This window comes from Budorcas taxicolor, chromosome 12 (assembly GCF_023091745.1).
Source record: "Budorcas taxicolor isolate Tak-1 chromosome 12, Takin1.1, whole genome shotgun sequence".
Taxonomy (NCBI): domain Eukaryota; kingdom Metazoa; phylum Chordata; class Mammalia; order Artiodactyla; family Bovidae; genus Budorcas; species Budorcas taxicolor.
Genome location: NC_068921.1, coordinates 86,697,429 through 86,823,221, shown reverse-complemented (window position 1 = coordinate 86,823,221; position 125,793 = coordinate 86,697,429). Strand labels below are relative to the sequence as shown.

Below are 125,793 nucleotides of genomic sequence, written 5' to 3'. Positions count from 1 at the left end.
GGAGGAAGACCCCAGCACGGGCTGCGACACACGGGAGAAGTGAAACTCCTGTCTTCTCCACGAGAGGATGCGGCGTCGTGTGGACCGGCTCCGGAGGGACGTTCCCCACGCAGGGACCCTCCTCCACGTCCGCACTTCAGAGACGGGAGCAACCCCAAGAAGGCATCGGAATGCAAACCTGCCCAGAGGCTTCAGAGAGTCTCCCAGCATCTCAGAGAGGGAGGGCATGTCCTCTCCGTGCTAGGGAAATTCTATTCATTAACTTGGTCTTACTGGAGTGTAGTCGATCACAGCGTTGATTTTTGCTGTGCAGCAAGGGGATTCAGTCACACACACATTCTTTTTCACGCTCTTGCCCGTGACAGTTTATCTCAGACACTGAATACAGCTCCTGAGCTGCGTGGTAGGCCCTTGCAGTTCACCCACTCTGTTTATAATAGTTTGCACCTGCTAACCCCAGCTCCCAGTCCTCCCCTCCCCGCAGAGGAAACTCTTCCAGTAAAACGAATGGTCTAGACTTGCTCTGGCCCTTCCGGCCATCACCGTGTCCCGGATGAGACCCGGTGGCTAATGGTCACTCACAGAGGCCCCGCAGGACCTGCTCTTGTGCTTGCCTGAAGTCCTGGTGTGACGCTGGCTCCGGCACCTGTGTGTCTCTTAAAGCGAACGCTCTAGGGATCAGGCTCCTGGCGTGGAGCGCTGACACGCACCTTCACGAGTCCAGGACATCCTACGGCCTGAGGGCACCCACACCTGACCAGCTCCTGACCCGGGACGTCCCGAGGCCCTCACCCAAAGACCCAGGAGAGCAAACCTGGGTCCGAGCTGCTGCCACGGTACAGACGGCGAGGCCCCGCTGACCGTCAGGACAGAGCTCGAGTGTCCTTCCTAGAACAACAGCCTTCAGAGAAACCCTCAAGGCAGAAAGATCACCTTTCCTCTCCACCAGAGGGAGCCAGGTCGCAGTTTCAGAGGCTTTCGGGACAGGGCTGCCTGACAGGACGCCAGTCACACCTGCATGCAGCCACACGTGAGCATGCGTGAGCTGGTGTGAGCGTCAGCAGGCCCCACACTTGGTGACAAGCATGCCAGCCCCATCCCAGGTGTATGCATGTTGGGTTTCTTCAAATGCCATGAATCTGGGGTATTTTCTCTTTATATTACCGCTCTGAAATACCAAAGTTGAGAGCCTTGTCATTTTTCAAGAGTAGAAATATTTTTGAATGGGACCGTGTTTAGAGAAGGGGCCTCTAAAGCGGGGATTAAGGTCAGATGTGATCACTAGGGTGGCCCTAATCCCATCTGACCTGTGTCCTCATGAGAGGGGATCGGGACACAGACGTGCCTAGGGGCCCACCACGTGGCCACATGGGGAGGCGGCCGGGTACGGACCAGACAAGGGGTCTGCCAGCACCGTGGCCGTGGGCCCGGCCTCCAGGGTGGGGAGAAATGAGCTCCTGTTGTTTAAGCCACTGGTCAGTGGGGCTCCTGTGACGGAAGGAAGACAAGGAGGACGGGGCAGGGATGCCCGCCCGGCCTGAAGACGGGTCTGTCAGTTCCCAGCGCCTCCCGGGGGGCCTCCCAAAGCTGCTCCCTCTCGCCTCCGGGGGGGCCTCGTGAACCTACTCCCTCTCCCAGCCGTCGCGTCTCCTACAAAAGCTCACTGTGGTCCCTGCGTGTCCAGGGGCTACACGACACGGCTCTTCAAGATGCTCGTTGTATCTTAACAAAGATCTGTCTTATTTAGAAGCAACACTCTTAGAAACTCATCTCCTGAAGCAAATCCCGAGCTCAGGACAGAGCCCAGAGCCTCAAAGCGCCCGACTCTCGGAAATCCGTGTTCCGAGAGGGACAACAGAACAAACAGCAGCGGGTGACCAGACACGACGCCCACAAGGGCCTCGGCTTTACAGTCACTGCCCCCTCCCTGCCCCGCCCCCACCCTGCCCCCACGCCCCGCACGCCCCTCCCCGCCAGCGCCTGCGTGATTACAGGGCAGGAGCACTTTGGACCTGCCAGCTCCCTGGACCTGTTTTTCTTCTTCAAAGGACAAGGATAGGACTTCCTGCCCGGCTTGTGGGCCCCCGGGGGCGGGGGTGGGGGGCGGCGGCCTCAGCAGCACGGGCACTGGCTCAGCCCGAGGTCTTTCTGTGCACGAGCAGGCATGGCCGGCCAGCGGCTGCTGTTCAGAAGCTCAGTCACGGGCACCAGCACCAGCTCAGCCCGAGGTTTTCTCCCCGTGTTTTGTGCACGAGCTGGCATGGCCAGGCCAGCGGCTGCAGTCCAGTAGCTCAGTTGCGTTCGACTCCTTCGCGGCCCCACGGACTGCAGCCCGCCCGGCCACTCTGTGCAGGGTCCTCACCTACAGAGCGAGCTTCCAGGATCTGAATCCCACCCCTGCAGCCCTGGGGAGGGTGCTTTGCCCTGAAAAGAGGCCCACACAGGGAGGCTGTGTGGCCTGCTGTGCCTGGGACAGTCCAGTGGCCCCTGTGGTCCTGCGGCGGGAGGCTGATGGCCCAGCCAGCCCCTGGGGGAAAGCAATTGGAGGTTCATTTCCCTGTTGACCAAACTCCAAGACGGGAACAGCAGGACAATTAAGGGAGGAAGCTGGGCCCTGCCAGACCACACGTCTCTGATTCCTGAATTCCTCTGGACCACACGTGCACAGAAAGACTCCCCGGAGACCAAAGGGAGCTCATCTCAAGGGATGTTCTACCCAGACGCCTCTGCGGTAAAACCACCTTGTCTAAGAGATGTGTGCGCACACGGGAGGATCCTGAGACAGAGCAAGTGTGGACTGTGAACCAGGCAAATCAAAATGACTGGCCACAGGAAGCCCGGAAGAAAGGTCCCGTTAAAGTAATTCCAATCACCACGAGGGCCTGACCCAGTGCCTCTGAGTACCTCCCTGAGACCCCCACGTGTCTGTCCACGCGTACTGGACTCTTTCCTCTTAACAACCATTTTATTTACTTAACTGCTTTCCGTCTTTGTGGGAATTCTTTTTGCAAAGCCGAAGGCAGGGCCTCGTCACTGACCCCGGGCCTCGTGGCTGGGATCTGGCGCTTCCACCGCCGGGACCCAGCCTCGGTCTCCGGCTGGGAACCCAAGCCCCCTCCACGCCGCCGCAGGCTGAGGCCCCCGAGATCGGTCACCCCAGACCTCACGCGCAGAGATGAGGAAAGGGTGGGGGGGGATGTGGAGATGACACGCCCTGAAGTCCAGGCTCTCGGGCCGGTGCTACGTGGAGACGGGGTGTCTGGCGGGGTCACTGTAAGCCTTGAGGCTGCCTCACGCGGGTCTTTTCTATGCCCACCCCCCGGTCCCTAATCGTGTATCTGTGACCCTGCCGGGGACCCACATAAGCACCTCTGAGGACCCTCTGAGCATGTCTATCCCACCGTCCCCACAGGCCTGGCCCTGGAACAGTCCCCTGCTGCCCCGGCGGCTGGGTCACCGAGTCTCCTCTTTACCTTTCCAAAGCAATTATGGAAATATTCAGACCGACGTGAAAAGGCCCCTCTTCAGCGATTCTGCCTGTGCTCCCAGCCACTGGCTCCTTTTCCCTCGTGCTGCAGTCTATTTAAAGCCAACTCCAAATATCATATCATTTCACCCATAACTAATCTTCAGCCAAAAATAAAACTTCGTACTTTATTGGAAAGAGTGTGAGCAGCGTGCTGCGACGCTTCCTGGGGGTGGTCGGGGCGCCGGCGGCTGGCCCACCCCGACCTGCGGGGACCCTCCACCATCCCCAGGGCTTCACAGTGATCAGTGGTGCTGCCTGAACACCCTGTCAGTCCTGGGGGGCGGGCACCCCCGGAACTGAAGTGCTCAGACAGCACATGTTATCCAAACGGCAGCAGCTCCTGAAATCAGGCAGCAAGAACTGGGGGTCCTGCAGGAAGACGGGGGCCTGGGGTGGTGCCTGCACACCGGGGTGGGGCCCTTGGGCCTCTCGCTGAGCCCCTGCCGAGGAGCCGGTCCTCCGGCCGGTGGTTCTCACGTGGGGCCTGCAACCTCAGCACTGCAAAGCTGGCTCCTCATGCAGCCTGGCCGTGGGACCCCGGGGGCCCTGTGGGCGTGTGCCGGCCCGGGGGCTGTGTGGGCACACCCCCGCCCTGGGGGAACAGCTGGGCACAGCCAGCTCCCTGGCTGTGGACGAGACCTGCCCTTGCGGATGATCGTCGGCTTTGAAAGAAGGGCATCTGGCCAGCAAGGGTGCCCAGGATGCTCAGGGCAGCGGGCATTTGGAGGTTGGTGGAGGGGCACCAAGGACACGGGTCCGGCTGCCTCTTGCTCCTAAAGAGGGGGCTCGGGCAGGTGCTGGCGGCCGGGCTGGCGGCCCTCAAAGGGCCCTCTGGCCGTGACCGCTGGCTGCCTGCTGAAGGGTCCTTCCTCTCCGTATCTCTCCCGCCACACTTCCTGGATGGGCCTCCTCTTGTCTAACACTCAGTCACGTCTCCTCGGGCCCCAGATGTCCCCGGTCAGGGTACTACCATGTTCAAGTCCAAGAGCATGTGTCTGTGGTCTGCGTTTCCTGCGGGGCTGGGACCAGGCCGGCATGAGGACGGGACACAGCGGCTAGAACCCACCGAAGACAGCAGGCGTCAGGGGGAGAGGCCGCGGGAGCCTGCACCAGCAGGGCTGCGGGGGCGCCTGGGGCCGGGGCCGGGGCCGGGGCAGGGGCACGCGCCAGACGTGCTCTCGGAGACGGGGAGGAGGGACATGTGGGCCCCACAGAAAGGACGGGAGGGGGTGCAGGCAGCCACCTGCTCCGGCAGGAAGCTGCCCCGTCCAGGGGGCATGGGGGCTGGGACGGGTGGAAACAGGGGCTTGGGGGCACTGGCGGGGGGTGGGCTGCACGCCTGATGATTTCTGAGACCAGGACGGGTTGACGCCAGGCCCGCACTGGTGGAAGGGCCAGTCACTGTGCCTGTGGACTGGCGTCTGCAGGAGGCACCTGGGGCGAAGGCCGAGGAGGGGTCTTGAAAGGGGTCCTGCGTCTTCTTTCAAAAGCAAAGCAAACTAGGCTGAGGGCTTGGAGAACTTCCCCAGAACCAGCGAATGGGGGGCCTTTGTGGTTCTGTTCAGCTGAGCACGAATTTCCTACAGACATCATGGAAACGGACAGACAGACGCCCCCACTTCGGGGCAGGCATGCTCCCCAAATTACTTTCCAGGCTCCTTGCTCAGCCCTCCAATGGGATGCTCCGGAAAAACCAATGCTGAGGGCCAGGCGAGTTCGTAACAGCCCAGCAGGCTCTCGCCACCAGAAACAACATCAGCGTCCCAGGGAGACACTGTCCCCAAGGGCCGGGCCCGGTGGAGTGAGCCGTGCAGCCCGTGACTCCACGGCGTCAGTGGGGTGGTGCCTCACCGCGCCTGACTTCTGCTGTTCTGAGCCCAGTTCTTAAAAAGAACCCTTGGGATGCCGGGAGGCTACGAAAGTCCCTTAAACCTTAAAGAACCTTAAAATCCTCTTATCTCACTGCGTTTCCAAAGTAAAACCCAAAATGCAGCTTATGCACATTCTCACGGCCTCCCAACACGAGAGGTGGTTTTCAGGCCATCCATGGAAACACCAGGACGCCGCGGGGCCTGACAGGGAGGAGGACGCTGTCCTGGGCCAGGGCAGAACTGCAGGCACACGCGTGGCAGGCACACGCGTGGCAGGCACACGCGTGGCGACCACCATGTTGGTGTCTGCAGGCGGGTCCCCCAGAGTAAAAGGCGTGCAGGCTGGGCGGCATGTCTCTTCCCTCCCAGCCGTGACTCACCCTCCCCAAATCCTGTGCATCTGTGGGGAGAAGCCTGGGGGGGCGCCTCTGCCTCCTCTGGGAGGGGAGGGGACGCGGGCACTGTCAGCCCTGGTCACCCCAGACGGCCACTGGGCAGGGCGTGCCCACCCTCCCGCGTGGGCAGTGCGGGGGTGGGGGGGGCGGCTACGGGCAGCGCCTGCACCCCTCCTTCTGAGCCTGGTTTGGGGCGGTGGGAGGCAGGGACAGGCTGATTCCGCCGGGGTGGGGGAGGGGACGGTGGCACCCGGATTAAGATCCACTTATTTGCGTGTTATTTTCAGGGGGGAAAGTGTAGGCTGAAACAGAGCAAGTTAAATAAAAGACGATCGTTTTCTGTAAAAAGAACATTAAACCAGCGGTCACAGGTCAGGACGCCGGCCTTTCGACCCGCGGGGCACGGAGGCCTGGCCGGCTGTCTGAAGAATCTAAGCTGGACTCACCTCCTCCCACCTTGGCTGCGGCAGAGAGGCCCCGGGGTGCGGGGCGGCGGGAGCCGACGCGCCGGCCGGGCCGCCAGCCTCGCGGGGCCCAGGCCCCTCTCCCCGCCGGGGGCCATCCCCGCGCCCCCATGCCCCCGCGCCCCTCCCCCCCCCCCCCCCGCCGGCGGCCCAGCCCCCCTCCCGCGCCCCCTCCCGCCGCCCGGGGCCCCCATGCCCCTCCCTCGCCGCCCCGGGGGCCGGGGGCCGGCTCGGCCGCGCCGCCCCCAGGCTCCGGGCTCCCGGCTCCGCGCGCAGGAGCAGGTGCAGCCCCTCGCGCCCCCTCCCTGCGGGCCGCGCCCCGCCCTCCGGGTCCCCAGGCGGTCCCACCCCCCCCCGCCCCGCCCCCCTCCCCCACCCTGCTTCCCCGCCCCCAGCCCCGCCCCCCGGCGCCCGCGGCCCGGCGGAAGGACGCGCGGCGCCCCGAGTCCCGGGAGGTGAGCCCGGCACCCCCAGCCCCGCGGCCCGCGCGCCCCCTCCCGCCCCTCTCGGCATGGAGGCCGCGGGGCGCGCGCAGGCGGCGCGGGACCGTGTCCCCAGGTAGGCGCGCGGGGGCCGTGCGCCCCTGGCCCAGCGCCGGGCCGCGGGCGGGGGCGGCGGTGCGGGCGCCTGCGCGCCCCTGGGCGGCCCCTGCGCTGCGTGCGCGCCCGCGCTCGGCCCGCCGCCGCTGCTGCGGGGCCGGGTGGGGGGCACGGAGCCCGCGCGCCCCACGCAGGCACCGGGCGGCTGGGTGCCGAGGGTCCCACGTCCACGTGCGCGCGGAACTTTACTCTGGGCCTTTTTGTGCGGTAGGATCGATCCGTATGGGTTTGAAAGGCCTGAGGACTTTGATTATGCAGCTTACGAAGAGTTTTTTTCCGCCTACCTGGCGATCCTCACCAGGAGGGCCATCAAATGGTCCAGACTTCTAAAGGGCGGAGGTGCTGTCCAGAGGAGCGTGACCGGTGAGTTCGGCGCCTGACCCAGAGGGTGCGCAACAAGTCGTGCGGTCCTCGGTGCGTGCGCTCGGGGCAGCTCAGGACTTGGGGTTCCTTCGAGGCCGGGGCCGCTGCCCCTATCCCAGCCGTGCCCCGCGCAGGCGCACAGGTGAGGGCGCTGCGCGGTCCAGGTGCGAGGCCCCCTTTCCTCGCCTGGACGTGGGGCCTGCTCGCCCTTTGAGACGCTTGGCGCCCGTGGCCGTCTTTCCAGAAGAAGCCGGGTTTCCTGCTCCTCAGAGCGAGCGGCCAGGGCAGTGCCCCCGCCGGCTTCTGTGCGGAGCGCTCCCTGCTCCCTTCAGAGAGAAAGCGGGGTGGGGGGGGGGGGGCTCCCTGGACCCCTCAGCTCCTCCCCGGCTTCTTCCCCGCCCCACGCTGTGACCCGGGGCCTCCTTCATCTGGACTGGAGCGCCGCCTCCGGGAAGCCTTCCAGCCCCACCCCGCAGCTCCGCGCTTCCTGCCCTCTCCTTTCCTCTCTGGTCCTCCACGTGTGGGTCTTACTTTATCCTTAGTTTTCCGCGCTGGGGTCAAAGATCCCTCTGTGCCGGCTGGGTTGGCTGGATGGTCCCTTAGCTGTTTGTTGAATAAATGAATGAAGTCTTTGCCTGCCTGCTCCCTAGCTGAGGATACCGAGGCCAGACCTGCCCACTGGAGATGAGGGGTGGGCAGGAGTGTGCCCCCGGGGGCCTCCTGACACGGTGTCAATGACAATGAAGGGGTGAGGACAGGGGTCCCATCCGCGGGGGGCTGAGCTGTGTGACCATAGCATTAGGGGTGAGGAGAGGAGGGCCAGAGGTGGAGCAGGACCCGCACCAGCTCACGGTGGGCACACAGGGGACAGCCAAGGGGAAAGAAGTCAGTTTTTAAGCAAGCGTGAGGGGAGGCGATCAGATCAAGCTTTATCTTTAAAGAGCCATCCGTCATTGAAAGGCAGGTGTCTTTAGTAGTACCGAAGGCCATGCCCGCCTTGCTGCTGGACGTTAACATGCTTCCAGCCGTCTATGGCTTCATTTTTTTCTTTTGATTTGTTTTTTAAAGTTATGTACAAGTATATAAAAATACAAAGATAGACAACTTTTGCACGTGGGAAAACATCTTGGTCACACTCGAAGGTGTGAGTTGACCTGAGTTTCTCAGCTGCCCAGGCCCCGGTGTCCCGTGGGGGGGGGGCTGGTGACTGTTCCCCATCCCCCCAGGAACAGGGCGCACCGTTTGCTTCCATGCAGGAGGAGGCCTCCTGTCCAACAGGGACCCAGAGGCCGGTTTACGCCGTAGACAATCACTGCAAGGTGCGCAGGCGCTCGTGACCCTTTGCACATGGCACACGCGTGGATGTGCGTTCCCCTTGGGTTCTGCCGTTTGCGTCTGTCTGGTCATCTTCTCTCTGTACAGCGCCGGCATGCTAATTCTGTAACTTTCCTGCGGAACCCGTTGCTGTTCAGTCGCCAAGTTGCATCCAACTCTTTGCGACCCCATGGACTGCAGCACGCCAGGCTTCCCTGTCCATCACCAACTCCTGGAGTTTACTCAGACTCACATCCGTTGAGTTGGTGATGCCATCCAACCATCTCATCCTCTGTCATTTCCTTCTCCTGCCCTCAATCTTTCCTAGCATCAGGGTCTTTTCCAGTGAGTCAGCTCTTTGCATCAGGTGGCCAACATATTGGAGTTTCAGCTTTTTTAGCATCAGTCCTTCCAGTGAATATTCAGGACTGATTTCCTTTAGGATGGATTGGCTGGATCTCTTTGCAGTCCATGGGACTCTCAAAAGTCTTTTCCAACACCACAGTTCAAAGGCATCAATTCTTTGGTGCTCAGCCTTCTCTATGGTCCAGCTCTCACATCCACACACGACCCCTGTGGGAACTACTGACTTCCTAGACTTTTGTAGTTGCCTGGTATGATGGTTCTGTTTTGTTTCTGCTTTTGCCCAGGGCTTCCCTGTGACTCAGCTAGTAAAGAATCCACCTGCAAGGCTGGAGACCTGGGTTTGATCCCTGGGTTGGAAAGATCCCCTGGAGAAGAGAAAGGCTAACCACTCCAGTCTTCTGGCCTGGAGAATTCCATAGACTGTATAGGCCATGGGCTCGCAAAGAGTTGGACAGGACTGAGTGACTTTCACTTTCACTTCACTTGACTTTCTGGAGCACATTTCGACTCTTTCTGAAAATTTAATTTGGTTTTATTGAAACTGCCATTATTTCTTTTTTGCTTTAGCTTTTGAATTTATGTAATGTTTGTTAAACTTTGTAATCATGGTGTAACAGGCTCAGGAGCAAATACGCTTGCTCCCTGGCGAGCCTTGGCCTGGGAGTGAGGTTCACCGCCAGCTGACCTGGAGGGTGTAGCGGCCTGGTGCTCTTCCAGGGAGTCTGGCGAGGCGCCTGTGGGCTCACCCAGTTCTGTGCCCGGGGTGTTGCCGCTGAGCTGGTGTGGCTTCCGGGTGAGACGGCCGGGGTTCCCGCAGCCCCCGTGGCAGTCCAAGGGGGTGGTCAGGCGTAACCAGGAGTGGATTTGTTAGTCAGGAAGCGGGAATACGGTTTCTTCCTGCCAGATGGTCCGGGCTGGCCGGAGTGTCCACAGCTGTGTGGCGTCCCGTGGGAGGGAGGCCATGAGGGCCGTGGGCCCCGGGTGGGCAGTGGGGGCTCCGTTTGGGGCCCTGACCTTGACCCCGGCGACCACACCTGGAGGACCGCCTTCGCCCCTGTTCCTCAACCGTGTCTTGCTTTTGGGTTCTGCTGTGTGTGTTCTCTTCTGAGAGGACTTGTGTCCAGGTCCGCAGATGAGCGCTGACACTCAGCCTGCTTGAGGGTGTTCGCCGTGGGTCCGTGTTTGCTTTCTGTCGGTGAGGAGGCCCACCAGGAGCTGCGATTGCTCACTGATTCTCAGCGCTCGACCTGGCCGGCCGCACCCAGGGAGCTGCCCCTGGGCCTCTGTCCATCCCGCCGTGGAGGGACCTGACGAGAGGAGCTCTTCCGGTTTGCTTCTTTCTCTCCTGCCCCGTGGGCGAGGGGGTTAGCACCATCTGAATAAGAATGAAATTGCAAGACATGTTTAAAGACAAATATGAAAAAAAAAAACCCCTGGGAACCTGCTTAACTCCTGGGGCAGACAGCTGGGAGTTAATCCTTCGGGGTCGAGCTTCTCTTTAAAAACGTTTCCCACCTGTTTCTGCGGCATGGTTCACACTGCTCCGCGTGTCGGAATGAAGAGTGCGTCAGCCCTGCCCTGGCTCTGGGCGTGGGAGGACCACTTTCTTTCTCTTCCAGAGAAACTGCGTCAGAAGCCCGGAGTCTCTGAAGCTTCTGGACGTGGCTGCTCTTCTCACAACCTCCCGGGAGTCCGGAGCCCTGACCGTAGTCCAGGCCCTGGGCTTCGCTTCCACTTTGCAGGGAATTTCCCATTTTCCTTCCGTTTTGGAAGGAAACTGAGGCATGATCGAGGTATGGTCTGCCTAGCCACATCCGACGCCAGAGTCGGGGGTTTAACCAGCTTCCACTTCACTTTTTAGACTCTTTGCAACCCCATGGATTGTAGCCTACCAGGCTCCTCCTTCCACGGGATTTTCCAGGCAGTAGTACTGGAGTGGGGTGCCATTTTCTTCTCCACATATTTTACACTTTATATTCATTTTTTAAAACTTTGCAAATGAAGTTCACTCTTCTTGGTGTGTAGCCCCTTGAGTGTGGACAGACGCACAGTCAGGTAATCCCCACCATGCGCAAGGTCTAGAGCAGCGGTCGCCTTCACAGTCCGCTCCTGTGTGACCCCGGGCGCTGAGCTGCAGGCCCGGGCGTGGGTGAAGGCCTCGGCTGGGGAGCAGGGGCTGGGAGAGGCCGCAGGGCTGTAGAGGGGTCGTGAAGGTGCGCCGGCCTCTCCCGCCCTTTCTCTGGTTCTCTGGCTTCTCTGCAGGTGCGTGCTTAGGGTGGCGCCTGAGCAGTTCTCCGCGTGTTCGCGTGTCTAGTGCCGCCTGAGCATTCTCCGCGTGTTCGCGTGTGTGGTGCTGGCCTAAGTGACGCTGTCTCGGTGTTTTCACTTCCGCTCTTTGCGGTCCGTCCCTGGAGTTGCCAGGAACGTCTGTATGTCTCTTCCTTCTGCTCTCAGTGGGAGCGGTCCCTGCCCAAAGCTAGGACCGACCCTCCCCTTGCAGTTGAGAGAGGGTTAATTCAGGGCACCCCTGGGCATGCCAAGCCCTGAGGTGGTGTGTTAATAGTAGGAGGTTGGAGGGACGGTCCAGCTGAATGATTGCTGTGTTTGGTAGACTGAAATACCACGTCCAGTAGCGGGGGGACCACGTCACGCTGGCCGAGACATTCTGGCCACGCGTGATCCTCTGGCTGCACAGGTGCCTCCGAGCTGCAGAGGGTTCTTGGCTTTCTCTGCCTCTGGCGGGTGGTGCTCACGTCTGTCCTTCCCTTCCTCTGGGCCTTCCTCGTCACCCCCCCAGCCTCTGCAAACTCCCATCCTGAGCGCCCTCCGGAGAGCGGCGGGTGCACGCGACCTGGCCTCGGGGAGGCGCTCTCAGGAGCTCGTGGACTGGTGGCTGTCAGCTTGAGTTATAAGATTTCAGCAGCAGCGCCTTTTTCGCTTGTAACCTAGGACATTGTCCTGTAATTTTTTTCTGTTCGGTACAGCCGGTGCCTGAGCCAGTGCCGACCTGCGTTCAGGACTGTGGCATCTGTCCTGGGCTGCGGGGTGGGCCGGGTTGGGGGATGGGAGGCAGCCCGTGTCCCTGCACTGCTGCTGAGGTGGAGGCTGGGCTGCTGCGGCCCGCCGACCACTCAGCGGGAGGGGAGAGCGGACTTCTGTAGGGAGGGCCTGTACCTGTTGGTGGGACATGCCTGTCTTGCCTTTCATGTCTGACTTACTGACTTGTGAGAGCGATCCATGGAAACCTTTGGAGCAGGGCCCGTCTGAAACTGCCCTTTCCCTTTCTCAGTGAAGCGCTACATCCGAAAGGGCATCCCGCTGGAGCACCGGGCCCGCGTCTGGATGGGGGTGAGCGGAGCCCAGGCCCGGATGGACCGGAACCCCGGCTACTACCAGCGCCTCCTGCAGGGTGAGCGGAGCGCCAGCCTGGAGGAGGCCATCCGGACAGGTGACTCGGCCCCCGGGCTGGGGAGGCCCCCAGGGTGGGGCGGCCCTGCGGGTGGGGGCACCTCCCCCAGGGGAAGTGTGTCTGCACCCAGACTCTCGGTTGTGATGGGGATGAGGAAACCTACACTGTCAAAGGCGCACCCGACTCCCACTTTCTCAAAGGACAAGCAAAACGGGCTTATTTGACAGGAGGACAATGGTCAGAATTGGTTCAGAAAATCCTCGAGCGGGCAGCTAGGTGGTAAGGAAAATGGTGGGAAGAGCAGGTTTCTTCTGCAAGACGCTGCCCAGGGGCGTGAGGAAGCCGCTGAGCAATCTGTCAGAACTGACGAGGGCTGGGTGGCCCCAAGGCCTCGAGACACAGCTGCAGGAAGCTGCGCGCCGCCCTGCTCTCTGTGCCGATGCCGAGTGTCCAGAGACGTTCACGCCCTGGCCGCCGTCTCGTGACCCCAGCTTCCTCGCCGGCCACGGGCGCTCACAAGTGCAGAGTCCTCAGAAAAACGGTTAACCTAAGTTGAATAACTAGCTCTTTAGGAGACATCTGCTTTTCCGACTTTGCCAGCTTCTGAGAACGAGAAAATCAAACACAAAGTTCTTCCTTTAAAAAGTTGGTTACTTTAAATATCTGGGAGGTTGGATTGACTGGGGACAGTGAGAAAGCGGTGTGTCCTCAACGTAAGGAGCGGGGGTCTCGGATCCCAGCAGCGCTGACATGGGCAGGGAGAGACCACCAGTGACGGGTGGCTGTTTGTCTGAAAAGTGAATTTTAAAGGCTCTACTTGGTGCAGAGTTTTGGATACTTTTAATTACGGTGAAACGTACACAGCGCGGTTTCCCATTCTGTTTTTCCAAGGGGAGCCTCTGTCGCGTTGCACACGATGCCCCCAGCCCTGGCTCCACCGTCTGCTCCCTGTGTCTGAGTCCGACCCCCCTAGACTTCACGTGGTGGAATCAGGCAGTGTCTACCCTTCCGCGTCTGGTCGATTCCACGGAGCACAGTGTCTGAGAGGCCCAGCCGGGCTGTGTGTGCGCCAGAGCTTCCGCCCTTCCTGAGGCTGAACCAGGTCCCGTGTGTGTGCGTCTTCGGTCTCTGGACACCTGGGCTGCTCCCATCCCCTGGCTACAGTGAATTCTGGCTGAACAGGGTGTCAAGTGATTCTCCGAGACCCGCGTTCAGTGCTTTGGGGACAGACCCCGAGGTGGGACCGCTGGGTCACGCGGCCGCTTTGGTCTGCGGTCAGGAAGCCTGCATCAGTTGTGGGGCAGGGTCAGCAGAGCAGGCAGGTCGTGCACCTGAGCCCAGACGGGACGTCCACCACGTCTGCCTCCGGTGCAGGGGCCAGGGAGAAAGATTTCAACATCTGCTAAAGCTTCTCGTCATAAAGATCATTACACAGGCGTGAGCCCAGTCAGCCAGTCTCCTGAATTAGTGAAAAACTCATTTCCCCCTGATAGGTGCCGGTTTGGAGAACGTTTAGATTTCCAGGGAAAAGAAATCTTTTTTGTATAAAACATATGATTGAAAATTACAAGCTTGGAGGCAGCCCGTTTGCTGCTCGGCTCAGATCTGGGTCTTTGTGGGCAGGTGCAGGGCTGGGGGCCCGAGCTTGGGGGCAGAATCCCCGAGGCCGCCGGGAGGCCTTGCATCATCAACGGTGTCTACGTATGTCCCTTCGCCGACACCGCCACTCTGCTCCAGGTGGGGTCAGAGGATGCCCATCCGCCACCCCCACTCTGCCCTGGACGCAGGTTCACAGAAATGTAATGGGCAGGGAGGGGGTGGCGGAGGTGGGAGAGGCCGCCAGGCACCCTCCTGCAGACAGAAGTTGGCGGTGGTAAGTTTATCTGTGCTGTGCTAAGTCACCCCAGTCGTGTCCAACCCCATGGGCTGAAGCCCACCAGGCCCCTCTGTCCATGGGGTTCTCCAGGCAAGAGGCCTGGAGTGGGCTGCCAGGCCCTCCCCAGGGGACCTTCCCGACGCAGGCTGGCACCGCGGCTCTAGGTCTCCTGCGCTGCAGCTGGTTCCCTAGCACGAGAGTCTCCTGGGTGGTTTTCAGTTTTGTCTCTTTGTCTCCAAGGGGGCTCTCAGGTGCCCTGCCTGCTTCTGTTTTCAGTGTTAAGAATTGGGGAGAATTTCCAAAGCTTTATGTAAAGTGCTCACACTTCACCCACACTTGGGAGCGTGGGGACGGGAGGAGACGCTGGGGACCCGGCAGCCTGGCCTCGCCAGAGGAGCTGATGTTGTTGTTGATTGGAGAGTAAGGGCTTCGGGCTGCTGGGGGCCCTGGTCAGGCTGCTGGGGGCCCGGAGCCGCCTCTGCCCCTGAGTCCAGTCGACGGTGGAGGCTGCTGGGGGCCCGGGGCGGCCTCTGCCCCTGAGTCCAGTCGACGGTGGAGGCTGCTGGGGGCCCGGAGCCGCCTCTGCCCCTGAGTCCAGTCGATGGTGGAGGCTGCTGGGGGCCCGGGGCGGCCTCTGCTTACGCCCTGAGTGCTCTGTGGGTCCCCGCAGACATGAACAGGACCTTCCCCGACAACGTGCGCTTCCGGAAGGACGCGGAACCCTGCCTGCAGGGCCCCCTGTACAACGTGCTGCTGGCCTACGGGCATCACAACCACGGCGTGGGCTATTGCCAGGTGAGCCCCGGCCCCAGGGACCCCGGGGCCTTGCCCAGCCGGGGCTCCCACGCCCCCACAGCCCGGGCTGGGCCTCTTGGCAGGGGCGGGAGGGGGCAGCCGTGGACGTGAACACAGGCTGTGTTTGTGGGACGTGGGTGACCAGCAGCACCCTGTTGCCTCGGAGCCGATGGTGTGCGTGTGTACACGTGCGTGTGTGTGTGCACGTGTGGGTGAGTGCGAGCAGCGGGCCGGCATGGAATGCAGGGCCTCCTCCGGAAGCCGGGCCCCCGGGTGGCGCGTCGGGCGGCGGGGTCGGTTCTCGTGCGCCTGGAGGTCCTCTGTGTGCAGCATCTTGGGGACGCGTGTCCACAGCCCAGACCGCGAGCAGAGCCGGGTCGGGAGCCGATCCTCGGACTGCCGGGCCCTCCTGCCGTGCACACTGGAGGCCGTGGTGTCTGGGGGTGTGTGGGCAGGAGGACGGGGCTGGGGGGTGGGGTCCCCACGCTCCAGGCCCCCGAGCTGGAGGCCAGGCCTCCCGAGAGGACAGCTGGGCATTCAGAGCCGTGGGAGGCGGCGCCCGAACGGCCCGAGTGGTTTCTCCTGGTGAGAGTTTCACGAGGACGCGCCCTGCCCGGTTCTAAGGCAGAGTCCCAAGAGTCAGTCCTGACCGCACGTGTCTGTCGATGGCAGAGCCGCGAGGCCGACGCTACCCTGGACGGTCATTCCAGGCTCACGCGCGTTCTAGGGAAGGACGAGGAAGACGGGGAGTTAGCGGGCGGAATCCCAGGGACGGGGGAGCCTGGTGGGCTGCCGTCTGTGGGGTCGCACAGAGTCGGACACGACTGAAGCGACTGAGCAGCAGCGGCGGCGGCCACACGGTTCCAGGGTCTGGGGGTGGGGCCGGTGTCAGCGCGGGGCTCCTCTGATGGCAGCGGATGCGCTTCATCAAGGGGTGTCTGATCCTGGTGACCTTTGCCTGATTTCAGGGGATGAACTTCATCGCGGGGTATCTGATCCTGGTGACTAAGAGTGAAGAGGAAGCCTTCTGGCTGTTGGACGCCCTGGTGGGCAGAATACTCCCAGGTGCGTGGAGTCCCGATTTCTGGTGTTGCTGTAACGATGCTGCTGACAAGTCCGGGCGTGACGAAGCATAAGGCGTCGTTTGAGAGCTGAGGTTGACAGTCTTCCTGCAGTTGAGTTGAGCTGAGACGCTCCCAAGATGTGGGGGCCCAGCGGAGCGGCGACCTCTCCCCCGCCACCCCCACCCCGCGGGCGGCACTGTGTCTCAGCCTGGATGCCGCTGAGCCGTTTGCTCAGTTACGCCAGAGACCAGATTATGGTGGAGGTTCCCGTCGTGACCGCTTCCAGGTGGCGTTTGGGAATTTGGGGAACTTCAGAGAACAAAGCCTAAAAGCCTGGCAGCAACAGCAACTGAGAGAGGCAGGTGAGGGCTGGGAAGGGCTGACCTCGAGCAACGGAGAAGCGAGGCTCCAGGTGAGAGCCGGAACGTGTCGTCCCCAGCAGTCGCTGGATTCAGTCAGTGCAGCAAGACGGGTCCCGCTTCAAAGCCAAAGGGAACCTCCAGAGGAGCGGGCAGGGCTGGGGGAGGGGCCGCCGTCTCCTTCGGCCGGGGCTGGGCAGGGCTGTGTGGTCCTCAGGCCCCTGGGCGCACAAGCTAGGTCACTTCAGCACGCGCTCATCCTGCGTTTAGCTGCTTCTGTCTTTGTCACACCAAAGTTGCACAGATACATCCTCCTCTCAGAAGCTCCGAGACTGCAGCGAGGACGGAGGGCGCGCCGTGGACGCTCTCCTCAAGGGTCCCCGTCCCTCGCGTGCTCTCCGCCCGTGCCCAGCGGGGTGGTGTGTGCGTTTCCCGCTTCTTGCTCTGCGTTCGCGTGCACACAGGTGTGCAAGCACATACACGGAGTGGAAGTTAGTGACTGAATGACACGATAGAAAGCTGAGCTGAGACAGAAGCTGGTTCTTTGGGAAAACTGTTGAAATGCACAGGCGTCTGACAAGACTGATAAAGAAGGAAGGGGATGAGGAGTCTAAAAGTGCGAAGGGCGCCGGGATGGGAGCCGCTGCAGGGAGCCCCGAGAGCCGCAAGAGAGCTTGCGTGGAGTGAAGAGCCGAATGGACGGTGGGAGCATACAGGCCAGCGGAGCCGGAACGGGGCCCCTGAAAGGCCAAATGCAGAGAAAAGCGTCTCAGGAAAGCTCGAACGGACAGATAATTCCCAGTTCCTAAGAAACAGAGACAGATGAACTCATCCACTCGCGCTGTGAAGCTGGTGTAGCCTTCCTGTGGTGCAGACTGACCTCAGGAAGAACGCGAACGCAGAGCTCATTGACATAACCCAGGTGTCAGCACCCGGAGCTGAGCGATGGTTATAGAGCAGTGTTTCTTTAAATGCATGGCTCAACATGTGGATGGGTTAATCCATAGATGAAGGATGGGTAGTGGCTCCGTCAGTGGAAGGGTCACCGGCAGGGCCACGCCAGGAGGGCTGGAGGGAGGAGTGCTGCTGTCTAGCCCCTCGGTCCTGCCTGACTCTGCGAGCCCGTGGACTGTGGCCCACCGGGCTGCTCTGCACTCCACGCAAGAGCACTGGAGGGGGTTGCCATGCCCCTCTCCAGGGATCTTCCCGACCCAGGGATCAAACCAGGGCCTCCTGCATTGCGGGCAGGTTCTTTGCCACTGGCCGCCGGGGAAGTCTGCAGGGGAGGGTGCTGGAGCTGCTTAGGTGCAACAGTCGCTAGGTTAGCGAGGGACAGTCAGGTCTGTCCATCTCTTGTACTCGGTACGTGAGCTGTATCGAGGAAAAGACGGTTAAAACATCATTCCGTGACAGCTGACTGCCTATAGAGAAGAAAACAGAACTAGACCCCTATTTCAATTCCAGGTAGACTCTAGACGTATGACAGAGCAAAACTTAGAAACTCGAAACGAGTCAGAGAACAGTACGATTCCAGAGCAGGAACAAGGTCCCTGAACGAAATTCAGAAAGCATGAAAGACACGATTGATCATTTTAGTTATGTTAGAATTAAAAACTGATTTTGACACAAGACGTAGTCTGCAGAGTAAAAAGGGATCCATGGAATTAACGTGTAAAGAATTCCTAAAAGTCTAGGTGGATACAGGTCGACAGAAAAGGTGAAGAATAGGCCTGACAGGCAGTTTACAAAATAGGAGACCTGCGTGGTCCCGAGTTGGGGCGAGGCAACCGTGGTCTCCCGGGAGCAGGGAGGCCAGGTCTCAGCGCCGAACGAAGCTGGGCATCAGCGGCGAGGGCCGGAGGCCGTCCCCCAGTGCCCACGACACCGTGATTCAGAGCAGTCGAGTCGAAGCAGAGGGAGAGCGCAACTCTAACGAGGCGGAGATGGCGGGGTCCCGGGCCGCCGTGCTGGCCCCCCGGGCTCTGCCACCCCCGGCACGGCATCAGTGTCGGAGTTTCATCTGTTGCGTGTCAGCCGCTCAGACAAGCCCCTGCAGGCCTTCACGCTTCCCCTCTCGTCCCCAGTCGGCAGAAGCCTAGCCGCCCATGCACAGCCATGCTGTTTCTCTGAAACTGGGCTCGTCCGGCGGTGGGTGAGGAGCCCAGAGACAGTCCAGGCTGAGGGCGGAAGGAGGGGTCCTCACGGGAGTGCGGGGGTCTCTCCCAGACCAGTGACTCCCCAGCAGCAAACAGTCATGTTAACCCAAGCGTCCGAGCGCCGTCCTGCTGGGGCTGGGGGCAGGACGATCGGCGTGGACCGGGGCCAGGCCCGCAGCCCAAGGGCAGCAGAGGTCAGCACCGCCGGCCCTTGGCTCCCCTGTGACCTGCTGGTCGAGCGCTCCAGGGGGCGGAGTTCTGGAACGGCTCAAGACGGTGCTGCAGGCGTGTCTTTACCTTGGGAGCAGAGCTGGCGGTCTGCACTGACTGGTCGTCTCTGTTGAGGGGCAGTCGTCACCCCGGCCTGGCTCTAGCTGTGTGTGTTGACCTTTTGTTCCCTTAAAATCTATACCTGGGTTTCCCGGTGGCTCAGTGGTAAAGAATCTGCTGGCCAGCGCAGGAGACCCAGGAGGCACGAGTTTGATCCCTGGACCAGGAAGAGCCCCTGGAGAAGGAGATGGCAGCTCGCTCCAGCGCTCTTGCCTGGAGAATCCCGTGGACAGAGGAGCCTGGTGGGCTGCGGTCCCCGGGGTCCAACAGAACTGGACGCGGCTGAGCGACTGAGAACCACAAAACCTCTAGCAACGGAGGCCTTTTCTGCAAAGGCCTAGACCACAGGATGGCCCAGACCTAAAATGGCTCGTCGTACATCAGAAGGGTCATGCCCAGCCTCTTCCTCCAGGGACCCGTCTGTCCTCCGACTCCTGAGCCTGCAGAAACGCCCCGCTGCGCCCCCCACCGCGTCAGGGACTGGGGTGGCGTCTGGGATGTCCCACCGGGGAGGAGTCCATCCCTTAATGAACAAATGCATCCGCGTCCCGAAGAGCTGGTCCCACCTGCTTGCCCTGCGACACAGGAAGCAGGTGGCTCCCCCACCGCAGCTGGACAGCGAGGCCCAGGGCGGGCGGGGGGGCTTGTCCTGGGGCGGTGACTCTCGGGGCACACCCCCCAGCCCTGCAGCCACGCTCATCCCCCGCACCCCAGGCTGACACCTCCGGGCTGTGTGCAAAGGGGGTCCCTGGGAGAGGCCTGACTCGGGCCCTGGAGGGGAGGCTGGACCAGGGGCCCCTGAGAAGTTTCTCAGCCTCTGTGTGCAGACGGGACCCCGCAGGTGGGGCTGGCCATCGGGGTTTGTCCATGTTCTTGGCAGGAGAGTTTCAGTGACCCTCCGGGGACCGGCTTGAGCTTTGGGGGGTGACCTTGACTCTTCTGGGAGCTGCCATAAGCCTCTGTAGCCAAAGTGAGAACGTGCTGAGCTCACGCTCCACAAATCCGCTTGTTTGCCCAGCTGAGCCACTCAGAGCTGCCCCCCTCCCCGCCTCCGGGGCCAGACTGGGCACCCCTGGTCAGGCGCAGAGGGGACAGCGGGCTGGACTTGCGGCCAGGCGGAGTGGGGCTGTGGGGGCAGGGGGCATGGTGGGGAGGGACGCCCCAGGCCCCAGGTGTTAATGACCTGACAGCTTCTCCAGCCTTGGGCTCAGTTTAGCGTGTGCACACCCTGAACACCGGTGATGTGACTGTCGTGTCAGCACTCATAATGATTCTGTTTTAACGAAAATACTTAGCAAGAATGTCTGTCTCTTTGCCGCAGTGAATGGCCAACTTTATTACACAGATTCCTCACTGAAATTTCATGGCAAAGTTCCAGCATTAGGTTAAATACACCGTTATGATGACTTACCACGATAACAAGCTGGAAAGTTCCTTGGCAAGAGAACATCCATTTCAAAAGACAGAAGGGCGGCGGGCGTGATGGGTACCAGCAGGGGCCTCGCCGTCCGCTTGCTGGCCCGGCTCCCGCTCTGGCCGGGTGGTCCTCTGGAAAGGGTTGGAAAGGGTCCCGGGGGCCCCCACCACTGCCTGGCTCGGGGGGCACGCAGGTTGTGGCCGTCCGGCTGTGAGACCCACATCCCTGCCCCCTCGCCCCCACAGCAGATTACTACAGCCCCTCGATGCTGGGCCTGAAGACGGACCAGGAGGTGCTCGGGGAGCTGGTGCGGACGAAGCTGCCGGCGGTGGCGGCGCTGATGGACGGCCACGGCGTGCTGTGGACCCTGGTCGCGTCCCGCTGGTTCATCTGCCTTTTCGTGGACGTCCTGCCCGTGGAGGTGAGGGCGCCCAGCTGGGCCCGGGGCCGGCGGCACGGCTGCGCACTGACCCGCCGCTCCCTCCACAGACGGTGCTGCGTGTCTGGGACTGCCTGTTCAGCGAGGGGTCCAAGATCATCTTCCGGGTGGCGCTGACCCTCCTCAAGCATCACCAGGCCTCCATCCTGGAGGCCACCAGCGTCCCCGACCTCTGTGAGAAGTTCAAGGAGATCACCAGGGGCCGCTTTGTCACCGAGTGCCACAGCTTCATGCAGGTGGGTGTCGGCTGTGCGGGGCCCCCGGGAGACCGGCGCACTTACCCCGTGCCCCCCACGCCGTCGGCTGCGGGGGGGGGGGGGGGGGTGCCACCTGGGGCCCCCCTGAGCCCGCCAGGCCTGCTCCTTGGCTTCTCCTGGGCCTCCCTGACGTCCCCGTCGGCGCCGGGCCCACCCTCCTCAGCCCTCCACGTCGCCTCCTCTCCCGCCCTGGGGGGGTCACACCTGTCTGTCCTCCGCCGCTGGGGTCCAAGCCTGGTGCAGGCTGTGTAGACAGCTGACCTGAGTTGATGACCCGGGTGCTGCGTCCCACAGGCCCTTCGGGCGGGGCAGGGGGGTTTAGCCTCTGAGCCTCCTGGACCCGGTTTCCTCAGAAACAGCCCCTCGGCCCGGGGGTTCAGGTGGTCTTACTGCTTGTGTGGCTGCAGCCCTGGGCCCAGGCATGGTTGCCTCCAACAAGGGAGCCCGCCGTCCCCACGGGAGCCCAGCCTGGCACATGCCACCCACGGCCCCACGGCCCAGCCTCTGCTGGACTGCAGTGCGGACGCTCAGACCGTGTGGCTTTGGTGTCTGGCTCCTGGGCTCAGCGCGACACTTCCGAGGAGGAGCAGGGGGCTTCCAAGGAGGAGCGGGGGGCTCCCGAGTGCAGAGGGTGCCCAGTGAGGGCAGGCGGCCTGCCTGCCTGTCCCTGACGGCTGCGTGTCCGCGGTAGGGCAGCTGGTGTTCTGGCCTGGACGTGCTCTGGGCCCTGTGAGCTGAGTGGATGCAAGGGGATCGCAGAGGGTGAGGCGGGGGGGAGCTTCTCCCCACACGGCAGAAAAAGTGCTGCGTAAAGAAATGTGTCCTTGCGCACGGCAGGTGTGTCCGCTCGCTGCACGCTGATGGGAAGCAACCCTGGGCTTACTTCGTCGGGGGTCTCTACAGACTTGTGTATTTCGCAACACTGCAGTTCATGCATCAGAGGGCTCTCAAGTCCTGTCCCAGAACATCTAGAATCTCCTAGGTCCCACGTGGAAGCTAGGAGCACTGTAATGGGGAGAGGTCAGCTGATCCCTCCAAAGAGTCTGTTCTCCGGCCCCCGAGTCGCCCGGGGCTTGCTACCAGGGTCCCCCTCGGCCCCCAGGCACCGAAACAAGTCTGAGTCCCTTCCTGCTTCCGCTTCTCAACTCTAGTCTCTCCTAGGCCCTGAGTAGGTTTCAGAGCTGCTAAGAGTCAGCAGTTACAGGGTCAGAACTCAAAGAACTCAGCACAGGCAAGGAAAGCAAAAATAGCACACTGGGACCACATGGGGCTTGAAAGCTTCTGTGCTGCAAAGGGAAGCAGTGGCGGATGAAAAGGTGACCACCCCCCCAAACTGAAGAGCGTGTGTGCAGGCCACGTCCAGACACACGGAGACCTCGGCTGGACACAGAGCTGAGGAGTTCTGTCTAAAAACGGGTAGAGGACCTGAGTAGACAGTTGTCCAAAGACACACAGGTAGGCAGCAGGTACACGAAAGGGTGCTCCACTTCCCTCGTCATCGGGGAAACGCAGATCAAAACCCCACGTCACCTCACACCCGTCAGAACGGCTGTCATCCAGAAGACCACAGATAGCGACTGTTGGTGAGCGTGTGAACAGGGAGCCTGGTGCACCGTTTGTAGGCGTGTAAAACGGTGCAGCCACTGTGGAAAAGTGTGGAGGCTCCTCAGAAGCTGAACAGAGAGCTGCTGTCTGACGCAGCCGACCCACTGCCGTATTCCCGAAAGGAAACGGAAGCAGGACCCCTGGGAGGGCCGCCCACACACACTCCCCGCAGGACCCCTGGGAGGGCCGCCCACACACACTCCCTGCAGGACCCCTGGGAGGGCCGCCCACACACACTCCCCGCAGTCTCAGCAGCTGCAGCGTGGACACAGCCTGCAAGGCCACGTGAGTCCATGGGGACCAGTGTGGCCCACCCACACGATGGGCTTTCACTCAGCCTTGAAAGGGAGGGAGAGCCCGACACCCGCTCCACCCTGGAGGAACCTGGAGACATCATGTTCAGTAATTGTCACAAGAGGACAAAGACCGACTCCACTGACGCAAGGCCCCTCGAGGAGTCAGGTTTATAGAGATGGAAGGGGTGCTGGGGACGCAGTGGCTGGGAGAGAAGCTGGAAGGTGACCCCAAGGGCGCAGAGCTGACACTCGGCCCACACCTCGAGTGGCTCAGGTGTAAATGGTATGGCTTCAGCACACACGCGCACAAAACCAGTAAAGGAGTGGAAACAGGATGTTCCCCAATTTTAATTCCAGTGGCTCAGGGCCTCTGACTTCAGAATCAGATGTTTCCTTCACGGACTGGATTCAGCATTTTAAAAGTGACCCGAGTGTGAGCGGGCAGGAGTGCGTGTCCTAGACGCCCTGTCTCAGGCACTTTCCTGAGCTTTGCAGCGGCTGAAACCCAAGACTTGGCCCAGCCTGAGGCCTGACATTCAGAGCTGAGCCAGCTGCACGCACACCTCCGGACCCCCTCCCTGGTCCTCAGAGCACTTTGCTGAAGTCCCTGGGGGCATTTAGGGGGCACCAGCGACCTGTTCTTGCTCAACCCTGCAGTAAGCTCTCTGCTCCCCTCACCCTCGTCCTCATCCGGGGGGAGGGGGGGGGCCGAGTGCTCCCCTCGTCCTCATCCTGGGCGGGGGGGGGGGGGAAGGGCTGCTCTTGCCCTCGTCCTCCGGGGGGGTGGGATGGGCTCCCCTCGCCCTCGGGGGAAGGGCTCCCCTCGTCCTCATCCTGGTTGGGGGGAGTGCTCCCCTCGCCCTCATCATGGGGGGAAGTGCTCCCCTCGTCCTGGGGGGGCGGGGATGGGCTCCCCTCGCCCTCGTCCTCCTGGGGGGAAGTGCTCCCCTTGTCCTCATCCTGGGGGAAGGGATGGGCTCCCATTGTCCTCATCCTCCTGGGGGTGAAGGGCTCCCCTCGCCCTCGTCCTTATCCTGGAGGGGGAGGGCTCCCCTTGCCCTCGTCCTAGGGTGGGATGGGCTCCCCTCACACTCATCCTCCGGGGAGCGGGGTAGGATTCCCCTTGCTCTCGTCCTCCCGGGGGGTAAGGGCTCCCCTCGCCCTCGTCCTCGTCCTGGGGGGGAAGTGCTCCCCTCGCCCTCGTCCTCTGCCCTCGTCCTCCGGGGGATGGGATGGGCTCCCCTCGCCCTCGTCTTCCGGGGAGGGGGGAAGTGCTCCCCTCGCCCTCGCCCGGGGGGGGGATGGGCTCCCCTCGCCCTCGTCCTCTAAGGGGGGAAGGGCTCCCCCCGTCCTCATCCTGGTTGGGGGGAGTGCTCCCCTCGCCCTCATCCTGGGGGAAGGGATGGGCTCCCGTCGTCCTCATCCTCCTGGGGGTGAAGGGCTCCCCTTGCCCTCGTCCTCGTCCTGGGGGGGAAGTGCTGCCCTCGCCCTCGCCCTCGCCCTCGGGGGGGGGGGGGGGGGGTGGGACGGGCTCCCCTCGCCCTGCACAGGCGTCCGTGCTGAGGCTGGAGCTCTGTCGCTAGCCTCCACCAGCTCTGTCGCGTATGAAGGACACAAGTGACCTTCCTCTGCTGACTGACTGCTGGCCTCAGCCCGGCCAGCACCAGAAGCTGGGAAGGTCTAGACGAACCCGTTTCCGTTGCAGAGAGTCTTCTCGGAGCCCGGGAGCCTGTCCAGGGCCAGCATCGCCCGGCTGCGGGAGCGCTGCAGGGCGCAGCTGCTGGCGCAGGGCTGAGGCCTCAAGCCGGCCTCCTGCTGGCGCGGTCACTTCCGAGCGAGCGGCCGTCCTGCGCTCTTCCCTGCGAGCTGTCGAGCTGTCGAGCTGTCTCTAAATACATATTTTTACCTGGAACGCTGACGTGTATAAAACGTGACGTGCGTGTTTGTGTTTGTTACACCAGCTCTTGTGAGCCTGCAATGTAATGTTTATAAATGACTTTTTGAAATTGTTACACAAGCGATGTGTAAACCAGGTGTAACATTGAGGGGCTGCAGGTCAGGTCTGGGCTGTCATCCCTGACCCCCGGGGGAGAAGGTGCCCCAACGAGACCCCTCCCCTTGGGGCTGAAGGCCCCAACCCGTCTCCCTCCCTCTGGAGATGCCGCCTCTGATGAGAAGCCCCCACCCAGGCAGGCTGTGCCCTGCACAGGGGACACAGGCAGGGTTGGGGGAACAAGGGCATTTCCCGGGAGACCAGCTGACAGGCTCGCCTTCCTGGGAGCCAACCAGTGGCACCTCAAGGGGCACGTCCCCCGGCAGGGGCTCCAAACCCCACTATCCTGCGGAGGCTGACCCTGTGGACAGGAGCTGCTGGGCTCTGCTCAGCTCAGCCCGGGGCTGCCCACCCTGGGGAGACAGGCGTGTTGGGAGCTCTGCTGTGGGGCAGCCGGGCCCTGCCCTGCCCGTTAAGGGGCCACTGCCCAAGGCCACCCACACACAGGCTACCCTCAGCCTCGCCCCCGAGGCCAGCCTCTGCCTACTCAGGCCTGAGCAGCCCTCCTCGGTCACCAATTCGTAGGACCGGGTAAGGAACCGTCTTCCACAGAGATCTGTCCCCAGAAAGTGGGCTCCCCTGCTGTGTCTTAACCGAAGACGGCCTTTCTTGAGTCGCTGGTCTTGGGGCAGTCCCCCCAAGCTGACCTGCTGACCCAGCTCACCTGCCACCTCACACAGGAGCCAACAGAAGCATGAGGAAATCCAGACAGACAGACAGACGTTTTATTAGCATCGTCACGGCATCGCGTCCCAGAGGAGACCCTTGGCACACAGCCCACTGAGCTGCAAGTGACGTGCAGAGCTGAGCAACTACTGTACACGGGGCGGACGGAAGGTCACCCAAACCTCCAACAGAAAACGGAGAACCCCTTTACAAAGAAGTGGAAAGGACATCCATTTTTCTAGTTTAAGAAGTGCCAGCCCTCAAGAGGCACAGCGTGGGGCCCAGGACCCAGCGCCGAGCGCCCTGAGGTTTGGGGGCCGGGCCGGGCACCGAGGTTGAACTGAGGAGCCAGGTCTATGTCTCACCCTCCGCGCTCACCACTCGGCCACCGCCTTCACCAAAGCCTTGGACCAGAGCCTCCCTCTGTGAGGCTTACATCTGAGGGAAAAGCCCCAACGCCAGGGTCTCAAGAAGCCAAACCAAAGTGGAGCCTGTGCCCATTTAGAAAAGCTCTTACCCCCCACCCGCTTAAAGCCCTACTTTGGTAAATATTAACGTTTAACCAGTTAGCAAAATAGTTAACCCCGTTAGCAAAATTAACACCATCATTTCCATAGTTACTCTCTTGTGCATAGTAAGTGTTGCCAGATGAACTTCACGTTGGATAAAGCAGATTTGAAAACCAGTTTGCAAGGAAGTGCCCCCGACAGTGAGCTAAGCCCAGGGAAGCGGCCAGGGCGGTGCCTGCAGCTAGATGGTCTGGTAGCCGGCGTGGCTCCTCTTCCGGCCGATCAGGTAGGCAAGGAGCACGATGAGGACCAGCCCCGCCAGGGCGCCGCCCACAGCGATGGGAATCAGCATGCTGTTCTCGTCCAGCTGGCACTCCTCCACTGCAGGGCGGACGGACAGACAGACAGCCGGCTCGCCCCGCTGCGCCCACGGCTCTCGCGGGGAGGCCTCCCCAGCCCTGCTCGGAGGGCGGTGGGAGCACCGCAGCCGGACTGGCCCCACGGAGTCAGGGACGCAGGCAGAGGACGCCGGGGGCCCTGCTCCCGACCGCCCCACCCCGCCTACTCACCAGGCCCAAACTTGTCCCCGTCCACACGGAAGGCCTGCACCCACACTCTGAACAGGTTGAGTGAGAAGGTGCTGGTGACCTGCAGGCGCTGCTCGGCGCTGCACTTGTACGAGTTTCCCGCGGTGGCCTGCAGCGCCCTCAGCGAGCTGTTGGTGGCCGTGAAGCTGACGTCTGCAAAGGCAGAGGGGTGAGCGCCCTGGGCACCTGCAGGGCACGTGGGGTGGGGGTGGGGTGGGGGTGGGAGTCTCACCTTCGGCGTCAGGCAGAGTCAGGTTTAGCTGGACTCCTTGAAGGAAAACCTTGCTGGAGCTCTCGTTCTAGAGAAGACGACAAGCACATGGTCCCCATCAGGCTGGGGGTCGCCCACTGGTGACGGTGACTGCCGGCACCCCCAGCCACAGGAGGAGACCGCACAGCGCTCAGGAGCGAGAAGGCAGCCTGTCGTCTCGGGAACAGAGCTCCAGTCGGCTCCTTACAGTCCCTGCCCAGAGCCAGAGCCTGCCAGGATAGGGGCTGAAGGAGCCATGCTCCCCAAAAGCCAACCTTGAACTTTCCGGGAAAGCTTTTATCAGCAGAAGCGCAGCAGCCCACTGCAGAGTGAGGCACGCGCATCCACCAGGGCCAAGTCTGCGTCCCCAGTCTCCTGCTGACTGCACTCGTCCCGGGCAGGTGTGCAGAGCGAGGGCGTGGGGGCGCGGCTCCAGGTGTGCGGCGACAGCACCCGAGGCCCCGGGTCACCCCGGCCCCTGCAGCGCTCCCACGCACTGTGAGGCTTCTGCTGATGGGCGTGGGCTAGGGGGCCAGGGGTCCCGCAGACAAGGGGGGGCCTCACCATCACGAACTGGAGCACCAGGAGCAGGAGGTTCTCACTGGAGAGCGACAGAGTCGCCAGCGTGGTGGAGCAGTTCCCCCCGAAGGTGGTCTTGTTGGGGTTCACGTTGAACTCTCTGGTCACTGTCTGTAAGAAGAGCAAGAGGTCAGCTCCCCTCCTGCCAGGCCCCGGGCTGTGAGCAGACGGAGGCAGAGGTGGCCAGGAGGCAGTGGCTTCAAGGCCTGTTCACAGAACAAACCAGAAAGAAAGACACAAGTCCACACAGGGGAAGACCGCTGGATGCAGACGGTTGCTGATACTTCCGGCAGCCTTCCCCGGCTCTCATCCCTGCAGGAGGGGCAGGCCTCCGTCTCTCAACGCCACCCCAGACCCTTGGCCTCAGGGAGATTGTCATCTCCGAGGATGAGCCGAGACCCCTAAGCACCTGGTGGACACTCGGAGAGCCTGCCCCGAAGAGATGGCAGCTCCAGGCTCTGCGGCCTCAGGACAGCGGCCTGGGTGGATGGGGGTCCAGCCGAGCCCCGCGGGACACACCACCCACAGCCTGCCCAGGACCCAGCACAGGGAGCAGGGCTCTGGCCGGCCCACCTCGTTGTCGACTGTTCTGTAGGTGACGTTCAGCTGCAGCCCCATGCTGGCCAGCAGGCAGGTCCCGTTGCTGCCAGAAACGCTGTACCTGAACACCACGGGGCTCGCGGGAGCTGGGGTGGGCGCGGGCTGGGGTGGCGTGGTCGGAGTGGGCAGGTCCTGTTCACAGCGCGTCTCTGCGGGGACAGTGGGGTGAGTGTGCTCATCCTCCAGGGAGGCGGGGCTCCGGAAACGCTGGGCAGGAGCAGGCTGCCCCCGGCCTGGCAGGCACTTGGCCGCCCAACCCGCCTGCACTCCCAGCTCCTCCTGCTCCTGGAGCCCTCGGGCCTCAGCGGCCCCTCGCCCGCAAAAACATCCTCTCCAGCAGAACAAACCTCCCGTGAGGCCAGGAACAAAACCTCAGCTGTGTCCTATGCTGTTGGGACAGTGTCTCCAAGGCCATTTTAAACGGTGGCAGTTCACACACGCTGTCCAAGCGCCTGTGCGCCGTGCTGGACACAGCCCGAAGGCAGAAGCAGAGCGGCAGGAGCGCCCAGGCCAGGTGGGGACAGTGGACATGCGCCACAGGCTGGCACCAGCCCTGTGTGCCCCGGAGGCAGCAGGGGCAGCCCCACGCGTCAGGCTCGGAGCTGAGACCCATGCCCAGGTCACAACTACCACAGGCCCGGGCGGGGCGGGCGGGGCGGGGTGGGGTGGGCAGGTCAGGCCCATTCAGTGCAGGTGGGGCAGGCAGGAGGCCGCACCTGGCAGACGAGGGGGCCACAGGTGGGCCTGGTGACCCCAGCGGGGAGAGAGGCCCGTGCAGCAGGCTGGCGGCGGGGCCTCACGCCCGTGCCGCACCTCCGTGGAGAGAGACCGCCACGTGGCCGCTGACGGGGTGGCCCCTGCGTGGGGACCAGGCCACGTGCGGAACCTGTACCCTCTCCCGTTCTGCAGTGAGCCTGAAACTGCTGAGGCCAGTGCTCTGAAAACAAGGCAGCTGTCTACTTTAACAGCAACATCAGCCTCTGTGCCTGCATTCAGAGCCCCAGAAGCAGAAGGCTGCCGTCAAGTGAGGCGTGTCCAGGCTGGGCAGGTCAGGGGACCAGACGCCGCTGCCTGGCCTGACCTCCCAGGTCCCTGCCGCTTCCCTCTGCTGAGGCCCACGCTCAGCTGCTAACTGCAAACCCAGGCTCCTAAGAGCACATGACCCGCTGCCTCGGGTACCCCCGAGCGCCTGGACCCCGGGTCGCACCCATGCCTCACACGCTCGCTGTGCTAGGAGCAGCCAGGACCCTCCAGGCTGACCTGACCGGGGCCACGTGGCGGCCTCAGGACCTGCCCCTCAGCCCTGTGACTGGGCCTCTAGCCACACGTTTCCCAATCACGTGGTGCTTCCTTCAGCCCCTGCCCCGCCACTAGCGTGCCTGCGGGGTCAGGGGCAGGCAGGCCGGCCTCCTCTGAGGAGGGCCAGGCGGTGGCTGCTGCGGGCGGTGGCCGTGGGCGCCGGGACCCACCTAGCTCTGCTGCGTGAGTGTGGGAGTGGGAGGGCAAGGGCCCGTGGCTGCTCCCCACAAAAGCTCAGTCACAGGCACGGAAACCTTACTTTCACCTGCTGTGAAACATTCTTTGGATTTTTTTTTAACATTAGATTTCTGATCACAAACAGCAACCTTTGTTTGTTGGCTGTGCAGGGCCCAGAAGGCCTCGCAGCCCCACCGGAAACAGGAGGGCCCAGGCCTGCTGCCGGCCACAAGGAGGGCCACAGGGTTGCCACGCAGCCCAGAACCCAGCCACTCTGAGCCGCCAAGCAAGGCTGGCACACGGAGCAGGGTGGGGGGAATGCCACCCTCCCCCCAGGCAGTGGCGGCGACCTGTGAGCTGAGCGGCAGGATGTGGGGGGGTCAGCAGCAGCAGACAGCAGGCTGTGCGGTGCCCAGGGTACTCTCTGCAGACCGCTGGGCCCCCAGGCCCCCCGAGAGGCCAGCACCCTCATTTCCCAGGAGGAGGACGCAGTCTTCCTGAGTGGCACCCTGGGCCCGCCTGCCTGAGCGGGACTGTGGGGGGGCGAGGCCTCTGTGTGGAGACTGCCGCCCGACCCCATCCACGCCATGACGAAGGCAGAGGGTCCGCCTGCTTTGCCCTGGACCCTGCTTGAGCCCACGCTCAGGGAGGGGGGCACCTTCCCCACAGTGGGGGCCAGGGCCCCGGCGGGGTCCTCACCCGCCCTGCTGAAGTTGCTGCTGGACAGGTAGGCCTGGATGGCGGCGGCGCGGAGCGTGACCGTCACGCTACCCATGTGGACCTGGGTCTTGCTCGCACACCGGTACGTCGTGTTGACGTCGGCCTCCATGTCGGTCGCCGACTCCGCAGTCTTGACTCCTGTGTTTTAGAAAACCAGCTCTTGACCCTTGAACCGCTTGCTTAAAAGCAGTTTGGATATTCCCCAACCCAATTCTCTCCACCCCATCGCCGGTCCACACGGGTTCTTACCTGTGAAGCTCGAATTGGGGAAAGTGTCTGTGTCTGACAAGTTATAAGCAAAGCGGATCAGCTGGACCTTGTAACGTGTTGCATTTCTGGTGAAAGTGAGGGTCAGCGTGTGGCCTCTTCCAAAAGTGATCACGAGACTGGAATCAGAAGCATTCTCTTTGCCACAAGAGCTGCTGTTTGACACTTCCGCACCAGCTGGCAGCTCAAAGGACTTGTTCTGGAACCAACATGACGATGGGTTACTCACTACAGAGTTCAGAAACCACCACAGCTCGGAACCCAGACCCTCTCCACCTCAGAGGCCACCGTCAATGCATACGTTTGTCATAAAAACAAAAGACAAAGTATTTTATGTCAAGTCACAGACCAAAAAGTAATTCAAGTGTAAGATAAGGATGACCTAATTACTAACATTTGCTTCACTGATGTAACTTTACTTCACACAAGAACGAAAATAAAGCTGTCACGTAAACTGAAATGATTCATGCTAGGCTCCAGAACGAGCTGGTACTCTCAGCCCTTCGTGACTGCTCCAGAGCTTATTTAAAGAACCTGTCTCTCTAAACAAAGAGAAGGTGAAGTTTACTGCAGAACAGTTTGAGTGAACTATCACAAGCAAAACAACAACTACAAAACCAGCAGAGCCCATCCCCACGGCCCGGGCTGAGCAAGTGGCCAGCGGGAAGCTGTCCTGGCCCTGCCCTGCAGACAGACCACGCCGTGGCGGAGGCACATGTCGTGAAGCGGGAAGTCACCGTGCTGCAGACAGACGATGCCACTTGCATAACACGGTCAACGTACAATGAAACAACACTCAAAAACTCCAACCCAAAAGAGCCAAGCAGAAGTTAAGAGGTGCCCGGACGAGTCTTTGCAATGAGAGGCATCTCCATGGACCAAGGCTGCAGAGCTCCCTTCTGTCTGACAAATATCATTTACATCAAGAGGAGTCCGGGCGGCTGGCGTGTCCAGGGGCCTCCAAAGGACCCGCCTGTCCTCCTGGCAGTCCTGGGCCCCCACTGCTCTCCAGGGGCCAGCAGGCGGCGTGCCGTGGACGTGGGGATGGGTAAGGAAAACCAGAGCTTCAGTAAAGCACCGACAGCGAAATCTGGAAGAAGGACGTGTTCACAAGAGCAGACGTGAATGGAAGCAGCGCAAAGCCCACAGACAGGCGGTCAGCGGAGGAAGAACCAGCACAGGAGGGGAGTGGCTCCCGCCGCGGCGGTCCTGTCTGGAGGACACCACGGACGGAGGAGCCTGGCGGGCTACAGTCCACACGGTCGCAGAGAGTTGGATGCGACTGAGCAGGGCACAAAAACAGAGAAAGGCTGCTCATCTGTCAGGGGCCTCGAACAGCAGCAGGCAGCCCTCACTCTGCAGAAGCGCGGTGTTGTCTTAACAGAGCCGCAAGGGGCGCCCTAGTCCAGCCCGTGCAGTCACACTGTTCCTCCAACACACATTCACACGTGACTCCTGCAGTGTCGACAGTTCATCTAAAGCAAAAGCAGCGGATCCAAAAAGGCCGTATTCACAGAGCTGCACACCAGGCGTAAACAGAGCACGAGAGCTCAGCTACAGCCGACGGGCGAGCAAGTCAGCGTGGCTGACATGACGAAGCCCTGCGTTGTGACGGCAGAACACGACCGCGAGGAAATCCGAGAAGGGCTCAGAACAAGACGGCGGGAGCAGGGCTCACGCCGGCCTGTGGGACTGCAGCCCCAGTGTGCACAGGGCACCCAGGCACCGAGGGACACCGCAGTGCGTGACACGGTACACACACGGGTCGAGCAGTCAAGCGGGCCCGTCGCGCGCACACAGCCGGCGCGGAGGCCCGGGCTCTCCTACCTGGGGGCCGCTCCTGGTGTCGTAGCTGGTCAGGAAGGTAGCAGAGAAGTCGGCCATAATGCAGGCGGTCCCGTCGCCATCCTTCACCACGAACACTGCCGACGCGCCGTGCACGAGGCCTGCTGACTCCCAAGCAGAGAGACCCCCGCGTGACTCTCTCAAAGTGTCTGTGGCTTACAGCTGCAGCAGCGTGGCTGTTACTGGGAAAGCTGCTTAACTGCAGAAGAGACCGGGACGCGCTGGGCCCACAGGGCTCTGTCCCCCCACCCCACTGTGACACTGTCCTCTCGAAAGCCGCCCCCTCTGTGTGCCAAGCTGGGGTCACCCCGGGCCTAGGCAGCCTCACGCCGGCTCCTCAGAGGACCTCTGGGAGGCGGGGCAGGGTCCTGGAGGAAGGACTTGAACCTTGGAACCAAACGCTGACATTCTACACAAATGGTGGGCCCACGCTGCAGCTCAAGAGCTGCCTGATCTAGCTGCTGAGAGCGCAGGAAAAGCCGCAGACTCTCGATCAGAGCTCTTCCCCCACGTCCAGAAGGGCCTCAAAACACAGCGAGTCCACTGGCTCTGGGCTTGGCTGTGCGGCCTCTGCAGGCGCTGCCGGGTGCCCGAGGGAAGGGCAGGAGGAGCTGTCTCGGGGCCTCCAGCCTGGGCATGACCACAGCTGAGCCAGGTCGCCGGGCCACAGTCTGAGCAGGCAGCTTAGCAACAAGTGCATCCAATCGGGCACAAAGGTAGGTTTACAGCCGTGCACTTCAGCACCTGGTTCCCTCACAGAGGAACAGAACAGATGTCCTGACCCTTCTAAATCCAAGCAGCTTTCAGCCAGCACAGGTGTGGCCACGTGCCAAGACCCACGGCGCCATGCTTCTGCAGCACAGGCCCCTGCCCACCCTTTGCCAGGACCGGGCACACCTGCCTCCGATGGCTCTAAGAGCGGAGGCGACCGGGCGCGCTCCGAGAGCAGCAGCTGGCTCCCCACACGCGGCCCCCGCAACTCCGGTGGACCCAGCTCACTCCATCCTCGCGAACGGCACCAGATAAAATCCTCAGAGCAACCATTCCTTAGGCCTAAAGCGGGGAGAACAGACAGAATCCCCACACTCCACCTGTAAGCCTCAGGTAGAAGAAACATCAGGCTGGAACCACAGAGAAAGCCGCTACCCAAGGACGAAGCCAACCAGGGCATCAAGGACGTTCCTGCCTGTGTCGATTCACAAATCTTTAAGCTACTCCTCAGAATATTCAAGTAAGACGACACTAAAATCATTTCCAACCAATGAATACTCCTTTTTCAAAGGGAGAGAAAACCCCACGATTCACTTCTGACACAGTGAAGGTTTTAAAGATGCCTCTGAGAGCGACAGGGGAAACGCACAAGAGCCGCTGAGACGCCAGCCAGGCAAACGCAGGCCCAGCAGCAGAAGCAAAGCCTGGGCACCGGAGACGGGCAGACCCTGGACACCAACCAGCGCCCGGTGCCCACGGGCGCCCCAGGCCTGGGCGGCCCAGCCCGGCTGCGGAGCCACGGGCCACCACACGCTCCACGGGCTCGGCAGGTCAGGCCACCGCCTCCCTCGTCAGCTCCTACCAAGCTGCTCTCCTGTAAGAGTTCCTTAAATCACCAAACGCTTCCTACTGATTCAAAACCCTTCACTAGAAAACACTCCACATTAAATAACTTTTCAATCACATAATTCCCTCATTTAGTAAACATGCTGAGGACCTGAGCTTTCAAAGAACAACAAAGAAATATTACTAAACAAACTTCAAACAGCCTTCAGCAGCGCTAGAGACCCACATGGATTCTGGAGAGGCCCAGAAATGTTTCAGTTAAAACAAGAAACCACAAGCCGATTTTGGTCGAGAGAAAAATGTCTGCACATAAAATTATAAGAGAATGCGTGTATGCGAACGATCAGAAGTTTCTTTTTACCTCTATAAAAATACCACTTGCTCAAGTCAGAATGTCTCAGTAACTTGAGGAGTGTCCCTCCTGAAGGTCAGAACCTGCACCACGAGCAGCCCTTCACTCAGGACTTGCCGCCATCCTCTCTCCAGGGTCCTGTGAGGAGTAAGCACCTTATTCCTTCAGAAAACTCCCATCTGGAGACATTCCAGTCTCTAAAACAAGCTGTGGGAACACGCCTGCCTGAGGTGAGAGCTCAATCTTGAAGAGAGTCGTCTGCCACTCCTGGCCCGATGAGCTGGGCTCGGAGGAACCACCAAACCCTCAGCTTAGGCACCTGTAGTGAAAATAAGTGAGCTGACGCGAGAACCGTCAGTGCATCAAGTTAGCTGGAGCAAGCGCAGCGCTGAGAACAGGGCCGGGGCCTGCCTTCAGAGCGCGCTGCTACTACCGACGTGTTCAGCGCCACAAGGCTTCACCTGCCCAGCTCATCACCGAACCCGAGGCACCCGACAGACGGTCAGGTCAGTGTCGCATTTAACGAGCACCTGAACTGGGCTTTGCACATAACTGAGCTACTGTGACCATTCTAACAGGTAGACACTATGAGGACTCCCTTTCACAGATGGGGAGCTGACCACCGTGCTCGAGGTCACACTGCCGCAACAGTGCAGAGCCCATCTGGGACTGGGCCTGCTGACTCAGACCACGTGCTGCCAAGCTCACCACACCTGCACTTTCTCTCCAGCACTCGGTGAGCAATGATTATGGCCCAGATTACGACATACTCACTTGAGACATGAAAGAGATTGCCACCTGGAGGAACAAGGCAATAAATTCTTCATTAGCTTTTTAAAGAAATCACTTTCTAATCTAAGATCAATTCTTTTAAATCTAAGATCAACTTTTTTATAATCAGTGATACCTGATCATGTATGAAGACGTAAAAGAAGAAAAAGACCGAGGAGCCATCCCTCACACAGAAGCACAACCTCTAAGACTACTGTCTACATTTCTGAACAGCTGACATGCATGTTCTGCTAAGGGGCACTGCTGTCAAACTGGACGCCTCTTCATGTAGGTCCTGAGCACTTAGTGTGTGAGGCCAAGATAGGCTGTAGGATAAGGAAGATACAGGCATAAGAATAATCACAACACAGCTGAACAGATGCTTCAGAAGTAGTGTGGGTCATACACGCATGGAGTCAAGTCTTTCCGATGCACAAACAATGGACTACCACAGCCTGGCATGGATCTAACAAAATAAATTCAAAATTATGGACCTAAAACATTTTAACTTCAAACCTAGTGAAAAATTTGATCCCCAACCTGGGTAACTGACAAACTCCCACAATCGACAGTAACAGTATCAGTTAAAAAAAATTTTTTCCCCTATTTTGTAAGCAACAGTTCATCATTTTGAAAGGGGAAGGTCATCCTGGTGACATCAACAGTCAAGAGTCCCATTACATAATGACCTATGTATCAGAAAGTTTCAGTTCACACTTGCCTAGCTTTCTACAAAGTTTTCAAACGAAACTTAAATTTCTAGTTATTAATGCAGGATGACTTTGTAATTTAGAACTCAGAAACATCTTCAGAAAAATGCTTTTTGGTGAAGTTGTGTATTAAACATTACTTTAAACAGATCCGAATCCAAGCTCTTAACCTTTTTTAAAAAATGGATTTTTAATCAAATATAAAACTTAAAAGACATGACAAAACAGCTATCAAAAAAGTAATTATATGCACGATACTCCAAGCTATCAATGTAGGGAAGTTATGGATTTTTCTCTTCATCAGGTGAGTTTTTAAAACATGAAACACAATAATAAACTTGTAACGCAGGCAAGCTTTTCAAATAAAGAAACGCCAGCCGTCCTGACACGACAGGACTCGTCCCAGCAGCTCCTCACCTAATTCAGGACACCTGCCAGGGAGAGCAAGGCTCCAGCTTTGCTGCTGGAATAAGGTCACCCCTTGCGGCTGGTCTTGCAGCTCAAAGAATGCATTTTACAACAACAGGCAAAGCAAGAACCTGAAACCAAAATTCAATCTGTCCCCAGCCACAGGACCTTAGAGCAGATGTCCGCAGTCCCCCGCAGGTAGGGGTGGAAAGTGCCTCTGCGTCTGCTGAGCTCTAGGGCGCCCCGCTAGCACTTTTCGGGCGCTGACGCTCTCCTCTTCCCGTGTCACGGGGACCAGGAGAGAAGTGCCACAGAGAGTGCTCTCAACAGCCCTAAGGTCAAATCGAACCGGGTAGTGATTCCCCTTCAAGTCAACACGGTCCCTCTCTCTTTAGGACAAACGGAAGAGAGCACAATCCCTCCGCGGAGAAAACACGCGCGGCCACGCGCGGCTCCGGAGCCACGCACGCGCCGCTCTTCCGACGCCGCCTCGCCAGAGCCGAGCGCGGCCACCGTGACGCCCGGGCCCTCCGTCCACCGCGGGCTCCCTGAAGCTCCCCGGGGGGGGGCGAGGTCCCTACGACCCGACGAGGACGCCCGGCGGGCGAGCGGCGTCGGAGCGCAGGTCAGCGGCCCGCGCCGGCCCGCAGGGCCAAGGGCAAAGCCCGCAGGGCGGGCTCCCGGGGCCGGGGTCGCCGCCCGCCCTGCGCCCCGCGGGGACCGAGGCCCGCGCCGCCCTCGTCTCGGCTGCAGCCGCTCGCCGCTCCCGCGGCCGCCGGAGCCCCCACGGCCAGCGGCCGAACCGCAGCGCCGAGAAGCCACGTCTCCGCCAACGGGCCCCAGGAGCGGGCCCCGGGCCGACCCCGCCGCCCGCAGCCGGGCCGCCGCCGCCCGCAGCCGGGCCGCCCGGGACGGACGGCGCCCCCGAGCCCCCGCCGCCCGCGGCCGGCCCTCCGCCGGCGGCCCCCGCGCCCTCGGCCCCGCCCGGCCTCTCACCGAACAGCAGCAGGAGCAGCGGCCGTCGCCGGGCGCCGCCGGGGGCCGCCATGGGCGCGAGCGCGAGCCGGGCGGGGCGGTGGCGGTTGGGCCGGGCCGGGGACTGAGCGGGCCGGCGGGAGGGCAGCAGGTCCCGGCGCTGCGCCCGCGGCGAGAAGGAGGCCCCGCGGCCGGCGGCGCCCGTCACGTGAGCCCGCTCCGCTCCCGCGCCGGCACGTGACCCCCGCGGGTCTCGCGAGAGCGCGCGAGCTCGGGCTCCGCCCCGCGTCCGCCTCGCACGTGACCGGCCCGAGGCACGTGCCCGCTGCGCCACGTGACGCGGCGGCACGCCCGCGACCCCGCGCGCCCCGGGCGGGTCTCGACGCCGGGCGGGCAGGGACGCGGCCGGTCACCTGCGCGCGCGGAGCCGCCGGGCCCGGGCCGCGGCTGCGGGAGGACCCGCCCGCGGCTCTCCGCCGCGGGCCGAGGGTGGGCGCGCCTCGGCGTCGGGGGCGCTCCGGAGGAGGGCGGGGAGGTGGACACACCGGGAGGCTCGCAGAGCGCGGGCGCAGGGAAGGCTGACACCGTCCGGGCTGGAGGCGCCGCCGAGGGCCCGGGGACTGCCGGCTGCGACCCTCCCGGAGCGCCCGGGCGGGGCGGCCGCAGACCGCCCAGAAACAGCCCCCGCCCGCCGCCTCCACGGCTCTCCCCAAGGGCCTCTCGCCGCCGCCCTGCTGCCGCGCTCGCCTCGGGACTGCCGGGTCCTCTTTTCCGGGCTGCTGCCCGGCCGCCCCGGCCCTCCGCGGAGAGGCGGCCGTCCTGCCCTGTGCACCCCGCCCGCCGCGGCCTCCGCGCCGCGGAGCCCCCGCTCGGGATCCGCCCAACAGGCTGCGACTCGCGTGGGGTTGTGCCGTTGTTGACCTTCCACTTGTTTGCTTTTTGTAGGTTTTGTCTTTTCCTTGTCATTTCTTCCTTCCCGGTTTTCCCGCGCTTCCCCTCCAGAGTCTAACACACACACACAGCTGAGACAGTCTGGCACTGAAGGGCGTGACGGCTGCAGTGTGGCTTCGCTGACGCCTTGTTTAGGCGCTTAGGGGCCGTTCTAGGTCTTTGCTGCGCTTCTGCACGGGGAAGAGTCTCAGCGGGGCTTCGAGAGAAAGGACATTAAGAGGCTGAGAGAGCCCCAGGCTTGTTGGGGTTTTGTTGACTAAAGAGGCACAAGCTAGAAGCTGAGAGCTGCGCTTTATGCCTCTGACCTTTTTAGGACCTCAAGCTTGGGGGACGTCATCTCAAATAGCCCAGAGAAAAAGCCAGGGTATATTGGAGTTTTTGCAACAAAGGGCAGGTAGTCCAAAGGTCAGAAGATTACTGTTAATTGAGGAAAATCAGATAAGCCAAGTTAAGGAACTTAGTGCCTTTCTGTGTGAGGAGGTGCAGGAGTCTGGCCTCACTGAAGTCTTGCCTTGATCTCCACCCCAGCTCTCTGGGGCCAGCGTCCTGTGCTTTGCCATGCTGCGCTCCCCCAGGACTCGTCGGGCTGGTTGCAGTGCAGGTTTGCGGGGTGGCGGGCGTTTCCCCAGGCTGCACCATCAGGGGTAGCTGCCGTCACAGAAGGGTGACAGCTGAGACATCCTCCGTTGCTGATTTGGCAGGCTGCGTTCTTAGCGCACGGTTTGTTCTGCTCTCCGGGTCAGGAATCTGCTGCCCTGAAGAGTCGACTCGCTCGCTGAGGTCTTGTTAGGTGTTTGGGGGCTTTCTGGGTTCTTGTTCCTTGCTGTTCTGGGTGGGCCAGAGTCTCAGTGGCATCGCAGCAAGTGTGTGACAGGATGTCCCTCCAGTAGGCCGTCATTTGAGCCCACATTGTCCCTATGAAATAGAGAGCTAAGCTCAGGAGTAATTGGATAATTCTAGAACATTGCCCTTTTCTCTTGAACTTCCTGATGGTGAGAAACTACCAAATAATCTTAGTATGAAAACAAAAAGACCTATCAATTGTTGGTTTCCTGGCTGGGAAGCCCCTTCCTGTGTTGAGAGAACGTTTTACCCTCTGAATGTGGATGCAGAGATGCTGGCTGCCCAGGAACCGGTGTTGGGTGGGAAGGGCCTGCCCTGCCCTCGTGGGTCGGGTCGGTGGTGAAGGGCCAGCGCCGCCCTCTCGGGGCCGGGTTCGCACCCTCGGCCCTGGCTCCCGCTGCCCCTCGTGCCTGCACTCTCCTTACATCGTTCTCTGTTCCTTTTGGAAACTGTCAGCTACCCAGAGTCCTTTCAGCAGGCAGTTTTATTTTCTTAGGCCCTTCAGAGCCCATTTTTTCTGGGTCTGAATGTATAATACATGCTGCATTTAAAATCCTCTCTTTTTAAAGACCCAAAGAAGTGTGTTTCAGCAAAAGGACAGGGCTTTTAAAAACAGCAGGAAATGAAAGATTTATCAGAAATTCTATGATGCTACGTTTTCATACAGTATGGAAAATAATATGGTGGGATTTTCTTGTTTTTTATTGGTTTTTGTTTGAATCCTTAATTAGGGCTGGGTCTGATTTTTTTTTTTTTTTCCTTTTTGGCTGAGCCCGGAGGCTCTTGGGATCTTAGTTCCTCACCTTGGGGTCAAACCCATACTCCTGCAGTGGAAGCACAGGGCCCTGACCAGCGGCCCGCCGGGGACTCTGATCTGTTCTGGTCGAAGGAAGGACGTGGAAAACCACAAAGGACTCCACACCTTCTGAATTTTTCTGGAGACAGCCTTTTTATTTTTGTTATTTTTTTAAAAATATATTTATTTGGCTCTACCAGGTCTTAGTTGCAGCATGCAGGATCTGGTTCCCTGACCAGGGATCAAACCCAGGCCCCCTGCGTTGGAAGCACAGGGTCCTAACCACTGGACCTGAGGGAAGTCTCAGGATGACGTCTCTAAGGATCGGCTTTGGTAACAATGAGCCGTGTAAGCTCCCAGCTGAAAGGCAGGGCCTCCTCACCTGTGAAATGACCCGCCTCCAGCGCTGGGAGGGCCAGTTTCCCCGGAGGTGTGGGTTCCATGTCTGAAGGAGAGGGGTGATGGTTGAAAGAACGTAGAATCGAGTGGAACAGCCTGGCAGGCAGTCTGTGCCTTTTTTCTCTTTTGCTCTAGGTTATACTGTTTCTGGAGCTTCCCAGGTGGTGCTCGTGGGCAAAGAATCTGCCTGCCAATGCAGGAGACGCCGCTTTGATCCCTGGGGCAGGTAGATCCCCTGGAGGAGAGCAGGGCAACCCACTCCAGTATTCTTGCCTGGAGAATCCCATGGACAGAGGAGGCTGGTGGCTACAGTCCATGGGGTCGCAGAGTCAGACACGACTGAGCAGGCCCACACACTTTTTGTTGAGATACGCTAAGCAGAAATGGTCACGTTGCCTAGTGCTGCAGTTTTTCAGACTTGTTTTATGAAAATTTTTAAAAATGTGAATAAAAACAAGATAACGTGGTGAAGCCTGTGGTGCCTGTTACTTTCACGGTTTGTCGTCTCTCCTCACTGCTTCGTGTTTTGGTTGGTTTTTCAGCTTGAGTTTTGCAAAATGAACCCTGGACATCTTACTTTTTATGGAAAGCTTTCGCATTGTCATAGCTGATGTAAAGCCAAAACGCAACAATTCCTTAGTAATTAATTTCCAGTTGATGTTCACGGTTCCCCAGTTGTTCAAAAAGCATTTTTTTCAGCCAGTTTGCTCACTGTGGCTCCACTGAGGTCTGAAGGTTTCTCAGGGCTCCGTCCCCTTTGCACACCTTTGATTAGTTGGTGTCCTGGAGGACACCCTACACTGTGGGTTGACCTGGGGAGCTGGTGAATGGCCGTCTCTCCCTCTGTTCAGGCACCTTGGAGTGGGGTCTGGGGCATCGGCGCCACCTGGCCTGTTCGAGATGCAGAGTCTCAGGCCCCACCTGGGCCCTCGAGTCAGAGCCCACACTGCGGGCAGCACAGAGACCCGAGACTCCCTGGCCCTCGGGGCTGCAGCCACGCTGGGCTGTGGCTAGCTGGCCCCACCCATTGCAGGCTCCCCGGGGCCTCAGACCTCTGACTTCACGACTTCCTGGCGGGTCAGTAGGTCTGTGGTTCCGGTGGGCCTGGCGGGTTGGTGGTTTGTTTTCTTTCTTAGGATCTTGTTCCCTGAAAAGGGGTCTAACCCAGGCCCCTCCAGTGGGAGTGTGGAGTCTTAACCACTGGGCTGCTGAGGAGTCCCCTGGCCATTTCTCATTGTCTTCCCTGTTGTGTTTTCCGGCTGGAGCAGGCCTGCAAGGAGATTTGCCTTCATGGACCCATTACTTACTCCAAAACACCATCTCTGCAGGAAGGCTGGATCCGTGTCTGATTGCTGATTCTTTTGTCTTGTTTCAGAGCAATAACTCAGACCCAGAGCAGCTTCCGAGTGTGAGCCGAGCGCTCTGCGTGGTGGTGACACCTCCACGTGCGCTCCCCAGCAGGGACCGATGCCCGCCCCCCTGGTGGGCCGTTGGTGGGGGAGGCGGTGTGTGTCCAGGCTGGCAGAGGCGTAATGAAAGTCTGTATTTGCAATTTTGCTGTGAACCTAAAAATGCTCTAAAAGGTACAGTTTTCTGGACCTCCCTGGTGGCCCAGTGGTTAAGACTCTGCGCCCCTAGTAAAGGAGACTGGGGTTCGATCCCTGGTCAGGGAACTCGAGCCTACATTCTGCAACTAAGGGTTCACGTGCTGCATCAAAACTTGAAGATCTTGCACACTCTTTAAGACCCGGTGCAGCCAAATAAGTATTTTTTAAATTATTGTCATATTCTGCATTCTCCTTTTTTCATTTGTAACCATTACTTTCCCATGCTATTACAAAATCTATAAAAACACATTTAGAAATAATTAGCGTAACGTCATTTGGTGTAATGTTTTACTCAGTGATAGCTCCGTTAATGCAGCTCCCTGCTGAACATAAGGAACGCTGTCGGAAAAGCTCACAGTCCCCGTGTCCGCTCCCATCCCGGCCCCACTCACAGCATCTCCAACCGCCACTGCCAGGACATGGGCCCAGCGTCCCGCAGGCCAGGGCCCAGCCCCACGTGTCAGAAGCCGGTCACCAGAAGAGCGTCCCCAGGTGGCGCACGTCTGTCTGGCTTGTTAGAAGCGCAGGTCCCCACCCCCGGTTCAGCCTCCGCTGACTTGCTAGCAGGGCTTGCAGAGCTCACAGGAGTGCTCCTTGTGTTCCCTGGCTCCTTCTGTGGGGAGGGGTTTGGTGAAGGACGCAGGGGACCTGGGGGGTGAGAAGCCCTGGGCTGGGTCCCCAGGGTCTCCTGGGGTTGGGCTGCCACATGTGGCCGCCACCCTGGACGCCGTCTGAACCCCATGCTGTGGGAGCCTTCTGGAGGTCTCGTCACAGAGGCATAGGTGATGATTAACTCGACCACCAGCTCCTCTTTCCTTCCCGAGGCTGGGGTGGGGCTGAAAGTCCAAGCTTCTAATCACGGCTTCTAATCCACGGTGACCAGGAGCCGTCAGGAGCTCCCCTGGAGTCCCCCTGTGAGAACAGAAGAAGGTCTTATCAGGGAACTTGCAAGGGGTTCAGGAAGTGTGCGTCAGGAATAGGGTCAGAAACCTGGTGTTAAAAGATGTTGGGGTTTCCCTGGTGGTTAAGAATCTGATTGGCAATGCAGGGGGTCCCCAGCTTCATCCCTGGTTCGGGAACTAAGATCCCACATGCGATGGAGACAGTAGAGCGCCTGCTCGCCGCAGCAGAAAAGATCCCAGGCGACGCAACACAGGAAACGGCACCCCACGCCCGTGCTCTTGCCTGGGAAATCCCGCCTGGAGAGCCCCAGGGATGGACGAGCCTGGTGGGCTGCAGTCCATGGGGTCGCTAAGAGAGTGAGCGACTTCACTTTCACTTTTCACTTTCCTGCATTGGAGAAGGAAACGGCACCCCACTCCAGTGTTCTTGCCTGGAGAATCCCAGGGACGGGGGAGCCTAGTGGGCTGCCGTCTATGGGGTCACACAGAGTCAGACACGACTGAAGTGCCTTAGCAGCAGATGCGACAAAGGCGTCGTTAACTAAGGCCCAATGCAGCCACACGCACACACAGACCAAGGCTGTGCCCAGTGGTCTTACCAGGATATTCCAGCGGCTTCTGGAGCCTTACCAGGAGCCAGCGCTGAGCCTGATAACGTGTATTTTCCGTTATCGCACAAATACTATGACACATATCTTGAAGATCTGTCCATGCTTTTCTCTGAGATTAATGTACCTTGCAGAGCACACTGACCGGGTGAGAAGCAGCGGTGGTCAGCGTGTGCCCGCCCGTATGTGTGCCCGCGATCGTGGACAGGCTGCACTGGCCATCCCTCCCTTTGCTGTCATCGGGGTGAACCTTGTGCTCGTGTTTCTATTTCACTCAAGCTACCCACCCTTTTCACTTGGCCCAAGACCTCCCTGGGAGGTCCCCTCGGAAGGGACCACTGCTCACAGACGTTAGGATTCCCAGCCTTGGACCTGGTGCCACAGAGCTGCCCGGCCTGGAGCTGCGACAGGAGAATCCAGGACCCCTGGCGCTCGGTCGGTGTGGCCCGAGGGAGACCTGGCCTGCTCCACACCCCAGGGACCGAGGTTTCTCACTTCTCTTCTCCAGTTCTCCTGCCCACTTACCTCAGGAATGTTTAATTTCGGTTCATTGATAAAAGGCAAGAGACTTGTGGCTGGTAGATGTGAGATTAGTGTTAACGAAGAACACGTCAGAAAAAGAGCAAACCGCTTCCAACTCAAAGCTGTGCTAACAAGTGGGGAAAGAGGTAAGGCTCCCATCCCAAGATACCTTAAAAATCCACCTCCGCTTGGGGATACTCTGCGTGCTCACACCTTCTCTCTGCTTAACGCAATGAGAACATCTTTTATGCACGTTCTGGGTGCCTCTCAGAGAACTTTTTGATGGATCCCTTGAAATTTTTCAACCACGACAGGCTCCCCTTTAGACAGTTACAAAAGAGGAACTCTCCTGAAGAAGAACCAAAACTTGCTTTCTTGGAAAGCAGATTCAGTCCAGCAGTTCCAGGCCGTGTGCGGCAGAGAACGTGTGCGACTCTGGTCACAGCGGGTTTCCGGTTCCACGCCCCGGGTCTCAGCTTGTTTGAGAAACAAGACGTGGCCGCCCAGGGCCTCTTCCTAGTCACGGACGCCACAGGTCGGGAGCTGAAGTCCCCGTGAAGTCGCTTCTGCACGTGTAACTCCTGGTTTTAACTCACGTCGGTTCTGTGAGGCCAGTCTGCAGCACGGTGGCCGGGAGGGCTGACTGCGGGAGAGGGTGTGGCCCCGGAGGCTTGGGGAAAGCTCGCGTTCCAGACAGATGCCTGCTGTCCTTCTGAAAACATCAGTCACTCAGTCGTGTCCAACTCCGCGACCCCATGGACTGTAGCCCGGCAGGCTCCTTTGCCCGTGGGATTCCCCAGGCAAGAAGACTGGAGTGGGCTGTCATGCCCTCCTCCAGGGTATCTTCCCCTGGAAGATGATCCCTCCAGGGATCAAACCAGGGTTTCCTGATTATAGGCAGATTCTTTACCATCTGAGTCACCTGGGAAGAGCCTTCTGAAGGCGATGGTATCGGCCAGCTGATCCAGCGCTAGCTGCTCTTAACGACAAAGGGAAAGGTTAGGACCAAGATGGAAACCGTGAGATCACAGTGACCAGGGCCTTCCCTGGAGGTGCAGTGGCTGAGACTCCGCACGTCCACTGCAGGAAGCATGGGCTCAGTCCCTGGTAGACGAAGTGGGTTCCCACATGTCTCACAGTGCAGCTAAGAAACCCCAGAAATCAAACAAGACAAAACAGAGCGAAGGAAAATCCCGGTCTCCTCCATGACAAAAGGCAGTGCATACATGGAGAGCTGGGTGTTTCTACATATCACCAAGATTTGAAAACAAAGTTAGCAAGAATTCACATAAGAAAAGGGCGCTCACAGGATCCCATCTAACAAGAAGCCCGAGGCCAGTGCCCTGAGGCCTTGTGTTTCTCCAGGTGGAGCCAGCCGAAGGGGCCTCGTTCATTTCCTTGTTTCTTGTAACCTCTGCTTTTTCAAATCAACTTTTTGAAAATTAGTGCATATGAAATACACGAACCACTTTAGGTGTGCAGTTTGGTGAGTTTTGACAAATGCCTCTGAAAGGAAGTCACATGGCTCCAGTCTCGCCAAGAGAGCCTCCGTGGACTGGAGGCCTAGGAGGAAGGGGAGCTCATGCTCGTCTCAGCCCCGATGGGATCTGAACTCTGACCTCTGCTGGTCTTGACACAGGCCCCCAGAACGTCTGCGCAAGGTTCCAGAAGCTCAGGACACACATCGAATGTCTGCCCTGAGTGACCTGTGACGGCCGACCGCTCACAGACACGCCTGTCCTTTCTTCTGTCAGAGTCAGTCGTAACTCTTGCCTGAGCAACCTTGAGACTTGCTGCCCCTGTGAGCCTTCTGCGGTTTCTTGGTCAACAGCAGACACCCATGAAACTAGCACCCTAGTCAGGACAGAAAGCGTCTTCTTCGCCCAGAGGCCTCCTGTGCCCGCGTGCCTGTCTGCTTCTGCCACTGCTCGCCAGGCCTTTGCGCTGCAGAATTTCAGGCAGATGGAATCACGTGGTGTCTGTTTCTCCGTATCTGGATCCGTCTGCGCTGTGTGAACCTCTGCTTCATTCCTCTCGCTGCTGACAGCTGCTTATTCCAGAAGGACCTGACAGTCTTCCCACCCGTTCACCCGTCGAAGGTCCCTTGGCCGTTCCCAGTAAGTCTGGTGGCATTATACCTCGGAGAGGAGCGGCTGGGTCATATGCTCGCTGGACGTTTAGCTTCAAAAACAAAGTGTCCGGTGCCTTCCCAAAGTGCTGTACGTGGTGTTTGTAAGTTCCCACCAAGAGTGGCTCCACATCCCTGCCGATGCTTGGTATGGTTCGTCTTTTGAATTTTAAAGAATTGGAGAAGGAAACAGCAACCCACTCCAGTATTCTTGCCTAGAAAATCCCACGGACACAGGAGCTTGGAGGGCTATAGTCCATGGGGTTGCATAAGAGTCGGACGTGACTTCGTGACTAAGCAGCGACACAGTTTTCACAGTTACGATAGTTGCCTGATGCTATCTCATCGTGATTGTAATTTGCATTTCCTTGACGACTACTGAAGTCACAGGCCTTTTCTTGTGCCCGTTAATCCACATGCCTTCTTTGGGTAAATATTCAAACTTCCTCCTGTTTTTAAACATAGGTTACTGGTTTTCTTGTTATTCAATTACAAGTGTTTTTTATATATTCTGGATACAGATTACTTTGATGTACTGTAAATATTTACCCCATTATGTGGCTTGCCTTTTTATTTTTTAATAGAAATAGTACCTTTTAAAAAGCTTTACATTTAATGCAAACTCTGTTTATCAGTATTTTTCATGCTTCATGCTTTTTGTATCCTAAGAAATGTTTGCATATCCCAACATCATAAATATTTTTCTGTCATTTTTTTCTAGAAGGTTCGTGATTTTAGCTTCTACAATTAGGCATATGATCAAATTAAACTTAGTGTAAGGTAAGAGTTACTGTTCATTCTCCCCATGTGATGAATGAAAAGACTTTTCTTAACCTACTGAGTCACCTTGGCATCTCTGTTGAAAACAAGTGGACGTACTGTGATGCTCCCTGTTCCGTTCAGACGACGCACGACACCTCCACTACTGTAGCCTTATAATTAAATTCGTGAAATTAGGTAGAGTAAATTCTCCAACTGTTCTTGTAAAAAATTGCTTTTGCTTTTTGAATTTCCATGATCATTTTCCATAACTCCATAAGCACTTCCATAATTCATAAGCATTATTCCATAAGCATAAGCATAATTCCATAATTATGCTTATTCCATAAGCATTAAAAAGCAGAGATATTAGTTTGCCAACAAAAGACATTACTTTGCTAACAAAGGTCCATCTAGTCAAAGCTATGGTTTTTCCAGTAGTCATGTATGAGTGTGAGAGTTGGGCTCTTAAGAAAGCTGAGCACTGAAGAATTGACGCTTTTGAACTGTGGTGTTGGAGAAGGCTCTTGAGAGTCCCTTGGACTGCAAGGAGATCCAACCAGTCCATCTTAAAGGAAATCAGTCCTGAGTGTTCTTTGGAAGGACTGATGCTGAAGCTGAAACTCCAGTACTTTGGCCACATGATGCGAAGAACTGACTCATTGGAAAAGACCCTGATGCTGGGAAAGATTGAGGGCGGGAGGAGAAGGGGACGACCGAGGATGAGATGGTTGTATGGCATCACCAACTCAATGGACATGACTTTGAGTAAATTCCGGGAGTTGGTGATGGACAGGGAGGCCTGGCGTGCTGGGGTCCACGGGGTCGCAGCGAGTCGGACGTGACTGAGCGACTGGACTGAACTGACCTGATGCTGTGCTTAGCTGCTCAGTCGTGTCCGACTCTGTGACCCCCTGGACTGCAGCCCGCCGGGCTCCTCTGTCCACGGGATTCTCCAGGCAAGAATGCTGGAGTGGGTGCATGCCCTCCTCCAGGGGGTCTTCCTGACCATTTGTAAATGTCCTTTCTCAAGTTAAGGAAGTTCCCTTCTATTCCCACTTTCCTGAGAGTCATTTTTAAAATCAACAAGTGTTGAATTTCATCAAAATCTTCTTAATCTATTGAGAGGATTTTATGTTTTGCTTCTTTCTTTTTTAGATTTTCAAATCTTAAACCAATCTTGCATTCTTGGGGAAAACTTCACGTGTTTTGGTATATTATTGATTTTATATATCACTGTCTTCAAACTGCTAATATTTGGCTGAAGGATACTGGTCTGTATTTTCTTGTGATATTTTCATCTGATTTTTCGATCAGGGCGACACTGGGCTCGTTAGCTGTGAACTAGCCCCTAGTTTCTGAAAGGCTGTGTAAGATTCTTTCTTTCTTGACGGTTGTTAAATGGAATTCACCAGTATAGTCTCTGGAATTTTCTTGGTGGAAAGGCTTAAAATTACAAATTCAATATCTTTCATGGATATGGTTCTATTTTTATTTTCTCTTTCTTCTTGTGTCCATTTTCATAATTTGCAGATGTCGTGGAACTTGACCATGTGATCTGAGTTGCACAATTATTGGCATAAACTGACTCATAATGTTCCCTGTAGGATCTGCTTTCTTGTCCCTTCATTCCTGATTTTTTTCTCTTTGTAATTAGTCTAGCTAAAGGTTTATCTGTTTTGTTGCTATTCTCAAAGAACCAGGTTTTGGTTCCATCGATTTCTCTGTTTGTCCTTTGTCCATGTTTTTTATTTCTTCTTTTACCTTTATTATTTATTTCTTCTGTTTACTTTGGATTTAAATTGCTCTCCTTTTTCTAGCTTTTTAAGGCTTAGGTCATTGTATTTAAAACTTTCACCTTTTAAAATGTAAGCACCTGAAGCTACGAGTATCCCCTGCTGCTGCTGCTGCTGCTGCTGCTAAGTCGCTTCAGTCGTGTCCGACTCTGTGCGACCCCATAGACAGCAGCCCACCAGGCTCCCCCGTCCCTGGGACTCTCCAGGCAGGAACACTGGAGTGGGCTGCCATTTCCATCCCCCAGGCACTTCTTCAGCTGTATCTTGCAGATTTTCGGTCTGTTGTTTTCTTATTCACTCAATTCAAAATATGCTGATTTTCCTTGTGATTTCTCTTTGGCTCATAGGTTATGTAAAGTGTGCTGTTTATGTCATCGACTATGTTAGAAATTGGGGGTTAGTTATTTAGAAGCGCACCGCTTAAGTCCCAAACGCTCCGTTAGTCGCCACTTGCCTTTCTGTTGGATCTCTGCTTTAACGCCCTTGTCACCCAGGACTCGCCCTGTGTAATTCCGGCCCCCTCGCTGCAGGGAGACGTGCTCTGCGCCGCACCGCGCGCTTCCTGGGCGGGAGTCCCCACGCCGCCTGAAGAGCGCTGGGCGGCCTAACGCCCTGCGGTTCCCGAGGTCGGGTCGGTTGACGGCGCTTCGCGCCCTTCCCGTCTGCCTGCTTTCCAGCCACTGAAGGGAGTGTTGAAACCTTGACTGTTGGGCTGCCTGCTGCTTCCCTCGCTCTTGCCTGAGCTGGGAAGCTCTGTCGCTGGAGGTCGGCGCGCTTAGGCACGCCCCGACGAGCGCCTGGCTTTATGAAACGCCTTCTTCGTCTCTGCAGACACTCCGTGTCCTGATGAGACGGGGAACCGAGCTCTGTTCACGGAGCCAAAGAATGGACTTCGCAAACTCGCAAACCCTCAGGCAGGCCAAGTTTATTTTAAAGGACAGAGATGCAAAGCCCTCAGCACAGACTCTGAGAGGGGGTGAAGAGCCCCCAGAGGCGGGAACAGCAGCAGGTTTTCTGTCTTCATTAGCATCGGGCTGTGCGTCTCTGGCTGGCCCGGGGCCAGATGCCTGTCATTTCTGGCCGGCGAGTGCGAGCGTGGCGTCGGTTTGCTGCCAGCGAGTGTGAATGTGACATCCGCCAGCGAGTGTGAGCGTGGCGTCCGGCATGCGTGTGGCTCTTCTGGGTCCCAGTTCCTCAGTTTCTCCAGACGTTTGACACCAGCCCTTGACCGTTGACCCTTGACCCTTGCTCAGGACCACACTCCATTATTTAGGAGTCAGATGCATGTTTAAGAGCTGACGATCCACCAGGAGCTTTTCTCCTTCATAAACTGGACAGCAGTTAATGATTGTCTTGTCCTGGGTCTGAAGGTTTTATGACCCTCCAGACCAGGGAGCCATTCCTCTGAATGTGTAGAAGCTGAAACAAATGCAGCTTTAGGCCAGTGGAGCCAAAAATGTTTATGTGTGAGAACTGGAATTGAAACTGGAAGAACTGAGGCTCTAACTTCTGCACTAAGACTGCCTAACAATTTGCCCCTCACTGAACCCTCCTGGGCACTCAGTCAGCCACACAGCTCTGCGGGTGTGTGTGTGCTTGTGGGCGTTCGTGTGTGTGCTTGCATATCTGCCTGCGTGTGTATGCTCTTGCTGTGTGTGATTTCGTGTGATCAGCTCCCACGGGAAAGCTTTTTGCACCTTTTGCTTTGAACCCATGTGTCTTTATGTGTTAAATGACTTTCTTGTAGGGGACGTATACCTGTCTGGGTCTTAATTTCTATCCGGTCTGAAAGCCTTTGTCTTCTAACTGACGTGTTTAGATAATTCTACTTGTCCATTATTCCTTTTCTCCCACTTTCCTGGTCCACTTTGGGCAGGTTTAAGATTTACACCAAATCTGTTCTTCTCACCCGGGAATGGCCAGCGTCTGTCACGCGCGCTGGCTACAAGCACCGGTGTATTGGCTGGAACAACCCCAAGAGAAGCAAGCATTATTATCTCTTAGAAGATAAGAAGACTAAGGTTTAGAGCATAGGAGCGATTTTCTTAAGGGCACCAGATGCAGCAAAGCCAGGCTTGACCCCTGGGCCACCTGAGCCGGCAGCCCCAGCCCATGACCCCTGCTCTCTGCCAACCTGGGGCCTCCGTGTGGGAGGCTGGTGGCCTGTGCAGCTCGGTCGCCATTTGCAGAGCGTTGATTCCTCAACAGGGGCCTTTAAAAACCTCCTCAGCGTTTTATCGCGCAGCTTCCCGTGTGCCTGTGTCTGTACCCAGCTTTATACGCTGGTCCCGTCTCTGCAGGAGCACATACAGGCAGATAGACAGCACTCATGCAAACACACGGACACGCCCATGAGCACACACACACACACACACCCAGACTCATGGAAACACACATACACACCCACGAGCACACACACACCCCCAGACTCATGCAAACACATGTACATGCCCACGAGCACACACACACACACACCCACTCATGGAAACACACGTACACGCCCACGAGCACACACACACACCCAGACACACATGTGCATGCCCACGAGTACACACACACACACCCAGACTCATGCAAACACATGTACATGCCGAGCACACACACACACACACCCAGACTCATGGAAACACACATACACACCCACGAGCACACACACACACCCCCCGACTCATGGAAACACACGTACACGCCGAGCACACACACACACACACACACACACCCAGACTCATGCAAACACACCGACACGCCTAGCACACACACACACACCCCGACTCATGGAAACACACGTACACGCCGAGCACACACACACACACACACACACACACCCAGACTCATGCAAACACACCGACACGCCTAGCACACACACACACCCCCAGACTCATGGAAACACACGTACACGCCGAGCACACACACACGCCCCCCCAGACTCAAGCAAACACACGTACATGCCGAGCACACACAAACCCCCAGACTCATGCAAACACACCGACACGCCTAGCACACACACACACACACACCCAGACTCATGGAAACACACGTACACGCCCACGAGCACACACACACACACTCCCAGACTCAAGCAAACACACGTACACACCCACGAGCACACACACACACTCCCAGACTCAAGCAAACACACGTACACACCCACGAGCACACACACACACACTCCCAGACTCAAGCAAATACACCTACACACCCACGAGCACACACACACACACTCCCAGACTCATGGAAACACGTACATGATGAGCACACACACACACACCCAGACTCAAGCAAACACACGTACACACCCACGAGCACACACACACACACCCCCCCAGACTCATGGAAACACACGTACACGCCGAGCACACACACCCGCCCCCGATTCATGGAAACACATGTACACACCCACGAGCACACACACACACACCCAGACTCATGAAAACACATGTACACGCTGAGCGCACACACACACACACACAGACTCATGCAAACACACGGACACGCCGAGCACACACACACGCCCCCCCAGGCTCAAGCAAACACACGTACATGCCGAGCACACACACACCCCCAGACTCATGGAAACACACGGACACGCCCACAAGTACACACATACACCCCCAGACTCAAGCAAACACACGTACATGCCGAGCACACACACACCCCCAGACTCATGCAAACACATGCACATGCCCACGAGTACACACACACACACCCAGACACGCACACTCGCATACACGCAGACACACAAACGCCCCAGTCACAGGCACTGCAGCAACCAGGAGGTGTGGGGGCACCTGTGCTGGGAGCCAGCGGGCCACCCACCCGATTCCAGAGCGGGCTGCTGAAGCCTTAGCACACGGCGGCTGTGGGAGAACGAAGGATGGCTTTCATGTAAAGGTTTTGAAAAATAACAGACAGCAAGTAACTGACTCCAGGCAGCTCATGAAGCAGCAGCTGTTTATCGTCTCTCTCTTCACAGAAAAAGTTACAACCTGCCCTGTACTCGGTGAAAGAGAAGAGGACTCCAGACGCATGAATTAGAGCCCTCAAAACTTCAAGACAGTATCATAGACATAAAAAAAAAGAAAGAAAGAAAACAAAGCAACAGTCTCTATTAAAATTGTGAGCACCAGGACAGAGCTGAGTCACTGGAAAAGCCCCTGAGGCTGGGAAAGATTGAAGGCGGGAAGAAAAGCGGGTGGCAGAGGATGAGATGGTTGGACGGCATCATCGACTCGCTGGACAGGAGTTTGAGCGAGCTGTGGGAGACGGGAGGACAGAGGAGCCTGGTGTGCGGCAGTCAGCAGGTTTGCAGAGAGACAGGACTTAGCGACTCAACAACAGCAGCCAGAGAGCAGGAAGTGACGCCCTGACCCAGAGGCCGCGTGGGGAAGGCCGACCAGAACGAGGGGAAGCTCACAGAGCGGAGGCGGCGGGCGGGCGGGCCTGGGGTTTTCCATTCAGGATCTCCTGACCTGTGTGCTGCACAGATTCCTCTTACAGAAAGTGAGAGCAGGACGGCAGAGGGGAAGGTGCCCGGCAGGACGTGAGTCAGGAGTCTTCACTGAGTCCCATCGGCACAAAGGAAAACAAGCCCCACTGCAGTCTTGTGAAACAGAGAAACTTGGGACAGGATTTCAAAAGTTCTGTGGGAAAAAGCCCAGGTTACACAACGCAGCCAACCTCAGAGCTGGAGGCCAGCAGGCCGGGGAGCCAGGCCTTCGAGTGCTGAGGGTCAGGGCTTCAGCGGGAACTTCACGCGCAGCCCGCTCTCAGGCACAAGTGCAGCAGGCCAGCAACCAGCGGAGCCGTCCTCTCGTGCCGTCCAGCGGAGAAAGCCCTGTAAGGGCCACCTCAGTAGAACAAACCAGGAAGACAAGGGGGAGGCAGGCTGGGGTTCCGGGAGGGGGACCCCAGCCAAGGAGGGGGGGGTCGCATGGAGGGAGTTCTGAGGAAAAGGTCTTCAAGAGCGAGCTAGGTTTGTGCAGATCGCTTAACGAGAAAATTGCTGATCACAGGGGTAAGACAAAGTTTTGTGGCTTTTTGTTGTTGTTAATAGCATTAAAAATTGCTGTATTTTTACTTCAAAACATTCAGGGAAGACAAAAGGGTAGACGACAGTCTGAATATAAAGCAAATTAACACGTGACAAGAACTTTGCGCGTCTGCCGGTGTCTGGAAGGAGAGAGCCCACTCGCTTCTGTGCCCAGCCGCAGCTGTCCCGAGTCAGAACAGCACTTCACTCCTGGGCTCCAGGGGGGTTAGCAGGTCCCAGAGGCCGTCTGCGTGTTTGCAGCTTTCAGACCAGACATGCAAAGTCTGTTATACATACACACGGTCTGACAAGAGCTGTCAGAAACTGGAAGGGAGGAATCATGGGGAACAGCGTGAGCCTTCATTTCTTCATTTTCAGAGCAGACATTCTTGAGAAACAGAAAGTCCATGAGCCAAGACGGAGGTTTGTATGACTCACGATAAAGATTCCTGTGGAGCAAGCAGGGATGACACAGCTGGCTGGGCTGGGGGCCCTGGGCTCCCTGGGGTGGGCCGGCCCGCGCCTCCCAGTGCAGGCTGTGGCCGGTGGGCTCATTCTGTTTTTCTCAACAGTTCGTGACTAATTTTATTTACGGATGTTGTTTTGACAAAAAAATGCAGGAGGTATGGGAGGATGTGCAGTCAACAGGTTCCCTTGGCTTTGCAAGTCCACTGTGGGGTGCAGCTGCTGCCACACACGCGTGACTGCACACGTGCACACACACGCGCGTGTGCAGGGGTGCTCTGCCCACTTCACGGCCCCCCCATCACAGTGGCTGTGACATCTGCTCTGTCCCGTCTGGACCCTGTCCAGGGGACACGGCACCACACTCCTCTGCGTCCTGTCAAAGGACATTCAGGACATTTTCTGAACGTGCTGTTCCAGCATCAGAACTCCCTCCCCGCAAGTGTCAGGGCGTCACAGAGACGTGGATTTTGGTGGGTCGGAGACACGGGCATCTTGGAACACTGTGCTGGTTGGTTTCCCAGAGGGACCATCACCCTGGGGCTGCAGGCCAAGCACCGGAGTCCAGGGGCAGCACCGTCACTTGGTAGTCCTCCTCCCAACCCGTCCGGTCCGGCCTCCAGCTCTGACCCCATCTCAGCTCCCGCTCCAGACTAGCCCCTGCGTGCCCTGCGCCCTCCAGGAGCGCCCGCCTCCCAGCCCCTCCTGGTTCACCATCACACCAGGCTGGCTTGTAGTTCTGTGCACACGGAAGTATTCAGCACTGCCTTACTTTTCCTCTTAGATTTGCCAGTTTTTACTTAAAAGCTTTTCCCCGTGTAGATTTTTAAGAATGCCATTTACCTTTGTTTTTTAAAAGAGGAATCTTGTAAGTCGTTAGGCTTTTTTCCGCTCCAAATAAGACGCACCTTGGATTTTCTTATTCCCTATCCAGTTTCTCTCCTGCTGTTACTTGGGAATCACTGTGTCTTTTTAAAGGGGCTGTCTTTTTTAAAAAGCATTATTTGGCTGCCTGGGGTCCCCGTTTCGGCATGTGAGCTCTGTTGCGGCATGCACGCTCTGGTTCTGAGCAGGGACTGAACAGGCCCCCTGCTTTGGGAGTCTCAGCCTCTGGCCCCCACTGGGACGTCCCACCATGTCTGTCTTAAAGGGGACACCTTCCATCGAGTCCAGGGGGTTTTCTGCCTGCCTTGCCCTTCTCAGTCGTTTCTTCCCGTGTGCTTCACCTCACTGGCCTTTAAGTACAGTAAGACAGGACCAGGCGCGGGGCACCGCGCGGGTGAGACTGAGCTCGGGCGGAGGCGCCGGGCGCCACGTGACTGTCCTGGAGGGGCTCCAGGGGCTGAGGGGCGGGGAGCAACATGTTGGGTTCGTACCACAGCTTTATTAATGTGATTTTAAGGCCAACTGAAACTACTTTTATTCAGAGTAAGTCTACATTAAATTACAGTATCAACAATTGAGAGACATCAAACTTAAAAGTCTAAGAAGCAGAAGATACTGGTCTCTGACGGACCATGTGTGATGACCTCACAACTGAAAATTTACAAAGGGGGAAAGAGGACACGAAAGAGTGAGGGTTTTCACCTAGAAACCCATGAGATGTCACATTTTAAACACGCATGTTTCAAAAAGGGAGAATCTTTTAATAATTTAGCACAAAAATCAAATTATATAAACTTGGTATATTCCAGAAAATATTGCTTTCAACACTTACACCATGATCAAAATTCCTTTGGTAGCTTTTAATCAAAACGAAACATGCTGTTATGTAAAATATAAAGTACTTTTAAATGTTCTCACAAAAGTATCTTTGTTATGGTTCCCACACAAACCAGCGTCCGCGGCGTGGCTCCCCTAGGCACTCGCGTGACGGCAGGGCCCACAGGGCCACCTCTGCGCCGCGTCGGTCTCCTCAAGGCGCTGACGTGGTCACACGGAAGACAGCCGCCGCCCAGGGCCGCAAAAACAGAACCAGATTTGACTGTCGCCATCGTACAAACACGCGGTTAGAAAAAATAAAACAGCAGTCGCCCCCAGGCCGAGAACAGGGGCTGCCAGGCGCAGCCTTAGGGCGGCAAACACACACACGCTCCCGCTAAACCTCACAGGGAAAGTTCGCAAGCAGCGCAGCAGAAATGAAACGGAGACAGGGACGGGCTCGCGGCGCCACACACGCCAGAGCGACCTCCCCTCCACAAAGCGGAGGCCTCGCGAGGAGCCTTGTCCAGAAACCAGGCCTCAGAGGCTAAAACTTGGTGCCAAGGAACGAACAGAAGCTACTATGCGGGCTGCAGAGTTCACCAGCTGTGACACCTCAGGCTCTCCCTCCGGTCACCCGTCAGGGGCTCCTGCTCTGCGCCTAAGAGCTTGTGTCAGGAGCGCACAGTGGCCCTGCAGCGACGGAAAGCAGCGCGGAGAGTCTCACGCCTGCATACACGCGCACACAGGACATCGGCTTCTGGCACAAGAACGCTGCTTACAAAGGAGACTGCCTGCCCGCCCCACCTCAGCCACTCTGCGGAGCCCCGGGGAGCCTCAGGCGCCTCAAGGAGCACGAGGAAGCACTGGGGGGAAGACACACAGCCACCTGCGAGCCCCGGAGCCCGGAAAGCGGCCCAAGGACCGCCCTCTCCGAGCATCCCCAAGCGGCCGCGCGGCTCGGGCCCTGGGGCCTGGGCGCAGCAGAGCGGGCTCTCCCTGAAGGGGTGTCCTGTGTGTCACGGGCGCGGGCGGGCCTCAGGCCACGTAGTGGTACTGGTTTGGGCTGTCCTTGTCCCTCTCCATGTAGTCCCTGTCTATGAGAGACTCGATCCGCTTCTTCAGATCTCCAGGCTGGAAAAGAAGAACAGAGGCCCCAGTCACAGGGCGTCCAGCTCATCACCTTGAGCGAGTGGGTCAGGGTACACGTCTACACACATCTGGGCAGGACCAGAAGCTCATGACAGGACGACTCAGACAAAGCTCCCTGCTCCAAAGACAACGCCAACACCGTGCGCGAGCCGGTGTCTCCCGAGTAGGCAGTTGTGGGGCCTCTCAGCCTGCAGAGCGTCCTGTGAGGAGACTGCACCCCACACTGTGCTCTCATCACTGGGGGACACCACACTCACCCCAGTGCACGCTGTCCCCCTGCGAGAAGGGGAGGCCCAGCCCTCAGGGTGGAGCGCTCTGCCCTGACAGCTGCAGGCCTCGCCCTGCAGCCTCTGCGGAACGTCCGGGTCTCCTGGGCAGGGGGCCCCGGCCCCTCCCACTCGCCCTGGGCCTGCGGAACCTGGGGGAACACACGCCCCGCCGGCCCGTCCAGCGCCCATCCACCTGAGCCTGACGCCACAGTCACAGAGAACCTCCCAGACGCCCGCCGGGAGCCCTCAGACGCTGGCACTGGGGACACTCCCGAGGCAGAGCGCCTGGGCCGGGGCCACGGCGGGCGGAGGGGAGGGCGCTGCTCTCTCCCCGCACGCAGAGGGAGGTCCCTGCGGCTAGTGGCCAGCGGCAGTGCAGGACAGACGGCCGACTCCAGAGGGCCAAGGGTGTGCAAGCGCGGCGACTGGACAAGCTGATCCTCGCCTACCTTGACTGGGAACTTGAGCTGATTGTACAGCTCGGAGACGAGCAGGTTGTGGCCCAGCGTCTTCCTCATCTTCATGATCCTGACAATGGCAGCGTCGATCTGGTACTGCCGGTCCTGGAACACGCGCTCCGTGGTGCTGACCTGCTCCTCCACCTGCAGGAGAGGGCCCGCCGCCTGTCAGCGCCGGCGCCGCCTCTGTGGGGGCTGCTGAGCTCCAGGCGGAAGGCAGGCCAGACTGCAGGGGCCCCTGTTCTGTTCTGCGGCTTTGTCCAGTGAAACCACTGAACTTCAGCAACATCAGTGAATTTACAGGAATAGTGACACCAATTAAAATGCTCTGGGTGCTGGCTTTGAAACAGAACTTAAAAACAGGAACGGGAAACTGCCCGGGAACACATGACCCGGATTTCTAACAAAAGTGACAGCTTAGTAGGTTGTGAGAGAGCCCACTCACATTTTAAAACAGGGAGGGTGGCTGGAGTGCTTTCTTGATGCTAAGATAACTTCTAGCTGCCCAGAGAAATGTTTCAGGGGAAAACTGGAACATACAGACTACTGGAACAGCAGAAGAAAATGTTCTTTAAAATGTGGGTCAGAGGAAGGTCTTCCTTAAGCTGACCCTCAAGTCAGAAACTGCAGAGGAACAGACTGGAGCTCCCACTGCGGAAGAACCTACTCACGTGGGAAGGACCCTCTCGGAGCGACAGAGCCACCCGCCACCAGGCCCCGCGACGTGACAGGGCACTCCCTACGAGTCAGGGGTGGGATGTTGCAACGTGCCAGGGACTCGAGACCGAGCAGCTACTTAAAACTACGAGATAGCGCCAGCAGTGACCCACGGAAGAGCAGGGGCAGGACCGGGGAAGTGCTGAGTCTGGTGCGCGCTCATGTCAGCAAAGCTCACGTCCTCTGACCCGGCGAGTCCAGGGTGAGGAGCTGAGACTCGAGACAGCCAAGCCAGGAGCCGAGAGCGTGAGTGCAGCTGGGCAGGGCACCTCAGCTGAAGGAGAGGCCAGGCCTGAGGCACTGCCAGGCTCTGCACCGGGGCTCCACGCTCTTGGGTTCAAGTCACACAACGTGCGACTCTGCACACGTAAAATCCAAGTCCTGACCTGGGAAGAGGCCCAGCTTAAAAACTGTGTGTGTAAACGTCACAGGGCACGATCCCAAGAAGAAAAGTTTACGCGTGTGCTGCGGAGGAAAAAGCTGCCGACCCCAGGAGAGCCCAGCTGTAGAGCACGGAGGTGACAGGCAGGCCGCCGAGGAAGGATGGCCCGAGCACCCACCACCCCCTCGGCCTTCCGCGTAGCTCAGTCGTGAGGAAGCTGGAGCAAGGCTGAGGGCACCCCGTGACAGGCGTCTCAAGTCACCCACAGAATCTCCACACCAGCCCAAACAGCACCCAAAAATAAGACACGAAGAGCGCTTCGCTCCGTGTGCTCTGAACATCCTCCTCACTGGGCAGCACGGAGCGCCCGGGGGGCAGCACCCCTGGCCGGCTGCAGCTGTGGGAGCGGCCGTGAGGCCCGTGCAGTCAGAGCTGGCACTCCCTCTGGACGGAGCGGCTTCCCGACTAGGCCACGGTGCCCGTCTGCTGGACTACAGCCCTGAGGGGCAAGAGCGCCTGCAGCAGGGTGCCTGAGGGCAGTGGCCTGGAGCCGGCCTGGACCCGTGGCCCTAGGGAGCCTGATCAAAGGCACAGGCGCTCAGCCTGAACATGGAGCCCAGCAGCGAGGCTGAGACAATGGCGGGGGGTGGGCACAGCTGTTAGGACAGGTCACCAGGTTTGGAATGAGGTGCTCCCTACGTGGACAGAAGGTGGGCTACAAAGACCTCAATAGGACATGTTTGTGTACACAGGAAGTTAACTGTTAGACGCGTGCCTTTCTGAATTTCACTCTTGAGTATAAAATAACAGCTACGCTCAAGCATCTCACAGACACAATGAGCGTCGAGAAGTTCCTATAGACCTACGGTCCCGTGAGCGGGGAAAGCGGAGGAAGCGGATACATACTGTCTCCTTCATCTGAATCTGGTTGATCTTTATGCGAAAGAGCTTGTGCTTGAACTCTGCGTTGAACAGGAACCTGTCTCCGTCCTCCACTTCCTTCCCTTTGGGGCTCTTGAGGAGGACGCGTGCTTTGCCGCAGGCCAGGGACTGCAGCGTCCTCCGCAGCTCACTGTCCTCGATGCCCGTGGCCAGCCTGATGTCCTCGAAGCTGAAGCCGTCCCCTTCGTTGAACATGAGCAGCACCAGCGTCTGGAACAGGGACACCTGGAACTCCTTCTTCCCCTGAAAGAGCAGGAGCCACGCAAGTGGGTCTGCCAGCCCGCGGACACTGGGCGAGCCTGCGTGCCGGTGCGCTGAGACGGTACTGACTAGTCACCAGAGGGGAGATGGAGACGGGACTGACTAGTCACCAGGAGGGGAGACGCCCTGACGAGCCTGTGTGCGGGTGTGCTGAGACGCTCCTAACTAGACACCAGGTGAGAATACATCATTAATTTTATTGATTAAAATATTAGCTCTTCGACCACTGCATTTTACTGACTTCGAAAAGCCCGTGTTGAGTTATATTAATAATCCCTTCCTCTCTTTCTTAGCTACCAAAGTCTAACGGCAATTTAAAACCATTCTTTTCATATAAAATACCATTTTTCATTCAAAGTACTTGTTTTTTTCAAATTTACCAAAATAATGAAAACAAAAAATAAAAAAATAAAAACATTCTTTTCATAAATGTGCTTCAAAAACATAAAAAGTGACAGACGCAGGACTCGCCTCCTTGAACTCGGCTTTCAGCACCGCGTGGCCCAGGGTCGTCTGCCACTGGAGCTTCCGCCCACTGTGCTTCCCCAGATAGAACGTCTTAAACACTTCCTGCAGCTTGATCATCTGTCAGCAAAGGAAGACGAGTGTGACTATGCTGCACACGCTCACTCTGACACTACCAGCGGCTCAGTGTCCGAGTTCCTAAGCCACTGCTGGGCCGAATGCGGCCTGCTCCGTGTCCTGGCAGCGGCCCACCTGCGCGCGGCCCCGTGCCGCCACCATTCCAACAGCTCCTGCCAGGGGCGGTGGGGCCTGCCCCCGCTCCCGAGCCCCGCAGGCTTCCTCGGCCCCCCTGCAGCCTCTGAGCCCAGGAGTGCCGGTGGTCCGCCTGGTCAGAGCCCATGCTCTTGCCCGGCTGCGTCCAGTGGACGACCCTCACTGTACTCCTCCTCTCCCAGGGGAGGCCCTGGGACTCTGGCCCGTCCCTGCCATCCCTCCACGCCTGGCCAGTCCTGCGGCGCCCGCATGCGCGTGCACGCACGCCCCTGGGGGAGGGGGGGAGATGAGTGTCAACCAGCAGGCACAGAAGGGGTGTGGAGGTTTTCCAGGAAAGAGCGTCAGCTTGCAGGGTCACACCCGCCCCGGGAGCGTGAGAGCACTGGGCGGAGTGTGGGGAGGGGTGCAGAGCCGTCCCATCGCGTGGGGAGATGTGGGAGGGGGCACTGAGTCTGGGACAGCCATGACAGACCCGGGGTGGCGGGATTGGAGACACAGGCTGGAGGCTGAGAGGGACGGAGCTGGGGCTTCCAGGGAACATGTGCGTTCGGGGTACAGGCAAGAGGAAAAGGAGGAGAGGATGCGACCGAGACTGCCTGGGGCCAGAAACGGGGGACTCCAGGAGACTCTGCCCTGCGAACAGGAAGGGTGGGTCCAGGCAGCAGCATGTCTGCCCGGGCGCCGGGCCCTGGGCCCAGCTGTCCCCCCGGAGGCCCTGGGCCCACGCCGGCAGGCACACCCCGTCCCCCTCAAAGGGCCCATCTCAGCCACACACACGCCGTCCCTGCCCTCTCAGGCCCTGGCTCTGGTATGTCGGGTGGGAGCATCAGCCAGCCAAGGAAGCCCGAGGCTCCCACACAGGAGCTTTTTAAACCAGCGCCTCCATGACAGGCAGCCGGCAGAGACAGACAAGGAGCGCTCGCTGTGAACGCTGCTCCCAGAGAAGACGCGGATGGTCAGGGTTCAGTGAGCGTGGCTGCCACGCTCCCCGCGGTTCGTGGGGGCCTGGAGCAGGAGCGCGCGGCAGCAGGACGGTCAGGGCTCAGCGAGCGTGGCTGGCACGCTCCCCGCGGTGCGTGGGGGCCTGGAGCAGGAGCGCGCGGCAGCAGGACGGTCAGGGTTCAGTGAGCGTGGCTGCCACGCTCCCCGCGGTTTGTGGGGGCCTGGAGCAGGAGCGCATGGCAGCAGGATCTGGCTCTGGAGCGCGCTCACCTCTGGAGTCAGGTGCACCTCCACGGGCGTGTATGTCGGCCAGTAGCCCATGGTCAGGATGTTCACAGTCAGGTCTATGGAGCCCGGGTCACTCTGGTTCTGCATGTACTGCACACACAGGAGGCCAGGACAGACGGCCACTTTAGAGCAGCGCCCAGAACTGACCTCCAGAAACCGATGACCCCATTTCCCAGCTACAGCTCACCTTGCATTTCATTAGTTCGAGCCCCTGGAACACAGCCCACTGAGGCCACACACCCTGGTCCTGGAGCATAGCCCACTGAGCCACACACCCTGGTCAAACGCCACTGGGAACGTCTTTCTTTACTTTTGTCCCAGATATGGGTCATTAAACTTATTTAAGCCAGAGTTTCAAGTGCACTTTTAGGAATTATCTTTTTTTTCTTTTTTTCCAACTGCCTCACACAACTGGCAGGACCCCAGTTCCCAGACTGAGGATTGAAAGGCCCTCGGCAGTGGAAGCCTGGGGTCCTAACCACTGCGCCAACAGGGAATCCCCAGGCGTTATGTTTCTTTTTCATTTTGAAGTGTTCTGAGTATGTGGAACAGTAACAGCGTAATTTTTAAAGGATTTTACACAGTTCACATACTTTATGTACATAATCATTTCACAGAATTTAAAATAGCGTATTTTTTAAAAAGCTGTTTCACTTGAACACAACTTGCCTGCTTGAAATGAACCATGATGTCCTTGGAGAGTTCCATGTCCTTAAACATGCCCTCCAGCTTGCTGGTGAACGCGGCCCCGCACTCTGGACAAAGTGGATGGCGGGTGAGCATCAGGGAGGCCCTGTGTGGGGGCGCTCACCCTCACCCCCAGGCGCTTACCGTGCTTCAGCTTCGACAACATAGATTTCTCAGCATCGACGGAGGCACTTTTTCCAACCAGGAGTCTTTTTGCTAGATCTTTTTTGTAAAAAGCTTCGAACACGTCTTTACCTATTTATAAGCAAGCAAGAACCACGTAAGGCATTTAACAGTTGCCGTCAAAATGTTCACCTCAGCGGCTGACTCGGCCCAAGAGGCGACCACGCACGTGCACGAGCCAGCTCTTCCCGCTGAATCCCCACAAACCCCTTGCTGCGTGCACAGCGGCCGCCACCGCGGCGCCGCGGACGCGCCGGGGGCCCAGCTCACCGTGGATGAACCGGAACAGGATCATGACTTTGTCCAGCATCCTCTCCAGCTCCTCGTCTGTCGCCTCCTTGTTCCCTGCCCTGAGCTTTGAGTCTACGTGCTTTGCTGTAGGAGAGGATGTCATTTGAAAAATAAGCATTCGCTCCACAATACGATACATATTCTAAATACAAAAAAGGAAGGTCTTTAATTTCTCCAAGAAAAAACACTTGGAACCTTCCCAAACTGACATGTTATTTTGTAACAAAAAGGCAAACACCTGATGTTCTAAGATCTGTGCTTTCGAGGCTCCGAGAACACACCCCGCGGTCCCACACTGGAGCTTCCTGGCACACGACCGCTCCAGAAGCCGGAGCAGCCCGCCAGCAGGATGTGCGGAGACGTGTGGGCAAGGCTTCCTTACATGGAAGCACTCCCCTCAGGGCCAACCCCGCAGGGACAGAGTGGGTCTGCCTGCCCTCCTGCTTTCGAGACGCACAGGCTGCCTCGACCTGCCCAAAGAAAGGGAGAACCCGAGCTCCCCAGAGTCCGAACGTGTCTTTAGAGAAACCACAGTCTATAAAGTGGCACAAAGGCCAAATCAAACAGGTGCATTTGAACGTCTCCTTCCATCGGCTCTTCTTAGCTCTTCCCCTTATCGTTCTTTATTCTGAACATCACAAATGTACACACTTGTAACCTCCACTTTCCCACCAGGCACCTTCAACAGCCCACACCAGAGCTCAGCCCTATACCACTGCCTCACACCTCCCTGCCCACCGCCTCTGGACAATTCCAAAAAAACTGCCTCACTGATGAGACTCCATGAATCGTGGGTGTATTTTGATGTTATCAGGAAGTAAGTATACAAAGGGATCATTTAAAAGAGTGCCAATCAATCGCACCACATTTAGCACTGACTGGGGGATACAAGGTCGAGCCTGAACAGCCATCTTCTGTCAGGCGCTGTCGAGAGGCCAACGGTCACCCTCCTAACATTCCTACACGACAAACCCAGGCCAGCTTCTGGGCAGGAAGAGCTCTGGGGCCGGGGCCGTGCAGACGAGGAGAAATCTGCTCCTCTCGTCCTGCTCCTGAGATGTCAGGCTCCATCTCCTCACAAAACCACCACCACACGCTCCCAATGGAAACACCACGTGCTCACATACGACTCAGCACACACAAGCGCACGCTGGTGTCTGTGGCTTCCGGAAAGGCGGCCCTCTCAGGCCCGCCCACCCTCCCCGTGCGGCGCATGCTCCTGGGGAAGCCTGTGTGCGAGCCGTGCCCCCTACCGATCAGCTCCGCGGGCTTGTTGGGCCGCTTGTTGATGAATGCCTCGAAGGACTCTTTCATCAGGTTGATGAACTTCTCGCTCCGCTGGAAGCACACGTCAATCACGTGGTCCACTCGGTCCTTGAAGTCCAGCAGGTCCTGCACCATATCTTTGTCTTTCTCAGGGTTGATGACGATCGTTGTCCCGAAAGTCTGCAAAACACGCCAGCTCGGCCACAGGGCTCCGGCGCCGCACTCCCTCTCCCGCTACCAAGCGACCGTGGTGGCTGAGCAACTTGGTCACTCCCAGCACTAGATGCTGAATCCCTCCAGAAGCTGCACAGATTTAGTCCACGTTCTAACAATTAAGTGGGCACGCAACTAACCTTTAGGGTTACAATTCTGCTTCTGGAAGAACTTTTACTTATAAATCCCTCAAACAGAAATTCACCCTCTTAACCTTCTACACCTATTCAGACTTCCTAACAATAGCTCTTTCTCTTTCACTTCCAACTGTGCTTTAGACTCTGGCTTTTAGCCTGCATTTTTATTTAAGAAATGCTATTTAAACATGACTAGAAGTCTGTATGACAATAACAGTTGGCTATCTGACTACACAGGACACACGAGGAGCTCCACGTCAGAGGTGCATGTGGGGGCAGACCACTGGCGGGAAGGCTCAGGTGAAGTGGCAGAGAGGCTTCAGGAGAGGGGCCTGGCGCGGCCTGCAGGGGTGGGGGGCAGTGTCACGGCTCGTCCTCAGCGGACACCCGGGACAGGCTCACAATCCAACGTCTCCTGTCCAGACTGGACGCTGGAAAGCTGCCCTCCTGTGTCAGGACCTGGGCCCATTCTTTCAGAACCCCTGGGCGGCAGAACCCTCGACCCCCACGGCCTTTCCTGGCATAAAGCCCAGTACTGACCAGGCCTGGGTCACATTTGCCTCTCGGCTCAATGCAGCGGCACAAGATCTTGGGGGTGCGTGTGCGTGTACAAGCTCTCCACGCGCAGGCCTGACTGTTCCCTTCATCTTTCTTACTGAGCTGAATCTTCCTCCTGATGGTTACAGGCCCGCGTGCAGCAAGAAGAGTGAACGTGTGCCTCGTGCGCCCAGCCTGGTCCCCAGCGCTGGCACACGGGCCCCAGCCGAGCAGCAGCACAACCAGGACCCCGGCCCTGATGCAGCTCACGCCTGCTCGCCCAGGCGGACCGCACGCTCACCCACCCCTCGCCGGGTGTGCGGCACCCAAGCCCAGCGCCACACAGACCACTCCTGTTGCCTTCTTATAACCGAAACACGCATGAATCCTGCGTTTCCGGGAAACAAAGCCGCATACACCCTACCCAGACATACCAAACTGTGTGACAGTTCCCACCGAGCCAAGCATGAAATCATGTTTCAACAGTAGATTCACAAAGGCAACTTTTTGAAAATCACAGCTATAGAACTCCGCTAGTCTCCGCTAGTACTTATGCTGACAACAAACGGCCAAACAGCAGCTTTTAAAGCACTCACACCTGGATGCTATTTATCCCCAAGACCGTGTGCTCACGGGACCCAGAAGGCGATGGGCAGGTCCAGCCGGCCCGCCTGAGCCCGCAGGAGCGAGGCAGCTCCGGGGCCCCCGCGCCCCGCCCCGCGCCCCGGGCCCCACCCCGCACACACCTTGATGTACTCGCTCCAGTGCCGCAGCAGCGCCTGCTGCCCGCCCCGCACGCGGCTGAACAGCTGGTACATCTGCGTGAGGTCCGGCACGCGGTTCTCGTCCAGCAGGTGGTCCAGCCCTGAGATCACACGGCAGTGCTAGCTCGGGCGGCAGGTGGACGGGGGCGGCCAGGTCTGCTCACTCCCCGGGACCACCGCGCAGGCAGGAGGCAGCCCTCGGGCCCGTCGGCTGGCCGCCACGCGTCCACGCTGGTGGTCAGCCCAGGCCCGAGCACAGCGAGGCTGTCTGCCCGCCAGAGGCTGGTGTCTTGCAGCCCTGACAGGACTCCGGTGACTTTAGCCCGAACCTTCCGTGCTCCCTGCCCACCCCCTCAACACAGCTGGTAACCCAGGACCCCCTGGGCTGAGGGCCACCACCTGAGACGATCATGGTGACCAGGCTGTCACGGCTGCTCCAGCCCTCTCACTGAATGCAGGCCAGGCGGTCAGCGCAGGCGCGAGAGGCGGGAAGCCTACCTTTCTGCAGAATCGCTGTCAGGTGTTCCCCCAGGAGCTGCTTCTCCACACAGGCGATCAGCGGCTTCCTGGTGGGGAGTGGGGGGGCACAAGGAGCCCATCAACCAGGAGCGACGGGCCCACCCGGCGCTGACCCGGCCTCGGGCCACCGAGTCCAGCGAGAAGGGCGGCAGCGGACAGGGCCCTCGCGCTCCAGCCCGCTGAGCTCCAGTCCCCGGGACTCCTGGACCGCTGCCCCCAGTCCCGCCCCACTGGGTCCCACAGAGCCCCCGCCGCCCCAGCTGCCGCTCTGCTCCCACTTCCACCTGCGTCCTCCCAGGATCACACATCAAAGCCCGACTCCTCACAGAGGCTGGGAGCGTCACATGCAGCTCAGAGCCAGACGCCCTGGAGACGGGCGTGTGGGGCTGCCCCCTGCACGAGGGGACACGGCGCCCTTCCGGGGCCCAGGCCCCTGCTCGCTGAGCCCTGTCCTCGGAGACCAGAGCCCTGCTGCACTCCTAGGACTCGCTAAGCTCGGGCCCACTCGAGGGACTGCTCCCTGCACCACCTCACGTGGCCCGCACGGCAGCCCCACACGGACAGAGGCCGGCAGCCACCTGGGCTCCAGGCGCCGAGGGCTGGGGAGGGGGCGTGCAGCCCGGGACTCATTTACTGGCCTCCTGAACCTGTTTTCTCTGAAAGTCACCTTTCACCCTGTGGCCTCTGAGTCATCTGACACTGCAGAAGCCACCTCAGCGCCCCTCAAAACCCTAGCCCAGGGAGCCACCCTTCTCCACAAGCCCTCTGCTTAGCCTGCAGTCATTTCTCAGGGAGATGGGGCGCGGTGGGGCTCGCATGCTGCACCTGCACCCAGGGGTGCGTGAGCCTGCAGGAGGGCTGAAGGAGCAGCCGCTGGGCCTAGCACCAGGGGCGTCCTCTGCCTCGCTGCACCCCAGCCCCCGCGGTCCCCACGGCGCCTCCACCTCCGCGTCTGGGGTAGCCTGCCTCTGCTCCAGCCCTCTGTCCTGTCGAGCTGCCACACTGTTCCTTCCTGTCACCTCTACCCCCCCCTCGCCCCCCCCAGGCCACCACAACCCGCAGTTCAGCACTTTTCCTCTTAGAAACATCTCTCTTTTCCATCTCCCACGTTGCTGCTCTGACCTTCCTCACTAATCAGATGAAATGAGAAAATAATGGGACTTGCATTAGTAGCAAAATAATTCCGGCGACATCAATACATCAGACGTCCAGCCAAAGTTCACAGCAAAACTGCCTACATTCAGTGATGCCCCATTAACGTTTCATAAATGACAGATTCCTAACATAAATTAAAAATGGTAAAAAGACACCAAGTATCTCTGTTCCAATCACTCCTTTGGACAGGATTTCAAGACAGGCCACTTGGTCAGTGTGACTCACGACTGCTGAATAGTCACGAGTAATAAGCAAACTGCTCGAGGACCAAAAACACGTCCAGGGTCAGAGAGCAGCGAGCGAGTCTGCGAGACACCGTGTGTCGGGGAGTGGAGGGGACATCGTCCCCCGGAGGCCCCCAGACGGAGCCCGGAGCTGTACTCACTGTGTGCTGTGATCTAGGTATGTGATCACGCGGTCCGCCTCCTCCTCCAAGCGCTTACTCACGTGGTCAAGGTACTCTGGAACCTTCCAGAAAGAACATTGAAACACATCAGCAACAAAACACATTCTTCACGTGACCCAAGAAGTTCAAACGTTGCTTTAGTGAAAGAAAAAGCAGAACAGCACACAAGCCAAACCGGAGCATCGGCTGACGGGAGTGGGGAAGGGGCGCGTGGCGCCCCGTCCACAGAGGGTGTGGCCAGCGGGCACCTGTCACACGCTTCCCCCAGGGGCCCCAGGAGGCTGCAGGAGATCGCAAGCCACACTCCAAGTTTCCGGGGGTGAAGGGCACCCGTGCTGCCCCCTGCCCGCACAGCCGGGGCCCGAGGCCCTGGCCCGGGGTGGTGCCCAGGCCGCCCTCCGACGTGAACTGCCCCCCAGCCCGTGCTGGTCCCAGGGCTTCCTTTTGGGCTGGGCTCTAAGGCTGGAGAAACCAGCTAGAGAGGTTTTGGGGTTTGATTACCGTCACCTGGCATTCCCCCATGGCTTTTAGGGTCTTTTTTTCCCAGTGTCTCACACAGGTGAAAATGTTTAGCATATCGGGTCTGTCTTTCATATTTAAGCGTTATCTTTAGAGAACTCCCTGGCAGCCCAGTGGTTAGGACGCCACGCTCCCACGGCAGGGGGCACGGTTCGAACCTTGGTCTGGGAACTAAGATCCCGCAAACAGCTCAGCACAGGCACCCCTCCCGCCAACACACACACACACAAAATTATCTTTTATCATATTGTTTCAGCTTGAGCTCCTTTATGTAAACCAGAAGCTGCTTTTCTGTTTTTTTTTAATGGGGGGACAGCAATGGAAAAGTTTCTAAAATAGGGGGCAAAATTAAACCCTCAAAATACTAAGAAAGAATCTCATTACTGAGAACTGAACTAGATTAGATTGTAGCTTTCAGAAGATTTTCAGGAGAATGTTTGCCTGTGTGAAAAGACAGATGCTTAGAAATCACACTTGGATACACTTCTATGAGAACCAAGTAAGGCACTTCAGAAACCTCTCGGCGACTCACCTCTCTTTCTTGCATTAACCTTTGGCCTTCTGCAGCATATAAACAATTCGTTTCTTCCAAAAACTTCAGTTCAAATGAGTCTTTATATACCTAAAAAATGAGCAGAGTTACTGGCCAATTACAGCAAAGCAGCCGCTCATCCTGAAGGCTGACCCCTCGGCGAGCGCGGCTGGCTGCACTGCCACGCCCCTGCTTGGGGGCAGCTCCTTTCTCGCCCGGGTGCAGAGGGGCGACACTCCCACATTCTCAGCCAAGGCCTGAACGGGGTGGTCTCCAGCGAGCTCTGGCCCTGCCCGCGGGCGGCCGGGCCCACCTGGAGGTCAGACAGCATGCCCAGCAGGCTCCGCAGCAGGCTCCGGTCCGCCGCCTCGCCGCTCCGCTCCCGCTCAATCAGCAGCAGGATGCCGTCGATGGTTTTCGTCTGGACCGCTTTGTCGCTGATGATGTGGTTTCTGAACAGCTCTAGCCCCATGTCCCTGCACAGCAGAAAAACGAGACGCGTCGGGTTCACCCATCACAGATTTTGGGTGAAGCTCCAGACACACCTGCTTGCTAACTTGCTAGTGCACAAGTCGACCTATTTCTTTTTTAATTTTCCTCTTGACAGTCTGGCACGCCTTGTGCTTCTTCCCTCATCTAGGCAGCCTGTTTCCTGCGTGAGTCAGTGGGTCCCCCCACCCTGCCCGGGGCCCCAGGGCCTCCTGTCCTCGGTGTCCCCCCACCCCGCCCCGAGCCCGTGCTCCAGCCGCTGCGTCTGTCTGCGCCACAGGACCGCAAAATGAGGATGCAAACCAGAGCCCGCCACCCGTCAGCCCGTTGCCCGAGGATTCAGGAAGAAGTTTACCCGTGGCTGCAGGCACCCTCTTCTGGAAGCTGAGCTCTCAGCTCGGGCTCTAGCAGCTCCCACTCAGCCAGCAGGACACACCCTCATCCCCTCCGCCCTCCACCGCCCACAAGCTGCGTGTCCCGGGCACAGCACCCGAGTTAGGAGTGACTGTCCGTGTGGATGGAGGCCAGGAGGGCTGTGGGTGAGCCGGGGCAGGCTCCTGCACAGGCTGAGTTGCTCAGGCTGTGGCCAGGAGGCAGCAAGCAGGGACCCAGGCGACAGGGGCGGAGGGTCCCGGCTCACATGGCCCCCCAAAGGCCCCGCGTGCAGAGCAGGGGGAAGCTGGGCCCTGGCGCTCGGCACCCTCAGAGCAGAGTGAGTGGTGGAGACCCTGAGCCTGCCGGGCCCGTCCCGGGACCCCATCGCCTGCAGGAAAACACGTGAGACTGCCAGCCACCACCTTGGCGGCCACCCCTCAGAGATGGATGCCCCAGGCTGAGGTCCACCGAGGGGCCCGGTGGGTGCGCAGGACAGACAGACGGTCGGGCACGCACAGCAGCCGCAGCGCGGACACTCACCAGATGGAGGGCAGCGTGGAGTTCTGCAGCACGTACGTGCGGTCCAGGAACAGGAAGATGCTCCGGATCATGATCTGGGGGCAGAGGGCCGGGTCAGAGTCCACCCCAGGCCCCTGAGCGGCCGCGCCTCACATCTCACACGGCTGCCTCACCAAAACCCTCAGGACTGACGCCCCGAGTCTACTTGCTCCCCTTGGTGTTGGCTTTTCCTCCTTCGTTCAGAAAATCTGACAAAGGATCTCACAGCACTCGGCCTCCGAGACACACGTGACCTCAGTTCCTTCCTCACTGACGGGCTCAATGTCCTTAGCCTGGGCTTGAGCACTCCTTCCTGGCACATGGGCACGCGGCCCTCAACTGGCTCTGCAGGCTCGGGGGGTGTGGGGGCCCAGGACTCTCCTCTCAGGGAGCTCCCCAGACTGCCCAGGAGCTTGGCTCACACAAGCACAGAACCCTCCTGGCGGGCACTCGCCTGTCTCTATCGTCACGCGGCGCTGGGCCTGGAGAGCCTCTCTCGCTGTTACCGCTTACCTCCGTTAGGAAGCAAGAGCGCTCGCCCCATCGGAAGAGCGACTGACCTGCCTCTGCTCCCCTCTCCTAACTCTCAGCCAGGCCACCCTGGAAACTCACACACATAAAGCCAAATTAGAATCAACACGGACACTAAGTCTAAGCCTGGCTGTCCACAGGTACCGGGAAGCCCTGGGATTCGGGCTTGATTCTCGGGCACAAACTGAGATCAAGGAAAACTCCAGAGGCTCACCAGGAGTCAGAGGCCCGGGGCTACCTGTGCGTGTGGTCTGAAGGCCCTGAACAGGACAGACCCCCAGCCCTCCTCGTGCACCGAGGCCGGCACAGGGAGGAGGCGCCTGGGCCGCCAGCGTCGCAGAGGCCGTCGGCAAGCTCACCATCTGTCTGCAGTGATCCTGCCAGCATGTGTTAATCTTCTTGAGAAACAACACGCTGTCTAGTGAGTCTGTGGAGGCCTGCTAAGGAAAGCTTCAGAAACACAGGCTGATTTACTGCAGTTTTTACCCCTTAATTTCAGCTCTCTTCACCAGACTACCGCATGCTATTTAGTACTCAGAGTACTGAAACTCTAGAAGCTCAGAAGCCACAAGCGTGGTTTCTGAGTCCCCACAGGTCCCTACGAACTGTGATGCGCCTGCCTCACCCCTTCACGCCCGCCCTGTACCCTTCCTCCCCTGCCGGGGTCAGGCCCCGGAAGGAGGAAGCGGGCCTGCTGCCAACAGCAAAGGCCCAGGGTGGTTTCAGGCAGCGAGGCCCTGAGCTGGAAGCCACTGAGCCCCCACCTGCACGCTGCGAGTGGACAGGCAAGGCTTGCTTCATGTGGCCAAGTTTGTGGCAACCGGTTACAAACCACAGAAAACCAACAAGAGTTTTAAGAACAAGAATAAACAATAACAGAACTCAAGCTTCAAGATATTTTTCAGAATGTTTCCTAAATACTTCAAACCGGTCTTAACAAACGGACACTCTCACTTTAATCAGATCAGCAAATAAGTTTAAACGTAAAAAAATTCCACTTCAAAAAAATCTATTTTGTTGGGTTGTATGATGTAAATGCAAGGTTTTGTTTCCATAAATAAAAGAGAATTTTAAAAGTTTTTGTTTTAATATTAGGGATATTCGTTCATTCTTTATTCTATTAATGTTCAGTTTCAAAATATTTAGGTAATGAATAGGAATCGCCTAAATAAAAAAAAGGATATTCTCTGAACTGAAGGATCTGTGCTTGGACGTGGCCTTCGCAGGCCTGGCGCAGCTGCTGGTAGAGTGTTGGGGACACTTTGTGGGAACAAAGGTTTTCAACCGCCTGAAGACAAAAGGAATAACGAGTTATTCGCTCTGAATGACAAACTTGCTCTTTAAAAAGGTACTTGTGCAAACAGCTACATCCGCAACAGAAAGGCGCCCCTCACCACGTACACAGGCTGCACCATCACAGTGACTCCGGGCCACCGCTGCTGGAACTCCGGAGAACAGCAGAGTGGTCCGCAACAGCAGGGACCCGGAGCACGGACGCGACGGCGCCCCGATGCCCGTCCGAGGACGGGGGCCCCGAGGGGGCGCGCCGCAGGCCGGGCTTCTCCAGACGCCCCCAGGCTCCCCGCTCAGCGGCCTCTGACCCTGGCTGGGCCCCACTCACTGGAGGACCAAAACGGGCCTGAGCCCACGGGCCCTGGTCTGTGGTGGGGCTGCGGGGAGGGGTGAGCCGGCCCCGAGGACCACAGGGTGAGACCAGGCCCGGAAACACCTGCTCCAGACCCTGAGACCATCCCACGACGGGAGGGGACAGCAGACCCAGGTCCTTTCAGGTTCATGAGTGGGTGACGGTCCAAAAGGAGCTCAAGGACCAAGGTGCCAAGTGTGGGGTGACTCTCAAACTTGTCTTAAATTAATGAAGAAACAAGCGTTTGTGGCGGAAACAATTTTCATAAAACGTTATCGATCCACATCAAAGAAACAATATGTGTATATCTTACCAGTTCTAATAAGATTTTCTTTCAAATCTCATGTACCAAATCAGCATCTGATCCAATCCAAATATGAAATACTATAAAGAGAAATGCAGTGTTTCTACTGCCTATTTCTGAACAGTTTAAAAAAGTAGGTGGGATATGCAGAATGGACACATTTTAGGATCTTTACTCAAATATAAGGGCAACTTATATTTTTATAGCGGTAAAGAAAATAATTATGTAAAGAAATACAAAATATACAAAACACATGGATACTTATATAAGGTTCAAAACAGAACATGGACTTAATGATAATAATTAAGAAAACAAGAATACCTTTCCCTTACATTCTGTGTGTTAATGTGAACAAGGGGTTCCCATCCACGTTGTCTGTCTACACCCTTCGCTTCCTTTCTCAAACTTAGTGGTTTTATAATTCAGTCCAAGATATACTGTCCTTTTCCCTCTTAAAGAAAAGGGGGTATAACGTCCTAACAAAGACTTTTATTCCGGTAGTCATTACAAATATAATTATTACAAATTAAGTCTTTACTGTAACACGTGAAGAAAACATATTTCCTTTGGTAAAAATCAAGACAAGCTCAGTGGTGTGTGTCCTTCAAGGAAGAACATCTTATCAGAAGCGTTTTCTGAATGCCCCAGTTCCTGAGGCAGGTGTCCGTGCCCTCAAAGCAACCTCCCCGGCTATGAGCTTTTAGGTGAATTCTGTGAACTGCTCCCCCTCGTAGCTGCCCTGTTTGGCATGTGCTTACTATTTACACAAAGTCCACTGAGACTGTTTTTAACTTGGAATCTGGAGCGCGCTCGGAGCCCAAGCCGAGCCCCGGGCGCCGTCGCCTCTGCTGAGTCACTGCTGGCGTCTTCGTGTTACAGGCGCCCGGTCACCTCTCTCCCTCGCAGGGGGGGCGGGTGGCGGGGCAGGGACGCTGCAGGCCCTTCTCCCCAGAACTAGCTCGGGAGGTTTGGCCACACTTGGCAGATCTGGAAATCCCTCTCTGGGGGCACAAAGCCCCGCGTGGGGCCGTGTGGGCAGCACAGGGGTCTAGGGGACGCAGCGCCCAGAGAGGGCGAGCGGGACCCGGGTCCCAGGGGCACCAGACCGAAGGGGTTTTCCCGGGCCAGCTCGGCGGCCCGTCAATCTCCCAGCCCCGCCTCCCTCCCCGCGGCGCCACACCCGCTCTGCACACGCTTATCTGTGTCAGGACAGACAGCCTCCCGGCCAAACACTGAGCACCTCCCACGTCCAGGAGCAAACCAGCCGGAGGGGCGAAAGTGGAAAACAAGTTCCGCCCTCCCGGCCCGGGCGAGGCCGCGCCCCCGACCCCTCCAGGGGCAGAGCGGCCGCGGGAGACCACGGCCCGGGTGTGGGGGGGAGGCCGCGCCCCCGACCATTCCACAGACAGACCGGCCAGGGCCCTGCCCTCGGCCTCGGCCTCGGGGGGGGGCGGGCTGCCTCCTCCAGCCGCCCCGCCCCGTTCAGCCGAGTGGGTGCCAGGCGTGCCTGAATTCGACAAGCCCACCGCACGGGAGGAGCCCCCACCAGGATGCTGTCTCCCCAGGTTCCCGCCCACGAGAAACCAGTGAAGTGCAGCGCAAAAATGGGCCTGAGTATGGGGCGAAGGGTAGGGGGGCCCAGGAGACCCCAAGGGGACAGGACGCCCACCCTCCCAGCCCCAGCCCCGAGCTGGGATGTGATTCCCTCATACAGAGGGCCGACTTCCAGGAGGGACCAAGTTGCTGAATTGCAGAATCCTTGCTGTTAAGCCTAAGCTATCTGCACCTGAATGCTGCGTTTCTGAGTAACTCTCGCACTGAATTCACTCTCGGTTACTTTACACTCTCCAACAGGCCGTCAAGTAGTGTCCACCCGTCTCCCACTTTCCGGGCTCCCTTGCTCTCCTGAGTCCACCCCACGCTCCTTCCCCAAGCTCAGCAGTTACCAGGGTCACGGGATTCACCCCAGGACTCAGCACCAGCAGCGTGGCTTTCCTCAAGTGCAAGTTCCCTGGGACAGGTTTGAGTCTGAGCATCAAAACCAGCCTGAAATCCACACAGATCAGACTCAAAGCTGCAGAGGGGGATGAGAGGGACGCCCTGGGAGCTGGCGGTCGGCAGATGCAAACTCTTACACTTAGGATGGATGAGCAACAAGGGCCGCTGTGGGGCACGGGGAGCCACGGCCAACCTCCGGGGACAGATCGCAAGCGAAAACCCATGAAGAATGTATATGTCAGACGTGTGTGTGTATATAAGAATACATACATGAAATCCAAGAACGTGTGCGTGAAACTGACGCACTGCGCTGAGTCACTGTGTGACTCTGCTGCAGAGACCGGCACAGCGCTGTGAGTCAGCAACACTTCAGGTTTTTAAAAAGTCAAAAGCAAAACAAAAATCCAGTCTGAAATCAACACATAGCCTCCCCTGAAACTCTTCTCGAAAGTGCTCAGGTTCCCGTGGCTCCACTGAGCTGCCAGGCAGGACTAAGACATAAACACCCAGATACACTTTCTCCAGTGAGCTGGGATTTACACCCAAGTTCGGAGAAGATCTATGTGTTCAAACTCCCCTCCTCCTCCTCACGTCACAGGAGGGACCACGTGGGGTGTGGGTCTACTGGCCACCATCATGGTCAGAACGTCCCTTCCTAGCAACGAAAGCGAAGCAAGGAGCGGCAGGCGGGCTGGAGCTGCCCTCGGCCTCCACAGAGGCCTCTGCAGGCCTGGCTGCCTGCGAGGGGGAGGCTAGACCCGCTCTGGGGAAACTGGTCAACATCCAAACAAGAGGTGCCCCCTCCAACATCCTGAAAACCTCCTCAAACAGAACCAACCTTGCAAGCTCTGGTGAGGACTGTTATCGAACAAAAGATTCTGGCAAAGTGCGTCCCACCCCAGCACAGAAGCTGGGGCTCTATGCTGAGGCCCCAGGGCGAGCACCGTCCAGGCTGCCAGAGGCCAGGGTAACCTCCCCGCCACGCCACCTACTTTCCCCCCAACCAGCGCCATGGGACCTGGGCAACTCACTCTGCAGACACACACCGCTCCCAAGTTCTGAGCAGCCAGGAGCCCACCCTTGCACCTGCCTCCAAAGGGCAGCCAGTGGCCCCTCAGACCCTCCAGAGATGGCCCCCAGGAGGAGTGGTGCCACTGTGGGGGGAAGCACCCCAGGCCTCAAGGTCCCAGGACGCCTGGAAACACCATCTGTGATAGTATCCAAGGCAACCACAATGAAACACATCCTGGGTAAAAGTCCAGCTAAGAGAACGCTGGGCAATTGATACCAGACAGTCAAATCTCCAGGAAAAGAGCAATAATGAGCCTTAGCTGGAAGATGTAATATTTTACTAAATTAAAAGCCCCTGAGTTTGGGCGCGTGGTGGGACACTTGCTTCTGGCCCAGACAAAGCCAAGGAACAAGCCTCACCCTGCTACTGAAATAATACCCCAAACCGCAGTTTGCAAAGCACTGCACACTGGGTTCTGAGAGGCAGTGACCTCGGCAGACAGAAGACAGATAAGCGCCGACCACTCGGGCGTCCAGTGTCCAGGCCGCAGAGCAGGCGCCCTGAGCTGAGGACTCAGGAAGGCTCTGCGAAGGCAGCGGGGTCCCGAACAAAGCCCTGCTCTCGTCCTGCCTGGCACACCTCACAGGCAATAGTCTAAAAAGTCAAACTGACTCCAAATAATTTAACCGAGTCGGGAACGAAACTCAAGAATGTTCACAGAAACACAGAGGATCTGGCAGACAAGTCAGACCCACAGTGTCTGCGTCCAGCCAGAGCCGCCGCACGGGCGGAGAGGGAGCGGGGCCTGGCAGACCAGGACGCAGGGGAGCTGCGGCCACGCCCACACGCCAAAAAAGTTACCTAGGCACACAAGATACAAACCAGATTCAAACTGAACCCCTAGAGAGGAGGACGGCGCCAGGGCGAAAATCACACCGGATGGCATGAACGGCAGACCAGACGCCGCCGCAGAGTGAGTGTAAACAAGGGGACAAACTGAACAGCTTCATATCCACTGAGGAAATCCATAGCTGAAAATCCTTCCACCAAGAAAGCCAGGATGGCTTCCCTGGGGAACCCTCTCAAACATTTAGGGAGAAATAATACCAACCCGATACAAAGTCTTCCAGAAAATGAAGAGGAGGGAATATTTCCGATTCATTTTTTGAGGCCAACATTACTCTGACACCAAAATCAGACACAGACATTACGTGAAAATAATACATCAATATCCTCTGTTACCACAGATACAAAAATTAACAAACGGTTGGCAGACTGAATCTAACAACACATAAAAAAAAGATAATACTCATGACCAAGCAGGACTTACCCCAGAATGAAAGACCAGTCTAAGATTTGAAAAATCAATCAATGTAATTAGCTAACTACAATACAAAAATCAGACGACCACCTCGACAGTCACGTAAGAATTTATCAAAATCCAACATGTAGTTCTGATAAAAATGCTCAGCAAAACAGGAACAGAGAGGAACTTCCTCAACTCGACAATGCGTATTCTGGAAAAACCCACAGCTAGCATCGCACGATGTTAAATGATGAAAGGCTAGAAGCTTTCTTTCCTGAGACCGGGAACAAAACAAGTGTACCTGCTGTTTACATTTCTGTTAACCATCAGAGGCTCTAAACAGTGTAATCAGGCAAGAAAAGGAAATGAAAGGAATGTGGGTCAGAAAGGGAGAAGGGGAGTTGTTTCTGCTCACAGGCGGTGTGGCCGTTGACTGTCAGCATGCAGAGTCCAGCGGCACCTACAAAAAAGCTACCAGAAAGAAGCGCAACCAGCAAGACACAGCACAGAAGCTCAATGTGTAAAATCATCTGTGTTTAGACATACTATCAAGAAATTAAATTTTATACCACCTTTTATAACACTATAGAAATATGAACCGCTTTTAGGGATAAATCTCACAAGGCCTGTGCAACGGGGCTAGAACACGCTGCTGAGGCCTGACTGAGCAAGCGCCGTCCCTCGTGATCAGCTGGCTCAGTCCTACTGAGATATAACTCTCCCCACGCGCATCTAGAATCCCACAGAATCCCACCCAAAATCCTAGAACGCTCTTCTGAGAAACTGGCAAACAGATTCTAAAATTCATACAGAAATACAACGGGCCTAGAAGAGCCAAAACAAGTTTATCCAAGAAAGGATAAAGCTGGAGGGTCAGTGCTCCAGACTTTGAGGCTTCAGGCTCTCATCCGGACAGCACTTTCTGATGAAGGGACAGAGCAGCTCGCTGGGGGAAGCTCAGACGCCTTGCCACACAGCCCTGGGCCAAGAAGATATCCACAGGGAGGACAATGAGCCTGGATTTACACCTCACAAGAGTACAACAACTCACCTGCAAACAGATAATACACCTAAATGTGAGACTAAAACCCTAAAACGGCCACAAGGAAATAAAAGAGAGAATCCATACCACCTTAGATGAGGCAAAGACTTCTCAGACAGACACTACAAGCACGATCCATAAAGACCAAACTGATACAGGCTTCATCAGAATTGAAAACTTTCGCTCTCCGAAAGCCATAGTTAAGAGACTCGAAAGGCAAGTTGTAAACTGGGAGAACATAAGTGCAAGGCAAATATCTAGAACAAGATATGTACCCAGAATGCATGATGACCCCAAACACGTGACGGAAAGAAAATAAACAAGACCGTAAGAAATGAGCAGAAGACGTGAGCACACACTTCAGTAAAGCAGGCATCAGGAACGGCGATGGGCACAGGAAAAGGCACTTAGCATCACTAGGGGACCGCAAATTAAAGCCAGGGTGAAATCCTGCCACATGCCAAGCTAGAGCAGCACAAGGGAAAGGCTGGCCCCGCCGAGCGCCGGCACAGGCGCGGGGCAGCTCAGGCTCCCACGCGCCGCCGGCAGAGACAAAAGATCACGGCGCCACTCTGAAACGCTATGCAATGTCTTACGGAACCCAGACATTCCCTAACGCACGATGAGCAACCATGGCACCCAGAGTACTCGCGACAAAGAAACCAGCTACTGTCAGAAGGCCCACACGGAATGCAGAAGCATGACCCTAAGTGAAAGGAGCCAGGTACGAGAGACCGCAAGAGGCACGGTCCCATTTAGGTGAGGGTCTAGAGACGGCAGAATGTCCCAACAGACAGCAAGTCAGTGATTGCCAAGGGCTGGGAGTGAGGAGGGATGGCTGGCCGCACAGGGGCCTCCGGGCACTGTCTGTGGTGACGGAATGTTCTGCAAGTGGACACGTCTGATAAAACTTACTCAAGGACACATTCCATAGCTCAATAAAGTGGTTAAAACACACAACAGACTTAAACTTAAGACAAAGAAGGCGCATACGTTCACCAAACTGTCAACAGCAGTCTTCTCTGGGTGATAGGAATATCAGGGATTTTCATTTCCTTCCATGTACTTTTTGCAGTTTCCATAATTTTTATAATGTAATTGCTTATGTAAACATGAAAAGGTTTTATTTATTTTTTACAAGTATCAAGCTTTAAACTTTTTATGCTGCACTGGGGTACAGCCAATTAATGACGCTGTTGTACTTTCAGGGGAACAGCAAAGGGGCTTAGCCACACATATACATGTATCCATTCTCCCCCAAACCCTCCTAGAGAAAGACTTAAACTCAAGTCTCTTAATAGAGAAGCTAGATATTAACAGAAATGCTCTTCTATTGCCTAAAGCGTAGGTAACAGTTTCACATACAACATAACGGATAATGATCTGCTGCATATTTGGAAAATGTTCTATGGCTCTTGGAAACGCGTTCCTCTCCTACAAATGGGTTAAATTTAAGTACCTTTCAACAGCTTAAGCCTGAAAATGAAATAAAAATCCCACAACCACCAAAACCAGAAAACATTCCTTGACCCGGGACAGGATGCCACAGAGCTCCTGCTGTTTCTGGTGGAGGCAGATGCTTGGACTCTATTCCCTCTTTTACTGTCTCTGAAACAACCCTGGGGACCACAGAATCCACGGCTGCGTCACGTTTCACCGGAGCTGGATTACGGTGCGATTTAGACAACTATAAAAAAGTCAGGTAAGTGGAAAGCAGGATGCCAGCACCCTAAGGGAAGGGAAGGCTTCCATCTCAGCGAGCCTGCTACGAAGCTCTGCTCTTGGCCGCCTGTGGACCCTTACCTGATAGAGCTCTTCCAGGTTGTAGCGGATGGAGGTGCTACTCTGTATGGCTTTCACTGCTTCATGAAGCTTCTGCCAGGTGTCCTGAGTGTAGTTATCAGGCAGTTTAGGTCTGTCTGTAAGTGCAGACACAGTCAGTAGGTAACGGCACCCATGCCAACAATCACACGTCTTTAAAAAACCATTCTACGAGAAAAGTACTTCAAAGACACACAGCTAAGGAACGCGGGCCGTTGTTTTCCCCGTACAAGGCGCCGTGTTTATAAATCTCTCGGGTTACAGACTCTGCAGCCGCTCCACCTTCGTTTTACTAAGTAAACACGTCGAAGACGACCGGTGTAAGCGCAGGTAGAAAGCATAAAAACCTCAGCGCTCTTTTACTTAACGAGCGGACTTCCCAAACGGGAGGCCGCCGAAGAGTTACTCTCCCCTGCAGGCTGCAAGCTGCCCGCAGCGGCGCCCGGCGGGGAGGACGCCCGGCCTGCGCCCGCCCGCCCGGCCCGCGCCCGCCCGCCCGCGCCCGCCCGCCCGCCGGGCCCGCTCCCACCTCGGAAGTTCTTGATCACGAGCTTCCTGGAGCCGCCGGGCTTGGCGCTGGCGGCGGCCGCGGCGAGCGACGCGGGCTTGGTGAGGCCGTTCGTGTGCCCGACGAGCGCCGAGAAGCTGCCCTTCCGGGGGCGCTCGTCCGCCATGGCCGCGCCCGCCCCGGCGCGCCTCCCGCCGCCGCGCGCCCCGGCCTCCCGGCCCAACCGCCGCCCGGCTCGCGCGCTCTGCCCGCGCCGCGCGGCCCCCGGCCGAACGCCCCGGCCCGGCCCGGCCGCAGGCGCGCGTCCGCCGCGGCCCGCGAGGAGCCCGCAGCCGCCGCGGGGGCGGCGGGCCCGGGCTGCGCGGCGCCGAGGGGGCGGTCGCGCGAGCGGGGAGGGCAGTCGCAGCGCAGCCCGCGGCGGCCGTCAGCCCGCGCGCGCCGCCGTGCCGGCCCGGGGCTCGCGCTGCGGCGCACACGCCGCCTCCGGAACCAACGCGCGCGGAGGGCGGGGCCGGGGGCGCGGGGTCGGCGCCGGACCGCGGCCCGGAAGTGACGCGCGGCGGCGGCGCGGGCGCGGCCATGGCGCACATCACCATCAACCAGTACCTGCAGCAGGTGGGGCGGGGGGGGCTTCCCGGTGTGCGGCGCGCGCCGGGCGGAGGGGGTGACCGCGCGGAGGGACTCTTGTCGCCGGCCGCGCCCGCGCCGTCGGCCGCCGGGCGGCAGGCAGACCCGACGTGGGTCCCGGGGGCCGGCCGCGCCCTCGGGGTAGGGGCGGTGGGAGCTGGGGACGGGGAGAGCCGGGGCCCGCCTGCGAGCGGGCCGCGCCCCGCGGGCTTGCGTCTCTCAGGGCTGTGTCCACACAGCCTGTAGACGCAGGAGCACAGCGCGAACACAGCCATCGACGGATCCAAAGCCGACAGTCTTTGCTGGAAGCAGGGCTTCCCTGATAGCTCAGACGGTAAAGAATGCGCGTGCGGTGCAGGAGACCCAGGTTCGATCCCTGGTTCGGGGAGATCCCCTGGAGAAGGGAATGGCAAGCCCACTCCAGTTATTTCTGCTTGGAGAATCTCATGGACAGAGGGATCTGGCAGGCTACAGTCCATGGGGTCGCCAAAACTAGGACACGACTGAACGACGAACACAGTCTTTCCTCTGGGCTATGCTAATTCGCAGGGCTAGAACCCTGGTGATAGGATTAAGGAAAGGGGAGGGGGGGGGGGGAGGGGGGCATGGACTTTAAAAAATATCGGAAGACTGCCAGGACTTAGTGAGTAAAGGTGTGTGGTTCCGGCACCGGGAGGAATCAGGATTCATTCCCAGGTTTCTAGCTTTACAGTAGATGAGCAGAACCGATTTGGAAGTAAAAATAAATTGTTCTGGACGTGTTGTGTTGGAGGTGTCTGTTGACAACCAGGCAAAGATATCTAGTTGGCAGTTGAATATAGTATAACAAGATTGGAACCGTTAACTTAATGGTTAATGGTTCATTGAGAAAACGGGTTCAAACGAGAATCATGAAAATACAAATACATGCTTTTGTTTTAACTTAAAGCTTGCAAATGTAATACATTCGTTTGCGGTCTTCTGGTTGATGCCTAAGACTTTTTCTTTAAGGATATGTCTACTTTGGCCTTATCTTTGCAGTTAACATTTTTCAATATCAGTTTTTATATAAAGTTGAATAAGAACACAGACATTGGAAAACCAATGTGGATATAGAATCTCTCTAGAAGTTGATGCTTTTTTATATCTTATCTTTTGTGTATAAATGTTGTATTTTCTGTACATTGTTATATTTCTCAGAATTTTCTTGCCCACACCTAGCTGCAGAGTTAGGGGAGGTAGCTTGCCACCATCACTGTTTTCCTAGGAGGTCGAGCCATTACAAATCCCATTTCACAGAGCAGCTTAAGTGACTCTCTAGGGTCACTGTGCAAGTAGGTGACACAGTCACACCAGGAATCCTGGCCCCAGAGTCCGTGCTCTGACACCAGGCTCACTGTCTCTGTCAGCCCAGGTTTCGCCCACCTCCTGTCTCCGTCAGAACCTGCTGCGTCTTGGATCTCAGGGGCCCTGACGGCTTGGGCTTAACTCACGGCCCTGCAGCCCCCTTGGCCAGGGCCACCTGTGGACAGGCCGTGTGTCTTGCATTTCCCGTGGCCTCTGATAACTTCCGTCGGCTTTTGGGTCTGGGGTTTGATTTCACCTTCGTAAGCTCGTGAGATCTCCGGTTAGTTTCTTGGATGCTGGCATTTTGGACATATGTGATTTTCAAGCTTGTTTTCCTTTTTTGTAAGCTGTGGGAGTGGATCTTCAAATGTTTATTAGTGTGAGTGCGTAAGCGGGAATAACTAACCCTCTTTAATAAGCAGATAATGAACCACTGGGCGATTCCACTTTTTCATTGTTTTAACAGTGCGTCACCTGTTTGCCTGATCTCATTTTGAAGCGCAGTGATTGTCTGCTCACTGTGGAGGGTACTGGTTACGCCTCCACCCTCTCAAAGCAGGGAAAGCGCTGCAGCGTGTTGTCTTGGTTCTTTTGGGGTTAAGGGTTTCACTTTCCACGTAACAGCCCTTTTCTCTCCAAATGCTTCAGGTCTGTGAAGCAATTGACACCAGAGATGGGGCGTCCCTTGCAGAGCTGGTGTCTTTCAAGCATCCTCATGTTGCCAACCCGCGGCTTCAGGTGGGTGTGGGGGCCACACACACGCGTGTCTGAGAGGGCCGCTGGGTCGCCACCTCCCTAAGTTTAGGGTGTGAGTGGGGAGAACGCTGCTGCCGCTCTTGTTTGAAAATCGCCAGGTTCCTTCACGATTTGCCTAATTTCAGTTCGTTTATTGAACACTAACGGAGCACTGTGCCTCAGAACCCGTGCGGACGTTTGTGCTTCTTCCTGCCTGTAATTGCCGCAGGACTCTCCCGGGCTCAGAGACGCGCAGCAGGGTGGTGGGGTGATCAGCGGACAGGCGGTGGGCTGAGGCTTGGGCAGGCCTGTCTGTCCCTGAAGCCCACAGCTGTGCGGTGGTGCTGCCGGGGAGGTTTTACGCCCACCGCCTGTGGCTTTGGAGGCAGACCTGGGCCCGCAGAGCCTGCAGCATTTCCTGGCTGGCTCTTTATGCGAATGTCTGCCAGCCCCTGCTCTCAAATGTAAGCATCCCTGATTCAGATGATAGATGGTATCCAAGTAGAAGCTTCTGTGGAAAGCACTGTTGAAACCTTGTTGAAGTAATGCCTACTTCCTCGTCGACTGCCATTACGCATTGGAGTATGTTCTGTCCGGGAGCTAAACTTTTCTTTTGAAAGAGAGTGCCTGGAGTCTTGGTGGGTCTCAGGTTCAGCTTGCTGGCAGGTAGCCCCTGGAACACATCTGCTGGCTCATATGTGACCTGAGGCTGACCCCTTCATTACAAAACTTCTCCTAACCTTCCATCAGCGGTCCCTTTACTGGCAGCCTTTGTCCACCCGTCATTGCGTCAGAGATTGTGGAGCGGCGACCTTTCCCGTGTTGTCGTCGCCCCTTTCACTTTTCTTGACTTGGATACACAAGTATAGTTACGGTGCCAGTGTAGCATCCCCGAGTCCCTTTCTTGTTTAAGCCGTCCTGTTACACGGTATTGAAAATCTGGCCACTGAGAGGAGAGGGCAGGCGACAGGTGAGTGTCTGCCATCTCCCAGCACTCCTGAATGGGCCGTCTGGCAGCAGGGGGTGACGACCCCCCACCTCCCCTCCCCCCAGGCATTGTCTCTAGCTCCTTCGACCTCACATGACCTACCTACCTTTGTTAGGCATGTAGTAGGTGCTTAATAAATACACAAAGACATCTGTGAGCATGCCTAGAGTGCTTCCTGACCTGTGGTAGACAGGGCAGACCACGTTCATCTCCTGTGTGCAGGTCGGGCTGGATAGGCGTGTGGAGGTAATGAACTGCTTTTTGAATTGCTAAAGTGTGAAGAGCTTCTGCACCTGTAAAGTGTAAATCCTCTTGAAACAAAGGTTTGTCTGAATCTCTTCCTTCGCATTGCATTCTTTCTGTCCCAGTTAATTTTCTTTTTACCGTTTTTCTTATTGGCACGCAGATGGCCTCTCCAGAAGAGAAGTGTCAACAAGTCTTGGAGCCCCCTTATGACGAAATGTTTGCAGCTCACTTAAGGTAAGCCGTGGGTGAGGTCGGAAAAAAAGCCAGTCTGGAGGTTGCTGGCTTGATTAGGGGGGTTTTATACCAACCTGAAGCATTGAAAATTTTCTTTTGAAAAAGTAGAAAAGTATGTTTGTAATTGCACTTTGGTAAAACCTGTGAAAATCTTGTGAAGCTTAAAAGACTTTAAAATTTAATTAACTTTTCCATCTCAGGGACTATGTGCTTTAAAAGTTAGTGAAACGGGGATCATTCATCTGTGTGTCTTCTGTGTGATGCTCGAAGAAGCATTTGATGCTCATCCCACTGGCTGTGTGGTGGTCTTTTATTCAGAAGGGTGTGCAGCCCACTATCGACTTGGGTTTTTCATGGAAACGCCCGGTTTTTAACCTCTTTGCCTTGAACTGGAAAAGAAACTGGATCGGAGCAGAGTAAATGAAATTTTGCTTTTTATTTACATGTCATGTCTGCTATTTTCACCTCTGAAGCCTCAATTCAGGCCAAGCTGCGGGTCCCAAAGCCTGTGGGCTGGACTGCCCTCCTGCCGACACGGCCCGCCAGTGTCTCCGGCAGAGGACTGCAGGGGCGGATCAGGCCTGGCCCCCCTGAGATCTCTGGACGGGTTGGAGTGCCACTGTGTTCCTGAAGGGTCTTCCTAGATCTGTGCCGTGTGATGAGGCTCAGGCTTGGGGAGGGACTGACAGATGCTGACGCTGCCAGCGGGCATCTGGGTGCAGCGTCCTCGCCCACTGACGCCCAGGAAGGGCCACTGGCGTGTTAACAGCGGAGCCTCTGCAGCTCAGCCTCTCCTTCTGGGACGTGAAGGATTTCCTTTCACACCCAGTGGCCTCCTGTGAGCCGCTCTGCGATCTGCTGGCAGGACCTCCGGCTTCGCTCTGGGCCAGGGAGAGCAGGGTGTTTGTGCGGGTCTTCGCGCTGTGCCCTCATCCTCAGTCCCCGCTGCCCCCCTGCAGGTGCACGTATGCGGTGGGGAACCATGACTTCGTTGAGGCGTACAAGTGCCAGACTGTCATCGTGCAATATCTTTGCCGTGGGCGCGTCTGTCCAGCGTGTGACAGAGGCGGCGGGTTCCCCGGGGGCTGAGAGCTCGGGACGTCAGACCAGGGAGAATCAAAACCTTTTGGAGGAGAAATTCATTTAGCTGCTCCACTTGGGTACATAAATTTAGTCTGAGCTTTCGTCCTGGTGTCTCGTCACCTGCGTAGTAGGGAAGAACGTTGGTTATGATTAAGAGTTTTATTTAATTCTGTTGTGAAGAACAGTGTTCTGTTGCCTTTAAAGCAGTTGCGTGTAGTTAAGGGGTGGGTTAGTCCCCTTGTGGAAATGGAAGCGCTCCCAGATCCAGGCGGGCCCCCGGGAGGAGTGGACCCCGCCGAGGCCTCGGTCAGGCGGCCCTGGCTCTCAGCACTGCGGGGCTGCCCCCTGCGGCTGTGGTACAGCGCCTCCTGAGCCGGGTGCTAGAGCCCTTCCAGCTCAGAACGTGTCGCTCGCCAGCCTCTGACTTGTAGCGTCGCCTGACTTTTTATGTGAAACCTTCCTTAACATGGTACGTCATTCCTGCGAGCATTTCAGGCCCACAAAGAAGAAAACTGGTAAGTACGAATAGAAAGAGCTGGAAACGAGCAAATGGCTTTTTCTTCATCAAAAGCATTCGTTTTTAAAAGATTTACTCTAAATAACTATGTGTTGTGTTTTCTGTGTTGGTATTTGATACTGTGTGTTGACATAGGATGGTATCAACACAGATACTGGAATTTTAAGTCAGTGTAAGCTTAAATGGCAGGTCAGCCAGATAATTTCCAGTGTTTTCCTGTAAGTATGAAGCGTCATGTCAGCCGCTCCATGCCCCCAGGTATTTAGTCACCGCTGCTTTTTCTCCTTTGTCAGTTTTGATCTTACTTGGGCTTCCCTGGTGGCTCAGCTGGGAAAGAATCGACCTGCAGTGTGGGAGACCTGGGTTTGAACCCTCAGTTGGGAAGATCCCTTGAAGGAGGGAGCGGCTACCCATGCCAGCGTTCTGGCCTGGAGAAGTCCCTGGGGTTGCAAAGAGCCGGGCACGACTGAGCCGCTTCCCCTTCCGCCTGTTGGCTTTGAACTTGGGCCACAGGTGCACATCAGCTACAGTGCGTTTGGGGTGGCAGGCGCGGGATGTTTGGCTTATCTGAGACTCTCGTATGACTCGTTAACCGCCTTGGTAAATGCTGACATTTTGTTTATGCTAAAGTAGCTGAAGGCTTTCAGATACCTTTTACGAAAGATTTGACTGAAGATCTGTCCTACTCGTGAAACTGAGACTGCCAGCTAGGTTTTAGAAGTCTTTTGACGACATCTGTCTGCTCCATACCTTGGGCCCCGTTAGGAGATCATTCTGAACCGCACGTCTTGTTTTCATGCATGGGTGGTGGGGGGGCGAGGAGAATTCCCGGCCCAGCGGGGGTGGGGGGCAGTCAGGGCTGAGCCCCTGGCCTCTGGGGAGGCTGGGTCAGCGGGTGCGGAGCTCGTGCAGCCAGAGGCACAGCCCAGGAGGGTCCACGGCTCCTGGAAGGAAGGGGAGGGGAGGACCAGGCACCATGGGGGTGGGGACCTCCGTTGCAGCTGGGGCCCCTGGCTGTCCCCAGCTCTGGGGAGGGAGCCTGTGACCTCAGAGCCTCACACACACTTCTTTTTGCCCATAGGGCTCTGCCTGTGATGTACGCAGTGGCTCTGGACCTTCGAATATTTGCCAATAATGTGAGTTCCGTTTCTCTCACTGTCGCTTAAACCCAAACTTGCTGTGCCCGTTGCTTAATTTCATGTCACTCTTCCCACAAGTTTTGAGGGATGCGTGGGGTCGGGACACACCTGGTACAGAGGGCAGCAGAAGCAGGGTGGCTCGGCTCGCTGCTGAGGCACTGCCCTCGCCTGCCGTGAAGACGCGCCCGGTGCCACCTTGGTGGACTCGGGGGAGCCAAGGGCCGCTCTGCTGTGAGGAGGCAGAGGCCTGGACTGGACGCGTCCGTTTCCTGGCAGCCTCTGCGGTCAGGGAGCAGCGGCTCTTAACTCTCGGGCCCTCACATCCCTTTACCGCCTCAGAGGCTGTCGCCAACTTCCGGTTCTGGACAAGTGGGTGTCGGCACGTGTTTTCTCTCCCCGCTGCTGGGCACTTGAAGGCCGGTGAGGCTCTGAGAGGCTAGAGGGGCGAGCAGCGAGCCCTGTGTGTCCTTCTTGTCTCCTGGGCGTCCTGGATCCAGGAACAGCGGGCCGGGTCGCAGAGGGGCGTCTACGCCAGCCGTCTTGTGGTGAGACCCCTGGAGCAAGTGCAGGTGCTGAAGCAGACGTCTCCAGAGAGAGACGGAGACTTAAACAGCCCCGAATGGAAGCTGTGGAACTCAAGTGGCTCACACAGAAGCCGTCAAGGGAGCCCAGAGCTTTTGCTTGTGTAGTTCACATCAGTCTTCAGTAAACTCACACCCCTCGAGCAATAAGCCTTCTGCACGGTAGCATCACTGACTTCCTAAACGGGGGAGCCACTCGGCTTCTCGCATCTGCTTCTGCGGTCCGTCTGCAGGGCATCGTTCTGGTTGCGTGTGTGCCAGACTGCTTCACACACACGTGGGTGGAAGCGAGAGGCCTGTTCTGATAGCCTTTGCAGGTGATGGCTGACGTCCTTGTCTGAGCGGCACCTTTTCCGGGTCCAGGCGTGGTTTTCACTGTTGGTCATGGTGTGGCCTCTGAGGCCGGCAGTGTGGATGGATCTTCCAGCCCTGCCCGATTTTGTGGCGTCCAGCGCTGATCACCCGGAAACATTTCAATCACTGAGCTGCTCAGACATTCCGGAAGCTGACGTATTTCATTATGTAAAAAATGAAAGTTGGGAAAACTCCACTTGTCAGCCTCTCCAGTGACCTCCTCAGAGACACTCTGAAGTCACGAAAAGCTGCCAGGCTCTTGGTGGTCAGTACAAGTTTTCCAAAATTCTAAGTTGTTCTTCAAAGTGCAGATGGTGTCATTGGCAAGGACTGTCAGTGTTTCCGGGGGGACAGGCCTGTTTCCTTCGCTTTCCGGAGACTCATGCTGGCTGGCGGTCCACGCTGGCCGGCCAGGCTCCGTAGCTGTCTGGTCCCCATCCAGCTTGCAGGCCTAACAGTGGCCCTGGTGCTCTACCTTAAAAGACAGACTTGCTGTGTGCGCGCTTCCTGCTTCACCCCAGGGAACACCAACACTGCGTGTGTATTCAAGGACCGAGACTCACCAGCACGTCCGCTGCATCGTCACCGACGCTGAAGAGACCCTCACCTGCTCTGTTCCTTGGGCCCCCCTCCGGTGGGTGGAGGGGGGGCCGCAGGCCTGCGTGTCGACTGCACAGCGGCCGAGCTGCGGCGGGGCCGCGGGGGGTGCCCACACTGTCTCCTGCCGTCTCTGTGCACCCCCCCCCCGTGTCGTCTGTCGTCAGGGCATCTGTGCCAAGTGAGAAAAGGCTTCTTAGCAGCACGTGGCTTGGGCAACTCAGGCTTAAGAACTCGGCGACCAACGCACCAGTCTGAACTGGTTGAAGAGCCGTTTGGCCTGTTGGAAATTGGAACAAGCAGTAGACACCGCAATTTGGGAGGCGCTGCAGCGCAGCCTAGAGGGTCTCTTCGGAGCCTGGGGGCTGCCCCTGGGTTGTCCAGTTTTGCTTCTGGCTGTGTGGTGATTTTCTTTCTAATTAAAGAATCAAGAGGAGATGAAAAGTGAAGGCTTTTGCTTCCTGTCAGGCAGACCAGCAGCTGGTGAAGAAGGGGAAGAGCAAGGTGGGGGACATGCTGGAGAAAGCGGCCGAGCTGCTGATGGGCTGCTTCCGCGTCTGCGCCAGCGACACGTGAGTCTGGGGCGGGCAGGCGCGGCTGTAACCCCACGCCACGGTCGTTTCTGCTTTGAATGATCCGTTGCCTGGTAAGGGATAAGAGAAAAGAATCATCTCATGCTCAGCACACATCGGGCACCATGCCTCTGGGCCCCCGTGGCTGGCGCGCTGGGTCTCACGCTTTCTGAAATTCACATGTTGTGTCTCAGTGGTTCATGATGTTGTGATGACAAGATCAGGTGCTTTCACCACGTGTCACAGACGCTTGATAACAGTCCGCTCGCACACAGCATCGCTGCAGGCCGAGCAGGTTTCCTCTGCCAGTGTCAGAACTCCTGGGGCCAGCCCTCCAGGTCCACCTGTCAGAGGAGACGCCTTCTTTTGCAGCGTTACATTCTTTCATGAGTTTGACTTGAACTGTGGGGTTTTATCTCAGGATGCGAATTTGTCTTGGAAGTTGGCTTTGTGATTTGTACATAAATTCTTGTTTCCTGTGTGACCTTTAAAATGTTACTTTCCCTGCAGTCGCGCTGGTATAGAGGATTCCAAGAAGTGGGGAATGCTGTTTCTGGTGAATCAGTTATTCAAGATTTATTTTAAGGTAAACTCTGCTTGAATTCTGCCTGTCTTCCCAGAGAGCGTTTCTGTCCCTTGTCAGCCGGCCTGCCAGGCCTGGCTTGAGAATCAGTCCCCACGGGCCGCACACAGTCCTGGAGGCTGGTGTTGGTTGAGGGCCTCCGGGTGCAGGGACTGCTGTGAGTGCTCCTCGCGCGCCGTCTGTGCTCACCTCCACCCTCTGAGGCTCCAGGCAGCCAAGTGCTGGCACCTACGCAGGTCCGGGTATGACGGTGTGGTCAGGTGGGGAGCGTGTCCGGTCAGCGCCCCTGCATGTGGGCGTTGCCCTGTGGCCTGGTCTGGACGGAGCGGCAGTGTGCTGTGTCCTTAGTGAGCCCTCAGTTCGGATCATGTGAACCCATCTCAGGAGGCGTGTCCTTAGTGGCCAGGGGTTAGTGGCTATCCTACCTGTTTATCTGGAAGAGCTTCTGGAGTAGATTCCTGCTTGCTCTAGATCAACAAGCTGCATCTGTGTAAACCGCTCATCAGAGCCATCGACAGCTCAAACCTGAAGGATGATTACAGCACGGCCCAGAGGGTGACCTACAGGTACTACGTGGGGCGCAAGGCCATGTTCGACAGCGACTTCAAGCAAGGTGCGTCACTGCCGCCAGGCAGCCGGGGGTCCAGAGCACCTTCTGCCTTCCGGTGCGGAGGCAGAAGTGGTGTCCACTGCGTCCAGGCAGCGTTGCTCCGACACCGAGTCGGTTCTATAAGGGAAAATCCCATTTGTGTTTCTTGCTCGGCACCAGGTCCCTGAGCCGGTCACCGCTGTGCCCTTTCCTGGGGGAGGGACCCACGCACGTCTGTCCCACGTGTGGGCCATGCTCAGTGCTTCCCCGTGGCCTCAGCAGGTCCTGTCGGCACAGGACGTGGGGACCGGGCAGCTCGTGGCTCGGCTCCAGCCTCGAGGGACGTGCCCTTGTGCTGGCGTCAAGCTCGGCACCTGTGGCTGGGGGCAGCGGGTCAGTGCTACATCCGAGCTGCCGTTTCACGAAACCATGTTATGTGGCTTGTGTCCTTCGCTTTTTCAGGATCGGGAGGCCGTTTATTTTCTTTTTCTGAAAGTTTGGAGTGGCCAGTATGTGGTGGTCCTTTATGATTCTTCTCTTATTCTCAGACCAGACTTTTTAAACTCACTTCCTTGACAGTTACTCACACGTGAAGCCAAATGACTTCAGGCGCAGTGTGAGACGGAAGAGCCTTTTCACTCGCGTGTCAACAGCCACAGAGGCTCTGATGACAGAACAGCTCTTTCATAATGAGAGCTCTGTTTTCTTATTCATCGGGGTTGTACAGACCAACTTTTCATTTCCTTTCACCGAGTTTTCAATACATCAGTTCAGTTGCTCAGTCGTGTCCAACTTTGCGACCCCATGAAATGCAGCATGCCAGGCTTCCCTGTCCATCACCTACTCCCAGAGCTTGCCTTTAATACGTACAGCTTTTGAAAGAGGACTTTCCTTGATCGGTCACCCTACCTTTTTCTTTCCCCTAAAATATGAAGCATTGGGATAGCTGAACAACGAGAGGGCTAATCCGCAGCTGACTCATGGTCAGTCCCGTGTCCTTGGTTACTCTGCGTTCATGATCAGCAGCCACGGACGGAGCAATATCGCAGTGTTCACCATTGAGAACACCCGTGTGCTAGGCACCCGTGCAGAGCAGGCCTGCCCCGTTCAGGCCAGCTGTGCGCTCGCCATTGAGAACACCCGTGTGCTGGGCACCCGTGCAGAGCAGGCCTGCCCCGTTCAGGCCAGCTGTGCGCTCGCCATTGAGAACACCCGTGTGCTGGGCACCCGTGCAGAGCAGGCCTGCCCCGTTCAGGCCAGCTGTGCGCTCGCCATTGAGAACACCCATGTGCTGGGCACCCGTGCAGAGCAGGCCTGCCCCGTTCAGGCCAGCTGTGCGCTCGCCATTGAGAACACCCGTGTGCTGGGCACCCATGCAGAGCAGGCCTGCCCCGTTCAGGCCAGCTGTGCGCTCGGTTGAAGTCCCAGAAAGCGTCACTGCTCCTCTGAGTCTTCACTGAGTGCTCTGTTGGATATTTTTGAACAGCTGACCCTGTGGAAAATGATCTGTTAATGTTGATGGGACACATTGTCGCCCCTGAAACCTTTGGGCCCCTGCGTAAGGGTGGGTGTATCGCCAGGCACAGGGTGGGGACTGTGCTGACCACGTCTGTGGCCAACTCTGCAGCTGAGGAGTACCTGTCCTTTGCTTTTGAGCACTGCCATCGTTCCAGCCAGAAGAACAAGAGAATGGTCCTCATTTACCTGCTTCCTGTGAAGATGCTCCTGGTAAGTGGTCCGTCAAGCTCTCTGGGGGCCTGTCCCCTGCAAGGGGTGTGTCGCCGTTTCACAGCGCAGCCCGTGTGCGGTGGGTCTCGGTCTGAGCCACATGTGAGAGCACCCCCGGGATGGAGGAACAAGCGTTGGGTGTGACGCGAACCACTGTCTCCGTGACTGACATTTCCAGATCCTTCTAGAAAGGCTTGTCTGGTTTTGTTTCCTTTTTCCTAAGATTACTTCACTCAAAGGTTTAACATACGTTTAAGACAGGTAAAATAGTGCATGTTACGTCTGTTACTCCTGAACATCTAGGATAATAGAGCTGGATTAACCAAGAGAGGAAAGATCATTCCAGCCTGTCTGGGTGTCCCACTTGCTCACTGAAAGTCGTTTTTGGTATTTGTAAAAAAAAAAAAGGCATGTACTAGCAAGTTAATTGACTAAAACTTTATCACAGTGATAGAGCTCCTGTTCCTCCCATTGAAGTTTCTTAAAAATTGTCACAGCGGCACACACACACACACAGTTAAAACTTGCCCAGCCCTGGACAGCGTGTGGTGGGGAGAGAGTGCCACGCCGCTCTCCACGGCTCACCCGACTTTGTGGAACAGCCAGTCTTGGGTTTTCAGCTCATTGTTCTGGAAGCTGGGTCTGAATCCCTGAGTCGTAGCCTAGTGTTCCTAGTGTTCCTTGGTGCCAGGTTTTCTGATTTCTGGACCAGCGTTTGTTTCCAGTTGACTAGGAAGCATTTTTTGTTCAGTTACTTAGGAAGAATGTCTGAGAAACACAGGTTAAAAGTTTTTAAAACTTGGTAAGGGTTTTATCAAAGACAGTTCTGTTAAAAACGAGAAGGTTCTTACTCTGAAAAATTACTCTGCCTCAGGGCCACATGCCGACCATCGAGCTTCTGAAGAAGTACCATCTCATGCAGTTTGCGGAGGTGACCCGAGCTGTGAGGTAGTTTTCTCTTCCCCTGGGGACTGCTTAGAATATAAAGTCTGTGCAGAGGCCTGTGTTGTGAGGGAACTAATGGAGTCCTGTCTCTTTTCCTGGGTGGTGTCCTGCCTGCGTCTGCACGTCTCTGTGGCCCAGTGAAGGCAATCTCCTCCTCCTGAACGAGGCCCTGGCCGCGCATGAGACCTTCTTCATCCGCTGCGGCATCTTCCTCATCCTCGAGAAGCTGAAGATCATCACGTACCGGAACCTCTTTAAGAAAGTGTGAGCACAGCCTTCCTTCCTGGTTCCGTGGAATGAAGCTGATCTGCAGCCCCAGGCTTGGTGCTGGTGCTGTCCAGGGGGAGGGCACAGGGCCCAGATGAGGGAGGGGTTGCCCAGGGCCCAGGCGAGGGCGCACCGGGGTGAGGGAGCGTGCAGGCCCGGTGAGGGAGCCCGCAGGCCCAGGTGAGGGAGCGGGTGAGGGAGCGGGCAGGCCTGGGTAAGGGAGCGGGGGCAGAAGCTCGGGCTGTGTGAAGAGTGGGCTTTGGCAGGAGTTCTGTCACCAGCCCTGAGCACGCACCTGCACGGCGGTCAGAGCGTGGCACTGGTGCCTGTCTCCATCGCTTGTGGCTCGCTGACCCTCCGGCCACTGCTGTGCGTCAGGAAGTTGTCCTTTTCTTTGTGGAACTCGGAAGTGGGCTTTTGGCCGAGGCCTGGTCCCAGCAGGATCTCGGTCAGACCTGCGGCTGTGAGGAGCTCGTCCAGGTTAGCGAGGTCCGCAGGTCATCAGATCCCTGACCGTCCCGTCAGGTGCGTCCCCACTTGAGGGGTGTTGAAACATGAGCATGGAAGCGCCCGAGATTCAAGGAAATACTCAGTCAGGTGTGCTTGTACTGGTGGCTATTTAAATGGAAAAGTCAGTTACACCCAGAAGCTTTGTTTTCCGAGGCTCCTGCAGGGCGGGAGGTGCTGTGTTCCTCCTGAGCAGAGGTTCTCCTGCCTGCTCGGTTGTCGTGTCCCGCCAGCAACAGCCTGAGCTGTGCCTCTTCCAGGTACTTGCTGCTCAAGACCCACCAGCTGTCCCTGGACGCATTCCTGGTGGCCTTGAAGTTCATGCAGGTGGAGGGCGTGGACATCGCCGAGGTCCAGTGCATCCTGGCCAACCTTATCTACATGGTGTGTGGGCTCCGGCCAGGCTGGGGCATCTGGTACCCGCCGTGTCCCCAGAGGCTGTGGTGGGGCTGGCGGTGTGTGTGTGTGTGTGTGTGCGCGCACACACATGTTCCGTGTGTGTGTGTGTGTGTGTGTGTGTGTACACAGGCTCGTTTTCCTCTCAGCGAGCTGACTGCACGATAGCTGGGGCGGTGGGGGTGGGGGGTGCTCTCCCCCAGGGGTGTGTGTGTGTGTGTGTGTGTGTGTGTGTTTGTCTACACAGGCTCGTTTTCCTCTCAGCGAGCTGTCTACACGATAGCTGGGGCGGTGGGGGTGGGGGGTGCTGTCCCCTGGCTCCAGTTCATTCACCCTAACAGCCTTGACCTTCAGAGTCATGAGCCCCCATCTCTCCCATCCCCCAGGGTCACATCAAAGGCTACATCTCACACCAGCACCAGAAGCTGGTTGTCAGCAAGCAGAACCCTTTTCCCCCGCTGTCCACGGTGTGCTGACAGCCCAGCCTGAGGACGAGGGCAGGCTGATCCTGGTCCTCCTCCCGCCCGGAGCACGTGCTCTGCAGCGGAGCCTCTCAGGTCTCATCCCAGGAATGACGTCGCCGGCATCTCGGCTGATGAGCGTCCCCGTCACAAAGGCCTGGGACTCACCCTCAGTGCTGCGGCCTCCGCTGGCCAGGCTGCTGGCGACACCCCCCGAAGGCCACCCCATCTCCCAGGCAGCTGCTGTTTACTTCTCAAGAGGACTGTTTGTGAAAGCGTCTTTGTAACTGTTTCTGTTAAAAAAAGGTGTTTAAATTTATACAGATGGCATATTTTTTATTGTATTATCCAGGATACATCTAATTTTATGTTAAATTTGTACACTTTGTGTGATCAAAATGTTTGGTTAACTTAATGTTTCTTTCTACAAGCTGAATTTGATTTAACATTTCCAGGTACTGTAGCTATTTTTTTTTCAGATTACACACGTTTCCTCTGTTTATACTAAAGAAGAAAGCGTCGTGGACCAGAGTGGCTCATCTTTGCAAAGATGCCGAGTATGGAGGGGGCTGTGGCCCTTGTATGGAGACGGGCCCCCGTGGGACACGGACCCCTGTCCCTGAGGCCTGCCGCCTGTGCCCCCACGTCCGCCCCTCTAGCAGCCAGGCCGAGCATCCTGGTTTGCCCCGAAGTGTGCAGCGTGTCCTCGGCTTCCCCATGCAGCCCGTCTGGAGGGCTCCTCAGGGCTGTGCGACCCACCCTGAAGGCGTGTCAGCCCCGGGCTCTGACCTGCCGCTCAGTGGCCTCTCCAGGCTGATGGAGCCGGGTTCCAAGAGCAAGGACCCCGAAGAACCAAGTGGAGCTGGATCCACTCTGAGCCAGTCTCCTGAGTCGCAGAGCGTAACCTCCGCCCTGGGCATGCCCAGACTGGGGTGTGGGGATGGGGCGTGCTGGGGACGGCCTGCTGCCGGTGTCCGGCCACCAGCCTCCCCAGTCCCACCAGTCCCCTGAGCGGGAGAGCGCGGCCTGGGGGAGGCACAGACGCTGGGCTGGGGCAGTCGCTCCGTGTTTCCTGGGGTGCTGCCCTCACAGCGCCCCTGCTCCTCAGGGTCGGCGCGGCTTCCAGCAAGGATGAGAGCCTCATCCTCCCTGAAGGGGGACCCTGGACTTCTGTGAATGTGCCTGGATCTCGTAGTGTGGGAAGGGGGTTGTTCTTGACACTCAGGCACTTTCTTGACCAGTAAGTAGTGACACTGAAAATCAAGGAGTGACATGAGGTCAGAGTCGTACTTGGTGAAACAGTGACAGAAACAGGACCTCAGGCGCGAGTGCGCTGCGTTCCCGCTGGTTTGGAAGCCCGTGCAGAGTGGTCGGCCTGGCCTTGAGAACTGATGCCAAAGAAGGAGACAGTCTCTGCCATCTAATCACATTCTCTCTTCTTGAGTTTTACTGTTTTGATTTGCTTGCCTCATCTGATCTGTGAGCACTGTATTGGGGTAACGCGTGGTGGATGAGTGGTTTCCATTCTGTGTCTCGGCTGCCCTGCAGGCCTGCAGCGTTCTCAGCTGTGGCCTTTGTGTTTAGTGGAAGTGAAAATGTTAGTCCCTCAGTCGTGTCTGACTCTTTGTGACCCCATGGACTGTAGCCCGCCAGGCTCCTCTGTCCACGAAATTCTCCAGGCAAGAGTACCCGAGTGGGTAGCCATTCCTTTCTCCAGGGAATCTCCCCGACCCAGGAGTCCAGCCCAGGCCTCCTGCACTGCAGGCAGGTTCTTTCCCGTCTGAGCCGCCAGGGAAGTGCAGCCCACACATGCTGTAGGGAGAGTCTGCCTGCGCTGTTTGCGATCATTTCCAGGTAGGGTTTCTGCTCCAGCAAATACAGATTTATATGACAAATTAACGTCAGCAGCAAGACTGCAGATATTTTTGCAGGATTATTCATGTAAAACCACAGTTCTTTGCTAGATTTCAAATCCTGGGCAGCTGATGGCCTTAGACAGTTTGAAGAGAATACCACCGCACTTTGGGAATTTAAACACAATTCAGATTTTTATGTCTAACAATTCAAAAACACTTTCTTTCATTTCTGATATTGCACTTTAACCCCAGAAATAACTTTTTTTGGCCAATCTGCGGATGCACCGGCCCATTTCTCTGAAAGGACCTTGGCAAGAATGAAGGAAGGCAAGGGGGGTCAGTAGACCGAAATCCTACGGATTTTCCAGCCAGAAGAAAGCATGCGTCACAGTTCTAACCCTGAAACAACCCCCGTCCCCAGCAGTGCGCCCGTGTGCGCGAGCCTCTGGGTCCCGCCGGCCCTCAGGGCCCCAGCCTGGCGTCCCCGGAGCTCAGCCGTGAGGGCCCCTCCATGCTCGGCGAGCCAGGCACCTCCTGGCTGAGATATGGTGGCGGAAGGACACACCACATCTGCCCAGGTGCTCTTGCTGTCGCTTGGGCGCAGACCAGGGCGGCTCCTGTCTGTGGGGGAGGGGCTGCAGTCGATGGGACTCGCTGGTGTGGACGCTGCAGGTTCTGGCCGCTCCGCCCTCTTGGGGCCGGTGGACCCTCCACGCAGAACTGCTTGCCTGCTCCCGCCCCAGACGCGGGCCGCGCACCCGCCCTAGTTCGCCTTCCTCCCCTGCGCTGCCACCGGGTCCCGAGCGCCACACCCTCGCCCCCAGTACAGCTGGGAGGCCGCTGTGCAGCTACCCCCGCCCGCTAACCCAGAGTCGCCGCTCTTGGGTTGAACCCCGGTTCCCGGCAGGTTCAGGAAAGCGCTGTTCGGGGTCCGCTTTTATTGTTGGGCGCGCCTCCCTCCTGGGGGCTCAGTTCAGACGAGGGGTCCCGGAGGAAGGGCTGTCGACGCCCACCGCCCACGCGGCACCGGTTCCCCGCCACGCCCCTGACCCCGGTCGTCTCTCGGACGGCTCGGCTGCTGCGTGACTTGGCGCAGCCAGAGCGCGTATCTGGGGACCTTGATGAGCAGCAGCGGCCCGGGCCCCTCGGGGGGCGCGGCGCCCAGCAGGCCGGTGAGGAACCAGGCGCCCCGGTGCTGGCGGGCCACCGCGCCGCCCGCCACCCACCGCGCCGCGCCGGCCGCCGCGCCCCGCTCGCAGCTGGTCCGCGTGGTCACCGTGGCATTGAGGGCTCGGCCGCACTCCGCGGGCTCCACGTGCGTGACGCGCAGCCGCAGGGGCACCATCTCGCGGCCGCGGAGGGTCCAGCCGCCCAGGACGCCCGGCTGCGGCAGGAGGACGCGCTCGGCGAAGTCCGCGTCGGCGGTGCAGACGGGCCGCCCGGCGTCGGGGCAGCGCACGGGCCGCGCCAGGCGCAGCAGGGCCACGTCGTTGTGCCCGGTGTCCGCCTCGAACCTCGTGTGCACGTGGACGCCCTTCACTGGCACCTGGAAGCCGGAGCCTGGAAGGAGGCGGGGCCGGGCTCAGGGCGACTCGGCGCACCGCCTCGCCGCGTCCCCGCCCTGCCCTGCGCGGTCTGCCCAGGGGCCCCCCCGAGTGCCCCAGCGGGGGCCTCTCCCTCACTCTTCTCTACAAAACCAAGTGTGCGTCCTGGGGCCGCGGCGGGGGCACAGTGAGGGGAGGCTGGAAAGGTCGGAAGAAATTAGGAAGAACCTCGCGGAGTGAATCAGACTTGCCTGTTGAGTCATTTTCTAGGCTGATGGCCTGTTGACTGAAAAATGTCTGAGGAAGGAGGGTAAAAATGCTTTCAATATTCGCGGGTCCTAGGCAGCACTGGTGGAGCAGTTCAGAACACAGCCCCGGCGCAAGGACGGAGGTCTGAGTGCTCCGCTTCGGTGTCAAACCAAGTGCCCCTTTCCTCGGCTGTCAAATTCCGCACTGCCTGCGTGCTGCGCCCAGAATTGCGCTAGCTAGTCCCCACTGCTTTGAATGTATGAGTGATCTCACCAAGCGGGAAGCTAGGAGCGAGAATTCTAGATTAAAGGGCTTCCTTTTATTTCTACATAGGATGGTTTTTGTTTCCGGTGCCATCTTATCCAACTGAATGGCAACGTACTCACGTGTTTTCACACTAACGTTTGTGCACAGTAGTGAGCATGCGGCTGTTGTCAGCACAAAGTTGTCCAGTATTAGAACACCCCCGCAGAAGTCTTCTCCTTCGGAATCTGTTAGTTTTACCTTGGAAAGCCAAAGCAGACAAGAGAGAAGTCTTCGCAGCCTTTGGGGCACCACCGTGCGGTGGTTGAGAATGGGGGGCGCACACCCTCCAGCCAGCCCAGCGCACCCGCCCATTACTGAGCCCCCCTCAGCGCGCGGAGGGCGGTGGGGGCGAGACGGAGAGAGGTGAGCGACGGGTGCGCGGGCTTGCGGGGCCAGTCACCAAAGGTACAGTTCCGGGGAGACCGAGCCCCAGCCCCGGCTCGCCCCTCCCTTGAGCTCCCCTCCCTCGACCCTTCCAGTCCTGGCGGTCACTGAACTGCGGCTGTCGCTTGGCCAGGCCTCCACACAGCGGCCACGTGCTTCCACCTGGCTGGACCTGCGCGTAAGCGTCAGGTGAGGGAGACGCGCTCCGCACCTGCACACAAGTGCGCACGCGCACGCGCAGGGGGCCGAGCGCAGCCCGGTTGCTAGAGCAACCCGTAAAGCGTTCTGTCACGTGATGGTCGCTATGGTTACTGAGCACTCGCGATCCACCGGTCCAAGCCAGGATGTGCGGCAAGTGGGAAATGCTGTACTACACGTCCGCGGGCCGAGACTCAGGCAGAAAGAGGAAACGTAAGTATCTCAGGTTCAACTAAACTACTCATTGCGTGTCGAAATAACATGCAGACGTCCTGAGGTAAATAAAGCGCATCATCAGAATTAATTCCACCCGCTTTCTAGGCACGTGGCTGCTAGAAAATTTAAGTCAGGTCTGTGGGCAACGTGGTGTTTCTCTTGACAGGGCTGAGGAAGCACGGGGTGATCTGTATTAGAGGCCTGGGATGCAAGGAAAACGCAAAATGTAGGTAAACCCAAACCCACATTGGTGGGATTACTAAAAATAGTGCCTATTTTGTGGAGTCACTAGAAAAGCAAGAAAAGAATAAAATACTGGTCAAAGTAGCAGATGAGCGTAAAAGAAAGTGCTTGAAGTAGTTTGGGAGGAGGGTCAACATAATAACTTCATGTGTTGCTAAGTTAAAACATAAGACACTGAAGCGGTGACTTCAGCATGAGAACATGCTTTGAAGTGGAGTTTCTAGACAGTTCACCTAAATCAAAGAAAGGAGAGGTGACAGACGGGTGAAACGTAACAAAAGATTAAAACGTGTTTCTGTTACCTGCCACGGGAAAGGCAGAAGGTTCTGCTGGCTTCGCTGGGGCCTCGGGCAGCACTCAGCGTCGAGGGTGCCGCACGCACACGTGTCTTCATTGTGGCGGCCACACGGAAAGAAAGGTCAGAGCCTCCCAGGGCAGGCGGTGGGGTGACTGCGGTGCTGACCCAGCCTGCTCTGTGGTGCCCGCTAGGTTGAGATACTTCGTGTATATGCAGAGCAGGTGGGATTCCATACCTGCTCTCAGAGATGGTGGGTGGGGGGCGGGTAGGGAGCCTGCTGGGGGCTGGGAAGCCCGCTCCCCCAGCCCGGACCAGCCACAGCAGGGGAGGTGGGCTTTCAGTCGCTGCAGAGGAAGGCCGGGGGGAGACTCACCGTGGGGGAGGCAGGACCTGCGGTCTTGGCCCAGCGTGTGGCCCCTCGCGCAGCTGCACGTGTAGGACTGTGGTCCCGGGTAGCAGAAGTGTTGGCACCCGTCCAGCCTCAGAGGGTGGCATTCGTTTTTAGCTAAAAAAGAAAATGGGGAAAGCAGAAATGTTACCCCGGAAACAGCCATTCTGAAGTATCCTTTTCAGTCCATCCTAAAGGAAATCAGTCCTGAATATTCATTGGAAGGGCTGATGCTGAAGCTGAAACTCCAATACTCTGGCCACCTGATGTGAAGAACTGACTCATCTGAAAAGACCCCAATGCTGGGAAAGATTGAGGGCGGGAGGAGAAGGGGACGACAGAGGATGAGATGGTTGGATGGCATCACTGACTCAATGGATGAGTTTGAGTGAGCTCCGGGAGTTGGTGATGGACAGGGAGGCCTGGCTTGCCGCAGTCCATGGGGTTGAAAGAGTCGGACACGACTGAGCGACTGAGCTGAACTGAACAGCTATCCTTGAGCATGGGGCTCTGGCCTTTCATTCCAAACACGCTCATGTGAGCGCTTCCATTCCGGGTCAGGAACGAACGGGGGTGGAGCCCCGCGGGCCCCTCACAAGGATCCTCCTGGCCCCTCTGTGGGCTCACTTCCCGCCACGGCAGCCGGACATCTTAAGGGGCTTCTTCGAGGTGGGGGTCGGGACGGGGAGGGGACGCATGTGGGGTGAAGCTGGGACCCCTGCTCGGCGCGCTGCACTTGGGGTGTCCTTCCAGCACCCGGTTGAGCTCTCAGGGAGGCCGGTGGAGCAGGTTCCGTAACATCGAGAGCGGAGTTCACTTCTGCATGGAGGGGTCTCTGGCTGCTTTGACCCCCGCTCCCCGCCGCCCCAACCCGCAACATTTAAGGGACACCAGGTGATGAAGCTGAGGACGGTCTCGCACCCACGACCCAGGGAGCTGGGCCCTTGGGGGAGGGGCGGGGTTCCCGGGCAGAGGCGAGGATCCAGGGGAGGATCGGAGGTCCGGGGAAGGGGCAGGGGTCCCGGGGAGGGGCGGGGATCCCTGGGAGGGGCGGGGATCCCGGGGAGAGGCAAGGATCCCGGGGAGAGGCAAGGATCCCGGGGAGGGGAGGGGATCCCGGGGAGGGGCGGGGATCCCGGGGAGGGGAGGGGCTCCCGGGGAGGGGCGGGGGTCGGTCCTCCCGGGGAGGGGCGGGGCTCCCGGGGAGGGGCTCCCAGGGAGGGGCGGGGCTCACCAAAGGCGCAGTTGGGGCCCTCATAGCCCGGCGCGCAGGTGCAGGTGTAGCCGCGGATGCTGTTCTGGCAGGACCCGTTGTTGAGGCAAGGCTGGGAGGCACATGGGGAGCCGCCTGCAGAGAGGACGCCCCTCACGGGTGACCCCCTGACGCCCCTGGCTCAGCCTGCCCGCCTGCCCCTCTAGGATCCATCTCCTTGCCGAGAGGCCTCCTGGAGACCCCCGGGCACCGTGGTCCCCAAACAGCACCCGCAAGCCTTGCCTGCCGCAGCTTAACCGGCTCTGGCCATCAGCACGAGGCCCATGGGAGCTGGGGGGCGGGCGAGCTTCCCCCTCATCCCGCGGCCCGGCGCCCTTCCTTTGGGTCAAAGTCCAGGAGCCCAAGGCTGGACACTGGGAATCCTCTGGCCTCGAGTTCTCAGCCCTGGAGAGCGGGGTTGATGCCTCCTCCCATCAAAGCAAAAAGCAGAGGAGGCGGCAGGAGGGGTGGAGGGGACACTCACCCATGTATGTCTTCCAGAATTCATCCTGTCCGAGTTAACATGAGAGTGTTAGAAATCAAACACCTGTTCTCCCACCTTCTCCTGCAGCTGAGCTTGAAGGTGAGAAAATGCTGACTCTGTTCACTTAGTAGGAAAATGCTGGTTGAAACGAGAATGTGAAATTCTCTACATCTGCTTCACTTAAGGGAAGTGAAGTCGCGTAGTCGTGTCCGACTCTTTGTGACCCCATGGACTGTAGTCTGGCAGGCTCCTCCCTCCATGGGATTCTCCAGGCAAGAACCGGAGTGGGTTGCCATTTCCTTCTCCAGGGGAACTTCCCAACCCAGGGATTGAACCCGGGCCTCCCCCTTTGCAGGCAGACTCTTTAACCAGCTGAGCCACCAGGGAAGCCACACCTACTTAATGCCCTCTTTAATGAGTGACTCCGGGAGATGGTGATGGACAGGGAGGCCTGGCGTGCTGCGATTCATGGGGTTGCAAAGAGTCGGACACGACCAAGCGACTGAACTGAACTGAATATATATCCTGGGCTTCCCAGGTGGCTCAGTGGTAAAGAATCGCCTGCAGTGCAGGAGAGGCAGGCTTAATCCCTGGGTCAGGAAGATCCCCTGGAGGAGAGCATGGCAACCCTCTCCAGTATTCTTGCTGGGAAATCCCGCGGCCAGAGGAGCCTGGCGGGCTGCAGTCCATCGAGTCGCAAGAGTCGGACAGGACTGAGGGACTGAACATCCACCCCAACGCATGCTCCGCGTCCTGTTTGGTGTGTATTTGCTGTGACCCACTTGAGGAAGGGAGAGTGTCAGTAGCTGAGACGCAGCACAGACCCCACGGCCTCCCGGGCACCTCCCGTCCCGGTGGTCTCCAGGGCCCCACTCCGCAGAGTGCCGGATGCAGATGTGAGAAATTCTCACCGCTTTTTCTGTTTTACAAGCCAATTCAGCAATGATGGAAGTTTGTAAATTGCGTATGGGAGGCGTTGTGTTCAGGCAGGGCAGCTAAAGGTGGGAGACCCCTCAGGCTTAAAGCCTGGAGGTAAGCACACGAGCCACACACCGTCCCCGGCTCCCAACAGCTCGAGTGGGCTTGCAGCCTCAGGGCGCAAGCCCAGCTTTTCTTTCACCAGGAACTTTTCATTTCTCCCAGTTCTATGAAAGATGGTTGATTTCAGAGGAGTTTTCTTATACATGGGCATCCGAGAAAATATATTTTAAAGCAGTTAAAAAATATATTAGAGAGAGGCTTCCCTGGTCCCGCGGTAAAGAGTCTGCCGGCCAATGCAAAGGACACAGGCTCCATCCCTGGCCCAGGAAGATCCCACGCGACTCGGAGCACCTAAGCCCTCGTGCCCAGCTACCGAGCCAGAGCTCTAGCACCCTTGGGCCGCAACCGCTGAGTCCACGAGCCCAGAGCTGCGCTCCTCCAGAGGAGCCACCGCGACGAGAAGCCTGAGCACTGCAAGGGAGAGGGGGCCCGCCTGCCACAAGAGAGAAAGCCTGCAGCCGTGACGACCCGACATAGCCAGAAAGAAGCGGGTAAATAAATGGACCCTAAACTATATGTGTGGCCTGCAGCCGTGAAGACCCGCCATAGCCGAAAAGAAACGGGTAAATAAATGGACCCTAAGATATATGTGTGGCCTGCAGCCGTGACGACCTGACATAGCCAGAAAGAAGCGGGTAAATAAATGGACCCTAAACTATATGTGTGGCCTGCAGCCGTGAAGACCCGCCATAGCCGAAAAGAAACGGGTAAATAAATGGACCCTAAAATATATGTGTGGCCTGCAGTCGTGAAGACCCGCCATAGCCGAAAAGAAACGGGTAAATAAATGGACCCTAAGATATATGTGTGGCCTGCAGCCGTGACGACCTGACATAGCCAGAAAGAAGCGGGTAAATAAATGGACCCTAAACTATATGTGTGGCCTGCAGCCGTGAAGACCCGCCATAGCCGAAAAGAAACGGGTAAATAAATGGACCCTAAAATATATGTGTGGCCTGCAGTCGTGAAGACCCGCCATAGCCGAAAAGAAACGGGTAAATAAATGGACCCTAAGATATATGTGTGGCCTGCAGTCGTGAAGACCCGCCATAGCCGAAAAGAAGCGGGTAAATAAATGGACCTTAAAATATATGTGTGACCTGCAGCCGTGAGGACCCGCCATAGCCAAAAATAAGCGGGTAAATAAATGGACCCTAAAATATATGTGTGGCCTGCAGCCGTGAAGACCCGCCATAGCCGAAAAGAAACGGGTAAATAAATGGACCCTAAGATATATGTGTGGCCTGTAGTCGTGAAGACCCGCCATAGCCGAAATGAAGCGGGTAAATAAATGGACCTTAAAATATATGTGTGACCTGCAGCCGTGAGGACCCGCCATAGCCAAAAATAAGCGGGTAAATAAATGGACCTTAAAATATGTGTGTGGTGGTTTGATCGCTAAGTTGTGTCCGACTCTGGGACCCCATGGACTGCAGTCCGCCAGGCTCCTCTGTCCATGGGATTCTCCAGGCCAGAATGCTGGAGTGGGTTGCCATTCCCTTCTCCAGGGGATCTTTGCAACCCAGGGATCAAACCCAGGTCTCCTGCACTGCAGGAAGATTCTTTACTGAGCTATGAGGGAAGCCCCCTAAAAAAAAATATATATATATATATATGTATATATGTATATTTAAGAAACAGGTCAACATTTGTTCAGAATCAACTTTAAATATTGCTGCCTTGATATGTAAAGCATATTACGTGTTTTGCTGTTCTGAGAATTTACGCACAGAACTTCAGCCCTGCTGTCTGCCCCCTGACAAGCCCCTGGGTAACAGACCAGCGAGGTCTTGGCCGTGATCTTTAGTGTACATGTCGTCACTTCTGATCCAAGGTGCTGATTATGAGAGATGTTCTTACTGTGGAGGCGTCCTAAGGAGGATTTTTGTGTTGTTGTTGGTACATTGAAACCATTTCATCTCTGTTAAAAATACTAAATTCTGGGAGTCCCGACAGGCTGAGGGACCTCTGTGAGGAGTCCGGCTACTCAGGGTGCTAGCTTGCTGAATCTGAGGGAAGAGTTTAGGGCGTTTAGGGGGACTGAGCTGCTCTCGGGACCCCCACTGACAGGCTGGGGAAACAACTGCCTGCAGTGTCCGATTCCTCGTCTGTACGACTGGGTTGGATCAACCTCCCACGCACGTGAGTAGATTCCTTAATTGAGTCTCTTTGGGAGAACAGGCCTCGGAGGCAGCAGAGTGATGGGAAAGCCGGCGAGTGTGTGGCGGGGTACGCACGGTGGACTCGGCGTCTTCAAACACTTCTCTCGCCTCCTCGTAGACGCAGACCTCCTCCAAGCACTCCTTCTCTAAATGCCCCTCGAAGAGCTCTTCTAAGAGGTAGGAGCCGGCTCGCCTCCACCTGGCCAGAAGCTCGTGTGCTTCCGACGCGGGAAGAAAGACTGCAGGACGAGACGGGAGTGCAGGCGCCTCAGCGAGCGGGGCTGAGGCCCGGGGGCCACGCTCCGGGCTCCGGGCGTGCAGACCCATGAGTGGCCCTTTCCTCCTGCCCCTGATGACACCGGGCCCCAGCCCTCCGCGGGCAGCCAGGTGAGCAGGACGGAGCTTAGAACAGGAGGGCGGGAGCCTGAGAGGGCGGGGCGGAGAGCAGGCTGTGTCCTCCGGGCAGCCCTCTGCCAGGACGAGAGCCCTCCGCTTCTAGCTGGCCACGCGGCTGCATGGCCAGACCCTCCTGGTGCTAAGGGAGGCCGAATGGCCGAACGGTGGCGAACAGAAGGGCCAGGCCGCAGCTCCTGGGAACATTCTTGAAAAAAGGCAACTGGTGTGGCCCTTGGCCATTGTTTCCTCCCTCCCCATCCTGCTGCCTGGGACACAGATGTGAGGGCTGGAGCTCTAAGCGCCATTCTGGAACATGGGGACCAGGGCCACGTCAGGGAGGACTGTGTGGAACCTTCTCGAAAGGGCTGCGGTCGTTGGAGTCAGGGCTTCCCTGATAGCCCAGCTGGTACAGAATCTGCCTGCAGTGTGGGAGACCTGGGTTCCACGTCTGGGTTGGGAAGATCCCCTGGAGAAGGGAACGGCTGCCCACTCCAGTATCCTGCCACATCAGTAAAGTAGTTCTTCTGAATCAGTTATTACCATTTCAGCTGTGGAATAACAGTTTTACAATTCTCCTTCTTTGCACTCACTTGTTGGCATTCTACTGTAAAGGAGAACCTTTCTCCAAATGCTTTGTGTTGGTTCATGTGTTTAATGGATTTTAAAGTGAATATACTTTAACGTGAATATTTACTTTCACTTTATATGTAATGGATTTTATCTATTAAAATCCCTACTTAATGGCTTTTAAAGCGAACAGTCAAGCGACTATGCTTCCACCCCAGAAGTTCTGTCTGGCTCCTTCCCACGCTGTCTGAGCGCGGCGCTGTCTCGTTTCCTCCTCGTCTCTCTACTGCACGCGGCCTGTGCTCTCTGCCTGGCAGCAGCTTTCCGTGGGTCTGATTCTGTTCTTTTTCCTGCAGGTTCTTGGCAGTCTTCTTTCCCTGTGTGTTGGTGGTTTCCTTTTGGTTGAAACAGGAGCCTGATTTGAGAAAGACCACGTCTCTGCCATCGAGGCGAACGGGACACGAGATTACTGCCAGTTCCAGACCCCGGGCCGACAGCAGTGACTGAACCTCGGGAGGAGGTTCTCTGCCAGCGGCCCTGTCCCCTCAGGGACTGTGTCTCTTTTCTCTGAGCAGTGCCAAAGGTGGCCTAGGCTGGGCGAGCGTCTCTTCCTGGGTCCACGCGGGCCGTGAGGAGGGTATGACCATTTTAATCTAACCGACAGATCAGAACACCACTGTTTCAACACACACGACTGTTACAAGGAACCAAGTGTGTGTTCTGATTTCTGTGCTAAAGCGGTGCAGGCGGGTGTATTTTGAACTCCCAGCAACGTGACTTTGGCCACCAGTTGCGGGGAGACATCGTGGCCACATGAGCGGCGGTGGTCCAGGGTCCCCTGTCTGCGGTCGCTGGTTTGGGTTCAGCGGTATAGGAAGGTTGGGAGGGAAGGGGCCCTGGGCAGGGGCTGCGGAGGGGCTGGGGTCCCCTCGGGGCTCCCCAGAAGCTGTGCCCCTTCGTGTCCTGAGCCCCAGACCTGGCAGCTAGCTGTCTGGACCCCTGGGGACCCGAGAGGACACAGTTACTTCCGACATACTCGTCACAAACAGCACTGAGACCAGGAGCTGGGCGCAGACCACCCCGGTCCTGCCGGGGCCTCTCGGCCCCCAGAGAAAGCCCCCGAGCACCCACCCGCTGCCCGAGCGCACCCACCTGTGGGCCGGGCGGCGTGCGGGGCGAGGAGGGTAAGGAGCCCCAGGACGGCGAGCGGCGGCGGGACGGAGCCGGCCATGGTCAGTGTGGGCCAAAGTCCCCGCCGGCTCCGCGCCAGGGCGGCCGCGTGGGCGCAGGGAGCCCGCCCCGCACAGAGAGGCTGCCCTCGGAACAGCCTGCGTCAGCGCGGTCAGGGTCCTGCGTGCAGGCTCCCCTCCCGCGTTTCTCTGTTTAAAGCAGAGAGGGGAAAAGACGGAGAAATGGAAGCCCGAGGCAGAGGGCTGCTGTGCTGGCTCGTGGGGCGGAAGTGGGAGCCTTCAGCGCTCGGGCGAGGGTGGGGCGAGGCGCCGCCTCTGCCTGGTGCAGGGAATGAGAGCCGGCAGAGCGCAGAGCCCCAGGGCCGCTTAGGACGAGCGGGTCTCGGGTCTCGGGGCTGCCCTGGGAGAAACCTAAGCACAGCAGCCGGCAGAGCGCGCCCCCCGGGCAGGGGCCCGAGGCAGACCCTCGGGGCAGGGCTGGAGGCCTCACGGGGTCCACAGGGCAGGGCCGGTCGGGGCGGGAGGCCGGGGCTGCCAGTCTTCCATCCAGGGCGGGGTGGAGGGGGCCCACCACCGCCTCCCGGGGAGCCACGGGGGACACGTGCTGGGAAGCACGCTCAGCACCACGAGGGCAGCAGGACGCTGACTGTGCCAGGGGACAGCAAAAGCACAGAGCGGCCAGCCCGGAGTCCCCCCGGGGCTGTCCGTCCCCGTCCCCGTCTCTGGGTCTCCTGGCTGCCGGCCTCTCCTTCCATACCCGCATGCCCGGGTGTCGGGTTCCCGCCTGGTAAGGTCCCTGGCGAGAACCCCAGGCATCCCCGCCCTGCACCCTCCGAGTCTCCCTCAGACTCTCACGTGGGGTGTTTCCCGGGCTGTCCCGTTCCCGGATGCAGGACCATGGAGGCCCCGCTGAGCCCACTCTGGGCGTCGTCCTGGCGGGCACACCCCCGCGTGATGATGCAGCCTGAGACCAGAGCTACGCTGTCCTGCCTGTAGTTCAGGACGACCTTCCCCGGGGCTCTGGCCCCGTCGGGGTGGCACGGCGGCTGTCGTGAGGGCCCGTCTATAATGGAGCCCACCCTGCCGCCCTGAAGGCGGGGGCTGCACCTGCTGCAGGCCGGCCCCTGGGGGCCTCAGGGACCCTGCGCTTGCCAGTCCCTGGCTCTGGGCCCCTCCGCACCGCTCTGCGCTCCTGTGTCCCCCCATGGGGACCGCGGGTGCAGTCAAGGGTGCCCCACTCTCAGGAGGGCGGTCAGACCCTGTGCCCCATGTTTCCTCTCTGTCAGCTTCCTGCTCCTCTCCATCTCGGAGGAGACTTCCTCGGAGATGCCCGGCAGACCGGCTGTCCTGGGGTGCAGGCCTGGCTCAGGTCCACCTTGAGACCAGCCTCGTCTTGCTCCTGAGGGAGACACTCAGACCCAGAGGCAGGACCTCCCAGGCCCAGGGTCAGCCCTGTGAGGCCCAGAGCATGCTCACAACGGTGCGGCCGAGCCCCCGCTGATGCTCCAGTTCCTGCGGGGATGGCCCAGCCTGCGGGTGGTGAGGGCCCTCCCTTCCCAGGGCCTAGCCCCCTGCCCACTAACCCGTGGGCTCAGCCCCGACGGGGAGAAGCAAGCGTGACGGGAGCCAGGTGTCCCGGAGCCGTCTCGGGACTCTGAACTCCACTGTCCGAGAAACCCGGGTTTACTCTGCCCAGAGGCCCCGGCCCCACCACACCAGCCTGGCCCCCACCGCCCTCTCTGTGGGGCCTCCCTTTGAAGAGGTCAAGGCGGGACGCTTGGGGACAAACCCTCTGGTTTGACCATTTCTGGGAAGCCTGTTCCCACTGATTTTTCCAAACTTGCAATATCTCCTGTTTACAAAACTGTCTGGTGACCCCTGGGGACTCTTGGGATGGAACTTTGGAACTTTGCTTCGTTGGGTTTCGCAAAAGGCAAATGGCTTGGGAAACACAACAGGCCCCGCTGAGGTGACCGTGTCTCTGAGAAGCACGTCTGACTTTCCTGACTGTTTGGGTTGAGGGCCTGGAGCTGGTGCAGGTGGGCGGGCTTGGCCTGGGGATGTGACCATTCGAGGAGGGGCCCCCTCTCACAGCCCCCCGGCATGCGCCCACCGTGAAGGGACCCTGAGGGGCATCGGGGACTCATCAGAGCTGGGTTAGTGCTCTGGACGCTGCCTGGACCCGGGACTTCAGAGCCCCAGCTGGGGACAGTCAGCCCGGGGGCGTGTGCAGGACTCCAGAGTCTGTGGGGCTGGGCCCGCGGGACGCGATGCTGAAGCCGGTAAAGAACCAACAGATAGGTCAACGTCAAAGCATCCCTGCAACAGGAAGCCCCCTGGGCCCCTCTTCCCAGGGCGCCTGCCTTTCCTGGGAGGGTCGGTGAGGGGAGACCCCGCCCAACCCGGCCCCAGCCCAGCTCCCAGATCCCCTGCAGAGTCCTGAGCGGCCTGGACGGCAGCTTGGGGCCTCTGAGGACAGAGAGGCTCCTTCCTGAATCCCAGGGACACTCCTAGCAGGGGGATGGGAGGCGGCCTGGGGCTGGTCCCTGGAGTCTCATTTCCGCTTCCGCGGGGGGAGAACAGACCCAGACTCAGGAGAGCATGCAACTCTAATCAGGCAGGGAGGGAGCCCGCTCAGAGCGGAAGGGGAGGCGGGACCGTCCAGGTGGCGGCGGCTTCACTGGGGCTGCGGCTGCCCGCGGCCCTTGCTCCAGCCCTCATGATCTTGTCGATCCACTTGAGAAAGTTGGAGACCTTGGTGTAGACACCGAACTTGCCCTTGCGCGCGCACCCTTCGCCCCAGCTGACGATGCCCGTGACGAAGTATGTGTCCCTGAAGCGGGTGACATGGGGGCCGCCACTGTCACCCTGGCAGGCGTCCTCGGGCTGGGCGTCGTAGCCAGCACAGAACATGTTGGGCGTGATGCTGAAGCTGCTGGACAGCTTGCAGGCGTTGCGGTCCACGTAGGGCACCTCCAGCATCTTGAGCGTGGACGACAGGCGGCCCTTCTCGTGCGTGCGCCCGAAGCCGCTGACGATGCCCGTCTTCTGGGTCATCAGCGTGGCCTCCGCCCAGTCCTTATCGGGCAGGCAGGCAGGTGCCACGTTCCGGCGGAACTGGATGGGCGTCTTGAGCCGCAGCACCGCGATGTCGAAGTCGTAGGTCTCCTTGACGAAGCGGCCGTGCCTCACGCTCATCTCCACCTCGTGCACCATCTCGTTGCCCTCCTCCTGCTCCGTGTTCCGGTCGCCTGAGGACGGGACAGGGCCGTCAGCTCGGGGCCAGCGCGTCGCTGACCCTTAAAGTAGTCGTGAGTGGTTCCTGCTTAAAGACCGGCACGTGGTCTCTGGACCACGCGAAGTCTAGGCAAGAAGCGCGAGGCGGGGAGACAGCCTTCTGCTTCCCAGCCGGTGTCAGCGGTCACGACCCCTTGTGCACCCGTGGGTGGGACCAGCCACCTGGTCTGACCTGCCAGACCCCCCCAGGCCACGGGGCCAAGTGGGCACAGGTCAGAACCCATGCGTGCCATTCTCAGACCCAGAATGAAGGAAATAACTGAAAATCTCTCCCGAGTACTGCAGACCCCGATGACGTGTGGAGCTGACAGCGTCTAAAATTGCCAAGATGAGATTCGCCTGTAAACTTGTGAAATGCGTAATGAAAAGGCAATGTGACCAGCAAGTTAGGAATTGCCGACGTGGCTCGCGCCAGTGGCTGGCACCGTGTGCTCACGGAGCAGCTCTGAGACCCGGCAGAGAAGGGGGGGTGATCAGAATTAACCCCCAGACAGGATGTACCGGCCGCTCAGACCGCTGGGGGTGCTGGCGGGCTTCCTGGAGGAGGGGCCCCTCTTCCCCTTTCTCCCCCCGCCCAGGGTTTCAGGGCTTTAACTCCCCCGTGTTTCCAGCGTCTGTCGGTCCCAGTGTCTGACCAGGAGGAGGGCGCTGTGGGCGTGGGCGGCACTCACCGACCCTCACCGTGAACCTCTTGGCCTGGTGCAGGCAGTGGGCAGCCGTGAGGATGTAGAACTCGCTCAGGATGGTGCCCCCGCAGAATCCCTCGTTCTCCTCGTTGACCAGCAGAGCCTGTGGAGGGGCGGGCACCGGGGAGCGTTACCCTTAACCGGCCTCCTCCCCGCCCCCGCCTGCAGTGGGCCTCCCCGCAGAAGGGCTCTTGGGGTTTTCAGGCTGGAGCGAGGCCCTGGGCTTTGCCCCAGTGACCACCCCAGCGCCCACCCCCACGGGCTGTCCTGCCCAGCCCTGCTGGATCTCGGAGCCAGCCCACCGTGGACCCCACGGTCCTGCCAACTGCCCAGCCCTGCTGGATCTCGGAGCCAGCCCGCCGTGGACCCCACGGTCCTGCCAACTGCCCAGTGCTGTGGGCTCCAGACTCGCCCGCCAGGCCCTCCTGGTCTTCATTCTCCCTGCCCTTCCTGGGGGGCAGCATTACACTCTGGAGAAGAGGCCCTGGTGCCTTCAGGCCGACACTCAAAATGCCCAGAGCCACCCTGGCCCGCAGCACACTCTCTGGGGGTGGTGGCTGGTGTTGCGTGTCCTTCCAGGGGCTCGAGACATGTCAGACAGACGCAGGCCCACTGTGTAGCCGTGGGCCAGTGGACATCATCACTGATGACTGTCGCAGCTCTGGGAACGTCACTTGTAGGAGAAGCCATCTTGGCTCTGGACGCTAAAACCCTGAGGTCCAAGCGAGGGATCCGGGTAGATCGAGGCCCCAGGGAAACCCACTCGAGTAAACAGCAAGGCGTCCTCAGTGTGTGTCCGGCGTGGTATCTGGGACACGTGCTGCTAACAGTTGCTCATTGTTTATCTGAAATTCACATGTGAGGGGAAGCCTGTGCTTTCACTTGCTAAGTCTGGCAACTTTAGTCCAAACTGACAACCAAAGAGTGATTTTTTTTACCTTTGGAAACAAATGGATATATGTTTCGCTAAGGCACCGTCTGCCTCATTAGGACTTAGGTGTTTGGGTAAAAGAGTCTTTCAAATCAGGAGTGAAACAAGGAGAGCGACTCTTTTCGCCTCCTGTCAAACCCAAGAGAACACACCGGCCTTGAGGGGGCCGCCCTGTGCCCACAGACCCCACCCTATGGCCCAGACTGGAGCCCCTCCTCTGCCTGGTGGGGTGTGTGGCGACTGAGAGGCCGGAGGCCCAGGCTTGGTGGCCCAGGCTCCTCCGGCAGGGCCCGATAGCCCTCGGCAGGCCCTCAACACCTGCAGTGCCCAGCAGACGCCTCCCCTGCCCCAGCCACCTGGCCTCCAAGCCCCGCAGTTACCTGCCAGGGGCACTCGCCCTCCGCGCAGTCCCTGCCGCCCACTATCCGGACCAGCTGACTGCCATCCTCCCCGGCGCTGGGCTCAGTCCTGTTGAGGCCCAGCAGGTGCAAGGAGCTCTCTGTGGGGCCCAGGTCTCCAAGGTCGTACTGCTCCAGCTTGGTGGCGTCAGTGGCCCACCGCCGGCTGCGTCCCTGCGTGAACTTGCCGCAGGGGAAGGGCTCTGGAAGAAGCGCACAGGCTCAGCCAGGTGAGGAGGACACGGTCCACCCCGTGGGAGGGGCAGGCAGAGGGGTGTGCCAGGGGACCGGGCGGGGACCACAAGGAGTCTCTGGGGAGTGGGGTGCCCTGTGTCCTGCTGGGTGGGGGTGGGTCACGGGTGGGAGCCCTGACCTCTGGCTGGTCAGTGCTGAGGGGTCTCAGGGCCTCTGCAATCTGCTGGGATGCGTGCAAAAGTCAGGGGGCTGTGGATGAACAGAGGACTGTGGGGCTCTGGCGTTAATACATGGCTGGCGAGACACAGGGGGGCTGGGGAGTACAGTGCCCCGAACCCCGTCAGCTCTGCCATGTGTGTTAAACATAAGGAGATCAACCCGTCCATCCTAAAGGAGACCAGTCCTGAGTAATCTTGGAAGGACTGATGCTGAAGCTGAAGCTCCAATACTTTGGCCACCTGATGTGAAGAACCGACTTATTGAAAAAGACCCTGGTGCTGGGAAAGACTGAGGGCGGAAGGAGAAGCGGACGACAGAGGATGAGACGGCGTGCGGCAGTCCGTGGGGTCACAAAGAGGCAGACACAACTGGGCGACTTCACTTTTTTTTTTACCAACAGAGACGTAGTCTCCCTGTCCTCCACCTGCTGGGAGGCTCGGTTTCAACAGCCGCCTCTGCCCTGAGATTGCCCACCGCCCCAGCCTGCAGCTAGGCTCTGCATTCCTAACCACCCCCGGTGATCAGGGCTGCGGGGCCAGTGGGAAGCCTGCTGGAGGGGCTGTGGCCTCTCAGGTCCTCTGGCCCAACCCTGCCCCGCACGGGGGGAGTCCTGGTCAGACAGGACCTCCCCCGGGGTATGAGACAGTGGGGAGTGGCTCGCCCACCTCCGGGTACCCCAGGACCTGGGCCTTCACTCAGCCCTGCCTGAACTCCTGGCCCAGATGCGTGGTGTCTGGCTTTATCAAGGGAAAAGCCATTTCCATCTGGCCCACTGCAGCCAAGTCAGTTCTGGACGGCCCCGTGTGCCCCCCTGGCCCCTGCATCCCGTCTGAGGCTCCTTGGCCGGCCTGCACGTCTGGTGCTGGTGACTCTAACCTCCCAAGCATGTGCCCTTCCCAGGGTTCCAGGCACCATAGCAGCGGCCCCACGGTTTGGTAGGGGCCAGACTGTGTGCAGCCTCACACACCACGTGCCCCCAGGAGCAGACGTCACAGGCCTGTCCCCCAGACGGCTCTCGGAAACAGCGGGTCTGTCTCCAGAACATGCTCCCCACCCAGAGTCTTGGCCCTCACCACCCCCCAACACACGTGTGCAACCCCTCCCCGCACCCCCCTCCCTACACCCCCTCTCTGCACCCCTTCCCCTCACCCCCACTCCCCACACCCCACTCCCTGCGCCCCCTCCCTGCAACCCCCTCACCCCCACTCCACACCTGTGCATGCCCCCTCCCCACACCCCACCCCCCGCACCCCCCTCCCTGTACCCACCTCCCCGCACCCCCTCCCCGCACCCCCACTCCACACCCATGCACGCCCCCTCCCCACACCCCACCCCCCGCACCCCCGCTCCACACCTGTGCACGCCCCCTGCCTGCACCCACCTCCCTGCACCCCCTCCCCGCACCCCCACTCCACACCTGTGCACGCCCCCTGCCCGCACCCCCTCCCCGCACCCCCGCTCCACACCTGTGCACGCCCCCTGCCTGCACCCACCTCCCTGCACCCCCTGCCTGCACCCCCGCTCCACACCCGTGCACGCCCCCTGCCCGCACCCCCTCCCACCTGTGGACACGCAGGACTTGCTGTCGTCGCCCAGCACGTAGCCACGGGCGCAGGAGCACCGCACCTCACTGCGCTCCTCCCTGCAGAACTGGTCACAGCCCCCGTTGTCCACGCTGCAGAGCTCACGCGTGTCTGTGGGAAGGTGCGCAGCTGAGGGTGCTGTCCGGCCAATGGGCTGGGGGGCCCCGAGGCCAGGCCAGCACCCTGGGCAGGCCCTGTCCCTCGCACCGCCTCCCGCGGGGTGGGGGGCCCGGCTTCCTAAGGCCCAGGGAAGCTGCCAGGGAAGGCCTGGGGGCAGAGGGTCTCAGGTTCAGCCCTCAGAGCGGCGGGAGGCTCTGGCCAGGGAGGCGGGACTTGAGCGGAGCTAGCGGGGCCGCAGGGTCCCCTCTGAGGCCTGTCTCCCCCGTGGCATAAAGGCCCTGGGGTCCGGGCTCCACGTGGTGGGAGGAGGTGTGGCACCCGGCTCCTGGACTCAGGCCGGCTCCCGCGGGCCGTCCGTCGTGACTGAGTGACCCGGACAGGTTACCTAGACCCACAGCCTGTTTACCTGCTGGTGAAGGGGTGGAGGCCACACGCCTCCCAGGAGAGCGCCCAGGTCTTGAGAGGTGCTGGGCACAGGGCACCTCACAGCCGGGAGGAGGGGCATCACCCGGGCTCCAGTGTGCTGGACATCAGACTCCTGACACCCATCAGCCCTGCCGCCCTGGCACCTGGCTTTACACTTCACCCTGGGCTTTCATTACAGAAACTTCAGAAAACATGCCTGCCAGCCCCTGGGTCAGCCAAACGGTTTGGGGCGTGGGGCGTGGGGCGTGGGGCGGGGGGGCCCCCTGGACAGCAGAGGGGCGGAGGCATGACTGATATTCCCGCTGGGGAAGTTCTGAAGTGTCCAGTCTGAGAGCGTGCTCTCAGGATTACATGTTCAGAAACGAAAAGCAGGTGTGCAAAGCTTTCTCCTCAGGGAAAACTGGTCTAATACTCATCTAATTTTTGTTAAAAAGTAATCCCTGTATTAGGAAAACTCAGCGATTTTTCCATGTAGTATTTCTTGTGTTAGATTTGGACAATCCCAGGTACTCAGCACTGATACCGCTCGAATTTCCAGAATCGCAAGAAGCAGGAGAGACATCAGTTCGACATTAAGGGGCCTGCCCTGCATGAATGTTCACTCTGCAGCTGCTGGGAGGAGCAGGGACCTGCTCGGGGTCGCCTGTCCCCCACCCCGGGGCCGTGAGGCGCTTTCCGCTGCTGCAGTGGCAGAGCCTGAAGGGCCAGGCTGAGCCACGGTGGCTGCCGGTGGCCTCCCGGGGCCTCCTAGGGCCTCTGGCTCCCGCCCTCCACCCCACCAGGCAGCTCTGACCGGAAGGCACGGCAAGAGGAACTCACAGAATTCGCAGTTTTTGCCTTCAAACCCTTCCGCACAGGTGCAGGTGTAGTCCCCGATGCCGTCTTTACAGTGGCCGTAATTCAGGCACGGGTGGTCTTCACACTGGTCTCCATCTGCAAAGGAAGCACTTGGGACCGACGCTGGCAGCCAGTGCCCCGCGTCAGGGAAGCGAGCGCGCTGCGCTGGTCTTGGCACACGGTTTCAGGCAAGTGCGAACCTGGGGTTCTTCCTGTTTTCCTGCAAACACGTTGTCCTGTCTGGACTTTGTAACCCACCGCTTCTTTGCGGCCACCTGTACGCGAGGCATTTATCTAACTAGATTTATCTAGCTAGACTGAGCGCTCCGATTCTTGCTGGGGTATTTGAGAGTGCAAAGCACTGACAACATTTTTACATCAGGGAGAGGAGCCGGGGCTGGGGAGTGGGTGCAGCAAAAGGAGGCTGGAGGCTAGGTGACCAGCGGACGCTTGCTCTGGGCTGAGCATCAGCAGGCAGGGAGTCTGGTTGCACGAGCCAAACGTCTGGGTGTGAAAGGAGGAGAGAGAGCCCTGGCCCAGCGCTAACGCGGCTCTGTGTTTCTTGCTGCCTGTGTACAGTGTAATTCAGGGGTAGAGCCAGCTGTCATCGTGAGAAATCTGAACACGGCTTCCAGAACGAAAACATTGTTATAACTCATACCGCTTCAGAGGCTATGAGCCTTAAGTCAAGATGGTTGCCTTGTGAGAAGACACAGAGTTTCAGATTCTCTTTTTTGTTTCTACCTAATATACTTGGGTTTTGAAAAATTGCCATTCAATTTGGTATCCTCAGATGGGAATGAACTGATTTAAATGTATATAATTAAGAAAACTAGAATTAAATAAAGTTACTGTAAAAACTATTTGACAATAACTATTCGGGAAGCACTCAGAAGGGAAAAGTCTTAGATGAGTAAAATTTACACCTGAAAGGAAAGGAAACTCAGGAAACATCTTCAAAATTTGAATACAGTCTCTCCCATCTAAGTACCCTGATGAGTCCTTCTCACTTAGGATTAAAATAGAAAAGTTCTCACCTTTGTATATACTCCAGAATTCATCCTAAAAGGGAAAAAAGATTTTAAAGTGCATTAGGGGAAACAGGCATTTCATACCAATAGCAGCCATAATCTGATAACTCAAGTGAATAGCCTTTTTCCCAAACAGAGACCATTTTGTGGGACAAATTGCTCTGGAACTATTCAATTTTAAAGGGATTTCCCCCCCAAATCTCCTGTATTTGTACAGTTGTGGCTTCAACACCTTTTTTTTTTTTAAATACATGTTGGTATAATAAATTATCCTATCTTAGCATCCATTTTCTTGCTTGCCAACAGCTGAACACAGCATCTGGAAAACACTTGGCAATACTAACTTTACTTGCCTAGCTTTATTCTAGCAAAATCACCAATTCTGTGATCACAATCAAGGTTTTCACATTATTTGTTTCAACTGTGATTCGAAGTTACTTTTCTTGGACTGCAGACGTTTCTGTATGTTCTGGTTGTTTGCTTTTCACTTTGGAGAAACTTTGTGGAAACAAGAGCAATTGCAGTGCAATCTAAAGCAAGTAGTTAGGTTCAGAAGTGGATCAGAAACTTCACGCATCACATTCAAACCCTGCAACAAGTTCACAAGGACAAGCGCCTGCAATGCTGAGGGCTCCTTCACGTCGCAGCGCGCATCGACAGTTTGTCCCCTGGCGTGCTGCAGTCCACGGGGTGGCAGAGAGTCGGACACGACCGAGCGACTGGACTGAACTGAGTGAGTGTTCTGTCGGGGGCGCACCAGTCTGTTTTACCCATTCACCCAACAAAGGACTTTTGTACTCTTTCTCGTTTGGGGCAATTATGAACAGAGATGCTATAAATGTTTCTGTACAGGTTTTGTGTGAAAAAAGGTTTTTAATTCTCTCCAGTAAGTATCCGGGAGCGAGACTGTGGAGCCATGTGGCCACTGGCTCAGAGCCTGACTTTCCAGGCTGGCGGTCACAGTTGCATCCCCACAGGCAGTGGTGAGCCGAGCCTGCGGCACAGCCTCCCCGGCACCTGCTCCTTGTCAGGGCCTCTCCGTCTCCGAGTCTCCTGTGGGTTTCATTTGCATTTCTGGAATGCCTAATCACACCAAGCATCTTCTCAGATGTTTATTTGCCATCCACATATCCTCTTCAGTGAAATGTCTGTTCAAATCTTCGTTCACTATTTTATTGGATTGCTTACTCTTCTCTTGTGCTGTGGGAGTTCTTTATAAAGTCTGAGTGCAAATCTTTTGGCAGATATGAGATTTGCAAATATTTTCTTAGTCAGCAGCCCATATCTTCATCCTGTTAACAATGTTTTTCACAGGGCAAAAGTTTTAAATTTAGAGTAAGTCCAATTTTTCTATATTTTATTTCATGGATTATGCTTTTGGTGCCATGTCTAATAATTTTTGCCTAACTTTGTGTCATGAAAATTTTCTCCTGAAAGATTCCTGTTTTTTCTTTAGAGCTACGTGATCCATTTTGAGTTAACTCTGTAGTTGTGAGAAAAAGCCGACCTTTTTTTGCATATAGATGTACAATTACTCTAATACCATTTTTGAAAAAGAATTCTTTTTCCGCTGAAATGTTTATGCACCTTTCTCAAAGATCAATTGGCCATATTTGTGTGGGTCTATTTATGGGCTTTCTATTTCGTTCTATTGATCTGTGTTTATTCCTTTGCCAGTACCGCACATCAATATCTCTGTGAGTAATGTAACGTTATAAGGCATCTTTAAATCAGGTAGTGTGATTCCTCCAACTTTATCTGCTTTCTCAAAACTGTTTCAGTTATTCTAATTCCTTTGCTTTCCCATATTTCAAATTTTAGAATGAACTTGTCTCAATGTGACGGAAGTTTGATTTGCATTAAATCTATATGTCCAATTGGGAGGAATCCGTCTCTTAACATGTTTTCTTTCAAACCACGAGCAGCCTGTGCCCACTTACTTAGCTCTCTCTCTTTCCACAGCGTTTTGCAGATTTCAGCACACAGATTGTGTATGTTTATCAGATTTGCACATGGATACTTTTCTCTGGGCCAATACTAAGTAGCATTAATTTTTTTAAATCTTTGGTTTCTAACTGTACATTGCTTGGAGAAGGAAATGGAAACCCATCCCCTCCAGTAATCTCGCCTGGAAAGTTCTTTGGCCAGAGGAGCCTGGCCAGCCGCAAAGAATCGGACATGGCTGAGCACGCATGTATGTTACTACTACACGGAAATATGATTAATATTTGTGTGCTGACCTTGTATTCTGCGACCTTGCTAGACACATACATTTTAGGAGTTTTTTTTTTTTCAGTTCCATGGGATTTTCTATGTAGGTTATCATGTCAGTGACCAATAGGGATAGTTTTATTTCTTCTTCTTAACTTATTGTTAAACCTTCCTCATGGCTAGGGCCTCCGGTGCAGTGATGGATCAGGAGTGCTGGGAGTGGACGTCCTTGCCTTCTTCCAGTATCAGGGAAAGCATTCAGCTTCCACTGCGGTTCCTGGTTAACAGTCTTTACCTTGTTGAAAAAGTTCCTTTTTAGTTGTGACTTGGTGAAAGTCTTTGAAATTATGAATGGCTGTTGTGTCCTCTCTGGAGCTTCTCTGTGTCAGTTGGCACCACGGTGTGGGTTCTTCCTGAGGTGGATTACACCGAGTGAGTGAGGGAAAGCCGCTCAGTCATGCCCCACTCTTTGTGACCCCAAGGACTGCACAGTGCATGGAATTCTCTAGGCCAGGATACTGGAGTGGGGAGCCATTCCCTTCTCAACCAAGGAATCGAACTGAGGTCACCTGCGCTGCAGGCAGATTCTTTGCCAGCTGAGCCACCAGGGAAGCCCAGGAATTCCGTAGCCTGTCCTTTCTCCAGCAGGTCTTCCCGACCCAGGAACTGAACCCATCTGGGCCTTGACATTTCCTGTTCAAAGCGTTCTAACTAAGAAATGGAACCTGCAGATAACTGTCATATCATGTGCTTTGGCAATTCAAGGTTTGGAGGAATTGGTCCATTTCCTCCAAACTGTCCAAATTCCATCCAAATTCATGCACAGAATGTTTCATAGTATTCACTTATTATTCTTTTAACATATACAAGGGCTGTAGTAATGTCCCTTCTTTCATTCTTGATATAATTTGTATTCTTTTTTATCAGTCTTGTTAAAGCTTATCAGTTTTATTTATTTTCTCTATTATTTTGCATGTCTTTGATTTTATTGATTTCTCCTCTTTGGGGTTTGCCTTTGTGTGTGTGTCTTAATGTGGAAGCTTAAAGTATCGTTGTGAGAACTTCTTTCCTGGTAAGCAGAGTAATTCTATAAACTTCCCTATAAGCACTGTTCAGCGGCTTCCCACAGATTTTGTTGTATACCCCCTTTGTTCAGTTGAAAGTATTTTCTAGCTTCACTTGAGACTTTTCCTTTAATGTGTGGATTACTTAGGGAACTCCCTGGTGGTCCGGTGGTCAGGATGAGCTTTCACTGCGAGGGCGCAGGTCCAGTCCCTGGCTGGGGAATTAAGATCCCAGAGGCAGTGGGGCATGGCCAAAGGCGACTAACAATGCAACACTTTAAGATTACAAGGATGGACATTATAAGGAAGTCAGGAAGAGTGTGTGGGGAATGATGCTGAGGAGGAGGGCAGAGCATGTACGTCCACTGGTGTTGGCTACGCTCACTGCTTAAAGAGAGGACCTGGAGCCCGAGGGTCGTGGCAGACGCCTGCGTGAAGAGCACGCGCCCGGGGACCCTGTGTGCGGCCCGGCCCCAGAGCTCATTCCAAAGCCCAGCGCCTCGCGCTCCACTGGCCCCGCGCCCTGGCCTCACGGCCCCTCACCGTCTTCTCCTTGTCCTCAAAGACCTCGCGGGCCTCCTCAAACGAGCAGGCCTCCTCCCGGCACTCTCGCTCCAGGTTCCCTTGCTTCATCTCCTCCAGGAACGAGTTGGCCCTGCGGGCTCTCTGCAGGACACGGTGGGCCTGGTCCCGGGGCAGGAACACTGGGCGGGAGGACAAGGCTCTCACGGGCTCGCCACGTGGCCACGCACCGCCTCCCGTGAGCGTGAGTGGTGGGTGGGTCAGATGGTGCCTGGAGCTGCTCCCGCCGGGGCCCGCCCGCCCCGTGCCGAGCCCGCGCCCTCCTGGAACTCGGCCCTCCTGGAGGCATTGGGGCCTGCCCCTCCTGGGCCCCTCGTCCGCTCTTATCCTGGGCTCAGCCGTGCCCTCTGCCCGCGCCCCCAGGCCTGAGCTCTGTGCTAGGTGGGGACTTGGGACTTGGTTTTGCACGGTCTACAATTGAAAGCATGACTTGTTTCAAGAGCCAGGACACACAAACCCGTGAGTAAGACAAAAGTTTCAGGAAATGGTGCTTTTACTATTATCTTCTACAAAATAGTACCTGTTACAAAATTTTCTGCTTGAGTCTGTCCCATTTCATCAAAAATCGGCTAACTTGATTTCGTGACTCACAAAGCAGTCGTGACCTGCCCGCGACAGCGTCTGGGGCCCGGGGTCCCTGGGCCTCCCCGCGCGTCTGTGCTCGGCCGTCCCCACGCTGCCGCCGCCTGCTGCCTCGCCGCTCTGCCCTCTCTCCACGGGAGGCCCTTGGCTCCTTCCCCTGGCGCTCTGCCTGCGCGCCCTACTCTGTTCTGCTGAAGAATTTCGTCTCTCACTAAGACAGGTGCCTCAGGGGCGTGTATTAGATGTATTTCTGGTCCCAGCTCACGTCCTGAGCTCTGTGTTTGCGACCCCGTCCGCAGTGCCTGTCCGCCCTAGGCCGTCTCAGAGCGCCAAGCTCCGCCCGTCCGAAACTGAAATGCGGGACTGCAGAGTCAGCCGCCTCAAGCGGGAAATGCGTCTTGGTCACCCACTGCCGGACACTGGCGAGTGGGGTTACAATCCCTCCTCTCGTGGTTATCCCAGAGAGTGCATGAAACTCCTGAGTGTTGGTTGTCCTATCTCCAGCTACTTTCTCTTCCAAGCCCCCCCTTCTTTTAGTGACAGCTGGCTTTCCTAGCGGGGCCAGGCTCAGCCTTGTTCTCTGTGGGCCCCTCCCCACACTCCAGACCTCTCCCCCAGAGAGTGGTTGCTCGGAGATGCAGCCCCCCCTTCCCCTGCGTGGCCGCCCTCCTGCGCCACTTGCCTCTGCCTCTCTCTTCCCTCTTTCGCAGCCTCCCGGGCCGCGGAACTTCTGCCTCACCCAGCAGGCGAGCACGCAGGCAGCTCTGGGGCTGCCTGTCCGCTCTGCTCTCTGGCCTCCGGCATGGGCCTGGGTGCTGGGAGGCGCAGAGCCCCTCTGTGCACGCCCAGGTTGGGCAGCCCCTCCCCGGGCAGAGCCAGCCTGAGGGGTGGCTCTTCCCTGCCTTGGAAGGCCCTCCCTGCCTGTGACCCCTCTGTGACCCTTCCTGCCTCTGCCTGTGATCCCTCTGCTTCCCCGGACAGAGGGGCTCCCCCTGCCTCTGCCTGTGACTCCTCTGCTCCTCCAGACAGAGGGGCTCCCCCTGCCTCTGCCTGTGACCCCCTCTCATCCTCCAGACAAAGGGGCTCCCCCCTGCCTCTGCCTGTGACCCCTCTGTGACCCTCCCTGCCTCTGCCTGTGACCCCTCTGCTTCCCCGGACAGAGGGGCTCCCCCCTGCCTCTGCCTGCTGCTGCCCACCCCCCGGGCTCCCGTCCTCCCCTGCTGCCCCTGTCTCTCTCTGTCTCTCCCCCTCCTCTTTCTGTCCTCATTTCCCCGTGCTCTGATCCGCCGACCAACTTCCCACCCACGGGGAGACACACCTGGCCCTGAGCTCCCCAGGCTGAAACCGCAGCCAGCACCCCAGGCCGAGCTTCCACAGGGGCTGTGTGCCCACTCTCCACTCAGGAAGTTCAAGGGCATCGCCCGGACGCTCCCCTCCCCTCCCCCGAGGCCACCTGCAGTCCGCAGGGTGAGGGCCACTTACTGCTCCCCGCCGGCCGCAGGAGGCCGCCCAGGGCGGTGCTGAGCAGGACGAGTCGCAGCAGGCCCGCCATGGTGGGGCCCTTCCGAGGACAGCCGTGCGTCCCCGCCGCGACAGGCCTCCGGGGCAAGGTCCGCTCGCCCTGGCTGGCGGGCAGCTGGCGCCCGGCCTGCTTATCGCGGCCGCCGGTTGGAGCCCAGGCCTGCGGGGGCGGGGGTGGCTCTGGGGGGCCTGGCCGCCCTGCCGCTGCAGCCCCGGGGAGGTCCCGGCCGAGCTCACTCTCGTCCTGAGCCGTGTCCGGCTCCCAGACGCCCACACCCAGCTCTGTCATCCTTAAGACCGCGATAAAAGTCAAATCTCATTTTCCCATCTGTTTTTCTAGGACGGAAAAACTGAGCTTTAGAGAGAGGTGGGGTGCTGTCCACGGCCATGGGTGTGGGCGTGGGGTTAGGACCCGGGGCTTTCTGCCCAGGCTGGGCGGGAGGTGAGGGCACTACGCTGGGCCGGGGGCTGCTCTCCCAGCCAGGAAGCACCCCTCTGGGGAGCAGCAGGTGTGGGACGTGACCGCTGCGGCTGAGCAGGGCTCTGCAGGGAGATGCCCGCGGGCTGCCAGCGGGTGGTGCTGTCCTGGGAGGCGAGGAGGTCACACTCTGTCACTGGCTGAGCACGCCCACCCCGCCCCACGCGGGACGCCTGCTCACCAGGCCTGTGTGCAGCGCGGAGAGGGGCTCTGGACACAGCAGGTGCGGGGTAAGCACCAGCGCGCTGAACGGACTGTGATGTCCCCAGACGCTCCTGCTGGGCACCCAGGCAGGGCTGGTCTTTGGCAGAGAGGTCACCGTGGTAAAGTGAGGTCTCCCCTTGTTTTCCGTGTCAGCCCCTGCCCCGTGCCCGCACCCAGCGGTCCGGGCAGGCAATGCTCCCCGACATTGCCTGATGCGGTGAGGCCCACCCAGGACCCGGTCAGTCCCTTCAACCCCCTCCCCTCCTCTTCCAGGAAGAGGAGCCCAGCCAGCTTTTGCTTCAGGAAGCAAGAGCAGACCCTGGGCTCAGGGCCACTGGGGGCCTGGGACACTTGGCTAGAGTGTCCTGAGTGTCTGCAGCGGAAGCTGTGAGCCGGGGCCGCGGGAACGCTGGACGACCTGCTTCGTGGTCCACAGCTGGGTGACCCATCCTCCCCACACCTCATTCCACCCGCGCCGGTTTCATGGAAGCAGGACCCCATTTACAGGTGAAATGGGGGGCAGAGAGGGTTAGCGGTGAGGCTGCGGACACCAGCCGGAGCTGGAGCCGGAGTGGCCCCAGGGGGCCCAGCCCAGGGTCAGGGTGCGTGCCGTGTGTGCCCAGTGAGAACCCCGGGGCAACGGAGGCCAGGCGGTGGGCACATGAGTCTGCAGGTCAGACGACCTCTTCTTCGGCCCGGCGGCCTCTGCCCCAGAGACTCAGCGCTGCTGTTTTGGGCAGTCTGAGTGACGTACGTGTCCAGGTGTGTGGCCAGGCTCGCCCAGCCCTGCTCGGGACAGGAGACGTGGCTGGACCGTCCGGCGGGGCATGGCCCAGAAACCCTAAGCGTGGTGTGCCGGGGTGGGTGGATGAGACCCGAGGGGGCGGGCGCCCACCGGGCCGGGCTCGGGTGGGGTCTGGAGCTCCCCGCCCTGGTTCCTCATTCCTCCCCCGCTGCAGCCCATTACCTGAGAGGCTCGATAAAAAGGTAGCTTGAGGGCCCACCCCCACCCGCCGAGCCGGGAGGCACCTGCATTCTGCGGAGGGCCCCTGCCAGTCCTCAGGCCTGTGCCATCTCCTGGGGCCTCAGCCGGGAGAGACACGCAGCCCCCGAACCCAGGAGAGCGTCCACGTCGGAAATGGCTTCACGCGAGGGTTCACTTCAGCAAGGCTGGTGACTGTGGCGGAGCCCGGCGCAAGGCCCAGCATGAGGGTCTCCGAGAGGCGGCCCTGGGCCGTGCGGAGAGAGCAGGAGGGGCGGGCCCGCCGGTGGTTAGGGGGCAGGGGAGGGGCAGGTGTGCGAGGCTGTGTGTGCTGCGCACTCAGAGGGGCGTGGACGGCCGATCACCACGGAGAGCGGGGGGTGCTCACATTTACCCGGAAGGAAGACGCAACGCTAGGGTGAGTGACAAGCCAGGCGGGAAGTGGCCCGGGCCGCGGCGAGGACGGCCGGCCCTGTGCTGCCCGCGCGCGCTGCCTCCGGTCCGGTCCGGACGCC

At 57.9% G+C, this 125,793-nt stretch overlaps 6 protein-coding genes across 10 annotated transcripts; 2 read left to right on the top strand and 4 right to left on the bottom strand.

Annotated features, from left to right (window-relative positions):
- The first annotated feature begins 6,686 nt into the window (after positions 1 to 6,686).
- Positions 6,687 to 24,816, top strand: GRTP1 (growth hormone regulated TBC protein 1). 3 transcript variants are annotated; one of them, XM_052649883.1, is made up of 8 exons: positions 6,687 to 6,817; positions 7,070 to 7,221; positions 12,191 to 12,349; positions 14,857 to 14,981; positions 15,950 to 16,046; positions 20,556 to 20,728; positions 20,797 to 20,982; positions 24,610 to 24,816. In XM_052649883.1, exons 1-8 carry the CDS (start codon positions 6,771 to 6,773, stop codon positions 24,697 to 24,699), a joined length of 1,029 nt encoding a protein of 342 aa, XP_052505843.1. In that variant the 5' UTR covers positions 6,687 to 6,770; the 3' UTR covers positions 24,700 to 24,816. The 3 variants fall into 3 exon arrangements, with proteins under 3 accessions (XP_052505843.1, XP_052505844.1, XP_052505842.1); XM_052649884.1 differs by having other exon boundaries at positions 20,553 to 20,722; XM_052649882.1 differs by having other exon boundaries at positions 20,553 to 20,728.
- An 852-nt stretch (positions 24,817 to 25,668) lies between these two features.
- On the bottom strand, positions 25,669 to 37,337 carry LAMP1 (lysosomal associated membrane protein 1). The gene is made up of 9 exons (XM_052649881.1): positions 37,251 to 37,337; positions 32,439 to 32,560; positions 30,594 to 30,810; positions 30,324 to 30,482; positions 28,122 to 28,297; positions 27,534 to 27,659; positions 26,952 to 27,018; positions 26,702 to 26,872; positions 25,669 to 26,513 (listed from the first exon to the last, which is right to left on the bottom strand). Exons 1-9 carry the CDS (start codon positions 37,300 to 37,302, stop codon positions 26,374 to 26,376), a joined length of 1,230 nt encoding a protein of 409 aa, XP_052505841.1. The 5' UTR covers positions 37,303 to 37,337; the 3' UTR covers positions 25,669 to 26,373.
- Positions 37,338 to 55,426: 18,089 nt separating this feature from the next.
- On the bottom strand, positions 55,427 to 80,857 carry CUL4A (cullin 4A). Of its 3 annotated transcripts, XM_052650262.1 has the most exons (19): positions 80,704 to 80,857; positions 80,157 to 80,272; positions 72,231 to 72,334; positions 71,406 to 71,475; positions 70,498 to 70,571; positions 69,407 to 69,569; positions 69,094 to 69,183; positions 68,022 to 68,104; positions 66,461 to 66,528; positions 65,945 to 66,063; positions 64,299 to 64,491; positions 63,025 to 63,129; positions 62,716 to 62,826; positions 62,554 to 62,639; positions 61,867 to 61,974; positions 60,388 to 60,501; positions 59,620 to 59,898; positions 57,606 to 57,758; positions 55,427 to 56,869 (listed from the first exon to the last, which is right to left on the bottom strand). In XM_052650262.1, the coding sequence occupies exons 1-19, from the start codon at positions 80,846 to 80,848 to the stop codon at positions 56,774 to 56,776; spliced, it is 2,277 nt and encodes a 758-aa protein (XP_052506222.1). In that variant the 5' UTR covers positions 80,849 to 80,857; the 3' UTR covers positions 55,427 to 56,773. The 3 variants fall into 3 exon arrangements, with proteins under 3 accessions (XP_052506222.1, XP_052506223.1, XP_052506224.1); XM_052650263.1 differs by lacking the exons at positions 71,406 to 71,475; positions 72,231 to 72,334; XM_052650264.1 differs by lacking the exons at positions 71,406 to 71,475; positions 72,231 to 72,334; positions 80,704 to 80,857 and adding an exon at positions 80,371 to 80,386.
- A 382-nt stretch (positions 80,858 to 81,239) lies between these two features.
- On the top strand, positions 81,240 to 95,315 carry PCID2 (PCI domain containing 2). The gene is made up of 14 exons (XM_052649892.1): positions 81,240 to 81,297; positions 83,284 to 83,373; positions 84,765 to 84,838; positions 85,798 to 85,863; positions 86,395 to 86,436; positions 87,520 to 87,574; positions 89,578 to 89,681; positions 90,192 to 90,267; positions 90,736 to 90,877; positions 92,481 to 92,581; positions 93,456 to 93,529; positions 93,665 to 93,790; positions 94,561 to 94,684; positions 95,083 to 95,315. The coding sequence occupies exons 1-14, from the start codon at positions 81,262 to 81,264 to the stop codon at positions 95,170 to 95,172; spliced, it is 1,200 nt and encodes a 399-aa protein (XP_052505852.1). The 5' UTR covers positions 81,240 to 81,261; the 3' UTR covers positions 95,173 to 95,315.
- A 2,671-nt stretch (positions 95,316 to 97,986) lies between these two features.
- On the bottom strand, positions 97,987 to 107,972 carry PROZ (protein Z, vitamin K dependent plasma glycoprotein). The gene is made up of 8 exons (XM_052650330.1): positions 107,894 to 107,972; positions 105,854 to 106,017; positions 102,576 to 102,600; positions 102,074 to 102,187; positions 100,825 to 100,956; positions 100,456 to 100,541; positions 99,193 to 99,310; positions 97,987 to 98,573 (listed from the first exon to the last, which is right to left on the bottom strand). The coding sequence occupies exons 1-8, from the start codon at positions 107,970 to 107,972 to the stop codon at positions 97,987 to 97,989; spliced, it is 1,305 nt and encodes a 434-aa protein (XP_052506290.1).
- A 2,593-nt stretch (positions 107,973 to 110,565) lies between these two features.
- F10 (coagulation factor X) lies at positions 110,566 to 123,645 on the bottom strand. Its single transcript, XM_052650288.1, has 8 exons — positions 123,576 to 123,645; positions 121,473 to 121,633; positions 117,661 to 117,685; positions 116,606 to 116,719; positions 115,220 to 115,351; positions 113,226 to 113,446; positions 111,900 to 112,017; positions 110,566 to 111,182 (listed from the first exon to the last, which is right to left on the bottom strand). The coding sequence occupies exons 1-8, from the start codon at positions 123,643 to 123,645 to the stop codon at positions 110,566 to 110,568; spliced, it is 1,458 nt and encodes a 485-aa protein (XP_052506248.1).
- Positions 123,646 to 125,793: the final 2,148 nt, after the last annotated feature.

Coding starts and splice junctions, on each gene's coding strand:
- F10 (XM_052650288.1), bottom strand. CDS start 123,645: ATGGCGGGCCTGCTGCGACTCGTCCTGCTCAGCACCGCCCTGGGCGGC. Junction 112,018..113,225: donor AGGGCGAGTGCCCCTGGCAG/GTAACTGCGGGG, acceptor GCCCCTCCACAG/GCTCTGCTGGTCAACGAGGA. Junction 111,183..111,899: donor GAGGTTCACGGTGAGGGTCG/GTGAGTGCCGCC, acceptor TCCCGTCCTCAG/GCGACCGGAACACGGAGCAG.
- PCID2 (XM_052649892.1), top strand. CDS start 81,262: ATGGCGCACATCACCATCAACCAGTACCTGCAGCAG. Junction 87,575..89,577: donor TTCGAATATTTGCCAATAAT/GTGAGTTCCGTT, acceptor GCTTCCTGTCAG/GCAGACCAGCAGCTGGTGAA. Junction 90,268..90,735: donor TATTCAAGATTTATTTTAAG/GTAAACTCTGCT, acceptor TGCTTGCTCTAG/ATCAACAAGCTGCATCTGTG.
- CUL4A (XM_052650262.1), bottom strand. CDS start 80,848: ATGGCGGACGAGCGCCCCCGGAAGGGCAGCTTCTCGGCGCTCGTCGGG. Junction 57,759..59,619: donor AGATTCAGATGAAGGAGACA/GTATGTATCCGC, acceptor CCTCTCCTGCAG/GTGGAGGAGCAGGTCAGCAC. Junction 56,870..57,605: donor AGCTCAAGTTCCCAGTCAAG/GTAGGCGAGGAT, acceptor CTTCTTTTCCAG/CCTGGAGATCTGAAGAAGCG.
- GRTP1 (XM_052649882.1), top strand. CDS start 6,771: ATGGAGGCCGCGGGGCGCGCGCAGGCGGCGCGGGACCGTGTCCCCAG. Junction 6,818..7,069: donor GCGCGGGACCGTGTCCCCAG/GTAGGCGCGCGG, acceptor TTTGTGCGGTAG/GATCGATCCGTATGGGTTTG. Junction 20,729..20,796: donor TGGACGTCCTGCCCGTGGAG/GTGAGGGCGCCC, acceptor CTCCCTCCACAG/ACGGTGCTGCGTGTCTGGGA.
- PROZ (XM_052650330.1), bottom strand. CDS start 107,972: ATGGCCGGCTCCGTCCCGCCGCCGCTCGCCGTCCTGGGGCTCCTTACC. Junction 102,601..105,853: donor TTGAAGACGCCGAGTCCACC/GTGCGTACCCCG, acceptor TAACTCGGACAG/GATGAATTCTGGAAGACATA. Junction 102,188..102,575: donor ATTCTGGAAGACATACATGG/GTGAGTGTCCCC, acceptor TCCTCTCTGCAG/GCGGCTCCCCATGTGCCTCC.
- LAMP1 (XM_052649881.1), bottom strand. CDS start 37,302: ATGGCGGCCCCCGGCGGCGCCCGGCGACGGCCGCTGCTCCTGCTGCTG. Junction 28,298..30,323: donor CAGCAACTTCAGCAGGGCGG/GTGAGGACCCCG, acceptor CTGTCCCCGCAG/AGACGCGCTGTGAACAGGAC. Junction 26,873..26,951: donor GACTCTGCCTGACGCCGAAG/GTGAGACTCCCA, acceptor CTGCCTTTGCAG/ACGTCAGCTTCACGGCCACC.